The 118,748-nt window shown below is 40.8% G+C and overlaps 6 protein-coding genes across 7 annotated transcripts; 2 read left to right on the top strand and 4 right to left on the bottom strand.

The window, feature by feature from the left end:
• Positions 1-14,486: 14,486 nt before the first annotated feature.
• tmem59l (transmembrane protein 59-like) lies at positions 14,487-26,093 on the bottom strand. The gene is made up of 8 exons (XM_044044706.1): positions 25,865-26,093; positions 24,541-24,646; positions 23,252-23,346; positions 22,904-23,056; positions 18,488-18,593; positions 18,267-18,381; positions 17,468-17,585; positions 14,487-16,143 (listed from the first exon to the last, which is right to left on the bottom strand). The coding sequence occupies exons 1-8, from the start codon at positions 26,027-26,029 to the stop codon at positions 15,985-15,987; spliced, it is 1,017 nt and encodes a 338-aa protein (XP_043900641.1). The 5' UTR covers positions 26,030-26,093; the 3' UTR covers positions 14,487-15,984.
• Positions 26,094-29,185: 3,092 nt separating this feature from the next.
• crlf1b (cytokine receptor-like factor 1b) lies at positions 29,186-40,827 on the top strand. Of its 2 annotated transcripts, none has more exons than XM_044044830.1 (8): positions 29,186-29,454; positions 32,189-32,467; positions 34,237-34,366; positions 34,566-34,738; positions 36,640-36,797; positions 37,116-37,284; positions 38,558-38,739; positions 39,977-40,827. In XM_044044830.1, the coding sequence occupies exons 1-8, from the start codon at positions 29,397-29,399 to the stop codon at positions 39,998-40,000; spliced, it is 1,173 nt and encodes a 390-aa protein (XP_043900765.1). In that variant the 5' UTR covers positions 29,186-29,396; the 3' UTR covers positions 40,001-40,827. The 2 variants fall into 2 exon arrangements, with proteins under 2 accessions (XP_043900765.1, XP_043900766.1); XM_044044831.1 differs by having other exon boundaries at positions 38,558-38,743.
• A 27-nt stretch (positions 40,828-40,854) lies between these two features.
• On the bottom strand, positions 40,855-45,370 carry rex1bd (required for excision 1-B domain containing). Its single transcript, XM_044044833.1, has 5 exons — positions 45,219-45,370; positions 44,665-44,747; positions 43,958-44,162; positions 41,856-41,944; positions 40,855-41,295 (listed from the first exon to the last, which is right to left on the bottom strand). The coding sequence occupies exons 1-5, from the start codon at positions 45,288-45,290 to the stop codon at positions 41,223-41,225; spliced, it is 522 nt and encodes a 173-aa protein (XP_043900768.1). The 5' UTR covers positions 45,291-45,370; the 3' UTR covers positions 40,855-41,222.
• Positions 45,371-46,761: 1,391 nt separating this feature from the next.
• On the top strand, positions 46,762-54,320 carry fam78bb (family with sequence similarity 78 member Bb). The gene is made up of 2 exons (XM_044044832.1): positions 46,762-47,120; positions 53,417-54,320. Exons 1-2 carry the CDS (start codon positions 46,762-46,764, stop codon positions 53,937-53,939), a joined length of 882 nt encoding a protein of 293 aa, XP_043900767.1. The 3' UTR covers positions 53,940-54,320.
• A 4,446-nt stretch (positions 54,321-58,766) lies between these two features.
• Positions 58,767-69,494, bottom strand: slc35a3a (solute carrier family 35 member A3a). The gene is made up of 8 exons (XM_044044612.1): positions 69,056-69,494; positions 68,056-68,265; positions 66,014-66,168; positions 65,797-65,919; positions 62,983-63,157; positions 60,817-60,935; positions 60,374-60,507; positions 58,767-60,274 (listed from the first exon to the last, which is right to left on the bottom strand). Exons 2-8 carry the CDS (start codon positions 68,243-68,245, stop codon positions 60,184-60,186), a joined length of 987 nt encoding a protein of 328 aa, XP_043900547.1. The 5' UTR covers positions 68,246-68,265; positions 69,056-69,494; the 3' UTR covers positions 58,767-60,183.
• A 557-nt stretch (positions 69,495-70,051) lies between these two features.
• On the bottom strand, positions 70,052-118,357 carry notch2 (notch receptor 2). The gene is made up of 35 exons (XM_044043854.1): positions 117,998-118,357; positions 103,548-103,629; positions 89,652-89,926; positions 88,948-89,155; positions 88,680-88,813; positions 88,160-88,282; positions 87,396-87,629; positions 86,761-86,916; positions 86,482-86,667; positions 86,156-86,269; positions 85,954-86,067; positions 85,559-85,792; positions 83,536-83,646; positions 83,241-83,433; positions 81,771-81,916; positions 81,561-81,674; positions 81,317-81,436; positions 81,042-81,194; positions 80,225-80,453; positions 79,929-80,130; positions 79,635-79,788; positions 79,293-79,477; positions 79,065-79,197; positions 78,610-78,861; positions 78,342-78,454; positions 76,752-77,287; positions 76,300-76,641; positions 76,029-76,171; positions 75,704-75,908; positions 75,458-75,542; positions 74,623-74,776; positions 74,222-74,541; positions 73,964-74,111; positions 73,615-73,712; positions 70,052-73,182 (listed from the first exon to the last, which is right to left on the bottom strand). The coding sequence occupies exons 1-35, from the start codon at positions 118,068-118,070 to the stop codon at positions 71,740-71,742; spliced, it is 7,512 nt and encodes a 2,503-aa protein (XP_043899789.1). The 5' UTR covers positions 118,071-118,357; the 3' UTR covers positions 70,052-71,739.
• Between the last annotated feature and the right edge of the window lie 391 nt (positions 118,358-118,748).

The following is a 118,748-nucleotide window of genomic DNA, read 5'->3' as shown; positions in this document are numbered from 1 at the left end:
CAGGCAAGGAGAGGTAGAATAGCAGGCCTCCCTCCGCTCTTTGTGATGACTGCGAGAGAAGAGAGAAGAGCTACAGAATAATTCTCTGCTGCCTGTTACACAACTGCAAGTACAAATGCAGACAACAGAACATGCAGGTTACCACACATAAGAAATGAGATGCTCACTCACAGATAATATCAGCGGATCTGTTGACTCACCCTTTTAGACCACACACACACATATAGGCTTAATGCATTTACAGCTCCGAGTCCCCAGCTTCCACACCTCTCTGCCCTTTTAAACTCCTGTTCTAACACCCTTGTGTTTATAGAGTCATGCTAACACACACACACACACACACACACACACACACACACACACACACACTCTCAATTCTATCATTATACCATTTCAAGCTGCAGTATATCACACACTGCCGTACTCATGTCCTTACAGTGTCAACCGCTTTCATGAACATACAGCAAGTTCATTTGCTTTGTTCATGGAAACACAAAGTAAAGCAACAGAGGATCTTGGAAACTAATTTTGATCTGTAAGGAATTGAGGGGGAAAAAAATACATGATGGATTTTTGGGAGACTTCACTCTCCCATTCTTTGTTTCACTTTTTCGATAGTTTATGTAATGGGTTCATGTTCTTCTTTATTTGAGTAGTTAAAACACAAAACATTCTCTGGCTGGTCTGTCCATTGGAGCTGCTGTAGAAACATGGCAGTGCATAAAGCAAGACCCTTACCTTTAGTGCAATATACTAATATGAAATTAGGCTATGAACACATTTTATTTTTATTTTTAATTAAGTGATTATACACTTGATTCATAATATTATGAGTATAACCCAATCACTCAGACCTCACCTGGCTAGACATAGAACAAACACTCTGTAACGACATCCAGATTTCAGACATGAAACTATTTTCTGACATATCCTTACATGTTTTAAGTAAGTATACGGAAACCCTGAAAGTTTCTTTTAGACATATTTCTTTCTTGAGCTTTCTTGAACTCTTTTTCTATTGCTGTTATAATGTCGACCTTTCTGGTTTTTTTCTGTTACCTTCAATGACACAAACAAACGTGGCTGAAAACAACACGTCAGAAACTGTTGACGAAGGGGAAACCCAACGGAAGAGAGCACCAGTTCTACGTCAGTCCCTCGTTCCAAATCAAACAGCAACTGAATGATTTTAGATGAAAGGTGCACTGTGTGTCCATGTGCACATTGTCAAAATAAAGTGGGGGAAGAAAGTAGTCGTGTGTTCACCCGGGTGTCATGTTTCCATCGCTGCTGATTGGAGCCACAGCCAATAAAAACCTGACTATTGCAGCCGTTTGACCCAGGACTGAATGTCGATTGTATCCATTCCCTCTGCAGACAAAAGCCAGATGTTCGTGGGTGTTGGTGAGTTTTTTGACTATAGTGAATGAACAGCATACACCTGAATATGACTCAGTAAATAGAACATCTGGACCAGATGCATGGATTCTATCCCATCAAGTTGTCTGATCTTCACAAACAATTTTTATTTTTATTTTTATTTTTTTAACTCAAAATTAAAGCCACTTCCAGACCCCAGTTTATTTTCTCTTCAACTTAAAAGTCTTGATTTGATGATGACAATTATCGTCAAAATCTCTGATCACATGAAGACGTGATCTTGCCTTACTACACTCGTGAATGCAGATTGGAGTTTGCAGAGCATTAAATTGTGGTGCAGACTAACGGAGGGAAAATGCTGAAATATAAATGTGCAGTGTTGTGTGCTTCTCTGTGTGTTGATGGCTGGAGCTTGGCGTCATACAGGGTAATGTGGCATTGAAGAAAAAACATCTGCATTTGCATGTATATTGCAGACATAGCGATGCATATGGTTGAAAGGTTTCCATATTCCTCAAACACAATCTTTCTCTCTTCTTCTCTCTCTTTCATTCAGCTCTACATCACCTCTCACAAACCATCTTGAAAAATATTTGCACATTTTCTCCATTTCTGTGGTATCTTTTCTGCCTTTTGTCTAAAATATATTAACAAACTCCTGTCTCTTTCTCCCTCTTCTGTGTTTTACTTTTTCTTCCCTTCCTGCTTAATTTTCCTTTCCTTTTCTCCTCTAATACAGCTTTTATCATGAGCCCTGTTTCTTTTTTATGAGCAGCCCAGAAAGCATGACATTTATGTGAATGGCTCTTGGAGTTTCTCCTCGCTATTGTCTCTCTGTGGTGCTGCAGAACCCTCAGCACGGTGCGTTCACACAGGGCCAGCTCATGCCCTCTGACGCTGTTCATAATCCTCATATCAGCCACCAATGAAACTACACATCTTCATATCAATGATCGCTGCCTTTTAATAATATGGGAAAGTGCTGGACTAGGTCGGTGCCTGCGATTAATATATTCTGGATCTACATCAGCAGGATTCATTAAGGCAGAGGAAATATAACATGAGAAGAAAATGTCTTAAACTATTGTTTTATGAAAAGAAGCATTTTGTAATTAAATGACAGTGTTGATTATTCCTGCAGGTGTCGTGTTTGCAGCTAAAAAGCCTTTTATGTGATTCGTCTACATTAACGCATACTCTCTTTCATGTACAGTGCAGTTATGATGAGTGTGCAGGAGCTTTTAATGACTACAGAATATTTCTCCTCCCACTGCAAAGTCTCCTCGAGTGAGCAACCTGGAGACTGAATCTGTGTGTGTGTGTGTGTATATGTTTGTGCGGGTTTATGCTGGGCACATGCACACATGAACAGACACAGCTCCTGACTGATCTGTTTAAAGACACACCAGCCACTCTGATTACCGTCTCCATAGCTGGCCATAAATAATGAGATTTAGCTCAATTAGAACCCTCTTGAGGTGTAAAACAAGCAGAGAGGCTACAATCAGCCTCCAGTAGTCCACGCTGCTCTTGCTCAGCCTGCGAGTGGATAACAACCTCAGGGTCACTGTTTATCCTTAACGCAAACGAGCTGCGCTCAGCCTGCACAAAACGGCACCAATAGAACAGACACCTCCTGGAACGATAGCATCTGACCTCTCTGCTACTTGACGAACAACAGGACACTCCAGCTTCCACCTTCACCCTGCAGCGGTACCATCACTGCCTGTCCTCCATCCATCTTCCTGCTCTTACTCTGGATCCCTGTCTCCACTGCTCACACGTGGGGACTGGAAGCACAACTCAGTCTCAGTCACAAAAGCTGAGAAATGGTGAAACTGCAGACACCTTATACACAGGGTGGTTGACCAGAGGCCACATGTGTGTAACACTACACAGGAAGTCCCCACACAAAGCATGACCATATACTGTTACTGGACCTTCACGGTCCTACTCTTATATGGAAGTCAAGTCATTAGAGTTAGTTTACAGAAGCATAAACATGCTTCAATTATATTTTACACCCAAAATAAACACAATGGTCTGTATTTATATAGGGCTTCTCTAGCCTTCATGACCACTCAAAGCACTTTATGCTACAGTTTGCCATTCACCCACTCACAAACATACACACAGCACATATGTGTGCAGCATTTATTCTCCCACACATCTACTGTGTATATTCACACACTGCCTATACAGCCACTAGGAGTGATTTGGGGTTAAGGGCCAGGTTACAGCTTCTATATCCACATGTGAACACAGAATACAAGGAAACACAAAGGAGGCCAATTACCTGGTGGATCGAACCCCGACCTTTCCTGTTTGGAAGACAACTTGCCCTTCCTTATCCACAGCTGTCCAAAGCTGTGTTGCAGCATTGCTGGGACCTTAAAATGGTTTTCTTTGTGTTCTAAATCAATATGTAGTTCATGGAGGAAGTTTAGACAGGATGCCTTCCCAAATATGGTCACAAATCAATACTAAAACTCCTACATGTTGAGTTGGGGTTTAATGTACACTTTGAAGTTGTAAAGAGAACTTCTTTGAATAAGGCTACATGTGACTGGTCTGAGTCTCCGCTGTCCAGGGTGGCCTGTCCCACTTTCTGCAGACGAGCGCAGAGTCTGAAAATCCATTGTCATGTCCAAATCAAGGTTATAATCAGCCCATGTAGGTCAAGGCAGTCATGTTTGAAACACATTTGAAACAAGCCATTTTTTGTTTACTCGAAAGTGCACCAGGTTAGGCGGCATGTGCAGTATTGCAGATCCATGTACTCAGACAACCGGGGTAATGCAATAAACATGAGTATCAGATGACAGAGAGAAAGCCACAGTGATGACCTAATTGCAAAGATTTTATGATGACCTACGCTGAATTATCATGCAAACACAAACCACTCGACAGTCAGCACACTCGGCATCGCAGTGATCGACAGCGACAAGCCTTTGCAGGTGAGAAAGGCTAAAAAACCCTCTCGATCAATATGCGACCGAAACTGTAGTTTTGCAGGGGGAGACTGGAATGTCTCCCGGAGGGGTGTGGCCTGTCTATCTGTATGTCTGTTGGACTTTTGGGCTCCCATTTTATAGTGTGTTGGTGAGGCCGACGCATATATGGTTTCACTCCTCTTGGCAGAGACAGGCCCCGCTGCTGACAGCAGGTTTTATTTGATGTGGATGTCCCGTGTTGGGTTTCAGCGCTGGCTTCAACATATGATCTCCATTATGACCAGAGGAGGAACGCATGCTGGTGGATGACTGGTGACTTTGGGCAGACAGGAAAGAGAGGGGGTAATGGAGGAAGAGGAGGTAAAGCAACACATGGAGAGTAGCGCAGGGAGCGTACATGGAGGTAGAGAGAGAAATGGATCAGGTGGACAAGTCCAGAAGAGTAGATGAAGAAAGTAGAGAAGAAATAAACTCTAAAAGATGTGAGGGAATTCAAGTGTCAAGTATTTAGAGCGACCTACCCTCACACTTGAACAATGGCACGACCCTGACTCTTAACCCTGGAGTGGAATCATAATTAATATTACTCTGCAAAAAAGGTCTACTGTATTCCACCAGGTTTATTCAAGACCAGCATTTACATACACAATTGATAATATAAAAGGCCAACAATCAGTCGCCTTGTTCCAATCTAAATGCCAATGATCACAGAATTTGACTAACATAAAAACAACACACACACACACATCTGTAGACGAGAGCTTAAATAAATAATCATAATCTCAGTATTGATTAAATAATTGTTGACTACCTTGGTTATAAGTGAGAAGCCCTATGTTTTGTGTTTTGTATTACAAAAGTAAATCTCACTTTTTGTTTTCCAACAAGATTCAAAGTATATGTTTAAACATATGTGTTTAAAACATTTTTACCAGCGAGCCTAAAAAATGCCCCATATGACTTCATTCAAAAAATAAATAAATAAAATAAATAACTGATGCATTATGAATGTTTGGGTTAACCTCAGGGTGTTTGGAGAAGCAATAACATTAAGGAAATGTTCTTCCGTCACATACATCATATCTGTGTATGTGTAGGTTTGTTAGTTTTTTGTAAATGTCTCATGCCACTGAAAGATGTGTAAGCCTATCCCTTTATTTCAACTTAAATAACTCACTAATTCATTTGTTTAACTATTTTTAATAAGTCATTTAGTCTATCAATTTGAATATTTAATATTATAATAATATTAATATTTAATTCAAGATCCAATTTAAGAATCAAATCATTCTTCAGCACCCATTCCTGGAGCAGTCACATTGTAGATGCGTTTAGCACAAGGAAAATTACATATTTTAAGGCATTTCAGTAACCAAAGATTATAGATTAAGTTTCATTTAACTGCGCTGACTCTCTCGCTGATGCAGAATTCAGTGATTATGAATCAAAATCTTTAACAAATGTGAGGTGACTTCCTCCTTGACATCTCAACACAGTTCAAGTCTGGCAGTAAAACTTACAAACCACATACAGCATTAGTTCCACAACAAGGAGAACAGAAGACATTCACACACATAGAGAAATAAAAAATGTACAGGGTTCAGGATTCACTGTGACACAACATGTCCTATGGTTCACAAAGCTTAATTATATGTTGGCATAATACTAAGATGTTACCTAAACGCCTCTGAGCGCAGTCCTTTCAAAGCTACAGTATGTTCAACGAATAGATTTAAGGTGTTACGTGGCATTTGTTGAAAGTGTGAGAAATTAATTGCACACAAAAGCTTACATAGAACCTGCTGCGAAAGGTCAAAAAGATAAGTGACTAAACCGCGGCAAACAGACGTTTTATTAATTTTGTGTAAAGACGTCTAATAACTCGGAGAGCAGAAGAATTACTTTTGAAACACGCACAGATCTCGTGTCACTGTGATGCATTGTTTTCCTTTCCATACAGTTACTGTCAGACTCCATCGAAGCAGAATGATAATTGACACAAATGGAACCAGTGATGACAGTAATATAAGCATGATATTATAATTGGTAATGGCGTTAATTGGTGATAATGTATTATTTATTTTTTTTACCACTTTGAAAACCTACTGTTCTTATTGCTGCAGCCACATAGCAAATTGAATTCCTTAATAATCGGGTTAAGTTGCTTATAGCATGGCATCTTCCTATATGTTGATAACACTTGGGCTAACACCAATGTGTTTAATGATTTGATGGAGGAGGGAGGAGGGGGAGAAAAGTCATATTTATTGGATTTAACTGTTTGGGGGGCTCTCTCTCCGTTAAATTGAGCCTGCACATCATTCTATAATTCCTTCTTATCGGCCAGAGGCTTTAGTTATTTACTTTAAAATGGACTAATTTCTTATTCCAGCAGAGGGGGGACCGGCCGCTGACTTGAACAGCTGCTTCATGACCCAAAAAACTGTCAGTCTTTCCCTGGAATAAATTGTGGAATGTTCCACTTTGCAACGCGGGGGTGACACCGCCATGAGGACAGCGTGGATTACCTTGAAAAACACCGCGTCGCTTTATTGTTTTTCACGAGGATCATGAAGTTGAATTATAGGTCATTGTACACTGTGTGACACACAGTCATATTTGGACCCGGGCGGCGGACGCACGTGCTGTTTCCCGCCGGCCCCCCCCCGCGCCTGAGAGGAGAGGTTCGTGTAGGCTCATAGTAGAATCAATTCACAGAGAGGGCAACTTGAAACCGGCCGCTCATGCCTGTGCGCTTAGTTTGGAGAGAGTGGCGTGTCGGGCAGCTTGGAGTTTAATAGTCCGGGTAGCATCCGTGTTGTATGTACATGTCTGTATCACCATGTGCACGTGCATGGATGGTACGCCTGTAAAGAGAGGGGGAGAGAGAGAGAGAGGGAGAGAGAGATGTGCGCGGAATTGTGAATTGACATGTTGTTAGAGCTCTGATTGAATCTTTGTTTCAGGCGCAGCGGACGTTCATGACAGATGTCGTAGTGAAATAAAAGTTAGTGCTCCAAACAAGAGGATGTCTCCCTTCATGTGTGTGAAACACAGCGACTCACTCAATCAGATAAAGAGATGGAGAGAAGAAGAAACAGAAGGAAGAAAGATAAATACTCACTAGGTTTGCAGTGAAGTCCAGTGTGTAACATTCACATGGGCTTATTGGGAAATCATTGGATATTTGCATAAATGTAGAATCATTTTTGAAATTGTATGTTTTGTTTTAGTCCCAGAGTGTGCGTGGTGTCAGTGGTTGCTAGTGTCCGTGCGACTTAATTTAATCATCTGTCCATTTCCTAACTCCCTGATGCAAAATATGTTCCTGTCCATTGTTATTTTGCTCTTGTTTCGTTCAAAAGCGCCAGCAAAAAGGAGATAATCGCAGACAGAGATTACACAAGGACTAACCTCCAGTACCCACACGTGCTCAACCCATCACTGAAAGAGTGCAATGACAGAAAACACCACTACTGGAATGGAATGGAAGATGGAGTGTGCATCCCTAGAATACTATAGCTGTGTTTCCATCGAGGTACGATACGGTTTGGAATGTTAAAGCCTTGGGTCAGGTTTGCGTTTCCACTGAGAACAGTACCTTTACTTGGTAGGTGGGGTGTGGGCTGTGCTCGATGACCGCATCAGCAAGATACGTAGCGTGACGTTGCGTAGACAACAAACAGTGACTTTGAATGCAACACAACAGGACAACAATGGAGGACATCCAGCAGCTCGTTTTTTTGTGTCTGTCTCCACAAGACATCAAGCTTTGTATGAGAATTGACTGCAGGCATTGAAGAAACAATGATCGCAAGGGCAGCCATGTTTGTCGCTCAATCAGCTGACTGTCGTGGGTGGAGCCGGTCTAGCTTACCGTACCATTGATATGGTGGCCCAAGGGAAGGGTTCCCCAAAAATGGAACGCTGAGGGTGGTTATTTTGGTACTATTGCCCAAGGAAACACAAAAAAATACATACTGTACTGAACCAAACTGTTCACAGCTCTATATCAGTGTGGCCCTTCCTTCAGTGTGAACAGAAAAGTGGACATGAACAAGCATACAAAAATGCAAACTAGCTCACCATGGATAGAAGAGATCGCGAAAAGTATGACCCGAGCCTTACAACAAGCCTTTTTCAAAAAAGGGGGAACGCATGATGGAGGCCTCGATCATGAGCCAACATGTTTCTGCAGCAGCCCAGACTTGCAATTTGAGGAATAAACTTACTTTGGTGAACAGCTTTGCCCACATAAACCCTATGTTTGAACCAACAAAGAAAGAGTTTCTCAGTTTAATCGAGCTAAGACCGCAGTCCGATTAAGACAGGCAACGTGCCAAGTCCGAGTATACATGCGGAGGAGAAATTTATTGAATCAGTTTCCTGTTAACCTTTACGCCACAGAAACACAAACAACGAACAGTGAGATGGATCGTGCTCTGGTTCTGTATGTTGTACATGTTAATAGTGAAAAGTCCAAAAGTGGGTCGTCTCATAGCGTTCATTCTTGACAACGGCATCATGTTGTTTGTTCTCTTCCGACAACAGCACTGCAGTTAACTCTGTCTCCTTCTACTTCTGGGTCAAATACCGGGGAGTAAATTTTGTGCAGACCGCCAAGTCCAAGACCAGTCTGACTAAGCATATACATTCAGTCCGGCACCGAGTAGTTCCAGCATATACATGTAGGAGTAATCGGACTATGATTCACATTATCCAGGTATGTTAGTCTGACTGAGACTAGCTCGGTTTTAGTCGGACTAACCTATCTACTAAACCAACTAAAATCGGACTCTTAACATGCATGTAAACGCACTGATTGTTTCTCGTTTGCTAAGGCCACTATAGTTCCTTAATCCAATTAATTTACAACTTCCGTTAAAATGAATGAACCAGCCAGTCAAGTCTGGTCAATTGTCATTTAAGGGAAAATATATGCTATCGATCAAAAACATTTACATTGTCTTTTAACAGTTAGCCCTGAGGGATTCAACATGGCCTGAAATGAAAAAGGTCAGCGTTGTGAGGGGAAAACAGCACAACACTGCTGCATCCCTCTGCACAGCTTCTGCTAAATTCTATAGTGCATCGCTAAATACTCTTCTGCAGACACTGACTGGAGAAACATCTCTGCTTACCAGAAATAGTCCGGCTGGCTTATTTAAAAGCAGGAAGTGAGCGTGTGTATAGTCAGTTGGGGAAAGGAAGAGGTGAGCAGCAGAGTCCTCTTTTGTTGTTCTCTGCAGTTTTGCACATAGATTTCATTCATTTTCACCTAAACCTCTGACCTGAGTCATACCTTCCATGCCTGCATGTCCACTATGGTCCATGTGACAACAGTATTATCACATCTATTGTTGTAGTAACATTTGCTTCTCCTCCTTAGCATTATTTTCTCTCAACATTTCACATGTCACATGTCTTGTAAACGTCATCCCTGATATGCTGTTACTGAAACTGACCCCACCTACTGTGTCCATAAAGAAGAAGCCGACATGTTCACTGTAAGCTGGTTTCTATTAAAACCGTTCCATTGTATCACACATTTCAACCAAATGTTCAAACATGTATTAAAAGGAAAATCCATTTATAGTATCACACATATCTGCATGTTCCTTTTTAAACACAACCTTTAGCCAAGGGTCATGCTTTCACAAAGTTCACCATGTCACCAGAGTAGTCAAAGCATACATATTGTGTTATGTGACTGTGGCCTTAACTTTCACATACTAAATAATTAATACACCAAAACATCTGTGTCCATGGAAACCTCATCAGCTAACAACACCGCTTGACGAGAGCGCACAAACAACAATGGCGACAGAAGCAGATACGACATAAATGTGCATATCTGAAAGTAAAAACACATGGCAAACCATTGTTCAGTAAAGGTTTCGATTACAGTAAGTAATATAATAACAATAATTGTTGATTCTCAAATGCAGCTTATTAAAATGCTAACATTTTGGGTCGTGGCTCTCTGTTCCGAGTGTAACCATTTCTAGATACATTATTCACAAATACACGCTACAATAGACTGTCCAATCAACCCCCTAATGATTTCTGCTATTCCTTCACTGTCACTCCTCTCCCATTATTCACTTTATTTTCATGTGTGTGTGTGTGTGTGTGTGTGGCTTGTTTAATGCACTGCAGGTTGGCTCCTGCAGCAGGTCTGGCCAGATAAGAGCAGCACACAGCTTTCTGCTTAGAGAGAGAAAGAGAGCGAGAGACTCTTCACTCACATAAACCATTAAATTCTAATGATGGGGCCACCAGCATTTAAACTTGGATCCATAGCACCCCCTGTGGGTGATTAGATGAGTGGCAGCCAAAGTGCTGGGGTGCTTTTTTTTTTTACTGGGTGTTCAGTTCAGTGTTTGTGATGCACCCCACTGCTGACTGAGCCACTCAGGGCAATTGTTTGGAGTTAATTAGTCAAAAGATGCAGCAACAACTGTTTTCTGTGACCAAAAAAAGCAGACAGAGGTCAGGGTCAGCAGGACAGACGGGGAAGAAAGCAAAAGAAGTGAAACCAGGAAGTGGAAGCTAAAGAGGGAGAGAGCTAAACCTTTAGTGACTTTTAAAAAAAATGTTAAATGTGAATAAATCAGAGGTGAAATTCACACAAAGGTACAATTAATATATTGCTCCGGTGTATCTAACCTGTCTGTGTCTTTCATACCTTCTGTGGATGGCAGTGACTGTGACCTTTGTGGTTGTGATGAAAACCAGAATACAGGCATAAAGTAATTGGTATTATGAACTCCATGCAATCATCTGTGACGTCACATCATGCATGGTGTTTTACATCACACTGTTGAACTCACAGCTACGCTCAGTGAACTGAAATACATTTGTGACTCACTCCGTGTCCCCAGTTTGATGGCAACATACAACAAGCTGACATGAATTAAACATCTCTCTAAAAAGATAATTCAGGGTGTTTTCTTTAAGTTACAGTTATGCGAGGTAGTGCCATGTACACCAGTGTGTGGACAGCCATTCAGTGAATGTCCACACACTGTGTTCAAAGCCGAGGCTGAGCTCTCATCAGGTCATAAACGTCAGCTTGTGTGACATGTGTGTTGTTTGAGTCCGAGGCTCCACTGACCATAAAATTTCAGTTTATCTTTCCCTCGTGTCAACAGGGGACGGCTGATTGTCCAAGACAGAGGAAGAGCGAGACAAACAGTCCCATTTACATTAAATGAGTCAACATGTCAGTGTGAAAAGTACAAGCTGTTCCTTCTCCTCTTCTGTTGTTTTTTTCCCTCATCCTCCTCCTCCTCCTCCTCCACTTCTACACACAAATAAGGGAACTATTTTTGTCAAGAGCAAGATGTCGCTCTCTCACACACTGAAGTTTAGAGTTAAGACTGAGCTTAATACTTGAGCCATGACTGGTTGCTGATTGAGGTTTGTTTAGACATGTACTCACGTGGTGAAGTGAAGTCCAAACTTTGTCCGTAGGTTTTAACTGAATGTGTTTGTTGCCTTTACTCTGTCCATACTCTTTACTCTGTGCACACAGTCACAAACTGTTTGCTTCTCCCTCATCATGAACACCTGTGAAAGGCTGGCATGCGCCACCATACACCTCACACCCCCTGCTGCTCAGGAGGAATATGCAAGAAGAAAATACTAATTCATCTCTCACTGGCCAATTAATTACAGACAACTATCCAACTGCTTGTTAATTCAAATATTTAATCAGCTAATCACAGGGCAACGCCTCAATGCATTCAGGCCTTCTCATCAGAATGGGGAAGAGAAAAATGATTTAATTAACCGGTGCTTGGTGCCAGAGGAGCTGGTCTGTGTATTTCAGGAACTGTTGATCTGCTGGGATTTTCACGCATAATCAGCTCTGGGGTTTGCAGAGAATGATCCGGAAATATCCTAAAAGAAAACAGAAAAGAGAGAAAAATCCAGTGAGCAGCAGCTCTCTGGGCGAATGATGCCAGAGGTCAGAGGAGAATGAACAAACTGGTTAGAAATGATAGAAAGGCAACAGTGACTCAAACAAGCCACAACCAACTCTGAACACACACCACATCAAACCTATACACAGGCAGAGGAGCACACCAGGTGCCACTTCTGCCACTTTATTAGGTGACCTGTGTACCTAATAAAGTGGCTGATTAGTGTACGAGTCCTCAACCTCACTGTCTCTTCCTCTCTGTCATCAATGAGACCCTAGCTGCTGCCAGACTCATTCCCTGCTCGGTGAGCGAAGGCCAGCCTGGTCAAGTTCCTGAAGTGGTGCTACAGTGAGCCATTTTTCTCTCTTTACCTAAAGTGTCTGAATGTATGGCCAACAAGTCTGAGCTGTGATCCAGCCCACACTTCCTGTGAAGAGGAGGTCAAAGACTCTAACATGCTCCTTTCACCCACACAGCAGTTTGATGAAATGACCCTAAAACAAAACCCAAAAGCCTGCAGGCTTTCATTTGTTTGTCATACTTATATTATCTGCCATCACCTGCCAAGACACAGCACAGTGTAAAATCACTGCTGCCTTCACAGACGTGTATGGTGACTGACAGCACCGCCCTTTTCGACGCTGCACTTTTCTTCCCCCCTGACAAATCATCACAGGGTAATGTAATGTAGTGTAATGTAAAACCCTCTCGCTGAAAAGCGTGCTCCCTTTGATTATGTGTCACAGCTGACAAGAAGGAGGCATGTTTTGATATTTCCTCCTGTCTGTCTTTCACACTGCAAAGCAGCATGCTATGTTAATTTGACACTTAAAACTAGAAGCTGCTTTGTGTTGCATCTGGTTTTGAGGAGTTTGATGATTTATTTTATCTAGTTTGTTTTTGATCCACTGGCAGAAAAGGCAAAGTCAATTTACATCTTTTCTTTTCTTTTCTTTTCTTTTCTTTTTTTCCTTTTTCCATGTTAGCCACTGCAAATATTTTTCAGTATTGTCAAAAAGCAACATATGCAGAAATATAAAATCACGTAAATTATACCCATTGGATCTGATGTGAATGTTCATATGCAAATGATGTGTTCAAATGTTAGTACATGTCAGTGAAAGCTAATGTAATTTACGTTGATAAAAACAACTCACGTAAACTCAAATTAGATGTCATACATTTTGATTTCAATCAGTGCAAATATGTAATTAATATATACTATATTTATGCAGTAGAATCCATCTGTTTAATGTGCAATACAAGCGGTTAGATGATGACTGACTGACTGACTGACATCTTGTGTCAAACTTTGCTGCCACCTTGTGGATTGTAATCCTTATTACACAATAGAAGGTTGTTTTTGGTGGCGCTCTTTGAACATCAGATGCATTGTGTGGTTATGTGATTAAAGACATGTGGACATCCACATTAATTTGTCTTTAAAATGTCTCTGTTTTGCTTCAGTTTGGTGTCAGAGATATGTTGACTTAAGTTGTCCTGCACTGAGTCCTGAACTCCATGAACCCCATCAAACACCACTGACATGACCTGGAAAGCAGGACCTCAGACCTCACAACCAAAGTGTTACCATACAGTACTGTTGTTGTCTTAGCAATGCTACAATGACTCTACAGTATAATTATTCCTCTACACTTTATTGATATACAGCCAGAAAACATGTATGAAATAATTTACTCCTACAGGTTAAAGTATTGAGAGTGACCTACCCTTTCACTATGTAAGTTAAAACGTTGGTAGTGTATAGTTAGAACAATATATTGCAATAACAATATGCAATAGATTATTATTCTTACAATATATGTATTATGTATATATATATATTAACAACTTGGTAAATAAAACCAACTTTCAGTCATTAAATAATCACAGAATTTAACAGACAAAAAAACAACAAGACGGTCAGGTCTAACGTTTCTTAATTTCTTCTTTAACTTCTTGCTTTTTATTTTATAGCGAGGAAACAAACACAGCAAGAAGACCCAGGTTCACGACCCGGTCAGAACAAGGGCCTTCCTGCATGGAGTCCACGAACACTGGAGATGTGAGAGTGGGTGGCCTATGTCAACTGGGATTTGCACCAGATAAAGTGGTAGAAGGTAGAAGATCGATGAATGAATGAATTCATTAATTAATTAATGAAACAACTAAAAATTATACACTCTAGCTACAGCGAAAACATGTATGAACAGCATTCTTGTTAAAAAAAAAGTGTCTCTCTTGTTTATTTACAATGAAAACACTTTATTCATCATGTTGTATCATTTCGCTGAAAATATAACAGACCAGTAAAAAGGAAATTCATATCGTATTTCATACACCTTCAGTTTGAATCAGCACAGACGATTGATCGGACGGCTTTTCTGTGGCGCATGAGGAGAATGTCATCGTTCATCATAACATCATAACTATTCAGTGATTACAGTAAATATAGGAACACAAAAGCCCACAAGTCTATAGTAGTGTTGTGCCATGCTGGCATGGCGGGCAGTTAGAATAAAACTATTGAAGCGTCACTTATGCATGCACGGTATATTGTCGACATAACCTGGAGTAAAAGAGCAGTACAGGACATCAAAAGCACTGAGAGGAACACAGAAAAATCATCTCTAAGACTGTGCAACTCTGCTCAATAACAAAGGCCTATGTTAAAAGCTTTGCATTACACATTATACACAGGTTATCCTTCAGTATGTGCTCCTAGGACATACAAAATAGTCAGCTAGTAGAAAGCGCATGACACATAGCATAACAGCTAAGTGATATATAAGCACTGTGATGCTAATTATAGTAATATAATAATACAGCAATAGGTGCAATCTTCCCTCTCCACGTGTCTCTATTCACTCTGCGTTTCAGTGTATTTTACATTTACATTAGTATGATGACAGAGCTGTCGTACATGGCACTTCAGAATCACTAGTCAACAAATGAGCTCACGTCAACCATTCTGAATAAACAGAGAAAATAAATAAATGAACCAATATCCTTTTCAAGTTCTCGCAAGGAATGTGTGCTGTTTACAGATACACATGGACACACACACACACACACACACATATAAAGAAAAATAAGGTGGGGAAAAAAAGGTCTGTTTTCATTTTTGAAGGTTTGCCTTTCTTCTGAACTTGTTTGAAGAACTGTTTTCTGTATGTGTGACAGCTCAGGTTGCTGATTATGTAAACTGTGAAACACAGAATCTGCTCTCTGCGATGTTCACCTGTGAATCTTCTACATTTGCTCTCCCTCACACTGCACCGCTCTCAAAAAGCTATTCATTCATCCAAACTCCCTGTGACAATGAGGAAAATGAAATCTGAAATGAATCTTAGTGTTTGTCTCCTCTTGATGGTAAGAAAGCTCTCAGCTGTAATCCATCCTCTCTGCTTGTCTCCAGCATGTCTCCAAGACAAGAGCATCGTCTTACCAATTAGTAAGCAGGCTGCAGGCTGATCACTAAGGATAACTTTAGGATGGACATATTTGGACTGTACAGGGAAGTGTAATGACAAGCGTAGCTAAGTGAAAAACCTGCCTGATGATTGACAAAAGCTAGATGTTCCAGTAAGATAACTTCAAAAGACAGGAGGGTGCCATGCTCTTAAAAATACATTGTTAAAAATTCCGCAGATGGGCCACAGATTTCTAGACATGGTTATTACCCTGGGCCAACAAGACAGCAGCTTTTCCATTGTTTCTTTCTAAACACATGTTTTGTTGAGGTCAACTTTCACTGGAAGTGGCCCCGCCTCCTGGCTCTCCTCTGATTCTTTCATAGCGACAGCGATCACAGGAGTCAGGTGGTACGGGCTGACTTTGTGGGCATTGTCCAGAAACTCTTTGTCTCCGTTGATGCTCAGCTGGAAAGACACAAAGACAGAAGCTTTGATAAAACATGCAGGACTTCACCGTGTGTGGACGTTTACATTTTGAAAGCTGCTTCACTAAAGCACTTTAGGTATATTATGAGTTATATACAGTAGTGCTATACTCTGACAGCTTTCAGGGACATTCAGGCTACATCCAAACTACTTTTTCAGACAAAAATGAATTGTGTGTATGTGATTTGTGTATCAGAAGTGATCTGCATCCATACTGGTCATGTACGTGTCACTGTAGGGAATCAGGGTCATGCATTTCAGAATGTTTCAGAATGTACAACAAGCAAATGGTAAAGAGAAGTAGTAGACCAGCAAAAAGAGGAATTTGAAACTGAAACTAAGTGTTTAGATTTAGGATCTCAGGAAACAAATGTCGGTAAATGTATCATCATTGTCAAAGGTCTCTGTTTCTGTCCACAAAGACAAAAATGCTGCCCTCCTTTTAAAATCACAATGGAGCCAGCACCATTTTCAATTGTCTCTATTTTTGGTGCTGTAAAACGCAGAGATAATGTGGCCAGCAGATGGATGTGGAATTTTAAATCACTTTTATACATTTAAGATGAAGTAGTGAGGATGTAACCTCAGTGTGGGTGGTCTGGTAGTAAACCTCTAAAGAAATGTTCAGGTATTCCAAAAAATGAGCCACAACTCCACAACTCTGGCACCTGAGTTTATCCTCTTTTCATCAAACATGTTCTATATATACTGATGTCAGCTAAGGACAGGAAGTTAGCCATCGACAACAGCAGCTGCAACTGCATTAGACAATTTAAGGTCGTAAACATCGATGTGAAAGTGGCAAACAGTCTTAAGTGAGTACATTGTAGGATAAACTGCGTGTGTGTCTTCATACTGTGTCTGCCTGTGGGTTCAGGAGTTTACGTCAACACACGTATAAGAATGATGATGCTGTTTAGGATTATTACTACATTAATAAGAATATACAGTAGCAACACACTAAAAACAGCTACACTGCACTATACGATACACCAAAGACCTTTAACTTTTAGATTAGATTTTAACAATGTAACCGTAATCAATACAGGCTACATTATCAATACAGGCTACATTATCAATATATAGGATATAAACATATCACAGAACAAGCACATGGATGTCGGACAGTGGACAGACCTCACACTGTTGTTAGTTGTGTGACACTGAACTGGTCTGAACACAATTTCACGAGCAGCATGGTGGTAAAGTGGTATAGAAAAATCTTCATACAAAACTTTGTGCTTCTCTTGTTTATCCATATGCACGTGTGTTAATGAGAGCCTGAGCTCATGTGTGTACACACCTGTGTCTTAATGTGCTGCTCAGGTGCAGTGACGAGGCTGGCACAGCTGAGCCAAAGCATGACCATGATGGACAGGAAGAGACAGGCCGCTAGAATCCACCGCGGAAGACCTGAACGTCTGGAGGACAAAAACGTCATAACATGAAGCACAACTAACCTAAATGGAAATGAATGCTTAAATCACATTTTATACACTTTCAGTGATTCCAGAACACAATTAGGAAATTGAACTAAGGATTTTCAACCACCAACTACTTAAAATAGTGTTGTAAATCCTTGACAAAATCATATTAACATATGTAATATTATGATATCTGTGTAATGAATAGTCATCGGCCCAAACAATACTCAGTATCAGTATTGGTCCGATACTGGTCAAAATCACAGGATCGGATATCCGACAGATAAAAATCAGGCAAAATCCGACACAATCCAAACATTGCAAGTATCGCAGGCTTCTCTATGCACAGACTGTAAAAATGTAAATACAAATCAGTATTTCTTCTACACACAGTTGGAGAATGATGTATTTGAAACAAATGTGTTGGGAACAGATTAATGGTTTAAAAGGTCTCAAATGACTGTATCGGACTGATATCATAAATGGCAGATACTCGTGTCTGAGATATCGGTATCGGACATGAAATGTGGTATTGTGTCATCCGAAAGAATGAAGAGAACGTGCAGGATTATTTAGTTTGTCTATGAACCATGTTGTCTCAGACAGAAAGCAGATGTCTTAGTAAAGGACTTTGGTCCTAAACTATTCAGTTCTTCACAAACTAGAGTCTCAGCTCACCTTGACATGCAGCCAAGGAAGTCGTGCTCAGCTGTGGGGTCGTCTGCGTGCTGGACAGGGTGCTTCCCTTTACCTCCCGCTTTAGATGCTCCCTTCTCGCCATGTCCCCTCACACCTGCCACGCAACACATTAAATAAGGAAATCAAACTCTCTTGAACGTGGAGACATTGCAGCAACACACACGTAAGCCTACAGTGTGTAAATACAGTGGCATACTCACCGTGAGGTCTCTGGGTGTGGGAGTGGACCTGAGGCCAAGGTTTATCCTCCACGTTGGATCGAGGAGCCTGCAGCTCCGGCAGAGAGTACTCCACCTCCGGCTGACTCTGAGGAGAGGAGAAGAAGAGAAAATGCACGGATTGAAGTAACACTTCAAAGTCACAACACAGAGGAGCTCCAACTACAAACAGTTGGCCAGGAAGCAAGAAGAAGGAAAATCCTTATCAAAACCTGTTCTGTAACTTTTTGAGTGACAAATAGCAATGAAAACACAAACTCCTTGGTGGAGTTTCTTTTGTTTTATTCTTACCGATAAAAGGGCTGATAAATTTGGAGCTGATAATATGGCGTAAATAATGCCTGGACTTCGTTTGTCTCTCAATGTGTTTCTCAAACACCTAAATCTGTTTGGAGAAACACATCAAACACACACACACTGCTGTCAGTATTTGTACAGTTGTGTGTTTCAAACAGTATGTGTGCAGTGTGTATGTGGCTCCCCTGGAGAACTCATTAAAAGAGGATTTTGGAGCCTCCCTCCACTACAACAGCAGCTGTAGTTGGTTGTAACAATACTATTGCTGGCCTCAGCAAACACATGCTCACACACACACACACACACACACAAAAACATAGAAAAGTACAGTATATCCCTCTGGATGTTGTGTCAGTAGTCGCAGTATTTATCGACCCAAACACTTAACCAGATCAATACACTTTGAAAGCTTTTGCTGTGTCGAACATTATAATGCAGGAGCAGCAAAAGTTTGTTTCAATTGTTCCCGTCGGTTCATTTATAAAAGAAAACGATTGATCTGTCCTCTGCTAAATGATCTCTATCACTCATCTGGAGGAACACAACACTGAAACATAAAGCATCTGCGTGTGAGACAGTTTTCTCCTTTGTTGCTGAAAAAAGTCACTTCACAGCCAGGTTTATTAGCCCATAGCAAGCAATGTTTTCTGACAAAGTGCATCAAAACCAGATGTGTTTTCTTTACCAGTTTAAGGTCTGGGGAGACGCAAGGGTAGGTAGATGTGAGCGACGGTTCTCATTGGTTGCAGACTAAAGAGATCTAACCATCAGAATGAGCGGAGCTGGATCTGCATCTGTCATGCATTATGAGAGGGAGTGCAAGAGGTGCTCCGGTTTACAGAGACTCCGAGAGAATGAAAGAAGGGTTTGAGAGTTCAGAAACGTCTCAGCCATAAAGAGACACGGGGTTTAAGACAGAGGAGTGGGTGGACACATTGAGATAGATTCTCCCTTTATAGTATTTTACTATTTTTAAAAGAGCCCAGCGGGTAGATAAATTAATGAAAACACGCATTGGAAAAAGACCGGCTGTGAGCATTTTCCCTTAATCTTGAACGACACAGTGAAGAAGAAACAGGAAATGCAGTGAGACAGGCAGCAAAAGCTCTGGAGTCAAACCAGGGAACTATGTTGGTCTGCACTTAAACCATTCAGCATTCAGGATGCCCCCATTTTTCCTGCTACGCTGGTTTTACTTTGATCATGTTAAATGCTTCTTACACACATGCATGTACCAAAAAATATATGTAATCATGTACATAAACCCAAATGTTTGAGAAGTATATGCTTAAAAAAAAGAAGAAAAAAAAGACACATAATCATCACAGTCTTTGATTTTCTCCGTGATTTAAGTTTCATTGATGGATTTTACATTATTATGTTATAGAATTTATACAGCAATATTTCATTCATCAAGTCATGATGTATGATTTACATTCACCACACATGTTTGTGCCGTAAACTGGAGATTTATTAAACTGAACTATATGGAGCTGATGATAAATGACATAAGAACAATTACATGTTCTTTTAATATTCAGTAAACTAAAATGATGTAAACATGATGTGTACGACACAGTCCGCAGGTTCTCCACAAACCACGTTGCACTTTACATCCAGACTTACGTGTCGACACAGTGTGGACTTTCAAATAATAAATAATTGAGTTATTTGCATGATACCAGCGTTAGTCACAGTCATGTGTTTTACTCCATTACGAGTTAGTTGTTACACAGGGAGCAGGACATCTGTCATCGACTCACTTTTGTCCAAAACAGCCTCACGCTCTTGTGTCATAGCCGGGCGACTTGAAGTGAAGTGTGTGTTGTACTTGAATTTCTTCACAATTAAAAAATGGCCTTTATTTGGTGTTCATGATTTAAAGGAGACTTTTTTTATTTATCTAAATCTAAAGCCTTGGAAGCACTTATTTTGTTAGGGCATTTTGAATGACGTGACATTCAGCCATGACTGCATAGATGTACAATATAGCATGTATATGCACAACAGTCAATCAGCTGACTGTGAATAATTAGAATTGGAGGCAATGTTGGCTTGTTTTTCTCTCTGCTGTCCCTCAACTGAGCCTTCCTGCTCTTTCAACCCTCTCAGCGTCGAGATGGTGGCGGTTTGCCACTTGCCCACTAAACACAGGCCTGATGGTCTTCTCACAGCACTGTGGCGCTTGACTTCCTCTCGCTGCCTCAGCCTGCATGTCACTGCTGTAAAGAGCAAACATCCATCACCAAGTCTGAAAGTAATGTTGATCATTTAATGTGCTCCGGCTGTCTATATACTGTACCACAGAGGGTGGACGCACACACACACACACACACACACACAAACTATCTTGTGTACATTTCAGTGTTTGTTTAACAGAGGACCTTCTGTTTGGGTCCTGAGTTCTGACACACTATCATTTCCAACTAAGCCCTTTAATTATGGTGACAGCGCTGCAAAGAGGACGGAGGGTATTTAAAGGATATGGTTGGTTTGTTGGTTAGCAAATCTTATTATAGCTTTAATGTATAGGTGTCACTGTAGTAATTTCAGGGGTATCCTGCAAACAAACCCATTAAACAGGGCTTCCCACAGGTGAGGGCCAGTCATGCGTGGGTTATTCCTTCAGAAGTGACTTCATTCGTTGGCACAGTCCACTCTCTGTTAAATCATGCAGTGTGTTTGTGTCCTGAGGCAGGTTCAACAGAGCGACGGCCTGCTGGTTATCAAATATGCATGGTGCTAAGGGCAGTGACATCATTTAGAGGGACATTTATAAACAATTAACATGGTGGAAAAAAAAACATATTTGCAGAGCTCGGAACTCACCAGCCTTTCTCTCACCCTGCCGTGTGCCCTTGTTCACTCAACTGTCACTGAAACAGTCTGTGAGATGATTGGGCAGAAAATCAAGCTCTCTGGCGCCACATAGCATGATTTTAAAAAGTGAAAAAGGCTTTTTAATATTAATGTTATGATTAAATGCCATCATGATTTAGTGGGCCATTTATATTGTGTTAAAAATTTAGATGATCACTGATTTAGCAGAAAAGCTCTCAATCATCAGTGCAGATATTCATGGGGCTAGGATCATACAAAAAGGCAATTATTTACATTTTTAAACACAAATATAAGAATTGTATACAAAAGTTAGTATATTACTGTTCTGTAGGAGCATTTTGTATTTTTGGCACTTAGGATACGACAAAGCACGAAGAGGTCTCACTTTTCTCCATGTATCTGCGAGCTGTCATTGCCGCCATATTTCTGTATTTCCCCGACATCACTAAGCTGCTGCTATTTTTGGCAGTTCACCCTTTAGAGCAACATTTGAAAAACAAAATGCTGCTGCTCCTGCACAAAAACACTTAACCCCATCAAATGTAAAACGCTTAAAGTACAGGGATTTGGCTAAACTCATTCAGGTTAAAGAAGTGTTGCAGAGTGAAGCCAAATGCAGAATAGAACTAAAGAGCAAGGGTCTCGCCACTCAAGTCAAAGCTCCACCCCCAAAACCCTGGAAGTCGTGGTCTGTGGGTGAACTGGGATTTTTGGTGACACTTTTATTGACATTTTTCCATGACTTATTCTCTAACTTATAGGTCTCTACTTCAGCTGTGTATGCCTCTCAGGCTTTTTTGTAAAGACAGGCAGGTCAGATATGCCTCACTCCCGAAGATTAACCAGGTTTTTGACCAGTGGGAATGTGTTTATTCGGCATTTACTGGGGGGGCTTGCAGATTCAGTCACACAATCATCTTCCAGCCAACTTGGAGGAGCACCCAATATTTCATATATCATATTTTCCGATCACTTGAAAGATTAAGGAACCAAAGTAAAATATACTGTATAGTGACTACTGTAACATTATCATTGAACTCCACTATGTTGTTTGAGATTCATCTAGATTCCAACACAATTCATGAAGGGGTGAACAAAAACACCACATAACAGACCCACCATTGGGTCCAAAAATGCTGGGTATGCCCTTGTTTCTCATTACACGTGGTTACAATGAATAAGCTAAAAACATTTAGCCTAGAACAGATTTGAGGTGACTCTGACTTGCCCTACATACACAGACACTTCATTTGGGCGTACCTGGAAAACCACAACCTTGCCATCATCAGCCTGCAGGTAGAACGTCCAGGTGGAGGAGATGAGGCTCTGAGCAGAGCTGACAATGTCATTGCACCAACTGGACACGGCCTCCATCACAGAGGGGGACTTTGGGCGGAGAGTCATGGCCTTCAGCTGCAGAACAGAGAGCAGGACAGTCTTTATGTGTGTCCTTCAGTATTTGACTGCATATGTATACTTAGTAGTGATACAGTACTAGGAATCAGAAAGCCTCAGAACCTCTTTCAGCTGCATTTACTGTGTGTGTATGTGTGTGTTTACATGTACACATGCACGTTCTGCTTTTCCCTGCAGAGAGGTCTTTCTCACCTTTCTTCTCTTGATCTCAGGTTCAGAGGGTTGGCTGGCACAGCCGGTGCTGCAGGCCTCCTGCTCCAGGAGCTTAATGTACGCCTCCTGGCAGGCTGGAAAGATAAAAGAAGACGCGGGATAGTAAAAAAAAAAGCGATAGCAGCGGAGAGGGAGTTTAGAGTACAGACGGATGTGAGAAAAAGACCAATTACACACTATGAGGGTGATCATGGGGCACCACAGTGAAGAAGGTGTTTATCTGGGAAGAAAAATAAAGATGCTAGCAGGACGTATCTGTCGGCCCCTGTGGCGGTGATTCAACCCACACTGCTGTTACTGAAACGGAGGGGGTAACACAGCATCTGCTGTCTGGGCAGCAAATCACGTCATTGATTTCCAATACAGCAGTTCAAACAGGGCCAGCAGCCTCAAAGACTCAGACAATATCCACTGAGGTTTGAGGAAAAGACCTGTTGTGCCAAGCATTTTGATGATGAACACACCACAGTCTCCGCAAAACTGAAGGTGCACACGACACTTAGTTAATGTAGATTTCTTTTAAAGGATTTACTCCTGACGTCATTACTACCAAGTTTCAACAGCTGTTTTTAAGCCTTAAGTTCAATTTTTAAGCAGCCATGATAATTTAAAGTGACCATATTTTGAAAAATAACAGAGTCTGAATGAGGGCTTGTCCACTGTCCGTCCACCTGCACCTTTGGGGCCAAACTAGCTGTGAATTAGGGCTGAATGATTTTGGAAAAAAATATCTAATTGCGATTAGTTGTGACTGAAATTGCGATTCCCTGTGATATAGAGGGAATGATCATTTTCACACACACATTTAAAATGATTGCTATGTGATATTTGTGCAGATCGGTGAGAAACGTTTTCTTCAGTCTGTCGAATATTTCATCTAAATTATATTTCGACACACATTTTGGCTTTAAGATATATTGCTCCTCCTGCGATTTGAAAATTGCAGTAGGCCGCATTGCGATTATGACCAAAATTTCGATTAGTTGTTCGGCCCTACTGTCAATCACAGTGTCCACACCCAGTACTGTACACATGCTGTATGCTCTATTTTACTCATCATTTACAAAATGGGCATCATGGTGGAAACTCCTCAGGAAAATGTTTACTGAATCAAATGAGAAGTCATGTCATTTACACATAGAATTACATAAAAACTATTACATACGGTCTATGATTTATTCAAATACTATATTGATTGAAGTCCCAGCAGCTTCAACCATCAGACTCATTCCAACAGTCAAACCCACAGGATGCCTGGACTGACTCACCTCCCTGACACTCCTCCCTGCTGGTGTTGAAGCCCGCGTTGCCATTGACGAACTGGCAGATGGAGTAGAGGCGACATCCACGGTGACAGGCATTCATTACGGAGTCCTACAAGCCAAACACAGAGAGAGAGATGATGATGGTGATGATGATGATGATGGGGGTGTGGGTGCAAAATTAGAGATGCCTCCTGCATTCTTGGATAAACTCCAGATAACCTTGATAGGAAATGTGACATTGATGGGACATGGCATCTCTTAATGACATGGTGCAGCTGCTTCATCACAGCCTGTCATAAACACTCTGATGAGAAGCCTTCAGTCATCGTTTAGCAAAACCAGTGATAATAAGCCCGTTGTTTAAAAACAGGGAAACGAGGTGGTGATGTTGTGGGAGGGGGATGCGCACAATGTGCCTTCTCCTCATGCAAATTGAGGGAAACAGCGCCCCCTGATGACCTCTCTGAGAACAAGAGAGACAAAGAGATTCCCTGACCAGGGATGTTTTTTTTAAAGCACTGTGCCTGACATAATCTTCACTGCGTTTGTTCACAGACAGCAGAAGTTTGAGGGGTTTTTAAAAAAAAAAAATCTCAAACCACAACAATGCATCATATAAAATCAAATATTCGACATCTGTGCAGCTGTAACTCGGTCTGCACAACGACCAGGTGACGCTTTGCAGCTCTACCTCTGCTGCCCTGCGGGATGTCTGAACCACACCTGAAGGCAGCAACAGAGGAGGAGGAGGAGGAGGAGGAAGATGGTGAGGAGGATGAAGTGGCTAAACATCCGACATTCACAACAAATTCAAAGCCATCATCCACCGCCCTGCTGCTGCGGAGGAGGAGGATGATGCTGAACAACACTGTCAATAACGCGTCGTTGCTTCACAGCGGCCTCACTCATTCTCACTCACCAACACTCAGATTCTGCTGAAATATACGTGCGTTCAACTCTTGAAAGCGCGTAAAGGTTGATACATATTTGGCGCAGTTGGTGAGCGTGAGTGCAGAACACATCTTGGATGGGTCTTTGAGGAGCAGGGGAGAAAAAAAGAGCTGCATCAAAATGTTCGGCCTAATTGAGAACGAGCTGAGGCATCGAGGAGGAGACGCAGCGCAAAATCTGGAGCCAGCATCGCACCTGCCTCTATCTTTAATCCAACATTTCTATAGTAAAGTGGCTGCTTTTCCACGCGGACTGAGAGTCTGTCTTATATTGCAGACGCTCCTGTGTGGGACAGAAGACGCAGCTCTGCGCTCACAGCTGATAATGCGCCTTCTGCTGCAGAGGCAGCCTCCAGTGCACACGAGGAACAACTTACTTTAGCGGGGCTCTTGTTCTTGATGGTGAGCTGACATTGCTTCTTGCAGTAGCTGATGTCGCCCAGCTGGTTGTCAAACAGATCAGAGGACGCCGCCGCGAGACCAGCGAGGAGCACCGAGAGCAGGGCCGAGAAAGCGCACATCCTGCCGCCGAGCCGGAGCATCTGAGACCCGGGAGAGAAGCAGCGAGGTGGAGGAGGAGGAAGAGGAAGAGGAGCAGGAGGAGGAGGAGGAGGAGCGGAGAGTCAGTCCCTTTGTGGCGGCGCTGCTGCTGCTGTTGCTGCTGCTGCTGCTGCTGGTGATGGTGGTGATGCGGATTATGATGATGATGCTGCTGCTGCTGCCTCGAGCCGCGGTCCTGTCTGCTCCGCTGGTCTCATCTGCTCATGGCGTCACACCCGTCATCGTCGTCACCCCCACCCCCACCCCCAGCGCACACACACACACACACACACACACACACACACACACAGATATCCTTATTTACTTTGAATTGACTTAATTTGTACAGCATAATCAGTTATTATGGTCCTAATGAGGCAATAAACACACACACACACACACACAGTGTTTGCAGCTATTGTTGGGAGGACTCTGCAATGACGTATTGACTTCCATTTATTTGCACAAACCAAAACTCTTCCTTCCTCACTAGCACCTTTAGTCCCCATGAGGGCTCCTGGTCCTGAAAAGTACATTTTTATACCAGAAAAGGTCTCAAAGAGGCCACAAATATGAGATGTATTCACACAGAGAGGTTTTGAGAACACTGCATTGACTTGTATTCCTTTGGACGGCCTAAACTAAGCTTCAACCCTTGTCTAACCCTAACCCTAACCTTAACCTAACCCTTAATCTAACCTTACCCATAACCAAATTCTAAGCCTAACTCTTAATCTAATCTAACCTTACCTTTAACCTAACCCTAACCCTAAAACCATGCGAGGAGTTTAGAGGATTAAACCACAATCACTGTCACAGTATCAGGTGTTGAAGAAGATGCTGCTGTTATATGTGGACCACGACACCAGGGTTCATCAGTTTGATCACAGGTATGAAAACAACAACAACAACAAGTAGCCTTAACTCAGAACCATGTCAGGGGGAGTGTGGGAGGCAGGGAGGGGAACAACTCATACAGTGGTTTATACAGATAAACAAATAAATATGATCAGGTTCTCAATAGTATTTCAATTCAGGGGGCCGGGAAAAAAAGTCTGTCCTCTGTGGGGCATGACAGAAAATAACTGAGAACCACTGATTTAAGGGAACTACTGCAGGGGGTTACAACGAATTCAATTATTTAAACGAAAGAAATGGTCCAATGCAATGGTAATAAATAATCCCTACTAATATTATTTGGAAATAATAACTTAAACACACAAGTAAACATCCAAATAGATGTTTTTTGACTGAAAAACTGAGCAGGAATTTTGACACTCCAAAAAGTCAAAAAGTATTGCAATAATAAACAAAGCCAAACAGTTTCTACATTACAGGTCACTTCACAATTATCTATAGTTCCACCCTTTATAAGCCATGGTGCTGAGATGTAGGGGCACACATACACATGTACAAAAGTACAGCAAATACATTCTTTATCTTCCATTTTGTATTTCAATTTGTGTCGTTTACACTTTAAATGAGGGGCTAAAAGGACGTCCAAACATGAAGCACTATAGATCTATAGAGATAAGGTAGAATAGCAGGTGTAAAACTATAACTGGGTGTTTACTGTGTATTTATGTAATATGTTATTTGTTTACTGCTTATTTATGTAATCTTATTTGGTGTTGTCTTCTTTGGTTTACGTTCTTAGTCATTTTGGTTTAGTTTTCTATGTGGGACAATGTGTGACGCATGTTACTGGTGCTGAGAAGTATAGTTCAAAATGTTGATAGAATGTCTATTTAACTTGAAAGATAAACCGCTGATTGACTGTATGTATCAAGTGCACAACTGGTGCTTTTATGGTTAACTATCCAGGGTTATTTCTTGCCCCACACTTTTGACAGGTTTAACATAAAAGAAATAAGTCCCTAATTAAGTATCTGTAACTATGGCTGCAGCTCTTTTTTTGTTTTTGTTTTTTTGCAAGTTCTTCCACAGTCTGTTGATCTGTACGACCCTCTCTCCTCAAACTGCACTTCAAAAAAATGTCTATCAAGAAAAAAAAAGTCCGAAAATGTCCTTCAGCTGCTTCACCCAGTTGTGGTTAGTTTCCCTGTTCTTTGTTGTAGCTGCATCGTCTTTCCTTTGCTGTCGTTTCCATCATTTTTTTTCCCTCAAAATCTTTTCAAAAATCTATATAATTTGCGACTGACATGAACTTCTCCCACAACAAGAGGGAGACGGCGCCCTGCGTTTGACAGGTTGATTGACATCAGTCGAGCAGCACTGCTTTTTACAGTAATTACATCAGATGCATACATTTACTTTTAGAAAAGCATGAGTCTAGATTATAACCGATTAAAATGTGGGACATTGTCTCAATATGTGGGACAAGGGAAGCAGATTGTGTACGGTCCCAGACAAAGCGTCAGTACAAATACTTTGTTACTGTACAAAATCCATGTATCTCTACTTTACTTTGTCATGTGTATTTCTAGCAACTTTTACTTTTACTCCACTACATTTCCTCTCAACTAACTTTGTCACTCGCCCCGCTGAAGTAACACCAAATAAAATCAGAAGAAGAAGAGTTGGTATTATGGTCTGTATTTATATAAAGCCTATAGTTTTGCCATCCACCCGTCTTTCATACCCATTCACACACTGCAACATGGGGTTAAGGGTCTTGCTCAAGGACACTTATAGACCAGCAGAGCCAGGAATTAAACCTACAACCTTCCAGTCGAAAGACAACTCGCCCTACCACATGAGCTACCATGGCTCAATCCTCACTTTTTAATACTTTTACTTCTAAAACTTAAGTACATGTTATATTAGAAAATGAATTTTGATACTTAAGTTAAATAAATGTCATATACTTTAAGACCTTTACTTAAGTAGTATTATACAAAAGTGACTTCAACTTCTACCAAAGTCATTTTCTGGTAATACTTGTATTTTTATTCAAGTATCCCTTTAAGGTACTTTCTACAAGACTGACACTTAAAGAAACACACTTATGACTAGTATATTAAATATCTTATTAAAACCTCCTACATGTTACACACTGGACCTTTAAAGGCTGCATGTTGCTTATTGTATTACACGCGTGTGTGTGTGTATTGTGGGTGTGTATTTGGGAGGGGACAGACTGAAGCGCAATAATGACTTGGGACTGTGCGCAAACAGAGGAGGTGGAGCAGCGGGAAGCAGAGCGGTGTCACAATGGAGTTTAAAGGAATCAAACCTGGTGGTTTCTCTCTCTGCCACTGATTTCACTGAGGAGTCACCTTTTTTTCCTGCGATCAGCCGCTGCGGTTCCTCCTCCTCCTCCTCCTCCTCCTCCTCTTCCTAAACTTTACTCCCGTGTCTCCACCGCGCGTCTGTGGACAGTGGAGAAGGAAACCAGCAGAAAGAGTCATGTTCTCCTTCATGTTCCTGCTCCTCCTCGTTCCACATGTGCTCTTCTCCTCGACGCGTAAGTACCAAACTTTGACAGATCTGCTGTAGTTTCCCTCAGGAGGTGCAGAGTCTTCCTGCACCTCCTGTGCAGTGTGTATCCAACTCCGAGCAGGGCTCACTGGTTTTAATCACTTGTTTAACTTAATCAAAAACAGATGAGTAATTTCTCTCCCCAGGTGTCTTCAGCTCACCCACAACAATTATTAACGAACCATAAACATCTGTCACGGTTGATCCAGCATCAACAATCCTATTTGTAATTGTCTACTTTGTCACACGATACAATAGATTTAAACACGTTTATCTTTGCTATGGAGAAATGTAAACACCTGACAAATTACCATGATAATTCAAAAGGAGAAAAATTGTGTAAATTAACAACAATTGTGCTTTTTTTTTTTTTTTGTATTTTGAAAACATTCAGCTTATAACTGAAAACAAATGAAATGAAAATGAAAAAACATCATCACGTTTCCCTCTGAAATGATTCCAGATGCATTTGTATGTGAGCACATTCATCAATACTAATGGTGACTAATTATAGTGAGAAAGATGCTTATTAGACACAGTGATGATGAGGAGGAGGAGGAAGCCGACGAGCTGTCACTCACTCAACATCCAACAGCTCTGCTGCATGAAGGAAAATGCTTCACAATAATAATTCACATGTCAACTACATGTTATTATTATTTATTTATATTCATGTTTGTAACATGTATTTTTTTTTTTTTTGGATACAACTGTATTTTAATCACATACATTCCCAGTTGAAATAAGTGAAATTGGAATAAACAACATATCGATAAAGTTTGTTTATATGACAAAATGAAACAAGAGCAATTCAAGGCAGGCATAGAAATAAACAACATAAACAAAGAATAAAAAAAAAGAAAAATGAGAATCAAAAAGATCAAAATCATGTTAAAAACATTACACTATTAAAAGTATTTGAATGGTCAATTTCATACACATAATCATCCCACTAAACATATTTACTCAAATAAGAGACAGTAAATTACAGTAGTGACTGGTTTGACTGTGAGAAAATAGCTCTTAATGTTGAGAAAACATTTTAAAATCAACAATAATAAAGGTGTCAGCTCCAGTTTGGTTTTCACACAGCTTCAGTGATATGTTATATTGTGAACCTTAATCACAATATTACATGTCACTAAATCCAGTGAGGATAAAAACAGAAAAGACAGCAGCGGCAGCAGCAGCAGCGGCGGCACAGTGGCCCTTATACCTCTGCAGAGGAACCTCAGCGACACACACACACACACACACACACACACACTCACAGGGCTTTTTGTCATGCACATCAATCATACAGGTAAACTTAAACCTAAGAAGGGTCGCAGGATGGAAAAGCACAAACCGGGGTGACCTTTCTGAGGCTCCATAAATCCATTTCATTACAGGGTCATAAATATGTGCTGAGGTGGTGCAGTGTTGCTGCTGCTGCTGCTGCTGCTTACTACTTAGTATTTTGTTAGTATTTCATCTCAAGACCTGAAAATGTGTTCAATTCTTAAACCAAAGGTCCAGTTTGGACACAAGGCTGAAGAAAGAGGAGACAGTAATGAAACATGACAGATGCCAACAAAGAAGGAGAAAAGAAGAATTGTTGAGAAATAAACGGCATAAAATACAAAGTTGATTGATCTGGAGAAACATTTAAATACAGTGTTTAAATGATATATTGGAATGTAAAGAAAAAAACAAAAACTAGGCAGCAAAACACGGGTAGGACTCGGGTAGTTGCTCTAGTTTTTTAAGGAATGTCATTCCAGAGTTTGGTGTATGAAATGATTTCTGACTGGAGTTATTATTGTTGGCTGGAACTGGAAGGAGAGTAACGTGTCCAGTGAGTGTTGGAGAGGAGTTATTGCTGTGGATTAATGTGGATTAGATTATATAGTTGTGAAAATACACTGAAACGATGCGTCCACACAGGAAAGTTACTATAGAATGACATAAATTCATTGAATGATCACCTGATTCTTTAAAAATAACAAGGAACACAAAGAATTTAAAGGGAAAATATCTCATATGGGATGCAATAGATCCATAAAATAAAAAGCCACTATTTTAGCAGCCGTACTTTATTAAGTCACACAAATGCAAACGGCATAGATTAAAACAAACAATTCCAACTCAGCAGTGACTGAAAAGGCAAAGACTGATGCAAAGTACCTGCCTGTTCTATGTATATTATAAAAAAAGGCAGAGTAAATACACATATACATTTAAGTAGACACACATTTAGATATACGCATGTATACAAGTTCATTTAAAATATACATGGATTGATTTTCCATAGACACGCATCTTAAAGAACCTCTGGAAATTACTTAATATTGACTGAAAATATGGGAATAATTATAAACAATGGAGTTGTATTATTAATAATCACCCGCCTTATTAATGATGTGTACGGTTCTTTTCTATTGTAGGACTGAGTTTTTTTAAATGTTGATTCCACACAGTCGGATAAATATGGAAGTACAGGTTTGTGGTTATGTTTTTGCAAAACCGTATTATTTCATATTTTCCTCGGTCTGAGTGCTAATGATTTTGGAATCTCTCCTCTGATATAATCAATGTGTCGTTTCCATGTTCATCTTAATTTCAGGTTTTCTTTGTTGTTGTGTGATATCATTTTGAGTTCAACATGATTTACTGTTGATCTGTAACTGATCATGTGAAGACCTATTCAACCTGTTTGTGTTTGTGTGTCCATCACTCAGATGTGGCCGTGGTCTCCCCTCAGGATCCAGTCCTGCTTATCGGCTCCAGCCTGACGGTCACGTGCTCGCTGAGTCCAGAGCTTGGCCTCCACGCCGGCACGTTGTACTGGACGCTGAACGGCCTGCGTCTGTCCAGCAGCTCCTACAGCGCGGCGTCCTCCAACACTCTGAGCGTCACCCTTCACAACCTGAACGGCTCTCGGCAGAAGTCTGGAGACAACCTGGTGTGTCACGCAGCAGATGGACACGTCCTGGGTGGTTCTTGTCTCTACGTGGGCAGTAAGTGGAGGCTTTGTGTTTTTACTGTTTTTCCAGTGCAGACAGTTGTGAACGGCTGATGTGGCGACAAATGACTTTTGGAGTTAGTATGATTATATAAAATAAAATGAAACAACAATCAAATCAGGTTCTGGCATTGTAACACAATGTTACTGACGTTGTCATTAAAAATGACAAGGATGCTTTAAAGAGAGGGTGTTCCAAAGTGTGGGACCATTAAAAAACAGAGCCGAACCTCAGCAGATCGCTTGTGGGACACTTCAGGAATTTTTAAACGCAAAGATCTGAGGATTTTTATTTGGACATAGACGGTCACTGATGTATCAGGTGCTAAATTATTTAGGGTTTTAAAATGATAAAGGAACTTTAAAATCAATTCTGAAAGACAGGCAGCCAACGCAGTGATGTAAGCAATTTAAATTGTCATATATGTATGTATATAAATAAATATATATATACATACATGTATATATATATATATTTATTTATTTTTTAAGTCAAGCTTCATGTAAGTTCATGCTGTGTTATAAAGAAAAAGATGCAGCATTACGACACAAGACGTCATCAAAATATTAAATACTGTACCCAAATGCAAGGATGAGAGCTTGAACAGCTGAACTGCTTTAACATGTTCAATAAAAATGTTTTAAAGTGGCATATAAGAACAATAGGAAACAAAGAACAATTACATGGTCATTGTGCTAATTGCATTGTTTTAAATTGCCGTTTGGATTTGAAAAGGATAAATGGTTCAGCCCTGATGAAGAGAGCTTGTTATAAAAGCATGTTTCAGCCTTAAATCATCTTTCTTACTCATTCTGTTATTCGTTTATACTCAACCGGCTACTGATGAACTCATGGACAAATGCTGAGAATATTGTCAGGAGAGACTTCTGCAGACATTTGCATTCACATATTTAATAGGAGCGTTGCACATTAATGAACATTTAGCCAGATTATAGACATTGATTCATTTACATATATACATCTCTAGGCAGATATATATAAAATAAAACACTCAAATATAAAGGTAAGAATAAACACAAGGACATTTGATTCCATGTGGCATAAACATTCATTAAAGGATAAAGTGAATGGAATGAAAGGACGAGTCAAGGTCACTGTGACCGCACTAAACTGTGAATGCTTATGTTTAAAGAATCCTCACAAATGTTCACCTTGACCGACAGATTAAGATTTGGGTGGTCAGGGGTCAATGTCAGGGTGACCTCACAAATCATGTGTTTGGCATCTTGACCTTTCAAATGTGCATATTATAAGAGTCTGGGAGAGAACGTGCGGACGTGACTGTGCAGTAACTCAGCAACACAATCAGCAATTCTATTGTACTTTTGATTGCTTTATTTTCCATGTAAGTGTAAATGGATTCATACATGATGGAAGTAGTTTAAATGAATATATGGACACACATATGTTAATGTTTTATTGGGGTTGTGTGGTGATGCACCATCATTTGTTTTAAATCTGATACACAGTGAATATTTAAATGAAGCTCAGCTGAAAAATCACAAATCAAGTCGCAAAACATCATAAAAATTACAATTAAATTCTTTTCCCCAAATGGTTCAGCTCTAGTATCGACTTGAACATTTAGCTTCATGCTGTGTTTCTCTCTCTCCATCTCTCACAATCCACACCATTCTGTGCTAGGATTCAAATTTATCTTCAAATGATCTTCTGTTTCTGTTTTATAATGTGAACAATAGTTTGTTAAAAAAAAATCTCCCGCTGCTCTTTTTCCCCACCAGCGCCTCCAGAAAAACCACTCAATTTATCGTGTTGGTCTCGCAATGCCAAGGACTTGAGCTGCAAGTGGAGCCCGGGCGGCCGCGGTGAAACCCACATCCGAACTAAATACTCGCTCAAGTACAAACTGAGGTGAGCGTCCGAGACCTGCTGCAGCTCACAGGTGATCACCTTGTCCCGCAGCACTCAGGTAGAGTGTGTGACACGTACAGTTACCCTCAGTGGCTGCAGGCTGTTGCTTTGTTTTTGTGCACATTAAAAATAGTGTTTGCAGAGACTGCAAAGACAAAAAAGATTTGTTTTTATTATTATTTAATTTGCTTTGGTGCAGGTGGTACGGCAGAGAGAAGGAGTGTGAAAATTACAGCACGGGTAAGCAGCGTTACTCCTGCTACATCCCCCGTAACCTCGCCCTCTTCACCCCGTATGAGATCTGGGTTGAAGCGACCAATCAGCTGGGCTCGACATCCTCTGACATCACCACTCTGGACATCCTGGATGTAGGTGAGTAAGACTCACATTGTTTGTCTTTAGTTTCAAGCTGCAGTGCATAACATGTGGTCATTGTCGTAGTTGCTGATGTTATTCTTTTGCCTCCTTGTGAACAGAAATGATCATAATCTAAATCTTTTGTGCGCTACGTCCTTTCAAACAAGCTCTGTCAAGCAGTGCTATTAGACGTGACTGAGGGAGCATTTGTGTGTATGCAGCAGCAGAGGCTGTCAAACTGCTGAACAACAGTTTGGGTTTTTCTGGGCAGTAGAAATCACTTCAGAAAGCTTTCTTTGTGTTTTCAACCTCCAACCTGTTTACTGCTGTCGCGCTTTACTAGAGCAAAGTTGCTCGACATAAAACAAATGGCTTCTTTTACGCAGTGCATGAATGTCAAGATCTAGAGAGATCACGAGCTTTCTAAGAGGAGAAAAGTGTGTGTCTTTGTGCATGTGTGTGCGTGTGCTGCCCGCAATCATTGACTGTTGTCGTTGTCAAAATAAAATAACAAAAGTTGTTGTTGTTGTGTCCTGGAGGAAGAATAACAACATTTTAGACACATCAATAACAACAATCAGTTCCTCTTCATTAACTCTCGTTGAACTGTAACCACAGATAACTATTTACATAATCCAACCGTGACGGTTTATTTTGAGTTGTGGGGGGAAAAGAATAGCATTCATGGATGGCTTCAATAACCTGTGTGTGTTGCGTTCACTGCCCCCGGTTCTAAACACATCAGTTTCTACTTATTGTCACTTTACTCGTTACACATCTATTTATTGAATGTTTACACCATATTTTCAATAAAGCGATTCATCAACAATTCATCTTATTTTACTCTCAGTTTTCCCTCATGGAACTTTTATTACCATGTCAGTTGAACCCAGCCCGAGCCCCACAATTATTTCTGGATTTTTGTTTTGGTCGTGTAGGGTCGGGTATCCACGCTCTAGTCATCTGACAATGGTTTGATTCCAGCGGACATTTGTTTATATTTAAAAGTTGCGCATTACAGCTTTAACTCTTGGAGGTTAATCAACAGAACTATTTCCCTTTTTCTTTTGTATACGTCCCTCGTCTTTCCTTCCCTCTCCTCCCTGTCTGAAGCTCTCCTGCATATGGCCACCACACGTCTCCAGGGACAGCGGATTTATTTTTATGGTGGACTCTCTCCAGCTCGATGCTTAACTGTGTTATAGGTTCAGGCTGTGACTCTTCCAGTTTTTTAGTTGAAAAGAGTTTAGTTGAAAAGAGTTTCTCAGGTGATTTTTCTCTCTGGTTTTCTTCTCCATTTCCTCTCTCACTTCCTCTTCTCTCCCTCCATTCATCCTCAGTGCACACTGACAAACAGATGACCTGAGTGTTTTTGAAGGAGTGGTGTCTCATACACATAATAAACTTTTATTTGTTGTGACCTGGTTTTTTCCTCTTCACCTCTAGCTGAATGTAGTCGAACAAATAAAGTACATCAGCTGAGACACACACACACACACACACACACACACACACGCCGGCTTAAAGTAACAAACAGAAAACACTTTTACAAGACAAGTTCCTTCCTTCGTCTGCCTTCTTTTATCTTCACCATCATTGTCTCTCTCCTTCAAAGCACTTCATGTGTTTGCACACTTTATCGTAGTGGGTTCAGTTTTATTTCATCCAAGTCTTTTCTCCACAGAAAGTAAAGTCTGACCCTAACACTGCACTTTCAATAATGCACTTTCATTCACTGCACTAAATGCTTACAGTAACTTTGTAATGTTTTTTTTTTCAGACAATAGATTTTTTCTGTATTTATTTTTTTTAGAGAGACAGTTTCCTGATTGTGGTTTTAAAACGAGGTCACTCTGCTCCACGTACTGTATCTCTGCTGGAATCAAACCTTCTAACACTTGTCCTCGTGCGTCCAGTGACCACAGACCCTCCTGCCAACGTGCAGGTGAGTCGCGTTGGGGACCTCGAAGACCAGCTGACAGTCCGCTGGGCGAGCCCCCCCGAGCTCAAGGACATCCTGTTTCAGGCCAAGTATCAGATCCGCTACAGACTGGAGGACAGCACTGAATGGAAGGTAGTTCAAACACACGAGACTAACCCATAACTCGTTAATGCCTAACCCTGACTTCAAACGAACCACAGTTCAAACTTAGCCCTACATTTAACCAGTTCCTCAGAAATGAGGTTCTGACTCATTCAGGCCAGGTTTTGGTCTCCATGAGGACTGCTGGTCCTGACTGGTTCAGAAAAGGTCCTAAAGAGGTAACAAATCCAATCACACACACACATGCAGTGGAGTATGATGAATTATAGGGATAAAAAGTCGCAGCAGATCTCTTTTCCGTTTTTGTGTCGTGTATTTTGAGTCTTTGCCATTTGCTGTGCATCCCAGGTGGTGGATGATGTTGGCAACCAGACGTCATGTCGGCTGGCCGGCCTCCAACCTGGAACAGTCTATTTTGTCCAGGTTAGGTGCAACCCAGTGGGCATCTATGGTTCAAGGAAAGCCGGCATCTGGAGTGACTGGAGTCACCCAACTGCAGCCTCCACTCCTAGCACTGGTACATATGTTACAGAGGACATGATGTAAAATATGGCAGTACAATGATAAAAATAGCACTGCATTTGGAACAATACTACATAAAATGGGCTTTAGTTTGTGGACAGCCCAGTCACAGTTCACCAAATGTTTAAATGTATAATCATAGTCTTTCCTTCTCTTGGCTGTCTCACATTTTAAATGGCCTTTAAATCCTTCCCAAATGTCTGTGATGCCCACAATCCTGAGCATTCTTCCCATTTCTTAAAGAAATCCACCTTTATCTGCCAATTTAAGTCAGGAAAACAATGTCCCTGTCCCTGATTCAACATCCTGGACAAGCAGATGTAAACCGCATGTGACGCAGTAGAAGGCAAACATCACATACCTTGATAGAGATCTCCCAGCAGAGGATGAGAAGGAGCTGCAGAGAGCCAGGGGGACTTCTGATAGATTTTTGTTGTTGGCTTCAAAGATTGATCAAGTTAAAAAGCTGGTTGTCTGTTTGAGGCACACACAGGACCTATAAAGCTTGAGTGGAAGCAGGTTTGTGAGCAGCAGGAGGAGATAATGAGTTACATAGGTTATGTGGTATTTACTCTACTTCAGAGGGAGGAAGTTGTTATCGGAGCTCTGTTGTTGCCATAAAGAACCGATCGTGGCAGTCTTATGACTTTCAGTAGCCGGTTTCCACAGGCATGTGAGTACATCACCTCCACGGTTTAAGATGTTAAACTGAGAAAACATTTCCACCGATTAAACAACATTGATCTTCATAAATGCTTACTGGGGAACTCTGAGAGTCCTCCAAGCTACACACGCAGATTTGTTCTTTCCGGTCTGTCGATACGTTAGTGTTGAAAAGCAATTTTATCCCTGATATTAGAAGAAATTCATTTCCCCTTCCTCTAAAATGAAAATCCACAAAGAGACGTTTCTCACTGTTTTGACATTTTATTATCTGAAGAGGTATTGGGTTAATAAAACAAGTCGTCAGCCGTGTTTACAAGTGTGTGCACACGCAACATAAAAGTAGGAAAATTACAGGTCATCCTCTGTGAACTCACAAATATGTGAACTAAATGTGATCCATCAAAGATTTATTCAGTGTAGGTAGGCAGCGAAAACGTGACAATTTCCTTCATAATTCATAATCTTGTAACTAACACACGTCCTCACTATGACCATGATGCTGTTTTTCATTCCTTCACTCTTTTCTTTTCTTTATCTCTCTCTCTCTCTCTCTCTCTCTCTCCCCCTCCCCCCCACGACCCACCCATTCTCTCCCCTCCCAGAGCGTTTGCAGAGCGGCTCCTGTGACTCTAAGCCCAGTGAGCAGAACTCCACCCTGCGGCGGGAACTCAAGCAGTTCTTCGGTTGGGTCCGCAAGCACGCGTATGGCTGCAGTGGCATGTCAATCAAACTGTACGACCAGTGGCGGGTGTGGCTGCAGAAATCGCACAAAACGCGCAACCAGGTAGGTAAGCAGAATCTCTATTTATTTTCACTTTCTTAAAAAAAATACACACAGTAGAAGGTCAAGTTTGTAATAATGAGTGAACGCATGCTCTGACCACCTACATCAAGGCCCCAGCCAAAAATAAGAAGCTTTGAAAACCAAATCAGTTTTTAAAACCATACATATACATACATGAATCTGGACTCAATATGGAGCTCACTGTCTGCGGTTCATCATCAATTCCTTGCAATAATTGGCATAAGGCATGCAATGGAAACTTTTAACTTTAATGTGCATTATTTTTATATTTGACATGGAATATATAATATCCTTACAGGTGTAATTAATCATTTCTTCTTTATACTAATTTTATACTATTTGTTATACCTCTTATTTTAATTACTGGAGTTCTTTTATGTGGGTGAGCTCTGTAATGCCATTGTTTTCTCTTCTTTTAACAGTGACAAAAAAGCTCTACTGTACATTCAATTTCTGCCAATGAACAGTTGTAAATGTTACTCACTGGACCATTTAACAGCCACTGCTGCACTCACGACCTCCACTGAATCTCTGACAGAGCCCTTTGTTATGCCATGTGGTCAGCATTTTTACAAACACAAGCAGGGCTGATTGTCTCTGTGAGGTTTCAGTCCATACTTTGTGATCAGGTAAAAAAAACACATGCGGTTTCCACTTTACTGGCTCAAGTGATCGAGGCAGAAAAGTGGATCCGCCGCTAGTCACGAGACTCTGATTTTATTACGTATTTTAACAATGTATACGTCTGATCTTAAGCTGATGACCACAACAAAGAGAGATGAACATGCAAATGTAATTAACAGCCCACTGTGATGGGTTCCGTTTGTGTTTTGTTCCCCTCTTGGCACTAAGAAACCCCCTTTCACGAAAATAACTCAGGCCAAATGGCACACAGAGCCTCGGCATCTCCTCTGTGTTTATGTGACTGCGAGGATTTCAGACCTCTGCTGTTCCCTCCTTGAACTCTCACAAACACTCACTTCAACTGACATATATTTAGTTTTTTTGTGCTGGAATAATGTCCTTGTTCTCAAAATGTGACGACTTCCCACTGATTAGAGATGATGAGAAAAGTGTCAGGGGAGTGGGAATGATGCACAGAGACTTCGAAAGAGATGATGCAAAAGGAGAATGGGGAGAAAAACGTGGAATCCAGACATGGAGCAATTATCTTGATTATTGTAAATGACCCAATTTTCTGCTTTTGTATTTTCAGATTCTTCAAGATGATAATTCATAGCACCGCCAGTGTTTTGTTGTTTTTTTTTAATTCAAGAACAGCCTCACCAAACACTGATGGACAACTGGCCTGGAGCGTCCCAGCTGTGGGAGAGGTCCACCGCCCTGGCTGAGGGATACTGCAGCGTTTAGTCTCATCCGCCGCGAGTTTAAAGGGCCCGAGTGGAAGATAACTGAAGTGAGACAATGAAGCCTTTTCTCTAATATTTCCGCTGGTCTTTGCACACACACACTCACACACTTACATTAATGCCCTCAGTAACTGCACTTTTTAGTCCATGTATAAAGAATGAAGTTATGGTTATAGTTCGGGCTTCTTACGGAGTTAATAAAAATATGTTTTAATGATGTCAAATGGTAACTATTACTCAAGCATGTTAAAAACATAACATATGATGTATTTCAGTGGCAATAACATGACATGGGTGTCTGTGTTTGCGGGTCAATAATTGTAATAACCTTTTGTAAAGTGGTAATTAACAAACATTAGTACTTTTGTAGAGGTTTAAACAAATCTATGTGAAATGTATAATGTTTAGTACATTACAAAAGTTTAGCAATATCCCAATTGATCAATTTGATGAGAACTTATAAAACATCAAATATACAGTTTTGTATTATTAGTGTAGTTAAATCAGAGTAAGTAGTTATTAAACCCCAGTACATAAATCATAAATGCTCTACTTTCTGTTAAGTGCACATATCAAAGAGTGTCTGAACATACATTTTGATACTATATATTTTTATAAATGTATATTTAAGCAATATGGATTTTTCTTTTTTTAAGTTATACGCTTTACTTGTGGTCAATTCTGAAACATACAGTGTATGAAATGTATAGAAAAGAGCAGAAAATATCTTGTTATGTGTTTTTATTTTCAAAAATATAACATTGAGTACACAGATATGTCTCATACGTTGTAATATTATTAAACATTTTTCCCCATTCATCATTCATCATTTTCACTGAAATATAAGCATTTTCTTTACTTTTTCTTTTGCTGCGGCACGCATTAACACAAGCACACATCTCCTGACAGAAGCATGCGCACACACACACAGATTGTGAAAAGCCCCCTGGGTGGAATAAGACTGCAGCAGCAAGCAGGGTGGAGCCAGAGGGCAGGTGGGGGTGAGGGAGTCAATAATTGCAGCTGAGGAATCCAAGATGAAAGTTGCGGCAGGGCTCAGTGAACCTGTGGTGATATGAGAGGGCGGCCCTGTCAATCACTCTCCTCTGAGTCATATTTAAAGTCCTGCATGATCTCACTGATTGCCTCTTTGTTCTTGATGATTCTTGAGAAGATAAGAATACAGACACACATTTATTAGAAAACGAATGTAAAAAGAATTAGTGCTTTTCTGTTAATCTACAACAATTTTTTTTCAACACAAACACAAATTACAGTGGTAACAAAGGACGGGCTGTTAAATTAGACACGGGAAGTGCACGAGCTTCTGAGCTCGGGCAGGGTATTGAGTAAAAATGATTTTGATGATTAAAATTACATTACACAATAAAGTAAAATCATTTCATTTAAGCTGGCCTGGTCATCTTCTTGCAATCAAACATTGAGCAACTTTCATGTCACTTTAGATCTTCGTGATGCACTCTGTGTGCTTATTGGCTCACTGGTGCTCATAAGATTAACTCCTTAGGTGCCAAAAACCTTTTTTTGATATTAGGTGATACAGAGGAAGTACGATTACCAGTTGATACCACTAAAGTGCTGCAGTTTGATACCCAGCCCTACTCTAAGCAGCTCTACAGCTGACAGCAGGTTGAAAGTGAGTGAGTAAATGGGTCAGTGGGGAGTCAACACAGTAAACGCAGGGGTTACAATGGCTGCTCTTACTCGTGCTTGATCTCCTGAATCTTTTCTTGACAGCCTTCCTCCTCCGGGTGATCCTGGGCCCGCTGCCTGGCCAGCTGCAGCTTGGCCGTCTGTTGAGAAGGCACATCAGACAAGATTTATGCAAACCATTCATCAGCAGAGACAGAGGAAGAACTCCGAGATAATAAAAGCTTCATAAAAAGCTTTACGTAAAACGATACAAAAGTGCTACACATCAACGCTGAGCACCAGATGTAGGAGATGTGGAGTCTTCAAGAATGAGGAGAACCACCGGGGCTTGTTAACCTTGTAACACCAGAACTGAACTCAGACTTCAACTGAACTGAAATGGTGTTTACTTAGCAGTGGGCATCAATATCTACACAACTTAGTCATTGTACTGTTGCCTTAACCATCCACCAAAAACGAGGTTTTTACAGTGTAACAAATACCCTTTACCTATAAAGGAAGGAATAAACAGGCCATCACCTAACTCAAAAAAAACTGCTACTGCTTTTACTTTGAGTTTTTCACAATAAAAGTGATTCTTTTTAAAATGAGTCTGCAGAGCTGATGTGATTACTGCAATGTAGCAGATTTGCAGCCCTCACATTCTGGCCACATAACAGTAGTGGTACATGTGCTTAGTAAAGAATTTACGCAATATTTTGGGTTTTACAGATTTTAAATGATTTTCTTTTACAATACCTTTTGTCAAGTATTTGACTTTATATGACAAGAGCAAAGGCTGCTTTAGGTCAGAGAGTGAGAAATGTGCATCTTTGTGCATTTAAAGTAGTACAGTTGTGTCTCTTATTTAAGAAGCCCAATGAACTTACTGTCCAACCTTTCATTATTAAAAGGTAGTGCTCATCGGGGCACTCCCAGGTTTGGATGAGAGTTGATTGGACCCTTTTAAAACCTAGAACTTTCAGCACAGGAGGCCTGTGTGGACTTCACACCATCACAGAGTAATCAGTGGCCACAGGCTTGTGGTCATATACAATGAAACCATCTCACAGCTCTGTGAATATATTGATGCTTTTATTGACAACTCATTTACCTGGAGCACCCGTGGGGACAGTTTCTGTAACAAATTACAGCAACGAGTGCACTTCCTACTTTGACTTTTATGTTAGCCTTTATCTGGTGCTTTCAGTGAGCTTTATCAGATAAGGCATCTTAGCTTGGTGCAGCTAATGTTCAAAGTGGTCAAACGGATGTAGACTGCGTCAGTTTACAAACAGCCCCCTCAGCCTAAGGCACGACAAGAGGATACCAAATGAGCCACTGTCAGGTTCCTTAAGTTGGCTGAGACTATTCTCCCTCTCTCTCTGTTGTGACTTTTCTTCTGTACAAGCACACAACCTGGTTTGATTATATTGTCTTACATTTAATCTTTTGCTTTACAAACACACCCATTTGCACACATGCACATCCTAACTATTATGAACATTTAATTTGACATCCTAGATTTAATTCAAATATATACTTTAAATAATATTCATGGTGTTTTGCTATGACCTCGTGAGACGAGTCTTGACACTGTGACATTTTACTAGGTGAGTAGAAACTTCTCCCTACAGTAGGAGATTCTTCGAGAAGGTAAAACACATTTACATTTACAACTACATTTTCACTGTGTCAGTATGACGAATAAAGCCTGTAGCAATTTTCACACTAATGGCATTATAGGAGCCGAATGTGTTTGATTATGGTATGAGGTTTTGGTGTAATTCACTCAATGTGTGTGTGGGGTCGCTGTGCTCTCAGAGGGGGAGCTCAGGTGTATATAGGTGGCTCGGCTTCTATAGGCATTTTTCATCTTTGCTGTACTGCTTCGCTGAAGAACTCTGCCTCCTTGTGGTGAAACTAAGGAACTGCACCAGCAAAACTAACAACTTCTGTGAACTGCATTACATCAGAGGAAACCTGAAATATCACTTATGGTAGGTGTGGAGGATTCAAGATTCAATTCTTCATTGTCATTTTCTTAATGACAATGTATCAATATTACCTTCAAATATCATGAAATTAAACTTTAGTTCAAATTTGAAGCTAAACCTTTGGAATATAAAAGGTGTGAAATATGATTTAAGAAATAATTAAACAAAGTTTCATACCAGCTCAAGTTTCTGCTTCTCTTTGCTCTGCAGTTTCTCAATGTGCTCAGAGAGATCTGGCCTGTTGAGCTCATGGTGCAGCATCCCCTTGATGTCCAGCACTTCCTTAGAGATACCACAGAAGGCCTGCGTTATCTCATGAACCAGCTGCTTGTAGTGGTCAAAGTCATAGTGGGGTCCTGTCCTCAAGTAGGCCTCATGTCCCCTGGAAGACAGCCAAAACAACAAAAAGGACAGGAGGAGAAATGTATGAAGCCCATGACTTTTTGACTATGACTATTTGCAAAAAGTGCAATTCAGCCACTAGGGCTGCATAATTGACTCTTGGTAAAAGTCCAAAACTTGATAAATTAAGAGGGTTGCACGTTTGTATCACAAAGGGTAACTGGTGCCAAATTAACAAGGCTGGATAAGAAATGTGTTGAGCAAGGCAAGTTTGCAGTGGTAAAGGCACTTCCTCAGAAGAGATGCAGAGTTTGATGAGAAAGTGGAGGATGGTGCCGCCACACAAAAGGATAAGGATGAGGATGGCTGAAGAGAAGGTACATGGATGTGCTAAAAGGGTACATGAAAGTGGCAAGAGTGATGGAGAAGGATGCAGAGGCAAAAATCCTCCTAATCAGGAGCAGCCAAAAGAAGAATATTGTGATAAACTATGACTACACCACAGCATTTACTCATTACATCATTACTAGATCCAAACTTACTCGTCAAAAAGCCGATAGGTCTCGACTCTCTCTGACTGAAGATGATAAAACCTTTGGATTAAGCCTTTAAAGTCTGTAGAGACCTGCACACACATAATCACATTTCAGAGCTACAACAGAACATTTTACATCATACCTGGTGGAAATGTAGAATAATATTAGAAACATAAAGACATTCAACATTTTGAATATATATTTTTTATCGATGCAAACTTATGCAAACTTTGTGATTTTTAGGCTGTATCTTTGACCTTCCATTGTTCTTTTTTAACAATTCATATACGAAACTGATCTAAAACTGACGTATTATTGATGCTTAATGTTCTCGTTAAATTTTATTAACTATAACTAAAATGGACGTTTACTTACGAGCACTTTGTAGATATAAAATAAGTCAATAACATGCAGTAAACTATTCCTGATATGAACAGTTGCCAGGTTACCATTAGCTTAGTTTAGCTTGTAGTTTAGATTAGCCTAGCTAAGCACATGTGAAGTGTAATTTATCAGTCTAGGAGACGGTTCCCGCTAAATAACAAACTTAAAACACTTACCATAATAAACAGTTGGAAAATACTGCTGTTGAGTTGACGGAGACTCGACAATGTCATATGTTTTTTAGTCATTAAACGACGTTTTCACTCTGTATATGAATCAGCATCACGAGAGCCCGCCTACCCGGAATTGAAGGAAGAGCACGGAGCAAGAGTCGACTTCAAAATAAAGTGTTGACATTGACCAGGTCAGTTTACGCTCACAATGGAAATGCAAGTTAGTCTGATGTCGATATTTAAGATATTTTATTTTCAGTCTGTTGATGTTTAATCATCAGGTTCCTGCTGCAGTGATGTGATTTTATCTCTCATCTTGAACATAAAGTTGATTCTACATTTATTTTGAAAAGTGTATAACGTTACTGGCGTCTGGCTGCCACCAACCAATCAAATACACTCCTGCACAAAAGAGGCAGCAGATCACTACTTCTTTTTGATTCCAGATTATTTGCATTACCTTTATTATGAAAGAATATCAATGATGGACAATGACCTGATGTTGTGTGAGGACATCACGTGATCGTAGTTGTTAAAAATGGTTGATGACTTGTTGCACCTCACTAACACTGGGCGTCTTGTCTGGTTTACATATAGGATAATAAAGCCTTGTACCAACATGGGGAGAGACTGAGTCTCGCGTAGCTACTACTGTGTAGAGACGCGGGCACTCCCACGCCTCGAGTCTCCCTCTGTCGACCATTGGTCCACTCAGCATCTTCAGCACCACGCAGTCTGAACAGCGACACTCAGCCATGCAGTTTCTATCGGAGAGGGATGCTGCACAGTTACTATGACAATGTTTATCTCATCATCATCATCATCTTCAACCCTGGTCGCATTGTTTCATCAGTGTGTGTCGGCTGTTAACCGTCGGTACATCTGTTAAAGCTCATTGCCTCGAAGAGAGGAAGCTGTTTGTTTTTGGGGTTTTTTCCACCAGCAGCAGCAGCAGCAGAACAGATGCGCGGGCTCGGGGGTTTGCGTTTCTTCACCTGGTTTTCCCTCCGGTCGAGTCCACAGGCATGACGGTCTGTGACACCGGAACCGCTCGGGCTTTAGGAAGCAGCAGCAGCAGCAGCAGCAGTAACAGCAGCATCTCATGCTCAGTGCCGCATCCACAAGCCTCGCCGCCCGACCACCGGGTTCCCCGGTGTCCGCCGGTCACACGAAGGCTCTTGTGACATGACAGCTCGCGGGAAGAAGAGGAGGATTAAAGACTGCGGGCAGGGGTTGGAGAAGGAGTGGAAGGAAGAGGGAAAACTGAAACAGAGAAGACACAAAATCCCTCTGTGATTCTTCCTCCATATCTGCAGGACGTTTCTCTCTGTGGTCCTCAGAGAGTTCAGAGCACGGGGTCAATCACAGAGCCGGACTCCAGGAGCCGCTTCATGTGCCCGGACATCATCATCAGAGCAGGTGCCAGCTGACGCAGATGGACCAAAAACCTGGATCCTGGTCTCATTAGACCCATCTAATGCTTTATTGTGATTCAGTTTGGGGCCTTTAGTGGATGGTGGCAGCCACCTTTGCACGGTCTCAGCTGATGCACAGCCTCACCGTGTTGACACTAGAGTCAGCCGCTGCTCCTGTCAGACTCACCTGGCTGCTTCTGACCATCACCTTCACCTGCACAGACATGGGCTGCATCCAGAGCATCGCCTGTAACAAGTCACGCATCAAGCGGGAGAACATCGTGGTGTACGACCTGTCTGCCACCATCGACCACTGCCCCACTGTCATCGAGGAGAACTCGCCGATAGTACTTCGGTACAAGACGCCCTATTTCAAAGCCTCGGCGCGGATTGTGATGCCGCCCATTCCACGCAATGAGACATGGGTGGTAGGCTGGATCCAAGCCTGTACCCAGATGGAATTTTACAACACCTATGGAGACATCGGCATGTGAGTTCACACCAGTGTCACCTGTGACATGCCGTCAGATAAACGCGTTTTTAAAGCCTGTATACATATAAATAAATATGCAGCATATGCCGATAATACATTTAATATATATATATATATATTGAAAGAACAAATGTGCAGGAAAAAACCAGAGAACATGAGAGCTTGTTCTGTAGCAATAATGAAATTAAAATGTATCGCAAAGTAGGGCTTGGTAATAATTCAATAGCCAGATGTATATATCATTATAATGTTAATGCACTTTGAGTCACAACACAATAAATGTTTTACCTAAGATTAGTGAAACGTTTCCAGGGTTAAATGTATCACTTCATTTTATTGGTTTCTTCAACATTCACTCAGGAGCAAACCCCAATTTTTACTATCTGACATTTTAGTGCAATAACTATGTTTATCCACTGATTTTAAAGTGTTTTTTTATTATGATTGTCACGTCCAAAACCTGGCTGCAACATGACAAGAGACTCCCTCCTCACAACTCCCTCCTACAAAACCTCTACAACACAGATTACTTTAAAGGTTTATAAACACAAACACAAGACTTCCCCCCCAAAAGGTTCAAGAAAGTCTGGAGTTGGGATGATCAGTGCTTTTATACTGAAACCTGCTGTGCAGGACCAATCAGCTCCCAGGATCTACCAACACACCCACTCACCTGCAATCATGCACACCTGCAACCAATGATACACTCACACACCTGCAGAGAGAGACAAACACACACACACACACACAAACTTGTTATATCTTAGTGAGGACACACTTTTGACATAATGCTTTCCTTAGCCCAGGGTCTGCAATTTTTAGAATGAAAAGAGCCATTTATGTTATCTCTCCACCAAAATAAAATGAATCTGGAGCTGCAAAACCCACTTGACCCATAAAATGAAGATAATATTACATGTAAAGTTGTTTATACACAGATATACTATATATATAAAAAAGATTGATACTTTGTTGCATTAATTAAATTTAAGAAATACAAAAAGATAACTGTTGACATTTCATTGCTGTTTAGACCCAACCTTTTACAAAGTGGAGGGGGAAGAAAAACAAACATATAATAATTATGAAGACCTAGTCCTCATAATTGTTTAATGAAATTGAAATAAATAAAGCAATATTTGGATTTTAATTGTCATGAGTGTGTGGATCCAAAGATGGACAGGACTCCAAATTGGCTTCCCATATTTCAAACAACAATTTGGGTTGGTTTTCAATATCACATTTGACGTAGACATTGGATGTGATGCAAGCCACAGATTTTCAGACCCCTGTCTTAGCCCCTTACTCTAACCTTAATTATCACAACTAAATACCTAAACTTAACCCTTACCCTAACCTTAAAACTGTGGGGTCCAGACAAAATGTCCTCACAAAGATAGGTTTTTATATTTTTTGGACCACACAGTGATACAGTGCAGTACACTCACACACACAAAGACGACACTGGGGTGGTAACAGAAAAGTTTTGACCATATTGCCCAGCCCTATTACTGAGTATTTACTATCCAACAAACAGGAGACACCATTGAAACAAAACAAAACAATAAAATACACAAAGAGGCTAAAGAAAACAGAATAACACATCGTAGCTAAAGTATTAGAAGTGTCCAGTGTTTTTCTCATACATGAGATGGTTAACAGTTTCAACAGAGAGATTCCTTTTGAATCGACTGGAAATTTTGGGAAGATGTTCCGAAAAAGGTGAGGCGACGAATGCAGAGCATTTGTGAACACAGCAGGTTAACTGTGCTCGTCAGCCTTCTTCATTTAAACGCCCACCAACAGATTCTGTTCCTGTGACTTTGGCACCTAAATAGGAGAGCTGCTATTAGAGGAGCTTAACAACAGTTGCTGCTCTCACACTCAAATTGTACCCACAGAGACATGTCCCCCCCCCCTCCTCCACACCCCCTGGAAGGCATGTATGAGGGGGTGTTTAATTCCGCTGGGTTTAGGGAGTGGGAGTACGGGGTGAGAGGATGACACTTTGAGGTGCAGTGTCATCAGACTGGCCACAAAAGCACAACAGATAGATGGAAGGGAGCCACAGGATGACTGTTGGCTGAAACATAGAGATGATGATAATCCGCTGATACAATCACAAGATGCCATTTACAGGCTGCTCGTCGTCAGCTTGTGTCTGGATTCACATGTTGATCTTGTTGAAACTGTCTTAGTTTCCTCGTAAACAAAGATTTTTACAACTTTGCAAACCTCATGGACATGAATATGCCAGAAGAAGACAGAAGACAGGGAAAAAAGACAGAAAAAGCTCCCTCCATTCCTTCCAGTCTGGCTGACATTGTAATCATTATTTCTTGATGCTTTATGCCAAACTATTTTTGTGAAAAACAACTTTACAATTCAGCGTGTGACATAAAAAGGAGAAAAATAGCAAACCCACAAACAGGAATCTCCCATTATCTCACATTTTTACTTTGACATTTTGCTGCAAATAATCCCACACTATGTTGTTCTGTGGGAGCCATTTTTTAATATTTGACATAGACACTTTTAGATGTTATCATTTTCAAAATATTCACTATTCAATATTCAAATTCAAACTTCAAAACATTCAGCTCACTGTTGTAGTATCCCATACTTTCTGAAATAGTCAACTTCCAAACACACTTCAAACACAGTGTTTCTATGAAATACTGGTTCCACATGCTTCAGTGTACAAACTTCATTCAAACATCTACAAAAAGTGGAACGTCTCGCAATTTACACAGGTGTGTATTGCGTGGAAGGTTCATTGTTAGTAGAGAACCTTTGTGGTTGTCGGACTCAGTGTGTGCTGAGAGAGCCACAATACGGGCAGCAGAAAGGAAGTGGAGGAAATCAAAACACCCTGACGACCTGCTTTCCTATCATTCTCTTCTCTCCACCTTCGCTGCCTCCATCTCTGCAACCAAACAATCTTTCTATCAGACTAAAACTCAATCCTCTTTCTCGAACCCCAAAAAACTTTTCTCGATCTTCTCTAACCTCCTTGACCCTTGACACTTTGTCAACTACTTTACAAAAAAAGTAGATGACATTCTTTCTCAACCCCACCTCCTGATCTCACCACTGCACCAACCACAAATTCATCTCCTTCTCTATCCTCTTTCACCCCTCTATCTCATGATCAAGTTCTTTCCCTAATAACGTCTGCCCGCCCCACCTCCTGCCTCCTTGACCCTATCCCTTCTCACCTTCTTCAGTCAATTGCTTCTGATCTTCTTTCTTTCCTCAACCATCTCATTAACACATCTCTATCATCTGGTTGCTTTCCTGACTCTCTTAAAGAGGCCAGAGTGACCCTCCTCCTTAAAAAACCCACCCTTGACCCATCTGAAGTAAATAACTACAGACCTGTCTCTCTACTTCCTTTTCTTTCCAAATCTCTGGAGTGTGCTGTATTTATTCAACTCTCTTCCTACCTTCTCCAGAACAACCTTCTCGATCCTCATCAGTCTGGTTTTAAGGCAGGTCACTCGACCGAAACTGCACTTCTTGCTGTCACTGAGCAACTCCACACTGCCAGGGCTGCCTCTCTCTCTGTGCTCATCCTCTTGGACCTTTCTGCAGCGTTTGACACAGTTAACCACCAGATCCTTACTTCCTCCCTTCAAGAACTAGGTGTCTCAGGCTCTGCACTTACCCTACTCTCGTCCTATCTTCAAAACCGAACATACAGAGAACCCTGGAGAGGATCCGTGTCGGAACCCTGTCCTCTAGCTACTGGGGTCCCTCAGGGTTCTGTCTTGGGCCCTCTCCTCTTCTCTCTGTACACCAACTCTCTTGGTTCTGTTATTCACTCTCATGGTTTTTCCTATCACAGCTATGGCGATGACACCCAACTAATTTTCTCTTTTCCCAGTTCCGACACACACGTAGCAGAACAGATCTCCACTTGTCTGACCGACATCTCTCAGTGGATGTCTGAACATCACCTGAAACTCAATCTCGACAAGACCGAGTTTCTTTTTCTCCCAGGAAAGGGTTCTCCCACCAAAGATCTGACCATCACCCTTGACAACTCTGTGGTAGCTCCTTCTCATACCGCAAGGAACCTGGGTGTGACACTTGACCATCTCTCCCTCACTGCCAACATTGCTGCAACAGCTCGATCTTGCAGATACATGTTGCACAACATCAGAAGGATACGGCCTCTTCTAACCCAGAAGGCGGCACAGGTTCTGGTCCAGGGTCTTGTCATCTTACGCTTGGACTACTGCAACTCCCTCCTGGCTGGTCTCCCTGCGTGTGCTATACGACCTCCTCAGCTCATCCAGAATGCAGCAGCTCGACTGGTCTTCAACTTACCAAAGTTCTCTCACATTACACCGCTCCTCCGTTCCCTTCACTGGCTTCCTGTAGCTGCTCGCATCCGCTTCAAGACTCTCGTACATGCGTTCCATGCTACAAATGGATCCAGTCCATACAATGTCATTACCAAAGCACAGTGACTTACATCAGGGTGTCTCAGTCCTGGTCCTGGTGACCCACTGTCATGCATGTTTTAGAAGTTTCCCTGCTCCAATACACCTGATTCTAATGGTCAGCTCATCAGGAAGCTCTGCAGACGCCTGATAATGAGCCCTTTATTAGAATCAGGTGTGTTGGAGCAGGGAAACACCTAAAACATGCAGGACAATGTGTCCCCAGGACCAGGATTGAGAAACACTGACTTACAAACTTTGAACTGTGTCTCTCTGACTGAGAGGAGAACCATCCAGCTTTTCCATAGAGCTCAATATAAACTGACCACTTCTGAACAAAAGCTATTTTAAAACTGCCATTTCGCAGCCATTTTTGACTCTATCTTCACAAAATCTATATCAAGGTCTTCAGTCAAGCATTGTGACACCCACAATGAAGACATTTCAGCAATATAAACTGGTCTTTGCTTTAAAATGAGTTTAGAAGTCAGTGGTGCTCTCTGTTTATTTTTGTTATGGATCTCACGAGGTGCCACACACAGCTGATTCAGATCAGCAGATTAGACTGTTCCCAGGTAAACACACAGTGAGAGTGTATATTCAACTCATTTAGGACATTATTGATTGTGTGATTGACTCAGTCTTATGTCTCTAATATTTCCTCCTTCAGTGTGATTGTGTAACAGTAATGTCGTTCACTTTCACAGTCACTCACATGAGACTAACCCCTAATCTGTCTATTCAGATTTTGGACATATTTTCTACTTTCCATCCCTCATCTTGCACAAATTTCCAACGTCTTTTTAATCATTCAGACATTCAGTTACAAAAGTTGAATTCATCATTTCAACTTCTCATTGTTACCAGTCCACAATACAGCATGTCAGACTCACTTCAGCTCAGAAAGAAGACAACAATCCCTCTGATATTTCGTCTTTTGTTGTTAGATGACAAAATGCGTTTTCCAGCTCATGAATTATGTAAAAGAATAAAAACAACAGATGTAATTTATATTAGTAATAAATTAAACACAGCAGCAGAAATTTCTTTCTGTTCACCCATGCAGCATAAATGAGCATCCTGCTGCAGTGATGTAGAGCTGTATTCTTGGGTAAAAACAGCTGGTCACTTCAGTTTTTTACTTTAACATGATTAATGCGTTTGTTGGTTTCCAGCTGCAGATACAGTGATCTAATAGAAATAACACCAGGACTGTGTGCAATCAACTAAAAGTAAACTAAAAATAGCCACAATGGATCACAATCTGGTTTATTTTTTATTTACCTATTTACCAAACTACACGGTAACACAAATCTGTATGAGGCCCTATTTTCCTTGGGCCATAACCATCATCCATATTTGATCAAAATCCATTCTTTAGTTTTTGACTTATGTTGTTCACAAACACTGGATGGCGATACCAGAATCAATATATGGAAGACATTTTGTTTTATTTCATTTGTTTATTACTGTTATCATTTATGTATCTATATCTCTATATATCTGTTGTATCCTCATTTGCAAACAGATAATGTCCAATCCCAGGTTCGACCTTATCAAGACCAAAACCTGGTCCTGATAAGGTAGAACCTCATTTATTAGGAATTGGTTAAGTTTAAGGCTAAGATTTGAATTGAGGTCAGGTTAAAATAGGGATAGGTGTTAGTTAACTGGTTATGATTCAGGTACAGGCTAAATTGAAGTCAGTGAAGAACAGCTTCACTAAGGCGTGTGTGTGTGTGTGTGTTACATTTTAAGTGTATGAAAAGTGCTATACAAATAAAGATTGAGTGGTTGGTTCCTTCATACATTCATTGCAGGCTCATACTGTCTTGTCTCCTCCAGGTCGAGCTGGGAGCTGCCTCAGCTGCGAGAAGGTCTGGTGAGGGCCATCAGTGACTCAGACGGCGTGAGCTACCCTTGGTATGGGAATACAACAGAGACCGTCACCATCGTGGGACCCACCTCCAAGCCGTCCCGCTTCATTGTCAGCATGAACGACAATTTCTACCCAAGTGTCACCTGGGCTGTGCCAATCAGTGAATCCAACACACCCTTACTCACTAACATCAAACGGGACCAGAGCTTCACCACCTGGCTTGTGGCGCTCAACACCACGTCCAGGGAAAAGATCCTGCTCCACACCATCAAGTGGAGGATGAGGGTTGATATTGCAGTGGATCCGTCGCTGCCTCTTGGCTCCAGAGCCAGACTGGTGGGTCGGGTGCATCAGGACCAGCCTCGGGTGCTGACCCGCATGGAGCCCATCCCCTCTAACGCCATGGGGAGGCCCAACGCCAACGATGCACAGGTCCTGATGTGGAGGCCGAGGAGAGGGCCTCCACTTGTTGTTATACCGCCCAAATAGAGCGTTTCATCACATCACAGTGGGCCACTTCTGCAGCGAATCAGCCAGACAAAAACAGACATGGAAGCTCTGTAAGCAGGTTGTTTGACCTGTTAACGGCATAAATAAGAATTAAATCTTTGGCGTGTAACATCTTGAAGGGACAACTGCCTTAATTACCCACTGCTGCCTTTGACGAGCCAGAAAGTATGTCAGTCTCGATGCCAGGTGCTGTTGAGCTGCTGGTTCTTCAAGCATTTATTTCAGTCTCAGCACAACTGAGCAAAGAATTGTATACCTTTGAAAAATTGGCCACCAGTGCTGGGATGTAACACGACTCTGCGCTGTAGTCTGGCCCAGAAAAGAAAGAAACGATGAATCAAGCCTGAACACAGCATGTTTTTTTTTGTTTTTGTTTGTTTGTTTTTTAAAAAAAAACAAGGTTCTCCAGCCTTAATGATGACATCACCCTGGCCTGCTCTGTACTGTGCAGCACAGTGCTGCTTTTGAGTGGAACCAAGGAAAAGGTGTGTTTTTGTGTCACCAGGCGACACGGAGGCCAGTGCTGCTGTGGGGCCTGAATCACAACAGAGATTTACTAAGATTTACTAAATATCAAGTGATGTGACACTGGATGGTGTGTTTGCAGACGTGTGTGTGTGTGTGTGTGTGTGTGTGCAGCCAAGTATGTATGACTTTGTGGTCCTGTGTTTTTTATTAATGGAGCCCCAGGGTCAGGTCCAGGTTTGCTGCTTTGTCACACCAGACTGCCTCACACACACACACAGACACACACTAGGGCAGGTTACCAAACACAGGGATCCTGAGACACAGACAGCAAGTCACTAGATAATTGTAGGAAATCCACTAGTTGTTTTAAAAAAAATTAAATCCGGATATAAGATATGGATCTACAACAAAAAGAACTATTGTGTTTCTCCTTGGGCCATAACCTACATCCTCCAAACACTTCATCCAAATCTGTCCTTTATATTTTGAGATCTGCTCCTCACAGACAGACCACGGCAGCACGAAAAAAAAAAACATAGATATAAGAGATAAAAATCATATTTAAGCCATAATTGTTACAGGAGACAAAATATTGGTTGATATATAATTGTGACCTCAGATTTACTGCACCATAAGGAATATAGTGATATGTTTAAAGGCATAGTACATAGTTTGTGGAAGTCGGGGTGTATGAGGTGGTTATGCAGAGTCAGTGTGTAACATACAGTAGAGAGGCAGGAGAACTGGAACATGATTTAGGTGTTAATGTGAACGGGGACCACAGAGAAAACAAGTGGTACAAGGTCTAACTGCTAAATACCAATAAAAGTGTACACCATATTTTGATATACCATAACTGTTTATTAAATATGAAATACTTTGGTTTACCATGTTATCAGACAGCACTTTAGAAATGTCAAAACAAACAGCTGATCTGCCACATCGTAACACAGCCTCTGCGCTGTTACATGCTTATGTGTGTCGGGAAATACAGCATCTATGACAAGGGCCGTCATCAAAACAATGCAATCCATCATGTTCCGATTCTACCCTCTCCACTGAACATCGGCCTCTCTATGTAACAGACTCTGACTGTTGAGTGCCTCATACACTCCTACTTCTCTATTTTAAAAAGCCTGAACTATCCCTTAAATGTCACCGGGAATAATGGGGTTCCTGAGACACTGGCACTGTTATTTGGAGGGTGAGGTTTTGAGAAATCCTGCATTAGAACTGACTGTTATGTTTCAAGACGAGTTCAAAACAGATTGTCGACATTATAGTACATGCATCCTCAGAGCTGTTTTTGCTTTTGTTTACATATCAGAAAGAAACTGTAGATATGCAGCTTAGATTTTGTGTTATAAACACAGTCATAACTTAAGCCCTGCAGCAGGATTTTCTTTTTTTCTTCTCTCAGTTGCAAATGGCCAGTTCATCTAAGCTGTAGAGCTTCTCCCACCCCTGCCTTCAGAAAGCCAGTGATGCCTGTGTTGACACTGACAGTAAAGTCATCTTTTCCATGTCCCATCTAATGTGTGGTAAAGTGAGTCTGCCCACAGTGAGCTGTACTGTATGTCTTTGTTCACCTCGGTAAACAGAGTGAAAGAGAACTGTTCTCACACATAAAGGATTGGTTCACCCAAATTAGACAAAAAACACGTTTCTCACTTACCTCGAGCTCATCACGTCCAATATGAATTTCAAATGCTGCCTCATGTTCTGGGTGAAGGCCAAAAACCTCCCAGTGATGCCACAGCAAAATTCACACAGGAGGTTCATTAGGATTTGTGATCTGGGAACAATTTGAATGAACAAGATTCAACTGAGGTCAAGTGCAAAAGTAATAATAGACATTTTCTTGGAGCCATGGTGCTAGATCTAAACCGGAATCTGTCTTTCCAGAGACAATAAGAAATAGTCTACGTCATCTGTTTTATAGAGAATATTAAAGTGATAGTTCAAATGATAAAATTGACACTTGCTCTAGTGACAGTGTTTCCCAACCCCTGGTCCTCAGGGAACACTGCCATGCATGTTTTGGATGTTGCCCTGCTCCAACACACCTGATTCAGATGAACAGCTCGTTATCAGGCTTCTGCACAAACATGCAGGGCAGTTTTCCCTGAGGACCAGGGTTGGGAGTCTAGGACATCGACTTAAGAAGGTGAAGATTTTATTTGGTGAGCCTTTTGTTAAGTGGCTAAAACCTGCTGTCACTGAGAGCAAGTGTCTGACTCGATAACTATATATATATGTATATGTATATATATACATATATATATATATATATATATGTATATATATGTATATATATATATGTATGTATATATATACATATGTATATATATATATGTATGTATATATATATATACATACATATGGATATATATATGTATATACATATATATATATATATATACATATATATATGTACATACATATATATATGTATATATACATACATATATATCTATATACATATACACACACACCTCTGGGTAAATGAGAATTCCTCTGGTTGAACTGACCCTTTAGAGATTAGAGCAGTATTGAGTTTACACAATGAAGTCTCTTGTGCCATCATGATCTTTTGTAAAAATGTCTTTTTACAATGATTCTTGAGTAAAAAAGGAAGGAAAAAAAAACCACACACAGTGCATATGAACACTCAGTGAAGCCGAGGCTGAGAGTAAATGTTGCTTACTGTTCTCCACATGGTTTCTGTGCCGTGTTTCTGTTTGTACACACTCGGCGCACAGTGGGCCACTAAAGCAGGCCACGCTGTGCTGGTCCGACGAGACAGAGATGAAGAGAGACAAAGGATGTAACTGCATTATTTCACCCCTGCTGCTCATTACTCTTGGTGCAAACCAAACAAGCCTTCGCACACACACACACCACACCCAGAACTACACCAGAGCCATGATCACCGGAGGGACTGTTCTGCCTGTGCACTGCACCAACAGTGGACATTTTAACAACATGCCTATTGTAGCCATAACACGGGAGCAGTTTGTGAGCCACAGGAGAGCCCACACTGACAATCAAGGGAAACATCTCGAGCTGCACCTTAAAGACGGTGGTCCTTATTAGTTTGCGATTTTATTATTCAGATAATTGAACATTTTATAGGGTGAAAGAAACAGGGACATGTTTCACAAGTTGCCCCAATAGGAGTGTTTACGGTCCAGTTTGTAACATTTAGGGTTTATTGGAATAAATGTTATATACGACACATAGCACACAGGATAGTATAATGACTTTTTGTTTTTGTAGCCTAAGAACATCTCTTTAATATGTACTTTATGGAGGCCGCATCCTGCGCCACCATGTTTCAATTCATGCCCAATTGGACATATCAGGTGTGGAGTGTGAGCTTAGAAGCAGAAGTTTACCAAGCAAACCAAGAAGATTAACATCATTTCTGGTTTGTGAAGGCCACCGTCGTTCCATAACATGCTTTTTTGGAAAGTATAAGTTGAGCAGAAGAGTCCTCCATTTGAAAAAATCTGAAAAAACACCATGAAAGGTCACTATTTCTTACACACTGGACCTTTAGAGAAAATACATTGATACTTGACAGAGATGCCACACAGTCGCTGTGTGTGTGAATCAGGGCCTCTTTTACAGTAACAGATGTGCCTGAGGACTCGGGGTAGAGCAGGTTCATGTCCCTTCGAGAGGAGCTCGACCAAAACTCCTACTTGTTCCGCTGATTAACTGGAGTTTAACGCAGTGATTGCTTGAAGACGACTGGGTAATAACAATGCGAAGAACATGGAACTGCCGCGTTACAGTCCTTTCTCTCAGACTGTCTGGCTTTTGCATGCAGTGTTTTTAATCTCATTAAAACAAATGCCAAATACTGTATGTCAAATGTGTGAATTTATTCATGTGTTGGAGTTTGCAGGTCTAACGCACAAAAAGGAGAAGCTCACAGTTAAATTTCTCTCTGAATCTATGATGCTGGAAACCTGAGACAAAAACATCCTCACGATTTTGCAGAGTTGTAAAAATCCTGCCGAGTGCGAGTTCCTCTGTTATGTGCTGCAGTAAACAGAAAAAACGGTGTTGAAGCAAATATAGATAGTGATCTAATGAGAAAGTATATTATGTACTCTATGTATGAACATAAATTGATGAGTTTGGGCTCCTGGAAGTAGTTTAGGAGTTTGGGGAGAGAAATATTTGACAGGCCCAAGTTGGAAACTTTTTTTTCTTTAATAAAAGATCCACAGATAAGGAATTAAAAATAATGAAATAATTAATTACACCCACTTTATACCCAAAAAAAAAAACAACTAAATGGTTCAAGACAAAAAATTCCAAACAAAGTACAGTCCCGGGATACTTTTTATGCAAATAATTACTTACACATTTGAAAAAAAATCAGTTTTAACAATCCAGACAGTTCCACATTAAGCGATTATGTTTACTTAAAATCAACAGGGTATATTTTTACAAAAGCATGGGACACAGTGGTAGAGCGGGTCATCTTCCAACCAGAAAGTCAGGGGGTTTGATCCCCGACTCTGCAAATCTACATGCCGATGAGCCACTGGGCAAGACAGTTTACACCAAGTTGCTGCTGGCAGCTCGACGTGCTGTACGAATGTGAGAGTGAATGAGTGAATGAGTGAATGGCAAAACAGTAGCGTGAAGAGCTCCGAGTGGTCCTAAAGACTAAAAAGTCGTCATATAAATACAGACCATTTACCATTACACAAGGAGGACGAGTTTGATCATCACTGGCTTTGAACAATCATGTAAACGTAAGCCAAATGAATGAATGAATAAATTAAACAAATTATTCCTTTAGATTCACAGATTACAATTTTAAATTGTGCTGTTATTTACACCAACATTTTACAGAATTTTAAGTTGTACAAAACAAATCAAAACGGTCTTTAAATAACCTAATAAGCCCCATGTTAGCCTCCAACAGCATTTCTGAAAAGAATAATTGTTTTTTTCTTCTTTTATTCACACACCCATTTAACGGACAGGCCACAGCCATACAGCGATCTGTGTACATTATCAAAGACGACACAGTGATTTTATGTTGCCTGGCAACAAAAACTGTTTCCAAGAATAGCTGAGGGAAAAGGCAGTACGACAAGCCATAAATTAGAGTCTGAAGGCTTTTGTATGATTGATTAGTTTTTACCCGAAACACTCACTTTATCCTATCTTACCATTTAATACTAACCTGGATCATTTGTGACCATTTGCTTCGGATGAGCAATGAGCACACGTCAGCCCTTAATTCTGCTTTCACATGTGTGGAACGAGTCATCTGATGTGACCGAACCTGAAATACAGCAACTCTGAGGTGAACAAACCCAGCAACAGTTTCAACAAAGGTGAAACAGTGACCGACAGTTAAACAGGCTGTAAATAAGCATTAGTCATTCCTGTGAAGAATGTCTTCTAAGCGGTTGACGAAATGATCGCTACAGCGGCAATGAAATGAGAAGGAAAAACGTTCAATCCTGTTTCACCCGTTTTCTTCAGCTGAGGCACTTTTGGTGACAGACTTCTCACAGCTTTGTGCTTGCTTAGTATTTTTGTAACCCTCCCCTTTGACTTTTCCTCTGCTCCTCCTTTTTGCAATCGCAATATATGATAAAGACCTTTCCCCTTGTTTTTTTTTGTTTCTTTCTTTCCCTTCATCTCTGTCCTCTATTCCCCTCCTTATCTTCGCGCTTCGGCAGGACCTCCTGCTGCTGCTCCAGTGTCAGCCGTGAATGTCCTACGCCCTGCTGATGTTGGGGGAAGGCTTGCCTTCATAGCCGTACAGGAAAGTGGCTCCAATGACCAAAAGAGCCCCCAGGAAGAAAACACTGTGGAGAAGAGCAACAGCTTTGTTATTACAAGACAGAAAAAAAAACAAAGAAGAAGAAACCATACAGAAAAGACAGCAGAGTGACAGCTTTCTTTACCCGGTGGGCTCAAAGTCCTGCAGCCAGAAGTACGATATGACAGTTGACAGGATGATGGAGAGCGATGTAGCAAAGCCCTTGAGGATGTTGTCTGCATACTTGATGACCGCTGCTATGACCAGACCACCCAGAGCCTGGAGAAACAACAAACACACAGACACAGATGGACAATGGCACGACCTGCACACACCGACAGGGAGTCTGCTCCACCAAATTAAAGAGTCTTTTTCCCAGAGGCTTCAGAAGGAAGCAAGTCACTGCCAGCTGCAGCTGCTTCATTAGACTGACAAACATATGCTGAGCTATCGCTGCTTTTTCGCTGTGTCTGTCTGTGATATTGTTTGCCCTCATTGTTCTCCGATTGAAGTTTTTAACTCACTGAGGCTTCCAAGTGAAATGAAAAAAGAACAACTATTCAGTTTTGACATTTCTGTGAGCGTTACCTGCAGCAGTACGACAATCCAGGTGACTGTGGTGTAACCCTGCAACATCCCTGACTCCTTCACTCTCTCCCCATCGTACGCCAGCATCCCAAAGAGACCAAAGATGAGGCCGAACAGCCCTGGAAACACAGGTGTAGCAATGTAGATGAGTTTGTTAGAAACTAAAACACAACTGCTTCAGAATCATTTTGATGGGCCGCTGATTTGTAATAGGGAGAATGGACCTGAACTGCTACATCATTTTAGTAATTCGGTAGAAAAATATGGGTGGTGTAGCGGTTAGCACTCTTGCCTTTCCAGCAAGAAGACTTGGGTTCGAGCCTTGGTTGGAACAAGGGTCTGCATTGAGTTTGCATGTTCTCCCCGTGTGTGCGTCTGTTTCCTCCGGGTTCTCCAGCTTCTTCACACAGTCCAAAAATAATGGGGATTAAGTAAATCTGAATTGTGAGAGTGAATTTGAATTGTTTTTCTCTATGTGTAGCCCTGTGATGGACTGGCAAGCTGTCCAGGGTGTACCTCGCCTATCACCCTGTGTCAGCTGAGATTGGGACAGCGAACCTCTGGTGGAGGATAAAGTGGTAGATGATGGGTAGAAAAACTGTAAGAAGTGAAAACAGCCACCCAAGCTGCAAGAATCGGGCTCAGCCAGTGTAATGCTGAACTGACTGCTGGCAAATCATTCTTAATTTGCATTTTTAATTGTTAATGATTGAATTGGCTTTGTGTGCCCAGACATACTGACATATCAGCATGGGCTGCTGTGGTAATGGTGTAAACATGGCCACATTTCTGACAAGCCTTTCAAACACAGATGCAGGAAAAATGGAAGCGCATCATATCTTCTCTCACTCACGTCACTCACATGGGGCCCCAGTGAGACATGGTATTAACATCCGTCCGATGCACAGTACGAGTGTTCGCACCCGGCATTAAAATGTGTCCTGCACGCAGCTACTGTAACCGAATATGATCGAGCTGGTGACTAAATACACACTGATGTCATGACTGTTTGCGAGAGCGAAATGATGTTTTTAACAAGTCTGAGTCTTTGTGTGTGTCAGACAGAGAGAGTTGCTGAGTGAAAAACAAATTGTAATCACTCAATCAATGACAATCAATGATGCTAAGAGTAAAAAAGAAACAGAAACTAATGCTGATCAGGTGACGTGAGGACAGACTGTAGGTGTGATCAGATCACTGAGGATGGATGGATGATAATACTAGGAGAAAAAAAATCTGTGTCTTGAAGTCTAATATACGTATATTGCAACATTTGTGTGTGTGTGTGTGTGTGATCTGCTGTCCAGACTTTCAAAATCTGGATAAAATCTGAATATACAAAACTCTAAACAGGGACTTAAAGGTCAATCGTCATGTGCTTTTGTGGAAGTATATTTGTTACAGCGACAGCATGTGCAGCAAAACGTACATATTGTTGCTTTAACATTTGATCACAGCAACATTACTGAGTTCAGTTACTTTGCTTTTCTCTCCAAAATCTCTAAGTAAAAAAAAAAAATACTTGTCACTTGCTCTCGTCTACCTCTGATTATTTGATCTGTGAATTTTCTCAAGTGTGATACATAAATTGTATCCTAATTTGCCATGTGACATGATTACCATGTCTATGAAATGTGAAAGAGCACTTTGGTCTTCCGTCTCGCAAGTGATAATAACGAATAATTGATTGATTCGGCATTTATATTTCATGTTGTTTTGTCACTTAAGCAACAACTAAGGGGGGAAGGCACAAAACAGCAGCTTTTTTCCCTCGCTTCTTGACTCCAACATTCTTCAACACCCTGCCCAGGAATCGCAGGAGACTTAACACATACCTTACACGTTCCAGGATAAAAATAAAACAGACAGGAACATTCATCTTAACAGAAATGTTTTGCAGGTAAAAAAAAAAGAAAAAAGAAAAAAGTCGAGCTGGCTCTCGGTGCAAGGAAGGAAGTACTCAATACTCAAGAGCTTTAAAAACACAATGCTGTTTACAACAACACCTCACAACTCTGTGGACGTGCATTCATGAAGTCACTTTCTTTTTTCTTTTTATTGCTGAATCAGTCTAATCTACGCTGATTCTGCTGACTCATCACATTCAAGGTTCAAGGTTGCTTCATTGTTGTTGACACAGGAAGAGAACAATAATGCATCGCTCACCGAGCTGGATATTGCGGATCCACACGCTCTGCTTGCTCTCCTTCAGGATCTTCTCAAAGTAGACGCCGGCAAAGCCGCTGGAGCAGCACGCCACCAGAACTGCCACCACGCCGATGAACTGGGATCCTGCAGCCTCGGTCTCCTTCTTTACAGCTGCCGCAGAGTCTGAGGGCCACTGCAGGAACAACCGAGACACAAGTTTGTTTGCATCGACTGAAAAGTGATCAGTTATGTACAGACTGAGCACTGTTTGTATACTGTATATTAAACTGTTGTTCAGATGTAACAGATTTTGTATATTCAACACGAGCAGTGACTACTGTATTGTGAAGAACTGGTTGGCAGATTTTGATTCCGCTGGATAGAGCCACGCTAACTTCCTCCCTGTTTCCACTCTACATGCTGGCTTTGGACCCAACATACAGGGTGGTGTTGATTTTCTTGCCTGAACCAACCGTCATAATAATTTCATCATATTATCTGCATTAAAGTTTAGGATCAGATGAGATTACATTTTATTGGCAAGTTTAACAACAGTTCAAGCAAAAGTTCTCCCCGAATCTACGATGATGGGATTCAATATTGCAGAGTTGTGTGCGTTCCTATATTATGAGCTGCAGTCAACAAACATGTGTGGGAGTTTGGACAGAAACAAATGAAGTCAGAGAGCAAAGGGAAATATTTGATAGGCTTAAATTGGAATAATTATTTACTTTTCTATTGGTTCTATTTATTTATGCAATAACCTTTGTTTTCAACTTCAGTTTAGCTAAGCCAAACTCATCGCCCTACGTCAACTGAGATGGATGTATGGATGCTAGATTTGTTCTTTGATATAGATAAGTGACATATTTTTAAGTTTGCCTTGCACATTTATTATAGTGCATGTACATTTTAAGACAAATATTAGTCAAATTTGGAAAATAGGACAGACAGATCACACAAATAAATGATCTTTTCTTTAAGTCTATTGATCAGATAAAGCTAGTTATTATCACATACTTGTGTGTGCACATTACAATCACAGTCGGCCAGTTCAACATTCACCTGTATGATAATGTTCAGCTTGATAACACAAAATAGTTTAAATTGCAGTTCAGGGTAGGTCTCCACACCCATCAGTCATTTCTTTGTTTCTCTTTCATTGTATTTATAATAAGGATACTGAGCCATGGAAAAAAAAAAAGATGCAATCAAATAAAAATACTAAAAGCTATTAGTAGTTTTTCAACTTTGACAAGAATACTTCCAGAGAAGTAAGTCAGGATGTAAAGAAAATCAACAACTTGAGCTGGAAAAGAAAATGGGTGTGAATGTTTACAGAACAGAACAAAACAGATTCTTTAAAAGGACCCACAGTTTGGCAACACATTCAGGTTTGCTAGAAAAACCTGCTATTACACCAAGAGTCTATTTACAACAGGCCAAACAACCAACGGAGCCAATCACGAAAAGTCAACCCTTCCCACATTGAAGCCAGGCGGTTTATCTCTGATGTTTGTGAGCTACAATGAAAAAAAAAGAGATTATGATGAATGAATTGCTATAGCAACGCCTGATTGCACACACGATACCAGTTTTCTCAAAGTTGTTGTCCTGTTGCTGCATAAAGCTACTGACTGGATATGCCAAACCAGAAGTCTCTCTTAAAAAACAATGGCAAACATCTACTTCTATGTTTCTGCCAAAAATAAGGTCTGTACAAGGCAACAAAGTGTTTAATTTGGTCACTTTCCCTGTCTCTGACAAAGGACTTGATGGAGCCACAACAGTTATCATGATTCCACGCTGCGTCCCAACATCGTCAAACGATGTGTTTTGTAACTGTTTTGACGGAGCGATAAATAGCAGCAGAGATTAAATCATTTCCTTGAAGAAACATACAAAGCTTGTGTGAACGCAGCAGGTAGATCCTGTTAGGTGGGTGTCCTCTACTGTCCACCTGAACCTCTCCCACGTCAGGAATACACTGTGTTAACATCCTGTATATAATTAGCTGATATTGACTGGCAATTCCTTTGTTTTACTAAGGAGGAGGAGGAAGAGGTAACGTCACGACAAAGTTCACTGATCGGCAAACTGAAACTGAAACTATAGCAAACATTTACTTAGGAAACGAGCTCAGGCCTCATTGTGTACTTTCATTTACTTCATCCTTCACATACAGTGTGGAAAGTATTCAGACCTCTTCACAGCCTGTTATGTTATAGCCTTGGCTGAAATAATGACGTTTTCTATATTTATCAATCTAGTCCGAGTTCCATCAACAGTAAAGATGAGTAAGCATTCCACAGCTCCCTTGATATTCTGAATTGTGGCACTCTAATTACTGGAATAAAAGGCTTTGAAGGTCCAGTGGGGAGGGTTTACTGGCAGATATTCAATATATATTACCCACAAGTAAATGTATAATCAACTTAAATAAATACTGTTCAGCTTTTGTAGCCTTAAGATTAAGTCTTTATTCTGTGCCTTAGGCAATAGATGTGCGATATAGAAGCTGTAATTTAGCGGCACCAGGTTTTCATAGCAGCCTGAACGGACAAACCAGTCAGTGTGCATTTCCCATTTCCCAAGCTAACGTTTACTTTCTTTCTGGTGTGTAAATGTCACTTTAGTTCCTTGACAAGCTTTGGAAAGGGGGAGTCTGCAGTCTCACCTTTCAATGTCACAAATTCTTACACACCGAATGCTGAAGAAGATACTCATACACAGTAAAATGAGTGATATTTCTGTCTTTAGTAGTCATTTTTCTATCTGTATCCTGCTTCTTGAGATGATAAGAACATGTTTATGTTTAAAGAGACTTCGAACCTGCACAAAAGCCACCCCAGCCATGAGGATGAGCAAAGAGAGCCACTGGTAGATGCCCAGTCTGCGGCCCAGCATGGACACAGAGAACAGAGCCGTGGTCAGAATCTTCAGCTGGTATGTCACCTGGTTGACGCAAAGAGGGAAACCTGTCAATAATCCATCAACAAGAATAACAAAAGGTTCTACCCCTTCTAAACCCAGATGCCCTCTGCTGTACCTGGTAGGTGGCTGCGTCCAGGTTGGACAGGGCGACGTAAAGCAGGTTGTTCTGTAGGGTGTAGATGCCTGAAGGGATTGCCAGCTTCAGGGTTTCAATGGGTTTTTGGGCAATTTCCTGACGCAGGATACTGTTCAGTGCTCGCATGCTATAATCTGTTAGTGACAACAAAACAAATAATCAATGCATATTCCTACACAATTCTGCCATTATGATAACATATTCTGACCTGATTAAAATGTATACAATCATGGAAGGTCAAAATAATTTACTCTTAATCTCACTGTTTCTGAAACTTGATTTCATATGGAAACAAATTAATCAAACTAAAACTAAACCCCCAGGTATAAATCAGTGTATTGTTGATCCGAATCTACTGCCACTCTGGTCAAACACCAGTTTCTGGCTTTCCGAGTCCACGCTTGCATCACTGGTACATGCTTTCGTCACTCTCCTGTCCAACCAGAGCTTGTCCCAGACTCCTCCAATGTTTATAAATGCTGGAGCTGTCGCTTTGCCTCCTTTCTATCTCCACCACTTGAGGAGGTGCAGCGGGAGCCCTGAGAGGCACAACTCGGTGTCAGATTTCACTGCCAGACCATTCCCCCTGCTCTGCCCTCCACTCTTCTCCCCTCCCGCACTACTATTAAGTCAGAAAAATTTATTTACTAAAATAATAAAAAGTAAATAAGGTATAAGTTTTCTTTCATTCTAATTTTAATTAAATGTTTGAATAGTATGAGATATGATGCGTGTGTGTGTGTGTTACGGTGTAGGACATCCTGTGCAATACTTCATGCAGACAGAATGTGCAACATATTGTTGTCATCACAGTTTAGTGAGAAATGTGCAATAATCTGTGAGATACTTACCATCATGATTTGGCGAAAGAATGTGCAACATCTGGGTAAATCTATGTGCAATGTTTTGTGGGGATTAGACAACATTTATGAGGACACTGGTGTAAAACTGACACCATGGTTTGACATCCTGGTGTTTTCCATGTGTGGGTGTGAACATGTTGACTCTGTGGCTTTTAATCCAAACAAGCTCCACTACTGATGCCATTTGGAAGAGCCAAAAAAACATGGACAGACAGATACAAGGTTTGTAGCTTTTAAATGTAATTGAATGTATGTTACATTCAAACCATTGCCACATGAGTTCACACAATTCTGATGAAGCCTATCAGCTCTACATGACTCTCTCTGTGTCTGCACACTGTCACGCATTTTACATCATGACTGAGCAGGCCAGGCGGGTGAAGCATACAGCGTACAAGTAAACCCAGACAGCTTCATACAGCGGCGTTATAGATGAAAACACCAAGAAGAGGTGGATTGTACTGCTAAAAATAAACCTGGACCTTCAGGAGGATCATGTGTGCATGTTGTATCTGCACCTCAACACCTCTCAGCTCAAAGTTTCCGGGCTGCAGTCAGGTCAAGGAACACTTCGGTAAGATACAGATAAACCTCTATGTCTCTCTGTGTGTGACTGATGAGGTTCCACACTGGAACTTTAATAAGACATAAGAGTATACAAATAAACGCAAAACAAACAAAAACATATACCACAAAACAAGGAGAATACACAGACAAACAGACAAAAACAACATGCAAGATAAAGAGGCCCTAAAGCACCTTCAGCTGACAAAGTCCTGGGTCTTCAGTTGCTTTTGAAAAGCTGTACCCGAGGCTGCAGAACTTAAATCCAATGTTTGGATTAATTATGGTGCCACTTCTTCAAAAGCAAGATCATTTTCTTTTTGAAACCTGAGTGAAGAGCAACCACCAAGTCCTGGTCAGCATTTCTCAGGGACCTACAGAGCTAATTCTGCTCAGGTTGAGACACCATAAATCTACGTTTTGAGGTTGGTTTCTCTAATAGTATACATTACAATTTGTACGTTGGTATTGTTAATCATAGGTAAACAGACAACTGTGTGTTCATATGTGATATGATGCCATCCATGTTTACACACTACAGACATACGTCTCCGTGATGGGTTATTTATTTATTGGTCGTCCACATGCACTTACTGTGTTCCTTGAAGACGAGCAGCACACAAGCAATGATCTTCATGAACTCTGCCAACACCACAGCAGAGGAGGCCAGATAACGCGGGCCCTCTGCCTGCAGGGTGCGGGAGTACCGCATGGTGAGAACCAGGGAAGTGGTCTGGAACACCAGCACGCCCAGAGACAGGTACTTCAGCTCGGGAGACGCCATGGCCACAAGTCAGTGAGTAGCTTAAGAAAAAAAGAAAAAGAAAATGTTCCTGTCATGATTATTATGACCAAATACATTTCAAATCACAATGCTATTTTGATAATAATTGAAAAAGGTTTTCATTTTTTAATTTCTTAAATTGGAGGAGCCTATTGTTCAAATTGACCTACATTGGGTTTGTTCCCCTAAGGTTTCAGTAAAAGGTGCACAAATAAGGACAAATATTATTCGTTTTACATTTTACTCGATACAGAGAACTGAAATTTACTAATGTTACTGATGCTACAGAAACACACATCATTACAAAATTATTACAATATTTTGTAATGATACAAAATATATAATTGTGGTTACATAATTGTATATACAAATACGTAACTTGAAAACAATCATTTTAAATAGTGAGGCTCTGACAGAGTCCAGTCAACAGAAAACCTGTCAGCTCCACACATTTCTGTATTTCTCTATAGTGGTGTTTAGATCTTGTTTTGCCTATTAACATTCCACAAGAAGTGATTTTGAAAAAGCAACATTGTGCTCGTAAATTGAGATAGCTGCAAACAGCTTGGAGAATGAAAGAAAACACACATTACTCGTGATACGTTTTCACGAGGTCGTGGAACGTGTTCATCATAAATCTGAAGGTCCTGAGTCATCCACGTCAGTAATCTTCATGTCATAACTGTAAGCAGCGAGTAAATGAATGATTTTCAGGCCACTCGAAACATTAACGATCAACTTCTTGTGTGTGGTTCTCCTACTACTCCGAAAAATATCATTTCTTTTTGTCTCTCAGTGACAGTTACTCACCTGTAATATCTTCTCCTTAATGGCGCCTTGATTAATGTCAAAATAAAAGCCTTCTTTGAGGTTTGAACCTCACTGTTCTCAGCAGTACTCTCTCCGTCAGACTCAGTCCAGGTACTTGAGGTTCAAGCCAGCTGTCAAAACAGCTGCACTTCAGCTCCTGATGTCCATTGACCCCACCGTGAGTGCGCGCGTACGAGAGAGGGGGACACACACAGAGAGAGGTGACCGCGCACGGACACCTGCACGTTATCGCTCCAAGCTCCGCACACGAACCGCAACAGTACTCACCGCCATCACGGTTAAACTCTACACCTGAGGCGCAAACCGTTTATAATCACGAGTGGACAGAGAAAGCGCAGGAGCGACAAGTGACGCCTCTCATTCCTGTGAAGCAGCTAACTATGTACAGCTCGGAATAACTTCCGTGTACACACTTCTTCCTCTTCTCCTCGTCATCACTGCTTTCCGTGAGACCTTGCGCCCCCTGCTGGTTTGGAAAGAAACTGCATCACTATAGACAGATACTGTAGATAGATAGATAGACAGACAGATAGATAGAGTGTATAAAATACCGTTTGCAGTAATTTATGTATAACCTGGTGTTTGCGCAATAAATATTACTACCTCTGCCAAGGACGTTGTGTTTTGGGCCATGTTTGACTGTCAGACAGCAGAACTCTGGATATAGGACATGTTTGTGATATAGGTCACCTTCTGAGTCATTACAATCCAGATCTCTTCCATCTTGTGATAAAGGTCCACTGTGTAATATTTAGGAGGGTTTTTTGGCAGATATTGAACCTACTTCCCATTTGTATAGTGTATAATCCCTCAAAGTCAAAATGTTTTTGGTTTTTTTAAAGCCTTTCAAAATAAAATATTTTAAAGAACTTGTGGAGCAGAAAAAGCTCTGTATGATTGATTCAACATCAACATTGTGCATAGGTATAATGAGAAAACAGTATATACAGTATACATTCAAACAAATCACAAAGATAAAAGTCTACAAAGATCTGGATTTTATTTAAGTAAGCACATTTTTGGTTGATCATTTGTTTTTGTTTATTTCAACAAAGCAATTATTTCTTTCTACCTTACACAAATATTGTGACAACTACTTCATATAGCATGTATATTATAGGCTATTTGGTTAACAGAGTACAATAAAAAAAACATTTTATATACAGAACACAGAAACATCGCCTGGTATATGTAAGAGAACTAAAAATCACATCTTGTTAAAAATGGTAACTGTTAAAGCCAGGCACTGGGAATATTGATGAAACAAGAATAATTTGGTTTACAGAAACAGGGATGAGTCGTCAATAACACAGAGGCAACATTTTGAGTGTGCTGTGCATCTCTAAAGACTGCTCAAGTTAAATAAAAACAAAAATTTTAACTAAAAGTTCATTTTTGGCTTCATAAAACAAAATTTGGTCTTGGAGACACTGTTCATTTTTAAGTTTCAAAAGCGTGAATGATTGTCTGCGTTTACAGAGCAGTCACACGAAGCTATGCTCAACATCAACTTTCAGAAAGAAGGCTTAGAAAGAATTTAATGAACCGTATCCATCTCCAGACTAATTGTTTGCATGTACTTTGATTGAATCAGGATGATTTTAAAAAGGTGCAGAGATAGACTGATTGTAGTTAAGCAAAAGGCAAAACTGGTTAACGTGAAAACAATATTTGTATATAAAAAAGGCTTATGTACATTTCATTATACAACAAACATAACACAGTGGCACCACAGTACCAATGGGTGTGAAAAAATGTATGTATATTTCGAAAAAAAAAAAAAACATATTTGCAAAAATTTGGTTTTCAAATCAACTTTTCTTTCTTGCTGTAACAGGAACTGCCTTCAGACTGGTAAAACCACTGTACTCAGTAAAAACATGCCTTTGTGAATGTTTTCTTTCTACTCTGTTATTTTCTTGATTTGTCTTTCTAATCAAGCAACAAAAGCTGCACTTTGACACAGTAAAAAAATGCAATGAAAAAAAACAACAATATGGCAAATTTGTTTCGTTTTGCTTTGACAATAAACGCGTCAACTTAATATGACACTGTATTCAAAAAAGAACAGAAAAAAAAGAAAAAGAATAGAGTGAATGGTTTCAACCAGAAGTTAGTATCGGCAGGCTTATCTCATTTAACAACACATTAGGATAGAATATAGCAGAAAAAAAATAATGTCCTCCAAATATCATTGCAGAATGTCTGCAGTTCATCTCAACAGTCTGTTTAATACCAGCTGACCACAATCTGGTCGACGAGCTCCTTGTTGATCCCTCAGTTAAAAGTTTGTGTTACCGTGCCAACAGCCATAAAGAAAAGTCCTGACTTAGGCAGCAGAGAGTAGAGGACACTCAGCTCAGCTGGGATTCAAGGAACAACATGGAACAAGTGATCGTAGCTCATGACAAGACGCTGACTAGATGATTTTTGGTGACATGAACTTTTGATATCTAGCTGATAATACTCAACGTTTTAGAAACTATACACATTTTTTTTAAGTGCAAAGAAGAAAATATAAAAGGGGAGGTGACTGATTAAGAAAAGGGATAAACAAAAGTAACTAATAAGGTGAGAAAAGCACTGGATAAACATTGATGTGTGTTGTTATTTAACTACAAAGAACACCACAGTCTGTCTATTTGTGCTTTCCTCTGGCCGGCCTATGCAAACACCTGCATGTTTCCTAGCTGAGGCTGTTGAGAGGCCTGCTGCATCTGTTGCGATTGTGACTGGGGCTGCGCCTGCTCTGGAATGTGTGTGTGACGTGATGATGGCAGTGCGTGGTGGGGGTTTCCCAGAGGGGTGGGGCTAGTGGTGACGTCAGACCAGTCTGAGTTGGAGTGTGGCGAAGAGGATGACCATGGGTCAGGGGATTCTGGTGAAGGGGTGAGATACGGATGCTCGCTTGGTGGGTGAGCAGAGTGGCCGGGGGTGGTTCCCTCTGAGCCAGCAGTAGCGTAGCTGTGCTGGGAGGGGGGTGTGGGGTATTTATCCACAGGGCTCTGCATGGGTGGATAGGAGGGGAGCGGTCGAGACTGGCCTTCAATCCCTCCGTGGCTGACGTTGTGAGGGTGCGGCAGGGTGTGGGTGAGCCCGTGCCCAGCCATGCTCATCTGCTCAGACATCTGGTACATCATACTCGGGGTGCAGTGAAGGCGCCCTGTTGCCTGCTGGGGGTGACCCTGACTCTGGTTCTGCCCTTGGGACTGTGCAACTTGTACTTGCCCCGGCTGTGGCTGTTTCAGCATAGCCTGGCCTCCTCCAGGAGCCATCATCTGGAAGGTGACAATGGGTGGCAACTGCTCTCTGCTCATGGTGACATTCATGGGTGTCATCATCGGACCCTGGCCGTGATGTTGGCCAATGCCTGGGTGAGAACCCCCCATTTGGTGTGGTACGAGGCCAAACATGTGGCCACCATAGCCGTGTTTGGTCACGCCCACCCAGCCCTGCTGCTGTCCCAGCATGTGACTGACAGGGGGCAACATTGGTCTGGACGAGGGACTGCTCAGGAGAGGAGGAGAGTTTGCTGTTGTGGAGACAGTGCTGGAAACAACATCACCTGTGTATGAGTGTGGTGATTCCAGGGAGTCAACAGGTGACATGGTGACAGAGGTCTCTGGAAGTCCTCCTGCTGCTTTGACACCATTTGCACTCCCTCCTCCTGTGCCTCCCCCACTTCCTCCTCCCACTCCAGCTCCCACACCTGGCCCCTCACCTCCAGCAGGCTTCTTTCTTCTCTTGGTCTTCATGTCTTTAAGCTCCTTAGCTCCTCCGCCAACACCTCCCACTTTGGCCCCGCCACCCCTCCTGCTCTTCTTCCCCTGTGGCCCAGGGCGCATGCCGATGAAGCCTGCTCCATTTACACCACACATGACAGAGTTTCCTCCTCCACCCATATGGTTAGGCCCATTGTGTGGACTGTGAACCAGATTGTACTGGTCCAACAGGCGGACTATATCATGATGCATTCGTTCTTGAGCGGTGTCACGGGGCAGCCGATCCAGGTGATCAGTGATGTCACGGTTGGAGTAGTGGTCAAGAAGAACCTGTGCTGCCTCAAAGCTGCCCTCTCTGGCTGCCAGAAAGAGTGGAGTTTCTTCCTGAAGGACAAAGACAGGGAAATATGAGGAAAATGTTTCTTTTCTGTTTTTAGCCATATTTGAAATAAAATGCAGGTATGTAACTTGGTGTACAAATCCACAGCTGGTAAAAGAGATTGAAGTATTCCTATTCAAGCCTGAGTGATGAGTAAGATCTGATACACAAAAGATGGATTTTGGTTGTTTCAACTATACAGTTCAAATCAGTGTAAGTATCATTACTAAATGCTTAAACTTATCATGTGTTACAAGCTCCTTGTAGTTCTGTAGTCCGTATTATGTGGTTTTAATGTTACTTGATTCTTTTTCCGGTAAATACATTTTACTTTTATTTGAAATTGTATGGCTGTTATACAACTTGATTTGTTCAGAATCTGCACACAGGGTTGATGGCAAGGTTTAAAATAGCATGAATGAAAAAAGAGAACAGACCTTATTGTCTTGCATGTCACGGTTGGCTCCATTCTTCAAAAGCACAAGAGTGGCCTCCACATTATTAACTGCAGCTGCCCAGTGCAGAGCAGATTTGCCTAAAATGGTGGGACAGTGACAAAGAAGCACAGACATGTTAAGCAGAATAAGGTAATTCAATTTAGAGGACTTTCTTTCCTGTTGTCTAAGGAATAATTTATGTTCATGATCAGTAAAAATTTACAGACATAAATGTGACAGGTTTAAATGGATCAATCTGTGAACAGTGAACACGGTAGAGGCTGTAAAGATGACCAGTTTATCCAGTACAAAAAGAAAACATTTCACAAAACAAATATGGTTTCCCCACCGTGGTCATCTACAGCATTAATGTCAGCGTGGCAGTGGATCAGTTCTTCCACCATGCCCTCCACAGCCAGCCTGGCAGCCAGGATTAGTGGAGTCGTACCATCATTCATTCGGGCATCCAGTTCAGTTGCACGATTACGGATAAGAATCTGGGAGAAGATAAAGTTTTAGACACAAAACACATATTAAATAATGATTTAAGTTCATAGTTCAGAGTTCATCAGTTCATAAATCAAGTTCCAGTTTAGTGTCGTCTCACCTGGAAGACGCCCTGAGCATCAGCTGCCACAGCAGCGTGCATTGGAGTTCGGCCCATGTTGTCATGAGCGTTGGGATCAGCTCCCGCGTCCAGCAGTCTCGTAGCAGCATCGGCTCTAGCATAACGAGCGGCCAGATGAAGTGCCGTTTCTCCTGTGCGGTCAGTCTGGGACATCAGTGACGCTCCCTGAGAGATCAGGTCTGAGATGACACTAGGTCCTGGTTCGTCACCTCCACTCTCCTCCTCCTCGTCTCCGTGCAGGCTGCAGTCTGGGCCCCCACCATTACGTAGCGATGCCAACATCAGCGGAGTGAAGCCATCTGAGAGAGGAATCATTCATTATTAGACACATTACTAAAATGGCTCACACGGAAAAGTCTTGAGATAAGAACTATACTCACCAGGTCCTTTGACATTAACATCCAAACAGTCGGCGTCCAGGTCAGCTTGTGGGGGAGTGAGCCTTATGTCAGCAGCTTTGCGGTGCTGCAGGGTCCACTCCCTTCGGTCAATACATCCATCCATAGAGATAGGCAGCAGAGGTTTATCTTCAGTCTGAGAAAAACATCATCAGAACTTGAAACAACACCCAGAACCTTTCATCACAATTGACAGGTATACAAGGGGCATCAATATGGAAACAAGTAAGCCATTCCATCCATTGCAGTCCCAAATTGAACTGCTCACAGAAAGGTATCTTATGGCGTATTTCCACTGGCTCTACTCACTTCACCTCGCCAAGACACGGCACGGTTTAAGTAGCGTTTCCACTAGCATGGCGCCTATTTTTAGTGCCTGCTCCGGCGAGGTTCCAAAAGTGTGCTGAGTAGGTTAAAACTACATAACAATCCTAAAAACCTGGGTTAATCTCCAACAACGACCGGTAGTCTGGTGTAAAGTCACTAGTCACTTGTTTGTGTGTGTGTGTGTGTGTCGCATATAAAACAAAGTCACCACAGTTTCACGCAGCCGTGCAGTGATGACCCGCCTACGTTGAGTTGGTACTTTTTTTGTAGTGGAGATGCAACCTAAACCGTGCCGTGTCGTGGCGAGGCGATGCGAGGCGAGTAGAGCCGGTGGACTCCCATTGTCTACATCCCATCTTTCTTAAATGAACCTATTCTTACCTGTCCTGTCCTATCTGTAATTATCAAATATCCGTTACTAATAAAATATTTTTAACTACTTCAACACACCAGTTTTATTTGGACAACTTTGCTTTCTCAGTTCACTTACTCTTGGTTTCTTGGATGCGACCTCGTCTTCCAGCCATCTTTGACTTTGACATCCATCAATAGCTGCATCTTGGGTCTTAAAATTCCTGATGTGACAGAAAAAAAAGTTTAGACAGTAAAATTCCTATTTATAGTAAGACACAGCAGTGAAATTACTCCGATCATCTAAGTCACTCAGCAAATTACATGGTAACTGTTGTCACATATCCTGTTTTAACATAAGCTGCTAATCTTTACACCCACTCACTTCATGTCAAAGTCGTCCTGACCAACAGGCTCTCTTCTCTTGTCATTTTTATTGGCCATGAAGCCATCGGGAAGCCACAGAACACCTTGCTTGTGCTTCCTCTTGGCTGCTAGCATTCCCAGCACCAGGATAAGCAGGATAATAACCACTGCCACTCCAATCAGATACATCAAGTATGGTGTCTCTGAATACTGTGTCGGGTCACCTGGAAGATTCAAAGAAAGGTCAGCACATACCTGATGTTTTGTGGATTTAGGTTTGTTACATTAATAGAAAGTCAGAATAGGTTGAATTGAATTAACTCCTGTGTGGAAGGGCAACTTACTGTTAACAGACACTAGAGGGTAAGGCAGCTCAGCCTTGATGTGTGCTGCCGCGATATAAGATGCCGCCTCATTGGTGTTGGAGAAACAGTCAACAGAGCTCTGGGAGCATTCACGGTTGTCGATTAATAGGTGCACCTCAGAGCTGTAGGGACAAACGTGAAAACACAAAAACATTAACTGAGATTCAGTTAATTGTTTAACACAATTAAAAAAAAGGACTACATGAGAGTGAGAACAGGAAAAGCAGAAACACAAAAAAGCTATGCTTACCCAATAACCTCTTTCTCTAGCTCCCGTTTGTTTCTGCGCCCCTGAGTAAAGCGTTCCTGCGCCTCTTCATCCCCAAAGTAAGGGAACACCATTGGCATATTATTTTTATCTGTTTTCACACGCAGGTTTGTATGCAACAGGGCCCCCAAGGCACGCAAGAAACCCTTCATGTCGCCAAGTAGCTCCACAGGTTGCAGCCGAACCACAATGACCAGTGTGCCAAGTGCTGATTTGGGTGCAACGTCAGCAGAACAGTCCAGGCCATCCCAGCCACAAGCTTCCGTGTAACAGCTCTGGTCACAGATGCCATTTTGGTAGTGGTCAGCACAGTAGTCGTTATACCTGTATACGTAATACAAGAAGGATAGACATTAAGTGATTGGGCTTAAGATGTTTTGGATTTTAGATCTAGATCTAACAGCAAAGATTGAATAAAGCGGAGGGTCACATACTTGCAGGGGGCTGGTGAGGTATCCTGGCACTCAAAGCTGTCAAAGAGACACCCAGCGTTGTCACACTCCTTATCACAACGTCCATTCTTAAAGCGATCCCAGCAGGGAACTCTGGCAGTGCAGTTCACCCAAGGCTGTTGCCAGTTGAGAGAGCAGTCCCCTCCATCCCACTGGCACTCATAGTTGTTACACTGGTCATCACACACTCTGTCCCCTGCTTGCCGCTTACATTGTGGATACGGGCAGAGTGGTGGGCCTGGTATGCTTAGTTTTTCCTCACAAAGAGGTCCAGAGAAGCGCATGGTGCATCGGCAGCTGTACTGGTTTGGGTGGGAGTGGTCTTTAAAGCAGGTTCCTCCGTTTTGGCAGATCCATGGACACCCCTGTTCATTCTCACAGTGTAGCCCATTGAATCCTAGCGGACACTGGCAGTACGGGTGGCCAACTGGTGGCTCTACACAGTGCCCACCATTCTGGCAACGTAGCTTTGCACAGTTGCCTTCTTTTTCTGTGTCGCAGTTGAACCCAGTAAATCCCTTAAAAATAGAAAGTGAAGTGTGAGAGCAGCAAGGTCATTTTATAGGTAAGGCTTACATAAGCATTTGTCAAAAGTCTACAAAATGTCTACAAATTACTATATTTGAGGAACTGCAGTTTCTCCTGCAAAGCTGCTGCTTATCTACTTTACCTGAGCCATGGTGTGGCCCTCTGAAGCAAGCATGAGAATAACAGAGGGAGCAAGATGTTAGTACAGAGAAAAACAAGCACTTTGTGTGAAAAAAGGATTATTTTCTTGGAAAGCAGCAAAGGAAAGGAAACCAGACGTAATAGCATTCTGTCCTACTTTATGATGTTCTGAAACCGCACTCGTTAAAATATAAGGACTATCATCCTGTAGATGCTGTAGTCAACTAAGAAATTTAAATACTGTTTTATAGAACTTGTTTTGTGACCAAAACAAGTAAGTAGACTTCTGCGACTTCTGGTTTGTCATTTCCTGTAAGTAGTAGTAACAGACAACATGACAGATAACATGGCTTCTAGAAAAATAGGTATGTGCAGACACGGATTGCAATAACAGTTGGTATTAAGCGAAAGGCTTTAATTTGAGGAAACCACTGAAACATCCCTATGTCTGTTCATGTTACTTTGTTGACAATGCACCTACAGAAGTCCATCCAGTACCAGAGAAGTGGCTACACAATGAAACACCAGTAAAACGTCTGAGTTGGTGGAGCAGTAACAGCTGATATAGTTCTGTAATTAAAACCGGGTCATATTGCCTATTTTATTAATTCATTGTTTAATTTAATTCAGCCATCCACATCGAGGGACAGCACAAAATACTTTTTAAAATCCTCCATTATAAGAGGGCACTTACTCATGTCGTAAAAATCCAGTGTAAAAATCGGAAAAATTAAATATGCAAATCATTATTTCAAAGACTGTTGAGCACAGATATGATAATAATCGTAAAGCTACACACTGGAAGTGAATATATGACTAAACTGCAAAGCAATTGAATGACTGTGAGAGTTAACAGATTTAAACAGTGTTACTGTATTATTCTGGAAATGAGTGGAATCTTACAGAAGTACAGTAGCAGGTGTAGCCATGAACTGAACTCATGTTCATAGAGCAGATACCACCGTTGTGACATGGTCTAGAAAGACACAGATCCACCATGGACTCGCAGTGACGACCTAGAGAAACATGGGAAAAAATAAGTGAAATATTTAAACAAATAAAAAGGCATTTTCCTGACTTAACAGTGTACATACAAAGTAATACATTGCTGTTTTTTTTAAACATAAATGACTAGTTATCATGCTGTCCTTTTAAGCTACATTAAATGTACCCGTGTATCCATGGCGACAGCGACACTGGTAATTGTTAACCAGCTGCACACAGTCCAGGGTGCCGGGAGAATGACAGGGCCCAGACATGCATTCGTTGAGATCTCCCTCACAGTGCTCTCCAACAAATCCTGGAGGGCAGGAGCACGTATAACGGCCCACACCGTCCACACACTGTCCTCCATTCCGACAGCGAGGCTCCCAGGAGCCAGGTGCGGGTGCACAGTCATCCACATTCACTTCACACTGGAGCCCTACAGGGCAGACAACAGAGACATATCACTGTACACATCAACTAAAGAATTCACTTTTTACAAGAAAGCATTGCATATGCTCTTCATATGATATCACCAGTCAGATAATTAGATAACTCTTAAAGTTTAAAGGATTTTTTTTAACCGTTACTCTGTTAAATGTCAACCTACAGTATGTATGTGTATGCACGATGTAGTCTTACCGTGTGTTCCAGGTGGACAGACACAGGTGAAGCGGTTTATGAGGTTGATGCAGGTGCCTCCATGCATGCATGGCTTAGACTGGCATTCATCCACATCATACTCACAGTTCACTCCCTGGTAGCCTGGTTTACACTGTAGTAATGAAACGAGACAGGGGCAAGTGAGTCTTGTGTGCAGCGAGTAAAGCGCAAACCACGCATACAAAAACAGCTACAAACATAACTTACTATACACTCATATGTGCTCTGATAGTCCTTGCATGTAGCTCCATTGCGACAGGGGTTAGACTGGCACTCATCAACTGTCTCTTCACAGTAGCTGCCTGTGTATCCGGGTTGGCAGTTACAATTATGGGACTTACCCACATTTATACACCGTCCGGCATTCTTACACACATTCTCCACTTCCACACCTACAGTGATTAGGGGGGGAAAAAACAAGTGCATTTGGTGAACACTGGAAACTGATTGCTAGCTTCTTCAAGATTTTATCTGATTACGTCAGACCGTCTATAAGAATTCACTATCACGTTATATGTGCATTATTCAAATCTAGAAGCAGTTACTCACCTTTCGTGGCAGCAAAGTCCTGGCAGGACAAGTTAGGAACGTCACAGTAAAGTCCTGTCCATCTCACAGGGCAATGGCAGGTCCAGAATGTTGTTGTCTGAGAGCAGAAGCCACCATTGTGACAGCGCACCTGGCTGCACAGGTTAACAAGGTTCTGTGTGCATCAAAGGAAAAGGAGAAAAGTAAAAGTTGTTACAAAGACAAAAGAGAAAATACACTGCATCTGGCACATGGCTTACACACTTTATCTGCACACTCACTCTGCACAGTTGCAGTGATAAAAGGATTACTTACCTGGCAGTTCTGTCCGTTGTATCCCACAGAGCAGGTGCAACGATAGGTGCCCAGGCCGTCAGTGCAAGTCCCTCCGTTCTTACAGGGCTGGGAGTCGCATTCATTCTGCTCATATTCACAGAACTTCCCATAAAAACCAGGACGGCAACGACAAGAGAAGGTGTTGATGTCATCAATGCAAGTCCCGTTATTTAGGCAGGAGCTGAAGATAAGGGAGTAAATAAAACATAAGTCATCGCAGGGGATACAGCAGAATTCTACAATACATACTGTAGCTTAAGAAATAACTGACTCACCTCTCAGTACACTCAAGGATGTTGTGTTCACAAAGGATTCCATCAAAGCCTGGTCGACACTCACACACAAAGCTGTTGACATAGTCCCGGCAGATGGCACCATTCCTGCAAGGCTGGCTGGCACACTCATCCACCTCAATCTCACAGCGATCTCCTTCAAAACCTGCACGGCAGTCACACGAGAAACTCCCAACATCGTCCAAACAAGAGCCTCCATTCAAGCATGGGTCTAAAGAGGGGAGAAGAGAGGGAAGAGCGTGACGTGACCAAAAATGTATTTCAGTAGCAATGAATGAGTAAGATGTCACTGACTGTTTGACTGGAATTATATGAGCAATAAATCCATCTTAACATTAACATGATCATGTGTCTGAAACTTTTACACCTGTACAGACTTGTACCCATGGGTAACTCAACATCTCTGGGGACTTTCCATGCTGCTCTGTACTGGAATTATCTCCAGTCTCCAAAGATTATTACTTAGGTGTCCTAATACAGGGACATAACTAGAGGTGCAGATTACACTGGGTCTGTGTAGCTACAAACAAGGTAGTCTTGCATAGCCAAACCCCTGTGTTAGGACTTGTCTTGGTGGAACAATTGCATGTCAATTATGTGATTCACCAAATCTTTGACAAATGTTGTCCTTTTCAGCTTGCTGCCACCTTAGAGGTTGTCATTTTCTGAAGTGAAGAGGGTTTTTAAAAAGGCATCAGGCCAGAAGTATAAAGGGAAGTAAAATTATACACAAGACACATGGCCAATGGGTGGGTCTGAGTATTGACACAGTGACAGAAATAGCTGAAGTGAAACTCACTGGGTGAGCAGTCGTCAATGTCTATCTGACAATTGTGTCCACTGTATCCAGTTTGACATTTACACGTGTAGCTGCCAGGGCTATTCATGCAACGACCCCCATTTTTGCAAGGATTCTTTTTGCATTCGTCCACATCGTCATTGCAGCGTTGACCTATACAATTAGGAACAAAAAGATATACAATATTACAGGATGACATGACTGCACTCAGGCACATTGTATCATTTTCTCCCTCCTCACACTTAAATCACCATAAGTCACAGGTAGATACATACCTTGCCTGCCAGTGGGACATCGACAGGTGAAAGAGGTGTAGTCTGCAGATGGATGACACACACCTCCGTTCTCACATGGATGAGAGGCACAGGGAGCCTGCTCCACTTCGCAGTGTTTCCCTATTTTAGCACACATTTCATTAAAAAGAATGTGAATGAATAAACCGTATTTGCTAAAATGACATTCACTGCATAAACTATTGAATTGATTCAAGATGGATATTAATATGATGGTATCACTAACCAGTGAACGGCAGGCTACACTGGCAGGTGTAACTGTTAACTCCATCGATACAAAAGCCATGGTTACGACAGGGTCCAGACGCACATTCATCAATGTTCTTCTCGCAGTTCACACCTGACGAGAGAGAAAGGGTGACTCAGTTATTATTTTTTCCCAAATGTCTACTTCGATATAACAATAAATAAATAATGCTATTATTGATGGTATTACCTCTGAATCCAAGTTGGCATTGACAAGTGTAGCCATTATGTCTGTCCAGACAACTGCCGCCATTTAGGCATGGGTTAGGCTGGCATTCATCCTTTTCCTTTTCACAATGCTGTCCCATCCAGCCAGCTTCACACTCGCAGTGGTACCTTTACACACAGGGGAAGCAAGCGTGTGTTAAAAGGGAAAAATTAGGTAAAGCTAATACTTGAATTATGAGAAAATACAATTATGTGCAGAAGTCTTGTGTTGTTATGTCTGTCAAATTCTGTGATCATTGACATTTGGATTGGGTGTTGACTGAGAGTTGGTCTTATACATCAGCATGAGTATAACTCATGAAACGTGTATGTTATGCTCAAGCATGTCCAAGGCTGCAGAGTGCTACAAAAATGTTTTCGTTTGATGACACTGGTACACCTAACATCTCCAGTTAATCATACAATGATCACTGTGTGTCAACAGAATCAACACTGATGACTTGTCACAAATTTATTCTGTCTTTATTGTCTTTAAATATTGATCAGTTCATTCACCTCCCTGCCCTGCAGCACTCTCTACACACACAGACCAGTCTAACTGTGGTTCCCACCCCTAGTCATCATGGACTGACAATATACTCACTACAGTAGACCACACTACACCACAATATAGTATAGTAGTCATATATACAGTAGTATAGTAGTTTCACTTTTTTTTTTTTCATATCATTGGAGTTAGTTCGTAATTATTTACCATTTTGTTTATTGAGTGTTTGTAATCTGCCCTATATGCCATATAACCATTTCAAAACAATGAGGAATTTCCCTGTTGATCTAACCAGTGAAGCAACGTCATCATTTGATGTGGGTGAGTGTGTTTGTGGGTATACTTCATCCATCACTCCATCTTTCCATCCACTATCAACTGCTTATCAGAGATAGTGTTGTGGGGTCATAAGACTATATTTGTGCTTCAAATGAAGACAAATATGTACCTACACCGCATTCTTCTTTACAATAATTTATATAAGAATGAATGTATAAAGGAAATGGCAAAGAACCAACCCTTAAAAAGTGGTGCTGAAGGTGGCGCATTGAAAAATGTTGTGCTAAATGTTGTGCTAATGCACCTCGCAACCGCGGTAAACAAAGTTAGACTAGAGCCCTGATGTCTTGAAGAAAGCAGGCATAATAGACCTTTTTCACAGACGATACTTTTGTAAGTGTAAAGATAGGTCGCACTATATACTTGATACTATTACCCTGTGGAAAAGTTTATATTCTGAACAATTAATTAACTATTAATTTTAAACTGAAGTTCCAATAAAGTTATTGATAATACTTAACAATACTTAATTGTTAAGTGTTGATGTTTAGCAGGAACAAATTTGGAAACACAGCATGTGATTTTGACTATTTGCCCAACAACTTTGGTTATAAATCATTTAACTTCTTATAAATGCTGTGTAACTAGTTTATGCTGACAGCCTACCCATGTTGTTGTTCAACACATTCTCCATGCACACAAGGCTGAGGAGCACAATGGTCTGTCCCAGACAGGCACAAAGGGCCATGGGTGCTGGGTGGGCACAGGCAGTGAAATCCATTGACTTTGTCCAAACAGCTCCCGCCACTCATACACGGGTTTGAGAGGCACTCATTGATCTCCACATCACATTTATCGCCTAACACAGAGAAATAAAAAGAATGTTAAGTGTTTTATAACCACTTCATTCCTAAAACATTTTTGAATGTTTTCTGTTTTACTGGACTTTAGAATGACGTACCTGTGTATCCTGGGGAGCACACGCATTTGTACTCGTTAATCCCATCCTGGCACTCTCCATACTCACAGGGGTTGCTGGCACAATCATCTTCATTAATCTCACAGTTAACCCCTGAAGACAAACACACATAATAATCACATGACTTTTGGTAAGAGATTAGTAAAAAAGATGCATTAAGAGTGAAGTTAAATTAACTGGGGAAAAAGGGTGGGAAAAACATGTTTACCACCAGAGGGAGTAAGACGCCATATGAAGTAAGTTCACCAAGACATGAAAAAAGGTTAACAAAAATGGAGATGGACCTTGAATTGAGCGGAGGAGTAATTCAAGTTTGGCATAATATGTGAGAGGTACATTTCAGTGGGAGAAGGCAAGAGAGAGTGAAGAGAGGAGAAACAAAAAGAGAGGTAGAGAGAAGTCGACAACAGAACGAGGCACATCAAAGGAGAGGAAGTGAGGGCATAAAACCTCAAAGTGAGACCTGACAGGGTGACCTGATGCCAGTTCTGGTAAAGTGAGTACAGTACATGCTCCAGTACCAGGCCTCAGGGTGATACAACACACTGAAGTGATCTTACTAATCCACAGAGCAATGTGGAGTAGCACCACTCCACCCTGACTTGTGACTGCTAACACACATGACAAATGCTCTTAACTTCACAATACACTGAAAGCTGTACAGGAAGCTCAAAGGTGTGGGGGATGGAGGGCTTTATATTCTATTAACGCCGTTCTCTCAAAACGAGAACACTCTCAGAGGCAGAATAATGCAACATAAACAGATCATTTAGAAAAGAGGTACTCAATTGTTTCTCAACTAAAAAAATAAAAATATAGACCTAGACACATTATGATCATTTCAATGGATGGATCTGGAAACTTTGCATAGACCCCACTGGGACTGTATTACAGGCTCTAAAGGGTTCCCACACCCCTATTTGAAAACCTATGATTTTAGAGACATTAACAACAAAATAGCTAGTCATTTTAGATTTCAGAGAAGTGCTGTGTTGCAATGTGCAAGAGGAACTGAACACAACAAAATGTTTGGTGTTCATTGTTTAGTCTGTGTGGTTGCTATAGTAGCCAGATACACATGTCTCAAACTAGAGGGTGGAAGATACAAGGAGAAAACATCTGCATTTATACCAGTATGACAGATGTTTCAGAGTGACTTGTTATCTCTTTCTGTATTCACACTAGGTACATTTTCTCAATGAATAATACAGCCCTTAAAGCTAGGGCGTGTAATGTTTTTATTTCTGAAAAAACTTTATCATCGCCTAGGAGGTTACGTTTTTCTGACATTGTCTCTTTGTTTTTATTTAATCTTTGTGAGCAGCAAAGAAAGCAAAAATAAGGTGATCCAGATACAGTGAACTCGGCAGAATGTTGTGTTCTCTGGGTGCTTTCTCCAGTCTTACATGGAAATCCTATTCACATCCTGAAAAATAAATAAATCTGGTCCAAAAACGTTCATTCAAGCTCACAAAATTATACTCTGACTACATCCTTTTCTCAGCTAGAGTAAGTTTGTTTACCTTGACAGTTTTAACTGCATGTTTTCAAACGTACCTGAGGGACAAAGGAGTAACACAGAGAGGTTTTGAATCTGAAGGTAAACGAATGTAGTCAGAGTATAATAAATAAAGCTGTCTGGAAAAAAGAGCTGGTGTTATATGGGCCTTGTAATTCTGTAATAGAGACAACCAATTTTTTTAAAAGACCTTCTGGCATCCATGTCTGTCACCAACTGTTATCAACATCAAAACACAAAGACATACACTGCTGATGCAGAGACAATAATCAATTAACCAATGAGTCACAGACAAATAGAAGAGAAAGTTCAGCAAATAATTCCTGTTCCAGTACAGGCGATTACAGCCTGCTATTGCTAGCATTTCCAACATATAAAGAGGATTTTTATATGCCTGCTTCCATTAACCAAGTTTTTCTTTTATTAACAAAAACAGTTTGACTTGTCTCAAAATACAGACAATAATTAATTACTCCAAGTACTCACCTAAAGTCCCTGATGGGCAGTTACACTGGTAGGCATTGACCAGATCGATGCAGCGTCCTCGGTTCTGACAAGGGTTGCTGTGGCATTCTTTGACTTGGATATTACAGATGGAGCCTGTGTAACCTGCGTAGCACTCACAGGAGTAGGTGGCGATGCCGTCTTTACACAGACCATGGTGGCAAGGCTCTGGCAGACAGTCATTGATGTTCTCCTCACAAAGCGGGCCAGTGAAGCCTAGGGGAGGACCAAAACAATTGCTTTATGGACTATGAGACGATTTCAGATTATTTTTCAGGTCAAATCCTTGTATTTAATGCACAACAGCAGTGGTGGCTAAAATAATCTGAATTAGGCCCATTTCTTTTACACTTCAGATACTTTTTTTTTCCTTTTACCTTCAGCACATTCACAGTCATATCCATTGGGTCGGTCAATACACTTGGCTCCATTTAAACAGGGTGTGCTGGAGCACTCATCAATGTCTATCTGACACGTTTCACCGCTGAAGCCTGAAAACCAAACACAGAAACACACGATGAACATAGTACCGATTTATTAATAACATTAATCAAAGAGCACCAAGTCATGTGAACCAACCTGCTGGGCACTCGCAGACAAAGCGGCTGACCTGGTCCAGACATTCACCCTGGTTCAAACAAGGGGAACTGAGACACTCATCCACCTCTATCTCACAGTGAGTCCCCTCAAATCCTGCACAGATATAACAGAGGAGTCATTCTCATGACCAAATGCACTTAATTATCTGGAACATCCAGTTTGTGACGCATACTATCATCTCATTGTAATCCAAAAAAAACACCTTTCTGTCTCCAAACAATAGACAATTTCTGCACTTTTTAACATTATCTTTTTGTGTAATTTAATGAACTGATAAGTAATACATATTTCTCCAGTAAATGTACCAGGCATGCAGATGCAGGTGTAATCGCCAATGCGATCCAGGCAAGTGCCATCATTCTGGCACGGGCTAGAAGCACATTCGTTGACATCTTGTTCACAACGAGGTCCAGCGTAACCCCTAACACAGTTACAGGTGAAGGAACCATCAGTGTTGACACATTGGCCACCATGCTCACAAGGGTTGGTACCTGAGGGGGAAAGGAGGAAAGAAAAAGGGTTCAAATCTGAAGGTCAAGCAAGTTATATATGTACAGAAGAAGAGGGGTAGTGTTCTTTCTTACCAATGCTGCATTCATCTCTGTCCGTGTTGCAGGTGCTGCCTGTATAACCAGGTGGGCAGTTACAGTTGAACATGCCACTGATGGGGTTGGTGTCACACTGAGAGCCCTCTCTACAGGGGTTACTGATACATGCATCATCTCTATGGCACAGCAAACCTGTGAAGAAGAATGTGTTGGCAATCAATAAATAAAAATATGTTTGTCCTGTGCTGAGACAATAAAATGTAATCAGAGTATATTCAGGATTGTGCCCAGTACAAAGAAAAGGACAATTTAATGGACCTCTGTTACAAGGGAGTGGTTTTTTTATGACAAGGATTAATCCAAGAGGAGTCACTAAACAGTTGGCTGAAAGAGGCAATCTATTCTTTTCATTGAAGAAAAAGCGTCTCATGAATTAAGGAGTTTATTAATTAAAGCTGTGCGATCACTTGAATAGCTGTTTGTTGAGTCTCATCCATAAGTCGTTGAATTTTAATGTTTTGTGATCTCTGTTGTGAGAGAGATGGATAAATACACACTTAATTCACAACAGATGACTAGCTTTCCATGTCTGAAACACTATGACATGTTTTTTGTGACATTCAATCTTAACTGTATTTAAAAAAATTGGTGGTTACCCACAACTGGCTCACCTGTCTTTCCATGAGGGCAGACACAGATGAAAGAGGCAACACGGTCAATGCATGTGGAGCCTTGGCTGCATGCAGCTGTAGCACAGTCATCAATGTTTTTAGAGCAGTCGGGGCCACTCCAGCCATTAACGCACACGCAGACGTAGCTACCAATGAGGTTGCTGCATGTACCACCATTTTGGCAAGTGTTGGGCTGCAGACGACATTCATCCACATCCTCTGTGCAGCGTTGACCTGTGGAGGAGCAGGTAGGAAGGTAAAAAGGGGAAGAAGACATTTTTTTTTAGAATATACTGAAGGTTTTCTATCTTGAGAAGTTTTTGTGTTGTGTTTTTTTTAGTTTTTTTTTTTATTACGGCGTTATGTTAGCTTAGCTACCCTAGCTGATGTATGCATGTTTGTTTTGTAAATGGCAACCTTGCACATGGCACACAAGTGTGTTGGCAGAGTCACACCTTGTGCAAGGAACAAGGACATGTGAGGAAAAGTAGGAAGTATGATATCAAAACATACCACATGAAAGGATACCAGCTCTAAATAGAAAAGGTATTTCATGATGAAAATTGTTGTAGGCACCAGAAACCTCCAGCTTTAAGATGTTTCAGCTTTTCTTCGATCACATATCCAGTTCAGACACATGCAGTGTCTTAATGTGTTTAATACAGTATCTTATGTGGATTTGAGATGGTAACATTATGTACTCTGCCACAATAAAATACAAACTAATGTGTTCAAATAGAGTATAATACAGCAAATTCCCTTACCAGTCCACTCTGGTGGGCATTGACAGTTGTAGGTATTGACTCCATCCATACAGGTTCCTCCATTTGCACACTGATGGCCAGGACAGTCATTAATGTTGTTCTCACAGTTAGTCCCATTGAAACCTTGCACAAACGAAAAGACAAACAAACATTAATTAAATTGTTCTTTGCTGTCAAATATACTTGCTTGAATACGATGCCTTCTAGAAACAGAAGTAAGACATAATGGGCTGGTGTAGTGTTTGAACAGCTGTGTGTTTGATTGTTGTGTCTACTTAACTGTAGCAAACTGCAGTGTGTTTAATATAGCACAGAAGACAGGATCATAATGTTTGCACTGTAAACATAATGTAACAATTGAGAAACTCTAGATAATACTTTTCACTCTGTCATCATTTACTCCTCTTCTCTGAAATTCTGCTTTCCCTTTCTCTCACCGGGCTGTGATGTGGATGGTTGGCGTTTTGAATGTGGTGAAAAATCAAAGAAATTCAGGCTTTCATAATCTAAATTCTCTCACCTGGAAGGCAGTGGCAAGAGTAGCTGGTTTCAGATGTCTGGTGGCAAGTGCCTCCATTTAAGCATGGTGAAGGCGAGCATGGGATGTACGAGCTTTCACAGTGTCGGCCCGTAAAACCCGAGACACAAACACACCTGTAGCAATGAAAAGAGTCATTTTCATTTGCATTTCTTTCAGTCTTTACAGTGGACATCAGAATGTAGTATTACATATTCCAGTCCAGATACTGACAATTTCTGAATTGGATTATGATAAACGAGATTCATACTTGTAGGAGCCAGGGGTGTTGAGGCATACTCCTTCATTTTGACATATGGAGGGCGTGGTGGCACATTCATTTGTGTCATTAAGACAGCGAGGACCTGTGTAGCCAGGAGGACAGGAACATGTGTAACTACCAGCAGATGGAGAGCTGCACTTTCCACCATTGCCGCAGGGACTGGACAGACAGCTGTCTTCATGCTCACACCGTGGACCTGGGAATAAAAACAAAGCAGAGGACAAAGACATTAGCATGAGCACTTTAGTTGTCGTTTGTGTCATTTTACAAATGTTTAAAATAAGGTTGGGAATATTAACCCTTGATTGGTTCACAGTATAATGATAATTATAAGATACCTTTTTTCAGAGTTGCTTTTATTTCATCAGTCAGTGTGGGCCAAAAATAAAACTGTTTAAATGCAGTGAGGCAACTGAAGCAACTTTAGTCCATCTTTAAAAATCCAGGATCTACATCTGGATCTTGCACGTAGATCTTAATCTTGTTAATCCCCACATGGACTGACGTTAATTTACTTTTATTTTCTGTGTAATGTTTTGAGATCACAGGAGGAAGTAATAACAGGACTGTCAGCATTAGCTTAACATAGCCTCCTGCAATGCAAACAAGTTAATTAAGGTCGAGTTGTGAAACAGAAGTCAGACATCACTGCCTTCGTGGCAAAACCTCTCAATAGACAAACAGTGCTATACCTGTCCATCCTCTGGCACACACGCATTTATACTTGTCGAGGGACAGCAGGGTGCAGACTCCTTGGTTGGCACAGGGGTTGTTGGGGTAACACGTGGAGTTTTGGGGAGTCTGGCAGTGCTGGCCAATGAAGCCTAGAGGACAGGTGCAGGTTGCACTGCCAGGTACAGGTACACCAGCTGATATGGACACTGAGCAGTTCCCTCCATTCAGGCAGAAGCCAGGCTGACATGGATCCTTGTGTTGGCAGTACTCACCCAGGAAGCCAGGTGCACACCTGGACACACACACAAAACCACAAATATAAGTGAGGGTGCATCCAATATATAAGCATTCCAAGTCACTTATTCCTTAATACAGACGATGGAGCTTTAATAGAATTACACAAATACACAAGTATGTGTGGGTGTGTGTGTGAGAGAGAGAGAGAGCGAGAGAGAGAGAGAGAGAGAGAGTATGTGTATCTGTTTGCATTTGTGTTTGACAGAGACAAACACACAAAACAAAAGGGTGAGTTTCAGGTACATGAATGTATTGTTATGTACCACATCAGACAAGTGCTGCAGAGATCTGCTCAACATTGCTGTAGTATGCGCACAAGCACACACACACATCAAAGACTATCAGATGAATTACTACTGATACAGTCTTGTCACTGCACTGTAATGATCTAAACAACAGTCTGTGGGGCACCACACTAGGACGAGTATTAGCAAAATACGAAAGTTGTGGAGAAAGACTAATTGTTCGTTCAAATACTGAACCATGTAGGAAATTGTTATTTACCGGTTTTCATTAAATTACTTTTTCCGAATAGACAAACAGTATGATGCTATATTTTGTGCAGAGAATGACCATTTTGACAGGAAGTGTATTTTGAACACCAGATTTATTTATGCCACATTTGGAACTGTTTACAAACAAACAGGACCTTCCTCAAATCTTTAACCTGTCTGACAAACATCCTACAGTGTGTCCTGAAGCACTGAAGGGTTAAAGTTACAGCTCATGAATCAAGTAAGCTCCCCTCTTCCATGTTTCATTCCCAGGTATTTATTTTCCTTTTATTTTATTAATTAAATTGAATAAGCATCAGCTTATCATCCCTACATGCTGAATTTAAATCTTTTTTGTGAAGCGATTTTCCTGGTCCTTAGTGCCAATTTAATGTCCTTTATGTCACCGCTGATATGCAAAGGCCTTAAGAGCTCTATTATAACGATCAAATAAAAGTTGTAAATGGTTGTACTTATTAGTCTTCATTACTAATGAGTGTGTTTTATGCAATGCAACAACTAGGTGTGTTTGCACCTTGGTGGATTGCCATCATATTGGCAGATTTGCCAAGAAACTATTTAGAAACTCAATGCTGGGCTGCGGCTCTGTAAACCCTGTTAAGAGGGTTAAAGTGGGGTCAGTGATGGCAAAGAAGAAGTTCAAAAGCAGAAGGATGTGAGGTTGAGTCATCTGGAAGTTGTTGACTGAAGCCTGGTAGAAACTAAAAACAACAAGTGGGAAGCACAAGCAAAATTTTTGAGCAAAGTTATGTGTGAGCAATATTTTTGCCAACAGGACAGTAACGCCCCATAGCATGCCAATACGGATGAGTGGCAAAGAACTAGAAAAGCTACACATTACAATCAGTGAATTATCCAATCAGGTGTGACTGTTCTTCCATCCACTTATTCATCACCTTATTCTTTTGATTTCTTCAAAGTGTTTTAGCTGTGTGCTGAGCAGTGGGTAGGAAATTACAATATTACACAACATGTGCACTCGGGATGTAATCAGAGACAATGTTCCCTCCGTCACTTTCTATTCCTTTGTTTGTTCTCAGACCCTCCCACTTTCACTTCTCTTGTGTGTGACAGTATTTGGTCAGAGGTCTTATTTAGTTACTGAACAAAAAATGTTAACAGTCAGATAATTTCCTGTGTATGTTATTTTGTTCATTCATTTTCACGTGTGTGTGTGTGTGTGTGTGTGTGTGTGTGTGTGTGTGTGTGTGTGTGTGTGTGTGTGTGTGTGTAGGGCACATGGCAGACACGCTGTCTGGGGACTGAGGGCGACTAAGCGACATGCTGCCTCTTAGACAGGCCTCTAAACCCACCTCCCTAGAGGAGCTCAGGTAACATAATAGGAGAAAAGAGTACAGCTCACAGTATCTGACACACACAACACACACACACAAACTGACATGTGCAGGCAAACTAAAATCGAAAGGAAAAGAATAATATTGTTTTACAAATGCGGTATTAACTGGTGTTAGATAAAAAAAATCACACTTTTAGAAATATGAAATTGAGACAAACAGAGGAGATAGGGTTATACGAAACTCATGGCTCTAACTGTTATTAATTATTTGCCACTCCACCCCAAAGCAGCTTGAAGTTATTAGATTGTGAGTGCATGGGAAAGTAGAAAGAGAGCCATGAATCACGCCAGGCAGACGTTTCACAGATCAATCACATCTGTGGGGCAGCCCCTGGCCAAGTGGAAAGGGAACTTGACTTGTAACCGGAGGGTAGCCGGTTCAAATCCCCAGCTGGCCAAAAAGGACTGGGGAACCCCCAATGCTCCTAATTCTAGGATGGGTCAAAATGCAGAGGAATCCTTTCCCTTAATAAAAGCTAATTAACTTTAATTCAGCCTGGTATGATGTGAGTCATCCACTTACTGTCTGTTCAAATACAGACAGCACCATCTACCCACACATGAACGGTTGATAAAATCAACCAACATGAGACATGATCTAACTTGCATTCATTGACCACAACAAATGCTACAATGATCAATACTTTTTTTTTTTTTTGAACAATTTTCAATTTTTGAGACTAGGTATGCATTTTCTTAACTTACTTCAAGCAAACAATAGGTCTGGCAGTATTTATTTTTGATTGATCCTGGTGGTGCTAAGTCACGTCCGTCAAGCCTATTTTAAAAAATTATTACAGATTTGTCAATGACAGCATTCAGACTGACATTAAAATGCATCATGATTTCTACATGTGTCTTGTGTGTTTGTGATTTTATTAATTTTACAAAGTCAAGAGCAGTATAAATTAAACAGAAAATCATTTGGTCAGTCAGTGGTTTCTGTCAATTGTTGTGGTGGCCTCAAATGTATATATTTGGTGCCTCGGACTTATTGACATGATCACTGCTCAGAGAATCTAGCCACATGCGTGCTTGGCAGCTCCAAGTATGGTCTGGGTGATCAAGTCCTCAGCCAGTCTTGTGTGTACTTATGTGAGCTGTCCACTTGTGATCAGATCACCTAACCTTTCCCCAAACAATAGCCAATAAACATGGCCCTGCATCTGAATGTACTTACCAAAGTCACAGCTTCATCAAATGTACTATTTTCTTTTGGGAGCTTACTGAACGTTATTTAATCATGACTTGGGCAGTGCTGACTAAAATATCATTGGTTTTGGTCAGTTCATGGGATTTGTTGTCAACAACACAGTAAAGAATGTTAATTTGGCCTTTAAATACATCGTTTATGTATTCTCTAAAATTCCTCTATTTTCAAACATCGTATAGGATGGGTCAACACAAACAAGTTAGCTGATTAGTGAGGTCTACTATTTACTACAGAAAGATCATCAAAGAAAAGAAAAAGTGAATCAATCTTTATCTCAACTCTAAAAGATGTATATGTAGCATAACTTATCAGCACTGCAACATCAAGCATACCCTAAAATGTATGTAACACACATAAATACACAATCATAAAGATGCCCCCGAGCCACACTAGACAAACACAACTTGGTCATGTTATCTCAACAAGAATGCCATCCTGGGAATTAGTGCTGCTCTTTTTTTCTACCGGACAACCTCTCCGCCCCTATCCCAGAGTAATGACACAGCTCTCTGCCCTCTAACATACATCACATTAGCAGGCTGACTCACAAAGAACACCATGTCCAGGTTAATGCCGGGTTTACATTTCACTGGGAACATTTCACACATTTTCACCTTTAAATCTAAAGGTAACATGAGATGCATAGTCCAGAATAACCACTTCAGTGAGAGAAAGGGGACATTTGAAACGTGTGCTTTGTTGTAATACTCTGGCTATTCTTTCAGTTATTTGAGTTTGGAATAAACATGACTTTGTGACATTTATTTTTACTGTTGTGAAACTGCCCGGCAACTCAAAACCTCTGCTCTCTTAGGTTGTCAAAATCTTTAAAGTGCTGACACGGGAGATGCAAAATTCAATCGCTGCTTTCTAACCAGTGTTGACAGAACCAAATGCCATGGCGTCAGAAAGCGATACCACTCTGTCCTTCAGGTTTCACTGCTAGATAGAGAGCTCATTATTAGCCACTGGCTGTATCCCCAGGACTTGAGGAACACAAACAAGGCAGTGCATGATTCACATTATTGTCAGGGAGGGGTAACTTAGTGGAGAAGAGATAACCCACCAACTCTTGCTGAATACAACCCAGGCAGAAGTTTCATTCTTCTGGCAAGCTTACATACAAAAAAGAGCCAGCTTTTGCACTCGAGACGAATGTGTTTAGAAACTTAAACACACAGTCAGCTCTGCTTTCATGAACAACACTGCAGAGAGGGTTTATGCAGCCAAACTCATCTATGGGATTCTTTGTTTTGCTCCATGAAGACTTTTTTTTCCCTCGTCTTTTCTACATCTTTCTCTTGCTCTGTGAAGTTTCCTGCAGCCCTTCTTTCCCTCCATTTCTCACTCCTCCACTTCTCATTTCTACCCCACTCCCGAGGTTTCAGGTTTCTACAGCTGGTTCACATTAGCGCCCCCGTCTCATGCACCTTCTCCCCTCCTTGCTCTTTCTCTGCACCCCCTCTCTCTTCATTTTCTCTATCCTCCTCCTTTACCATCATGCTCTGACCTCTGCCTGTCCTGGCTGTCTGTGGAGGCTTCAATAAGCAGGGAGGGGAGGCATGACCCTCACTCATTTATGTTACGTACCTAACCTCCTCGATTTTTAATTCCTGAGTCCCAGGCTCCTCTTACTACTCCTACTCTCAATTCAGCGCCCCCTTTTTGTGTCAATTGTCTCCTCCTCCGACCTCTCCTTCTTTCGTCAACTACATACCTCCTCCCCACGCTGCTATTCTAGTCTCAGCAAAGCCTAATAACTCCATCATGCTTCCCCCTGCAGCCATAGCCACAGAAAAACGACAAGAGAGAGGGAAAGAGGGAGAGCATGAACCAGCTCTTATTTCAATCTCTGAATCATTCCCTCGCTTGGCTGGTGCATAGATGGTCTATTCACTGTGCAGTGTTCATGCATGTGTGTTCCAAGTCAAATTTAAAGGCACAATATTGTCTTTACTGCAGCTTGTATGCATGGCCCTGCAGCACACTTAGTGGTGGGGGTTAATCAGAGGTTTAAGGATAGTCAGGTAGAAAACAATAGACCATTTTAAGAAAAGTGAGCTTCAGTGAAACTTGTCCGGAATGGTAGAAAATGTAGATTATTTCATAAAACCTGCTGCCATTTAGACTATAACTTAAAATCCCACATCACTTTCATCAAATCAAGTGGAAATGTGCATCATTTGCTTCACTTATTTTAGTTGAAATATTTAAATTCAAGTGAAAAAGCTATGTAAATGAAATGTTGTAAAAGCCAATCAATGCTGGACAGAGTTGTTGCAAAGAAATAACCCCCACTCCAATTTTCCTGACAAAAACAGATGAAAATTCACTTTCATCATGGGAGTGGGGGCTCACTTTCACACCTTCATTTGGTTTTGGTTCACTTTCCACACTGCACTTTTGGACCAAACCGCCTGGACAACATCACACAGTTAAAATAGCTGTTCATTTTGGGCGGTATTGCCTAAAACACACACTGATGTGGATGAATAAAAGCATGAGGAAGAAGAAAACCCAGCTCATCGATTCCCAATGAAAGCGAACTGCACCAGGGTTCACTTGCAAATGAAGCAAGTAGTTCAGTAGAGCAACAGAATGACAATTAACTTTTTGAGGGAGTTTTGTGTTTGTGACAATAGAATAAGCAATTCTGACAAACTTTATGTTAAATCATTGTTTGTTAATGTCCCCAATTACTATTCTAAAGTCAACACAACATTTTGTAAACTTACCATTCTTTTTTTACAAAGCTATTTGCCATGTCAGTTTTATAAAAGCTCTATAGATTTCTCACTGATATGAAGATGATGAAGATGGTTTCCAGGTGCATGTAATAAACTGTTGGTGCCTGCACTAAAAATAGCCACAGCTGTGAGCAAACCTGAGCCATAAGAGTGGTTGCTATCCATTTATGGATAATTGTGGTTGTACAAATCAAGCATACATGCGTGCCATTTCCGCAAAACTGAAATATACATGCCTATGTCTTCATAAATCAATATAAAAGACTTGTTCAGACTTACACCAAGCCATGGAAATGATAGTGAGTTTTGCAAGATCTTTTTCTTGCATTTCCACAGTGTTTAACAGGTCTTGTTGTTTGTGACTTGCAGTAGTGTATAAAGCTGAAACAATTAATCGATTAATGAATTATTAAATTTATCGACAACTATTTTGATAATTGATTAATCGGTTTGAAACTTTTTTCATGATTAAAACAAGATTTCCGATTGTTTAAGCTTCTTAAATGTGCTTTTCTTTAAAATTTCTTTGCTCTGGATAGCAAAGAAATCATTACAAGTTAATCATTGGACAAAACAAGACATTTGAGAACATCATCATTTCATATTTTCTGGATTAATCCAGAAAATAATTGACCGATTAATCGATTATGAAAATAATCGTTAGTTGCAGCTCTAGTAGTGTACTAGTTCAGCCCACAAAGCAGTGGGTGCCAAGGGTAAAAGAGTTCTACACTGGAAAAATAAAATGCACCTATACTTAGAAGTAAAGGTTTAATTATGGGTTTTCCTTTGGCAGGATGGAAACAATGAATCTTAACTTAAATATTCATCAGTAACAATGTAGCTTTTGTGAGTTGGAGGTGTATTTTTTTTTTGGCACAGTAACTCACTTCCCAGCACTGTTTTGTTTCTTTACACTTTCATAGTTAAGAACATTCATAGAGAAAGCAAAAACAACATCAAAGAGAAGGGGGAGAGATGTCAAAATGACAGAGACAAAAGAAAAATGCGTGACAGAAAAGAGGAAGGTGGACGAAGTGAAACAATTGCAATAAGGTGGAAATAAAAGTCAGAAAACCAATAACAGCGAGGCATTGTAAGAGAAAAGGAAGCAAGGCAGACAGACACAGAAGCATCAGTGCAGACAGAATAAAGGAGCACAGAGCAGGGTGGAGTCTAAACTAGAGCCATGTGGTAAACTTTCAAGCTATGTTTAGAAACATGTTCATAAAGAGTCATCTGAGAAAGCACGGGACACATTTACTCTCTGAAAACGTCTTCTGCCCATCTTACTATGTTGTTCTGTCATTATCCTGGTTCTGCGGTTGTTTTAAGCGGAATCTCCAAAAATAGGTCTGCCGGCCTTTAAGAGTTCCATATACGGGTCTCCTCTGAGCAAAGTGAACAACAACTGAAACAAAGTTTATGCCACTCTATGAAGATCACCCGTTAACTGGACTTCTATTGTTTTGTTAAATAGTTACTTTTATTATTTCATAACATTACTTTAAACCACCCAAATATATTTGCTCTCTGCTAATATCTGTTCTGTCTTTATTTCAAATATCTGTTTGGAAGTTAACACTGGAACAAAACAGAGTTTGTTTTCAGTATTTATTTATTGTATTTCATTGATGGTTGTTAATTTTTCAATCATATATATACAATTTGATTAATGCTTAATCATGGAAGGAGGGGTAAAGTTCATACTTGTCAAAGAGGGGTGATGTATAGTACACTGTGACCATATGACAAAGCAGAGGTATAGTGTCACCATCACTGTGTGACAGAGAGACACTTATCACCTCAATGAATGTGGGTTTATGGTCTGGTTGCTACATTCCTCACTGTTTCGGATGGCTTCCTCTTTTTGAGAGTAAGGGTTGAGTTTCCAAGCCTCGAAACAGCATGCTGTCTGTGTATTTTACCCTTCATTTGTTTGTTTTTATGTTTTTGTTTGTTTATATGTCTGTTTATTTAATTGTGGAGATCCTTGAAGAGAGAGTCAAATCTCAACAGACACAAGAAGTAGGCCATGGTGACTGCGCACAGGCTTGGCACTAGTGCTGAAAAGTTTCAAAACTTAATTATTAAAATAGAATTTTAATAGAACAACTTATGGAGCAACTATACAAGACATATACTGGTTTCAGCATTTGGGTGGTGTTACGAAATCACAGATCTCTTGAGGGAACTGCAGCCAAAGTATAAAATTACAAGTTGCGCCACAATTTCAAGACACATACCATAACTGTATGCTACAAAATAGGAAAGCAGATGAGAAAAAACTCAAAACCAAACTGAAACGAACAGTGGAAACAGGGCTGATGTGAACTTGCCCCAGGCTCAAGGTGCCTCCTACTATTCATACACACACACGGTCCCTATACACAAAGAAACCCTTATCATTGTAAAAAGTCTGTGTTTTTATAGCACCTTTCTAGTCTTGATGACCACTCAAATCTGCTTTACTATACCCATTCACTCATACTTTCATACATGTGCAGCACATGTAGACTAGCAGAGCCGGGAATCGAACCCACAACCATCAACCCATTCATTGTTGAAAGACAATTCGCTCTAACATGGTCGCCCCAAATCACCAGTCCCTCTTACAAATTCAATAATGAATGAACCATTTGAACCAGTTTGCTGGCTGAACAATGCAGCTTGTCCTAATGTTGCACCTTTAATGGGCTTTGGCATCTAGATAGCCAAAATATAGCTGAAATGGGCACGTTTCTCCAGGTGTCATGTTTCCACCGTGTATCCTTCCCGACTGCAGACAAAAGCCAGATGTAAGTGGGCGTTAAAAAAGAAACATTTTCTATTTTCTATAATGGAAATGCTCAAACCCAGATATAATTAAAAGATGATATGACTGATAAAGGTAAAAGGTGAAGATGACAAAAAATAATGTTGGAGACAAATTAAGTGATTGGTTAAAAAAAAGAAATACTAGCATTTGTGGTGAGAGGTCTGGGTTGTGGAATAAGGATTAAGAGGCCAGGTGAGTTGTGTTCACAGACATCTCAGCCCTTGCAGCAGTGGGAGGGAGCGAGGCTTGGATGGATGAGTGACAGTTTGATGAAGAAGGCATAACAAGAGGAAAATTACACTCCTCTTTCTACTCTCTCCCTCCCCCCCCTCAGCGCTGCTCTCTCATCATTAGTTAGGACTTGCGCTCCAAGGTATTCCTCCTCAAATTACCTTAAAAGAGACATCCTCTTTTCTTTTGGCCCTTTCTCTTCCTCTGTCTGCCCAGCAGGCAAATGCTACCTGTCACTCAAAGAAGCAACAGGTCTACACAGCACAGTAACACTCTCCCCTCACTCTGATGAAAAGCATTTTTTTTTTTTAATAAACAAAAGAGCAAGAGAATGACTGCACAAAAAAAACGAAGAATGGAGATGGACAGTTTATACCATGAGATCTTCATAGACTGCTCATAAATTAACTCAGCGGGTCCGACTCCATGTTACAGAGCTTTCCATTAGTATCAGCTATTAACCTAGCGGCTTATAAGTCCAGTTACTTAATGATACTAATGTTTGGTTTATTTTGCTATTCTCTGTGTGTACATTTTATGACCAGTAGCCTTGGATTCAAAACAATGCCAAACATGTCTGTCTGTATCAGTCCAGACCCTCTATGCTCGATATGGGAGTGTAAGGAGTCATCTTCCTTTACACTGCACCTTTAACAGCAAGCCCATTTTTAACACACAATGCAAACATACACTAAAAGAAACAATGTTGACAAAGCAGTATATACACAGACTTGCTGGTATGTAGGATTAAAATGAAATATCCCTTTAAAATAACCGTGTTTGTTTGATCTAATAACGCTGCACGCTAATCATCAACATGTTCATATAAATGACAATGGTGTGATAAAATAAATAACACATTCTTTCTATGATTTCTATGGATACTGAGGTTGCCATCGCGCCTTGGTGATGTCATTGGAAGTGAGACTCTGCATAGTAGTGATGTAGAAGAACTATCAATACGTCCCCCAACCAATTCAAGTCAATGTCAGCTGTCATCCTGAACATGACTAGAAGTACCTAGTATGTAGTACTGAACTTTTATCTACTTGTTTATTTGTGCTTGGTCCGATCCATTTTCTCACGGGGAACAGGGTTTGTGGCCTAAACTGGAGCCAACCATCTGGGGAGTTTTGGCATAACCTTTTGGAGCAATCATGTCTTATATTCATTGTTTGATCAAGGGAGATAAACTCAATAAAACAAGCAAAAAATAAAATTGCTGCATTTGAAGGAATAGTGGCATTACAATGCAGCAAAGGGGTGGACCCCCCCTCCCCCCAGAAACCGCTACGTAGAGACCAATGTATCTGTGCTCTCAGTCACTATCTCCCTTCAGCTTCAACTATGTAGACAATAACTGGTAGAGAGACAGCACAAAACTATTTCTCACACCCTGAGCTGATGGCTTGCAGAGTCACCGGTTAGACGGCTTCTCTACAACCAGCCCTCTCAACCTCTCCCATGTGCTGGAATTTTAACACAACATTCCTGAGACATCTGTGCTTTCAAACAATTATTTTCACAGACATTTTCAAATTATTAGATATGAAATGTATGTACTGCAAACTAGGGCTGAACAATTAATCGAAACTTCATTGGAATCGCAATAAAGCCTTGTGCAATTTTCAAATCGCAGGAGGCGCAATATTTATTAAAGCCAAAATCAATAACTGTCTTCCCATTTTATTCTACATACTGAAGAGTGCATCTTTGCTTATCTCAGATCTGCACAAATATTACACAGTAATCATTTTAAATATGTCTTTCGCAAGAAAATGAAAATAATGACGTAAAAATTACCATTCACTATCCCTGTCAAAATAATCGGAATTAGATATTTATTCAAAATCATTCAGCCCTACAAAACGTTAAATGTTTTCCTTTTCCATGTCTATTAAAAAACATATCTAAAAAGGCATTAAACAATGGAAAAATAGATTCATACTCAGGACTACAGTTGTTGCATTTTTCAAACTTTCCAGGATGTATGGGAAATCTGGAGAGGAAGTGCTAGAAGCGGAAACATAGACACAGAAGCTCATTCTGATGCCAATCAAAACAAGCTTTGCTTACAATTTGAGGCAAATCATTGAGTCATATCAGTCATGTCCTCACCTGTATTTGTGATGATGTTTTGCCTAAGAAGAGTTAATAACATGATTAACTTCCTCTCACTGTATATAAAACTTAATTAAATTGTAAATAAAACCGATACAACTGCATTTATTCATTATTTTAACAGAATGAGCCTTTTGACAAGCAACACTGTACAGCAGGGGTCACAACTATATTTGGCGGGGGGTCAGAAGGTTTTAAGCTTGTTGTTGAGACAGTGAAATAAAAACAAATGTGAAAGTACGATCTTGTAAAACAAATGTTCAATGAGCGTCATTTTTGAATATAAACAAAGTAAAATCAACATTGTTCATTGCTTCGTTAATACACTATCTGACGGCAGTATTCACAATGTTAACATTTATTTGAAGGGTGTTTTCTATTAATGAATGAATGGCTGTTGTTGTTAGTGTTTGTTTATGTGTGCTGCGCGCTGAGCTGTTTGTCCCCGTCTGGCTGCAAGCGCGCACTGAGAGAAAATAATCAACAGGGCTCGGATCTAATTCCTTCAACAAGCTGTAAATTCAGAAATCAGACTTGCTGCACGATTGTGGGTTGATGGGCCTGAGACCAGATTATTATGGGAGAGACACTGAGGACAATGAGTGCGCGCGAGTCACGAACCCATTTAGAAGAAGCATTTATGTCATAAATTCAATATTATGAAATCTATTTGAAAGTATTTGACCCACTGCCATTCGTGTGCATGTAATGAGCAGTGAAATCTCTCTCAATCTCAGCCTATATTAGTTACAAAACTCAGATTATAACTGAATCCTCAGGAAGCAGACAATTAAATTATCAAGATGGAGTGACAAAAAAAAGCGATGGACAATACCCAACATATTTGTTCAATCACCCAACCCTAGACCACAAGGCATTTTTTTCTTTTTTAAAATTAAGTCACGGGCTGGATTGGAAGGAGGGGCGCTAGTTGATGATCCTTGCTACCAGACACTCTTGTGTGTGTTTGTTTGCGTATACTGTTCGTGTTTGCCTCCACATTGTAGAAAAATCGAACTGAGTAGATAACAAGCCTAACAGTGGGCCTGCGCTCTGTCAGCTGACTCTTCTAAACTGGAAGACTCCTCTTTGTGTGTCTCCTGGGCAAGAGGCCACTCTACTGTTTTTCTTTTATCTTCACAGTCATCATTCAATTCAGAAAAAAAATTACTGACTGGAATGGAAACAGAGACAGAGTGAGAGTAAGGGCAAACAGAATCCAATAGTCGCAGTCCCCAGCAAAAATCATTTTAGTTTTCTGTGCAAAAACTACAAAAGAATTATTACATGTGAGGTTGGTATTTACAGTTGAAATTTAAAAATGTGGAAAAATAAAAGTAAATATATTAAGAAAAATAAAATAAAAACCTGCATCATGAAAACTTGAGGAAGTGTTCAAGCCTCAGACTGATTAGAAGTATTTTGAGCACATGTGTTTTTTCAGTTATTGCATGGTAGAGGTGTGTACAGTACTATCTGCCTCATGCTCACTGATTTCAAGATCACGCTCTTGTCTCAAGCAATCATCTATTAAATGATTACATCTAAAAAGACTGCCCGCCTCATAGTTTCAGCTGTATGTACCTGCTACCTGTTACTGTTGTGCCTAAGAGCAATACAAAAGCTGATCGTCAATAAACATTTACAGTAATGCCGCATGTATGTCACACATGCAGGTGACATACAGCAATAACCCTCTGAGCATCTGCAGTAGAATATCTGTCTGACCTTCAATTAAACATTCCAAAAACATTACGAACACTTCTTATGAAGTGTTGCTTTCCCCTTCACTTTTTTTTACAGAAGCAGTCGCAGTGTGTTGAAATTCCAAAAGCTCTGGGAACAGACACACAGAGTGATTCACATCACATTTGATGAAATATGATCAGGTTCATGAACCAGCTATGTGTGTATTTCTCATCTGGAGTTTGGCTCGGGAGTGGCAGTGCATTTGTAAGACCACTTAGTCTTAATTACAAACTATACTAAGCTGTCAGAAAATGGAAGGCATACATTACAGAGGCCACTGTTCTCTAGTGCACGTTAGAGGTGGATTATTGGCAGGTTATTACAGGTTTCTCCAACCAATATGGAACTTGCCAAGGAACAAAAGGCTGGAAGTGTGTGGTAACAATTAATATCCTACAAGTAATTTTTTATTCAGGCAGCCAAGTTCAAGAGGGGCTTTTTTTTGAACCGGACACTTTCTCATGTAATAAAAATGTTTCTTCATTTTAGTGATCCCCCTGCTACAACAAATCAACAAAGTGGAATATGTTGAAAAATATGAAAAATCCCTTAAGTTATCAGTTCTATAGCAACCAGAGAGTATGTAACAAAACCCCCTAAATGACCTGAAAAAGATCTTGGGAGATTGAAATGTGTGCATTGGTATTGTTCCCAGAACTCGTGTACTTTGTCAGACAGAGCAGTCTTTTATTACTTCTTTCGTGCCAGAGCAAAACCTCATGGTCCCGTGAACAGGCTGAGGTTGAGCTAAAAACCCTATTTCACATCTTACAATGGACTTATGGGGTTTCCATCAATTTGTGCACATTGCTGTTGCAGTGGATGACAGCATGAATTCAAAAGCCTGAGCCTGAGTCAATCTTACCTGCAGTATTCAGTGCCATTTGTAAAGGTCAGACATGTAGCGTTGTTAACACACGGCGCCTTATCATCCATACATTGCAGAGCTGCAAGAGAAAAAAAGACACGTTAAACAGGTGAAGGGCAGTTTGTAGCATGTCCATCATATTTGATTATTTTTATACCCGTCATCAAAAATAAAGCTTTTTACTTGTGTTTATTAGTTTACAATAATCACTCGACATGGAAGAGCTGAGTAGGTTTGCATTGCAGGTGTGCTCTTTCTCTCTCTATCTCTCCCTCCCTCTGTCTGTCTGTCTACTTCCCTGACGTTTTGTTTCTGTACGCAAACAACCACTAAAATAACAAGCAGGAGAATTTAAGAAAACAAACTATTCTTTTAATTAAGACTTGACAATGAATAAGTGTTTATATTCTTACCTAAAGTTGTTGACGTTTTTGCCAAATAACTGACAAACATGTTTAAATGCAGCAATGATGTGCCGAATCAAGCTGCCCCGTTCTTTCAGTTTTTGCATATTTGCATGACATGTCCTTAAGTATACCTGCTTTTTGTTATTCTGTAAATGGTAGATAATTAGACTATTGATCTGATGTTGATGTATGGTATTTCTAGAGTGTAAAAACCATGACCCCAAAACCAAGATTTGAACCAAACCCTGGATTTTGTGATCTGTTCCATCCCACAACATACAGATATGTACATTGCCAGAATCTGTTCGTTATCCACACTTTATTAAAACTGGATTTAATGATCGACTTGCTGGGACTTGCTGAGTCTAGGCATGATGAGGCACCATGTTGGTTACATCCTGAGGCATCATATGGCTAAAAATAAAAATACTATTTGACCAAATAAAATCAATCATTCAGGGTTCACACACCCAAACCCTCTGAGAGAAAACACCACAGAGTACATGGTCGGGGCTTTTCTCCTTCTTTTCATTAATATAGACAGAGGATGCAAAGGGTTCACCACCTATTTAGGCAACTATGCAAAGCCAGCCAGTGGTCGCTGAAGGGCGACTGGATGGGCAAGCAGATAGAAAGGAGCACTGATGAAGACAACAAAACCCAACTATCAACTATCTATGAGACGCTTAAAGTCAGACACATAAGCTATTGTGCAGTTTTCAAGGCGTCAGAGACACATGGCTCAAGTGTTCTCACACACCATGCTGGCCCAACATGCCAAACAGAAGTGTGGTGTTCTCAGTCTTTATTTATTAATGTGATGTGATAGTAAAATGAGGGAAACTACTGTCACTATGAGAAACTTTATAAATTGGATTGAATTAAATGCTGCTGTGGTAACACATTTCGATTAATATATCACCTCACGTGGTTATGCTTAAGTGGTTATGTGATGTATTGCAACTCTGCAGAACAGTGCTCTTTTTACAGAACTGAGGGTAGGTCAGCTGATTTCGAAGAAAAACGCCACACTCTTCACAAAAGAGTCATTGCATTACAGGAAGTGTGCTCAGCTAAGCAGTAGTGTTACTTCCTGCACCTAGATTAATCAAAGTGTCACTGAAATTTTATAGTACTTTAGGAGTTCAAACATACCTGAAATTAATCTTGAGGTGTTCAAAGTTTTTTTATTTATTTTTTAAGTTTTACATGTACAGGGATGAGCATCTGGACTGGTATGATCCAAGAGTGTGGGCAGACTAATGCCTTAGAGGGCTGACAGACATAGTCCATTAGACATGGGGATACCATACAAAGACCACTGTGAAATTACTGATCCCAACAAGCATGCGCACATGCATGCACACACACACACACACACATGCCATATGTGCATACTTGCACAGACCACCACTGCAATAAAGTGTGAGTAGGTGTCAGACGACTGCTGCATTACAAGAGAGCACAGAAAATACTATGCTATTTTTGGACTACGTCTGTGCGGAGCTGACATAGACTGTGCACACTTAATCATCAGGAAAATATAATGTCACAATGCAGACAATCAATATGCTGTTAAAAGTGTGATGTGATGATTTAAACTTCAACAAAATCTGCTTAAATGTTTGAAGAAGAAAAAAACCTGGCAAAAACAAAAGGAAATAGCACAATTGTCTAGTATAGAGCAGACAATTGCAAAATCTGCAGAAGAGAATGGTTGAGGGGGAGGAGGAAGGGAGAGCAGAAAAGACTAATTCATCAGACAGGGAGTGTAAGATTTGAAGCAAGACAGCAGAGACCGGAAAAGGCTGCTGACGTCCCCTGACTGGTTTGACGAGCTTCCCATACATGCTGTCATAATGCCAGACACATTACAGAGTCAATGGTTTTACCAGATATGGGCCAGTCTTTCTACTATTACCCCACTTAAATACTTTAACACACTTTGACATTGGCCAGTCACAATCATCAACCTTCACCACACTGACACACTGCCCCCAAACCCCAACTGCAGGTACAACAATCAGGTACAAAATCCTGGTTCACACACTTTGAAATGACTAAACAATTATGTTAGAACTCAAGCTCCTGTCAATAACCTTGCATCCTCTCTACCGGGCTGTTCTCACACTTCACTATCAATGAACCACGGACAGAAACATTTTCCAGGAATGAGAGCCTTGATAAGACCAGATCGACAAAGTCAACAGTGAAACTACAGCTGGAGGGTGAGAGCCGAGAGAAAACACACAGCAGTTACCTGACCAGATAATTACCATTGTTTGGACCCATTGTGATCAAATTTCCCACTTATTTTGATCACAAAGAGGCATGCTATGTTTGTGTGTGTGTAATAATAGAATAGAAAGCCTTTATTGACATTGTACAAGAAAAGACATGTACACACACACATACATACACACACACACACACACACACACACACACACACACAGCTATTCATCTTAGGACACTGCATTAAATTCCATTATTCTGAATAGTCTAAAAGCCTTATACTTAACCTTAACCATAGCCAGTCAATGCCTCACCCCAACCTAAAGCTAACCACAATTGAAACCATTGCTCTAAACATAACCAATTATGCATCATGAGGACTTTGGTCTCTATGAGGGCTACTGGTCCTGACAAGGTCAGTGTGTATGCCAGAAAAAGTCCTAAAGAGGACAGCATTTTTAACCCGGGCCACACTGGTGGCTTGTTGGCTGTGTCGTTGAAATACTGTTAATCTCTGTTAATCACACAGGGAGTGTGTCTGTGTGTGAAAATTGCCATAAACAATAAATGCCCTAATAATGTAAATACTCCTCTGTGGTCAATTAGATGCTTGGACTATCCAGTATGAAGTCATGCATCAAAGGTTTCACAACAAAAGCCTTGTTGACAAAAAACAGGACAATGAAACAAGTGGAAATAAAGATTGCCTTTACTTTGAAACGGGTACAGGATGTGTTGTGTTTGTTACTTATGCAACAGATAAACATGTTGAAACTGTAGTGAAAGATCTACAAGTCTGTAGATCTGGAATCAGCAGCAGCTGGACTTGTAGCAATTAACTATGGCCTGGATGAATGAGAATCTACACAGACGCAGTGAAAGATTTTTTTTGCTGTGAACTGCACACTGCTCGTGGTAAAACATAGGCAAGGTCTATTCTCAAAAAGAGCAGTGTGGCTCACTTGCACGGCAGTGTGGCTGCTTTTATCTGTTAACATGTGTACCTACATGAAAATACATTTTGCAGAACAGACGCGCTGCGCTTGCGCTCACTCTAACATTTTACCCAGTGCGTATCTATACTGACTGATCTGAAACCTTTTTTTTTTAAATCATGAAAAACAATCTGGCCACATCATCTAGCCCTAAACATTACTATCCAATCTGAACAACATCTATCCCAAAATTGGCATTTTTGTTATTGGGCCCGAAAGCCAGTAAAGAAACTTGGTTTCAAACTGAAATAACTGGAACTAATTCCTGATGAAGAAGTCAAAAATATTAGTATTTAAATATTGCCCACATATGCAATACAATATTTGACAAGAATAACATTTTATCATTTGAAAAACATCACCAAGGTGAGACCATTTCTGGCCAACACAGACATCAATACATGCTTTTATTACTTCCAAACTCAATGATACTTGAAGTATCATTGTTATAGTCTATTTATTGATTAAATTATTTATCCGTTTCATTTTATTTTAATTCCTGTCGAGTCCTGGTTATCTGTCAGTCTCTTAGTCTCCACTGTTTCCCTCCTGGCTGACTATGTGATCCATGTTAGCGTGTCCTCTCTTCCTCATCTCTGTTTTATGTTAAATATTTGTTAATCTCATATGCCGATTGGGATGGTTGATGGATGGGTGGGTGGGTGGGGGTTGTTCCTTTGTAATTTTTGTAACAGCATTGCTTTATATCAACAAAAAGGAGAGGCATCTGATTCGCTCTAAGTTTAAGTAGGGGGTTCAGAGAGAGAAAACTACTCACTCTGTTGTTCAGAAACAGTAGACAGGATAATGGCTGGTGGAAACTGAATCTTTAAGAAGAACTTGACATTTGTAGGGAAACATTAATGTCATGCATTGCACATGCTCTACAAGAAAACCCCTAAATAAGGATAAAAATGGTCCAAGATGTCTGAAACTATAAGGTCTCCAGTTGGTTTCCAGGTGGGGCTAGAGTTGCATGTTGCTTTGTATGAAGCCCCACATGTGAGATGAGAGGGAAAAAATGGTAATGCCCTCATGAAATAAGGACACAAACACATTCAGCATTTGTAGTAGTTTAAAATGAGCCTTGAGGGAGACAAGGCTTAGTTTTCCTAAGGCTCAAACTAAAACATAGAAAAACAACACTTGTTTAACTTGGCACTTCATCAGACGAGTGCACATTTTGGACGGTAAAAAACGTTGCTCTTTATCAGTCAACACTGAGCCACTGTATGTTCACCTGACATGACCTAACCTAGCACCTGACATGACCTAACCTAGCCACAGGGTTCAACATTGGATGCAGGAAAAGCAACCCATCATTGTTTAATGACTTGCTCAACTTGTTCAACTGACTTGCATCAGCATCATCATCATCATCATAACAGAAAATTGTGTTGCACCGTGTATCAGAGTAATACTGTATTATTTATCAAATTTTACAAATACTGGTACTTCAAAATGAGCTTATCTTTCTTAGATGTTACGGTCAAATGATAATGAGCAGTAATAATGACATTACTCAAATAGTTGTTAGTTTGTCTGTTCAATTATAAAAACTGACCATTCAGCTAGGACAGTCTCACACAGCCACAAATGTTTTAAACGTTTTAAGCCTTTGTACACAAGATGCGTTTTGTCTTTCAAAAGACACATTACCACTATTTTTCAAACCGAATTCCAGTCAATGCAAGCTTTTCATTTTGCAGAGTTTTGCATCACTTTTTTTGATTGTTTAAATTTTGCTCCCAGCAAATCTAACCAGTGCAAACCTGGGACTTACAAAACAAATGAGACCTGCCTCAAATCTATGTATTTTCTTAATGACTTTGCACTTGATGTGAAGAGTGAACGTGCATCAAAACAAATATCCAGATTATCTCCAAGTTTTTGCTTATTATTTCTGTGACCCTGATATATAAATGGCTTCAATCTTAATTGTATTATGACTTAGAAAGAGTCTTTTACAAAATAAGAAGCTTTTTTGTTGTTCTCTCCATTTCAACTTTTTATTTTCTGTTTAATTGTCTGTATTTATAGAGCACTTTTCTAGTCTTGATGACCACTCACAGCTGCTTCACACTATAATCTTGCCAATCATACCCATTCACTCACACATCTATATACAGCACATTTTCTATCACAAATGTTTCATACAAGTTAACATGGCCCAAAGGATTCTAGGGGCCTTTATCCAAAAAGCAAAAAGTATTGTGAATTTTGTTAACTGGTGGAAAAGACAGCAACTACAACTACTTCTGCACTGTGACATTATGTTAAGTTAAAAAAAAGTATAAACTTAACTGCCTTTGGTTTGGATATATTCCTGTGAAAACCAGTGAGAACTGAAAACACTAATTTCCAAGTGTAAGTACGTGAAGAGAAGGCAGAAATCACAGCCCTTGATGGTCTAGACAGAAAAAAAATGAAAGGAGCAGTGTGGTTGTTTGTGCTCTGCTGGCATTACGCTGGGTCCTCCCTCAGCACTCGCCACTGTTGTGTTAGTGACACCAAAGCGGGTCCCAGGAGGGTTACAGCCATGTCATGAGAAGAAAAGAAAGACTGTCAAAGAGGAAGAAAGAGAAAGGGTGAGGGAGGGAGAGATGGATGGGCTTTGAGCTAATAGCTGTGGATTGAGATGGGGAAGTAATTCTGAAACTACAGACAAAGCCTACACACGAAGAGGTGTCCCTGAGCCCTGGCATGCATCCCATAGAGCAGAGGGCAGGAAGTTGTTCGCACTGAGTGAGGAAGTAACCCCATTTCCTGGAATTGCTGTACAAGCCTTTATATCCAGCTGGCTAACAAGTTGTCATGGTAACTTGCAATAAAATACCCTTAGCTCAGCATGGAAGGAGGGAGACGAGGCTCAAACTAAACACCATGACCCTGAGGGAAGCAGGCCCACACAAACAGTGCAGAGGAACTGCACAGACAAACTACGCTTGAGCTTAATTCTCTCGGGTTCGTTTCAGTTTGTAACATACCAGTGCCCTCAGAAACTAGGAAATACCAAACGGTATGTGGCAGAGGTAGTACCACGTAGGTCTCTCAGATCTTTATCAGGACATATTCATTTTTGAACCTATGCATTTCCAATACATTGTTTAAAGCAGCCTTTTTCAAAATGTGGGGTGGGCCCCCCTGGGGGGGCGTGGAGACTTTCCAGGTGGGGCGCGAGTTCTGTTTTTTTTAAGTCTTAACTAAAGCAGCGGAACTTTTGGTCTCGCTGTGACCCGGACTCATTTAAGTGACGTACCACAACAAAATCTACACTGGTGACAAGGTTTGGATAATAGAGAAGTTTCTGACAGGGGCAAAAAGAAAACTCTTCAATGCTAACAACAAGCTAACGTCAGCCGAACGGAACAATGATTCACGACGACCAAAACCCAAGACGAGAAAATGCCACCAAAGACCTCTCTGTGTTTTGTGTCTCAAAACATTGGCAGGGAGCAGCATTTGTATTGCTAAAAACAAAAACATTTTATTTGCACAGCAAATTATTGATATTGGTTAAGAATTCTTTGTTATCCAAATGTATGTATTGTTTAAAAAATGACACTATTATAGTTATAATTGCACATTTCATATTTTTATTTGAAAATTGCTTTTTCACGAAGCAATATTGAGGTTATTTGTATTGCTAAAGCAAAAATTTTATTTGCACAACAGATTATTGAAAGAAAAGTGAAATGTTTGTTCTAATATTGATTCAATAAATGTTATACTTGACACATTGTTACAATTTCGTGAGCGTCGCAGGGGCCTCCAAAGGGGGACCACTGGTTTAAAGTGACCCGTTGCACAGCAGGTACACCTGCAGTCAGTGAGTGGGTACACCTGCAGTCAGTGGATGCACCTGCAGTCAGTGGGTACACCTGCAGTCAGAAACATTCAACAGAAAAGCACTACCACAAAAGTTATAAAGCACTCTCATTCGAAGAAAATCAGATCGAAATGGAAGATAAAAATCTTGGCTGTGACAGCCCCAGTGATCAGAACTCCAAACTGAGACATTTGCCTTTGTTGTAGCCCCATCTGAAGCTGTGTGTTGCAGACAGGGCTGAGCTGTTTTGGTACAGCAGGATGTGTATGTGAGTGTGTTAAGGGGAGAGGGAGACAAAAAAATATGGAGTGCAGATCTGCCAAGCTGAATGTAGGGACTTTCCCTAGCTAGTTCATAACCAAACTCTTTTGTTTCTTTCAAATATTTTTTGTTGTAATGATAGAAAAATGATGATGGAATACAGTATATTCTCCATAAAATACAATACAGCATTTTCATAGAATTGTTTTCTCATATTATGAATGCACTGGCTTTCATCCATTCTTTCCATCAATTGTTCAGTGTGTGTTTCAGATCTGTTTCTTTCCCTTAGGTCAGGCCAGTGTTCCATTTTTGCATTATGATGAAGCAAAATATGGAAAATGAAACTATGATATCACACTATGGTTTCAGCATAATTAGTGAGTTTTCAGTAATATCGATGACATCTAGGAAAAGCATAACTATGTTGTTTTGTCAAAAATGACAGATTACTTCTGATTTCCTCATTTGACCAAACATAAATACTTTCTTCTACAGACTCTCGGGCAAAATATACAAAGCCCATCCATCGCTAACTGATAAAAACATATTCTGAAGGGAGTCTCCGCTAAAGTTGGTCAAGTCTATAACTGGCATCATATGCAGAGACAAACATCCATTCAATCTAAAGGTAATTGAGTCACAAGTAAGTGCGTCTCTGGCCACAGGCCATGTCTTTTTATCTCCTGAACAAATTTTATTGTTTAAAGCTCCTGTGCAGAATCTATGTTGTCCAACTGTTATGCAGCCTATTTTTGTCTTACTAACTCTACAGCAGTTTGTGCTTCCACCTTGCCTCCACAAGTAAAAGTGTGCAACACAGAAATGCCTCCACAGACACGAAAACAAAACACTGTTACAGTGAGAGAATCACCCAGAGAGAGTTGAGAGGAGCTGATAGGCTTAATCAACATCTACATCAACATGTGAATTGTCAATGGTTTGAATGTAGCAGGTGTTTGTTTACATTTGACAGTCAAACACACTACAGCTTTAACTGTATTTTAACACAGCTGTGTCTCCCCTGCATTACAAATGTCTTTGTAAAAAAAGTGTAAAAAAATCTAGTGAACACTTGAACATTTCCTGAGATGATACTGTAATACACTTTAAGATGAGACTCGCAGTGAAATACATAACTTTTTAAATACTTAAACCAATTTTTTACAAAAATCTCTGTTTACCTTCAACTACAGCCTGATTTGGCTTGCACAACTTATTACTCACATCCACCCTGCTTGCCTGTCTCCAGAATTACAAAGCACCCTGTGATGCCAGATGTTATACTGGTATTTACTGTGAGGATTAAATTCACTGAGCAAACTGACCAAGCAGGTATGGTTAGTATTGGCATAGTGAAGCAAAGAGGCAAAAAATAAATAAATACTGTTTAACTTTCACCTCCAACATAATTATCACAGTGTGACTATATGTGTATGACTACATTGCACATTGTGCTTGTGTGTGCATGGAAATCAAGACTAACCCAAGACTGGGGTACAGTCCCACAGACACACCCACCCACTGAGTCATACAGTTCCACACATTATTTACAACTCTCACTCCCACTACAACCAACACGCATGGGGCAGAAACACATGGAGGCCTGGCTTTTTAACTACATTACTAATCAAAAGGGTGGAGAAGGCTGCACTGCTGAAACATGATGAGCACACTGAAGAACACAGGAAGAGATAAGAAGGAAACTAAAGGGAAACCTTTAAGGGCGTCATGCAGAAAGCTTCTAAAGCCACATAAATAACACAGCCACAAAGCAGTGGGTAGAGCTGGTGGTCAGTAAATAATGCAGTGTTGTAGGCAGCTCAATAAATATCTTTGTCTTCAGAGCACAGGGCGAAACATGGTGCAGATAAAGCACATTTCACACCAGGCTCCAGCTTGGTTCAGATGCAACAAAACTATGGACATCACAAATGCCGGCCTTTGTCGGGTTTGTGACCACAATGCAGTATGTACACACACGCAAATAGATACACACACGCATGTCGGCCAACTGCACTGGGGAAATTTATGCAACTGATCTCAAGCCCACACTCTGGGGATAGCACACACAACGTGTGCCACAAAGATGGAACCTACGCTTCCTCAGCAATCAGATTAATATTCAGATAAAACAGTGGACTGCTGTATCTGTGTACTAATCAGAACAATGATAACAATGTTTCTACATCAACACTTATCAGCTTCATTGTTCTTTACATTTTAACATTTTTCACATATATTAGCAATTTCAGACAGTTTTTCGGGGCATACAAATCAACCAACTTTTGTGATCATCTACTGTCAATTTAAAATTTGACTTTTTCTTCCAAGAGGATAATATGTCAAAGCTGTGCTGTTGCATGTTATGTTTTGATTACAATAAGAATGTCCACTGCCCCATCACAGCAGGGGATCTCTGTTGTGGCTTGCAAATTTGTGGTTGTGCTCAGGGTGAGGTCAAACTTTTTGCCATTGCCCCAACTGAGCTGTGGTGCACAAAATTCAAACGTTTATAAAAAGAACATTAGAAAGACTTTTGTACGCACAACCACTTAGCCTGCCAATTCAAAACTAACTTCCAAATTAAAATTTTCCAACCACAAAACATCTGGCAGGCTCTTGTTGTGAAAAAACGATATGATATGGTACTATCATTGTCTAAGTGGTTAGCAAGTTTTTGATAGAAAGTATAGTACTAGAGCAGATATTTTCAGACAGCTTTGTTGATGAACCTTTCTCAAATACTGCAAAGAAAAAACACTAACTCAAGTAATGCCCACAGTGATATGGACAGAACTAAAAACTAGGGCTGTAGAATAATTGACGTAAATAATTTAACCGATTATGAATGTATTAATTAGTTAATAAACATGTCTTGTTTACATGTTTCCTTTAGTTTGTGTGTTAGGGGGGTTAGCACCACAACTCACAGTTTGTAGGTGCTGCCCACTGTTGACCCAGCCTAATTTTTTTAATGCATCAGTCTGTAAACAGAAATAAAAAACATTTGACAGCCAAAATCACACCTCTGGATGTAAAGTCGGATAATATATGTGTATCCCGCCGACATCTGTGTCATCAGAGAGTGTTTCTCTGCCATTAATAAGAGGGCGACACAAGAAGCTTTTCCAGGTAAGAGACGCATTGTTTTAATAGGCTCTTGTTTCATCATTTATTGTTTACAAATAACCGACTACTGTTTATTAGCCCAGGCCACACGGTGAAGCGGCTGGCACTGCTGACTCATAGCAAGAGGGTCACCAGTACAAATCCCAGCCTGACCTCTCTGTGTGTGTGTGTGTGGGTTTTCTCCAGATACTCAGACTTCCTCTCACGGTCCAAAAACATGCAGAGGTTAATTGGACGCTCTAAACTGAATAGAGTGTGAGAGTGAATGGTTGTTCATCTCTGTGAGCTGGCTCTGCAATGGACTGGCGACCTGTCCAGGGTGTACCCCACCACACTGCTTCCATGACAGGCCATAATCACAGTTTCTCACAGAGCAGTGGACTTAGTGGCAGAATCCCATTCACTTGATCTGTTCAGAATTAGTATTAGAGAAAATCATGGTGCACACAGCATGGGTATGTTTTGAGTGCATGTGTGTAAAAGGGAGAGAGAGCAATAGAGATATAGAGAGGTTGAACAGAGTGGGGGGGGGGGAATGTCAAACACCAACAACATTCCAGTGCTTCTTGCACTGCCTGCAGCACTTTTTACTTTGTCTTTTCTTCTTTTGTGCAACTTTTCTTTTCACAAGTCACCTATAGTCCATGAAAAGGTGTGAGAAAGAATAGCAAGTCTGCATGCATGAAGTCTGAAGGTAAGAAGCTAAAACAGTGTTGAAAAAGCCTACACGGTATTTCATAATATACATTTCTCAGAGCAGCAATTGAAGTTTTTCTGCCAGCCCAATAAGCAGGTTATTTTTGTACTATTCCTACTGGAGATGCAAAAAAATACATACAATACTGTACCAAACTGAACGGTTCCACTGGATGGAAGCACAGCTGGAGACTAAAACTTGGTCCTGAAGAAGTTGATTTGAATTGAGGTTAGGTTATGGTTAGGGTTAAGTATAAAGCAACCTTAACCATAACATTAGGGATATCAGTCAATGCATGAATTTGGCAATTTAGAAACTGATGGTTAAATAATATGTGGTTGACATTTTATGAGGAATAAATAAGTTAAATTTAATTAGTCTAATTAAGTTTACTCTTCAAATCTTCTGGTTAACTATAACGGCATACAGTATATTTTAATAAGGATGCAATTGAATTGTTAATATCTGATAGCTCATTCAAACTGAATTTGAGAACTATTGTCCCATGCATGCCCATCATCCTTTTACCACTCTGCCTCGTTGGATCTAGTATAGCAAACATGACCAGCATCAACATCAGTGGCATGAGAGAAAAGAGCATGAATGAAAGAAGGGAACAAAGATTTTGAAGTTGTGGACCCTTCTGAACGAATTTTAGTTTATACCATGTCAAGAAATGAGAAAGGGCAAAAGGTGACAGACAAGCAAAAAAACTATATTCTATATTCATGACCTACAAATTGACGCATAAAAGTTACATGAGAAAAATACAAATCATAACATCGAAAAGATTTAAGAGGACGCAAGGAAAAATATCCAGTCAGGCCAAAAGACAAAGGGAAGCCTCTACAACTCACTGCCGCATACCAGCAGACATACGTTAGTCATACAGTATCACCAGCTCTCTATGAACGGACAAAAACGTAAGTTACACAGACAACAATTAGAGTACATCGCCATCAACAAAGACGGTGGACTTCCCAAGATTCTCGGAGCTATCTTCCGATCACATTAACTCATTAAATATTGCACTGTGGACTTGTTAATGCAGTTTGATTATAATGCAGAGACAAGTCCACAGTACAATGTTTATTCACCCTAATACCCACACGATATTGATAAAGTTTGCACAAGTCAGGGTGTCCATTTTAAATTCTTTCTTTTGCTGTTCACCATCTGGACAGCTCAACTCAGACTAAACAATCAGGTCTGGTAGGCCTAAGCATTTATGTTAATCAGCTCTCAAACTCCTGGCTTAGACACAAGCCAATGTTTTCTTCCATGTCTTGAGCAATCACTTTAATTCTCATCCTTTTAACGATATGAATATGGTCCAGAGTAGAACTGGGCAATAATTAATAACTTGCCATTTTATTAGATACACCTTTGCAATTGCTATACAATATATAATCTGCCACATTACATGGCAGCAGCTCCAAACATACATGGCCTGCTGAAGAGCATCAGAGTGGGGAAGAAATTGGATAAACATGACTTTGAAAGTAGCATGGGTTGGTTTGAGTGTCTGAAAAACTGCTGAAAAACCATGATTTTCACACACAAAACTCTTTAAGGTTTCGAGATAATGGTTAGAAGAGAAAAAAGCCGGTGAGCATCAAGCATCTGGGCAAAAATGCTTTGTTGATGCCAAAGAAGAATGGCCAGACTGGTTTTCGAGGACAGAAGGGCAACCCAAAACTCAAAACCACTTGTTACAACCAAAGTATGCCAAGGGCCATCTTTGAACATGCAACGTGTAGAAACTTCAAGCAAGTGGGCTACAGCAGAAGAAGACCTGTGTACCTAATAAAGTGGTCAATCAATGATATGATTTTTGTACATTGTACAAACATTGAAGTACATACAAACACTTTGGATGTTTTATCCCAGATTTGTGAAATGTTTCCGTGATATTTATATTAAAAAACCAGAATTAGGTTTATTATGATAACATTTTTGGCTACATGACCCATCCCTAGCTCACACTGAACAATCAGTATTAGACAGCCTTAGCATTTATCTTTATCAGGCCTTAGAGATCATCTAATGGCAAGACTTCTGATCAAGCACTTCCATTCACCTAAGTCTGTTCACTTCTTCATTCATGCAGTGAGCTTAAGGCTGCCGTACAAGATGGCACCCACCACAATGCAAGGCCCTTACAAGTCAAATACATATATTTAATAAACTATCAACTCACACTTTTGCTGGTAGTATATTAAAATCGAAATGTTACACACTGGACATGTGAACCTCTGGCTCAGACACAAGGCGATATTAGGTTCACTTTTAGTGTTTTTGTGGAGATGACCGATCACTTCTAGACATTTCAACTGTGTAATGTAGTCCGAGGGTATTTTTGTACTAATGGAGGTTGTGGGTTCCATACCCGGCTCAACTAGTCTACATGCCCATGTGTCCCTGGGCAAGACCCTTGCTCCTGACTGATGAGTGCTAGATAATGCGATGTATGAACGTGTGCGTGAATGGGTGAATAGAGGAAAACTGTAGTATAAAGCAGCTTTGAGTGGTCCCCAAAACTAGAAAAGAAATAAATAAAAAGTAATGAAGAAGAGCTCCTGTTTTGAGTAAAACCAAAAACACTTTGGTCATGTTGCCAAGTCATGAATAAAACGCCACTTACACAAACAGTGTGTATTTGCTTGAGTGAATGCAGCTCATATTTTCATTTTATTTCTCTTTTTTATGAAAAACCGTTAAAAGGTCAAAATACACCAGAGTAACAAGCACCAGACAGTGGAGAGATGCTCTATGTGCACCGCGTCGCCCGCAGATGCAAAAAAGGCTGCAAAACGTGACGAGTTATGGATTATTACAGATGAAGGAACAAAAATAACCACACAGCTTTTGACTTCATGTAAACAATCTTACCCAAAGAGAGGCGGAGGAAGCAGACGACCAGGACTAGTGACTTGCCGGAGGAGAAACCGGAGATGTGCTCCATATTTTCTGTAAAATCCACATAAGGTCGCCAGCCCAAAGTTGAGCTGTCTCCACGGGACGGTTAGCGCTCAAAAAAAAGTATCGCTGGATACGGTTAACACCCAATTAAGATTTAAAACACACGTAGAGCCAAATTACAACATCTCAGCTATTTTTTAAATTCGTTCCTGCCACAGTGTGTTACCTTAAAGCCGTTTAAAACACACATAAATTGGACGTGTCCTCAGAGACTCGCGGAGATTAAGTCTTCCACCTCTGTTCGCTCGCCACCAACTGAGAGCGAAGAAACTATCTCGTATCCTTCCGCTGAAGTCACCGCGGATCTATACCCTACCTGAAAAAGATGATGTAGTTGTTTGTTTAAAAGACTGTTATCGAAATCGTCGCGTTCTGTCACTTTGACAGAGTATAACCATCACACATGTAGATGTTAAAGTCAGCCCGGACTTGATTATAAAACAGATACTGCCAGTTTTCTTTCGCTGTGTCGCCGCGGCGGAGGAATGTTTTTTCTCATTTTTCTACCTCTTGCCGCACACTATGACTCAAAATTAACCCGTTCGATGATGTTTTTTTTCTTCTATTCTCATCGTGATCTGCACGCTATTTCCCGATATGTCTTTGAGCGCCCACTCTTACTTTTTTACTCTACAATGCCATTCTGTGGATCCGGGTTTAA

This window comes from Solea senegalensis, linkage group LG14, assembly GCF_019176455.1.
Source record: "Solea senegalensis isolate Sse05_10M linkage group LG14, IFAPA_SoseM_1, whole genome shotgun sequence".
NCBI classification, from domain to species: Eukaryota; Metazoa; Chordata; class Actinopteri; order Pleuronectiformes; family Soleidae; genus Solea; species Solea senegalensis.
Note: the sequence above shows the minus strand (reverse complement) of the source record. Positions and strands in the feature narration are given on the sequence as shown.

What these genes read in the sequence shown, in the direction of transcription:
- tmem59l (XM_044044706.1), bottom strand. Translation starts at nt 26,029, where the DNA reads ATGCTCCGGCTCGGCGGCAGGATGTGCGCTTTCTCGGCCCTGCTCTCG. An exon ending in CCACACCCAGAGACCTCACG is followed by an intron (nt 18,382 to 18,487) that starts GTGAGTATGCCA and finishes GTTGCGTGGCAG; the next exon opens with GTGTGAGGGGACATGGCGAG. An exon ending in AGCAGCACATTAAGACACAG is followed by an intron (nt 16,144 to 17,467) that starts GTGTGTACACAC and finishes GTGTCTTTCCAG; the next exon opens with CTGAGCATCAACGGAGACAA.
- crlf1b (XM_044044830.1), top strand. Translation starts at nt 29,397, where the DNA reads ATGTTCTCCTTCATGTTCCTGCTCCTCCTCGTTCCACATGTGCTCTTC. An exon ending in TTCTTGTCTCTACGTGGGCA is followed by an intron (nt 32,468 to 34,236) that starts GTAAGTGGAGGC and finishes TTTCCCCACCAG; the next exon opens with CGCCTCCAGAAAAACCACTC. An exon ending in AGCCTCCACTCCTAGCACTG is followed by an intron (nt 37,285 to 38,557) that starts GTACATATGTTA and finishes CTCCCCTCCCAG; the next exon opens with AGCGTTTGCAGAGCGGCTCC.
- rex1bd (XM_044044833.1), bottom strand. Translation starts at nt 45,290, where the DNA reads ATGACTAAAAAACATATGACATTGTCGAGTCTCCGTCAACTCAACAGC. An exon ending in TTTTCCAACTGTTTATTATG is followed by an intron (nt 44,748 to 45,218) that starts GTAAGTGTTTTA and finishes ATGTGTGTGCAG; the next exon opens with GTCTCTACAGACTTTAAAGG. An exon ending in ACCTATCGGCTTTTTGACGA is followed by an intron (nt 44,163 to 44,664) that starts GTAAGTTTGGAT and finishes GCTGTCTTCCAG; the next exon opens with GGGACATGAGGCCTACTTGA.
- fam78bb (XM_044044832.1), top strand. Translation starts at nt 46,762, where the DNA reads ATGCACAGCCTCACCGTGTTGACACTAGAGTCAGCCGCTGCTCCTGTC. An exon ending in ACCTATGGAGACATCGGCAT is followed by an intron (nt 47,121 to 53,416) that starts GTGAGTTCACAC and finishes TGTCTCCTCCAG; the next exon opens with GTCGAGCTGGGAGCTGCCTC.
- slc35a3a (XM_044044612.1), bottom strand. Translation starts at nt 68,245, where the DNA reads ATGGCGTCTCCCGAGCTGAAGTACCTGTCTCTGGGCGTGCTGGTGTTC. An exon ending in TGGACGCAGCCACCTACCAG is followed by an intron (nt 65,920 to 66,013) that starts GTACAGCAGAGG and finishes TGCGTCAACCAG; the next exon opens with GTGACATACCAGCTGAAGAT. An exon ending in CAGGACTTTGAGCCCACCGG is followed by an intron (nt 60,275 to 60,373) that starts GTAAAGAAAGCT and finishes TCTTCTCCACAG; the next exon opens with TGTTTTCTTCCTGGGGGCTC.
- notch2 (XM_044043854.1), bottom strand. Translation starts at nt 118,070, where the DNA reads ATGGAGCACATCTCCGGTTTCTCCTCCGGCAAGTCACTAGTCCTGGTC. An exon ending in CTTCCTCCGCCTCTCTTTGG is followed by an intron (nt 103,630 to 117,997) that starts GTAAGATTGTTT and finishes TTTCTCTTGCAG; the next exon opens with CTCTGCAATGTATGGATGAT. An exon ending in GTGCTCCCCAGGATACACAG is followed by an intron (nt 83,434 to 83,535) that starts GTACGTCATTCT and finishes TCTCTGTGTTAG; the next exon opens with GCGATAAATGTGATGTGGAG.